Raw genomic sequence first — 111,187 nt, 5'->3', positions numbered from 1 at the left:
GAATTCACAATTGTCCAGAAAACAGGGTAACCGAAGAGCAATCCGATAATGGTTTCCTCGCTGGGTATATAAGTGCAAGATCACAAGGCCCTGTCACTTTATCACTCTAAAAATCAACACTCTACAGACTGAAGTATCAAAGTAAGTTTACTCAGTACGATAAACAGTTCAAACTATTGAACCACTTCTCGACCACTCCTGCTTGTTGCAATGTCTGGTTTACTTTTGGAGTTCAACAACACTCGGATACATCCAACAAATCAACTTCTGCTTGTTCATCACTCCAATGTCGCTAATCCTCAACCATCTCCGTGTCCTCCAAGGGCACCTGGCCTGGTACGCACTTATTACAACATATACTGGTACCTCCTGATTTGGTTGTGCTAAAACCGTGAAAAGACACTACCGCTTATCGGCAATCTGATGCCTTCGAATGCAGTGACTATCACCAACACTCTATCTCCTAGAGTAAGATTGGCTCCCCGCACTTTCCTGTCATAATAAGTTTTCAAGGATGTTTTGGCAGAATCTGAGCTGAATGGTAGACGAATATCGGTATCTGAGAGGCGTTGTCGGAGTGACTTCTGTCCGAGTCATTTTAGGCTTATTCTTTGGTACTATAAATCTACAGGAAATCTTGCATTTCTTCCAAATATCAGGAAATATTATGTTTGTCCTGCTAATGATGCCTAGTGCAGTTATAGGCATGCACTAATGCTGCTTTAGGGTATAACCAGCTCTGTTTACGACTCACAACATACTTATAAGCTCTCGGAGACCGTCTCCTGTTGGGTGATACGGTGTGGTATTAGACTTCTGAATACCCGTTATGTTGCACAATTCCTTCATTGCAACCATTATTGTTACATCGCGTCAAGCTCTGCTGATGATAGCATACATAATATGATTGTTATCTCTTAGGACAGTGTCACGTTACCGACCGGGATTACTTGATTACTGATTCCCATACAAGAGCCAACACAATAAGTACAATATATACAGTTTATTTACATCATATTATACACCATATAATGCACAACCATCCTCACACAAGGGGTTCTCTTTCAGTCCCACTCACACAAAACGATGAATGATATCTACAAATGAATTTCCTATTTATAATATATAATAGCCCTATCAAAGTCAGTAGCTTTCCTCCCGAGTTGTGGCTAGTCACACAGGCCATCCAACAACAAGTCACACCAGCTACGGTCACATAATTTTGCCTCCTGTAGGCGGTATCTGGGTACAAAGTCCAGCACAATGTAAGTAGGACGATATGTATCCACACAAGTATTCCAGTAGATCGATATGACGTCACCAAGGTGTGCAGATAATTAGCTGTAAGGCTGACGTCATCAGAATACGCAGACAAGCCATACAGGAATGTCTATCATTCTAAGATCGCACAGGCCTTAATCAAGTAGGACTGACGTCATCTGGTCACACAGACCAACCACGTAAGAAAGCATGACGTCATATGACGTTACGTCATCAGGGCATCTAGTCCAGATGCTATAATAGACGAACAGTCACACAGACTGCAATATATGACGCTATCCGGTCACACAGTCCACATATCAGTCACACAGACTGACGTCACATGGTATACTCAGGTTGACGTAGTATCACCATACAGGCATCCTAGAGTCGACGCTCATGGTTGGGAAAAGCTACAATATACGTATTACCACATTACTTCGTTTATCAATGTCAATTGTATGTTTTACATCAGTATTCACTACATGTGCATTTGCCAAATAACACTATAATAACCATACAATAACCGTGCAGAGAACTGGTTCTATTATCAGAGTAATTACTATAATTCCGGCCTAAAACATGTATACACTGTCATATCACTAAGCTAACAATACTTCTGTTTACATTTAACACATCGTACCTAGCCGAATACTCACGCATGTATGCACAGCCCGTGCACACACAGACTCGAATGCACGTACCTGTAGCCAGGTATAATACACCTCTTATAATACAAAACATACATACACGAGAAGGTACACTCAAAACAATCCCTATTATGGAAGTAATATAAGTTTAAACTTACCGCAAGCTGATATTCCCGCTTTCACGGCACACAATTACAATGCGGTTTACACCCGTCAATGTCTACTCCCAACTGACAATCTTACCTGGTGCGCATGCGTTACTCACCTTTAGTTCCCGCCAAATAGCAAGAGCACGCAATATACAAAATACTTACAATGGCATGTGACAGACAGTGATGTGCCTCCTCACAGAGAAAGCGCTGAACTTTACGTTACCGCCAATTTTTTTCGCCAACGATTACAATCGATTGGCCGAATACCTGGTTTCGGGTTTGAACAAGGCTCTGCAGGCATAGGCAATGGCACGTTTCATGCCATCTTGCTCCTGGTAGAGTACTGCACCTAATCGCAGTGATTTCAAAAGCTTGCTTTCTGAACTAAAATGTGGGTAACCCATCACAAGTGGTCCATATCAAGAAGATTTTAAAGTAGAGATTTACGTCCATCTGTCCATCTTCATCCCTATATAGGATGCGTCATTCTGTCCATCTTCATCCCTATATAGGATGCACTGATTTTGCTTTACACAGGGGGTAGTATAAAATATGTAAAGGGTATAGTTATTCTGCTGACATCCTGGATAACCCACGTATAATATCCAATAATGCTCAGTTATTGTCAGTGTTTGTCGGTCGTGGCCAATTCATAACGTTGGCATGCTTGTCAGGGTCCAATTATATTCCAACATTGGAAACAAAATGCCCCCACAAACTTTGCTGTTGTTTTGAAAAGAGAACACTTCCCATCTAAAGTTTCTATTCAGCTTCTGCTATACAATGGAAAACTTGCTTCAAATTAGAAAGATGGTCCTCATATGACATCATCTATATAAACATATAGTGGTATAAAGCATTAAGTAAGTCGATGGTGAGTTGGTTTTGTATCCGGAAATGAGCAACATGATGCTAGTATAGAGGGACATTGTGTGTACACGACGCCGTCCTGTTACCTAATTATTGACTTCGACCTTTGCTAAACACTTATAGATTGAAAATACACGTTTACAGTCTTAATTTGCTTAATTGGATTGTTGAGAGTGAGGCATCCGCATAGAATAGTATAATCATTACTTTCTATTATAAACTGTCTAACATGAAAATGATAGTAATATATCTCGCAATGACTTCAGTATATTATTGATATAATGCTGCTATGGTATTGCTCTTTTGATATCGTTAATTTGGTTAGGAACTCTCCGCAAAAAGAAAAAAACACGTATTAACATCTAGGTCGCTAGATATTTAACTGGACCGCGTAAGGAAACGCCATATAAAAATATCAGAAGTTGTGGGTGAAAAGACCTGAATTAGGAGGAAAAAAATCTTCTGATGTAAAAAAGAACAGTTATCTTTCCTATAGATCTTTCATATCTTTACAAATTATGGTTGTACATTCGAAATCCAAACGAATAAATAAATTCTGTCAACTGTCAATAAAACTTCATGATTCTGAGGATTAATCAAAACGCATATGAAAATATACTTTGATGCTAACTGATGGCAACTCAATTGGAGTGAGTCAGTTCAACTACAAAATGATCGTTTGAAAAAAAAAGGTTTTCAAAGTTTTGCCTTAATTAAAATTTGATGTTGAAATTACAAATGTAATGACCTTCAAAATTATTAACAAATGATAGTTTCTATAAAATATTGCATTCAGAGCTTCTCTTACTTATATTCACAATAGACACCATTTAATAAGTTACATACAAATTTATGGTATTGCATATCACATTCACATATCTGATTAAAACCAAACAGTTATCTACAATAATACAGGTACACAATGTAATCATGATAACAGTAAATGTTTTCAATGCAACTACTCTTAGCTATATTGTAGGACTGGCGCTGGCTTTACTCCAACAACACCATAGGCCCCTAGTATACTCCACATCCCTATACATTATGTTTCGTGTAACACCACCCTAATATTTGGAGTTCAACAGGGAAATATTAGCTACTAATTCATAGACTCTGTTATGTCTCAATAAGTTTGAAAACAAAAAAGGTCTTCCTAACAACAGACAACGAATTTTAAAGGCCAAACGTGAAGCAATGTATTAAAGACAGGACAATGCAGAGTTAGAGACAATCAAAGTATATAGATTAGGTCATTATTTATCGAAGATTGGTGCATTCTATTTTCCTCATATTAGTCCCAAACCTACCCAAAAATATCTCCTCGTTTACATTGACCTATTGTGAAGGTCATAGAGTGAAATAGATCGAAAATTGATCAAGTTCTTTCCTTCTCAAGGAACAGATTTTCGGCCAGTAGGCACCAGGTTTCGGTTAGTAGAATCTGTCTTCCAGATGTATTATCTGGAGTGAACATGGACACAAAAGCACAATAATTATCTTTGATACATATATATATGACAGATGAAGAACAAATAGACACGTTTACATTTGTACGGAATAGATTTTAAATAATATACAATGAATCATTGTTTAAGTTACATGCTTATGTCTTCTTTATCACGATAGTTTCCAATGCTCTTCTTCTCTGTTCTATACTTAAAGGTATGCACAGGGTTTTTTTTAGCGAGAGACTTCCAACATTTGATTAAAAATACTGTGAGAAAGTACTATGATCAAATTTCAAGGTAACAGTTCAAATTTGTTTATCATTGTATGTTTTATAATCCTAATTCAAGGTGCCAGTTTACATTACAACTTATGTATGGTGTCGTTGCGTGACCATATAATATCTTTCTTGGTTCTATGTTTTGTCAAGTCATCTATATATGTATCTATTGATATATATTTTAATTGCAATTTCTACCCATGCTATTGACGAAAGAACAACAACGGAGATACCTTAAGTCCAAACTAAGATGTTGATACAGTCGGTAGAGCCATTTATTTAGGCTCGTGTATTTACACTGTGCACAAGGTATATCCCTTATACCTGCGCCAGTCCTAAAAAACATATGCGGAACTCGTGGGCTTCAATAAGGTGAATTACCATTCCCATCCCATTCAAAATCACATATCATACTAAAATAATGAATGATGATAAACTATTTTTGCTTCTAAATAGATAAAATTTAAAACGATATTTAAAAAAAATCTAAATAATTGAATTTCTTTACATATCTTAAATATTAATACATGTACTATTTAACTTTAATGCTTAAACCGTATTTTTTAAGATAGTAACAGATTGGACCATAGGTATTTGAAGAAAATTGATTAGTGGTGGCATAAAAACAAGAAAGAAGTTTCTAAATGAAATGGTGAAAGTCAGGATATTAAAACACAAATTTTGGTGGCAATTTCATGATAGATTCACTACATTTAGCACTAATCTAAGTTCGAGACATAACATTACATAACATAATCGAGTTTATTACTGACATATAGCCTGACCGTGTCATAGGTTTAATGACAGCTGTCTTTTCGCTATTCATTGCAGTTGTACATTGTGCAAGTGCATTACCCCTCCTGCGTCCACTGGTGTTAACTCATACATGTAAATATTTTTCAGGTAACTTAGGTAACTTTTACTAAATTTAATGTTACATTCTTGTAAGAAATAATGGGTAAAAATTAACAGATATGTTAAGTCTTTTAAAAGCTGTAAAGTTATACATATAACGCACCGATATATCGGATATGTAATTAATTTCAAGGTTGATTTGGCAATGTTTAAACTACATTGCCATGATACTTGCCCATACGTTTACGCACATGAGATTTATTAGGTCAAATTGCCTGAGGGAAACATGGGTCTATTGTATTAGAAAGTTTAAATGACTCTCTTTGATTCAACCACTGGGTCTTAAATAAGAATATTGGCTTTAAACTTGATAAAGGTAACGACAAAAATGACATTGATCCATATTGTTGAGATAGGCAGAAAATGTCTTCGAATATTTTAAATGATCTGAAATCACGATATTTGTGCTGAACAGATCTTTTGATAAAATCTGATGCAGTTTGCAAAAAGACATGATATAGTCCCGTATACAAATTCATCAATTTTCAAAATTATTTGAAATGATTCCTTACGATTTACTAAACATAATAAAATCATCATACAAATCTAACTTGGAAGCATTTAGCCCTGGAATTTATCTATGTTTCCTTAAATAGCAAGCTTCAAGTTTACAAACCCGCAATTTGTTGAGGGTTTTTGACACACCTGCTACAGCTGTGTGTTTCGTTACAGGGCCACAATATCGGGAAATGATCTAAGATATATATTATGATTTGGCAAAGCAGCACTTTAACAACTTATCAATGAAAATCATTCTATACAACTGATAAACAGAAAAAAGGCCAAGGTCGTAAGTGAATCATTTCACAAGTAGATGAAGCTAAATTGACTGACTTCACATCGCGAAGTTATCAGTTTGGCTTACTAAGTCTGAGTCATATATGATCTCTAACAAAATCTCTGATCTCTTCACTTGCCTTTAAGTTACAACATCAATACGACAGATATGGAACTTTCTGGGAGAGAACTCGATATAATATTAGGAACGGAATAACTTAGACAATACATCTTCCTTACCATGATTCCTTCTAAGTCAAGTAGTTTAACATAATTATCCTTACTAGTACTTGTATTTTTTTTTCAATTTCTGCTCATGGAAAATGCGCTGTATTAAATTTTTATAGATTATCAAAATAACGTCGGGCATTCAGTACACGAAGACACCGAGAAAGTGTTTTGACCAATCTTCAAGGGGTATTTTATTATTATTAAATCTGTATGATATCTTTACACTAATCATATAACACGTATTGTTTAAAACCAATTAATAAAATCTCCCTTGTAGCTTAGAGTAAGATATCTTCATAACTTCGAAAGGCTCATCAATTATTTAGAGACTGTAAAATGTAAATGAATGACACCTAGCCTTAAGCCTGACCATAGTTGTTGAAGTTGCTAGTGAATGGGTGACAAACTCTTTTTTAAAAAAATTCTAAAATTCCATAGGGTCTTCTTATCAGAAAAAAAAGAAACACAGATAGTAATTTGTTGAACAGTCTACATGCCTCACATACAATACAAATTCCATTACACTTCCAACCTGACTGAAGCAGATTGGATAATATGGCTAATAGTCGAAAGGTTGGTAGAAATGTTTGAAGATGTCATTCTTCTGAAAAGGACCTAGAAATAGTTACGGTGATCTTGACTCTACAACTCAAATATTGCGTCAGATATCGTCATTCAGGTGTTGAAAGTATGATTGACATTTCGTAAGAAATAAAGTCACTATAGCACTGATAAGGGATGTGCCTAAGTACATTACAAATGAAAAGAATATCATGAATATTGGGACGTTTGTGCGTGAAACTCTGGTTTCATCAAAACGTATGTTCTGATCTTACCTCAGTGGAATTTCAGGCTCTCTATTTCATACATTCACTGTCTTTGAATGGGGATAAAGGTAGCTTCATAGCGTTTCATCACATGTACATACTGGTAATATATGAATTATATGGTTTTATGAAAATCAAAGTGGTTTAATATATATTAACTCTGTGGTTATGGAAATAGGTCAAAGTGAATCATACGAGGAAAAGCTGTAGTTGTTTAACGCACAAACGATCTTTTAGAGGTAAAGGATCATTGCATAACAGCGTAGGGTTTCGCCATGTAGCGTTAATTCATTTCACAGTAACATATTTTACTCGTTCGCATTTGTTTCAAACTTTCTAAAATTAGATGAAAAGAGACGGATGGCCATTATACAAAGCACACACACCAAATTCAAAGCCGTCCGAAATATAATGGTTCTTTATCGATGAATGAGATTTCATGAAAATCCTTCCAAGAATTAAGCTGCTAGAGCGCTGACATGTAGCAGGTTAACCTATGTACATATACATTTCTGTGTATCCACATTGATACATTAGTTCATTAAAGTTGTGGTTTTCTGCTGCCTAAATTTTATTATGGGGGTTGTAAGTTAGGGGAAGCAGGTTATATTGCTACCTGTCCCATTCCGAAACAATGCACTATTTTAACAGATCACCCTCACTTAACATTTCTTCTTAATCACTGAGTAGTTTACTCTCCTGTTGAAATTACACTCGATGATTCTGCTTAAACCTTTCCCTGTTCGCTGCTGCCTCAGATTTATCGTGTTATTGGCAGCGGTATAATTGTATATTAAATATTAAAGATCAAAAAATGTTTCCTTAAAATATAGTTAAAATTTCCGATTGTGATATATAAAACGACACTTTCCCGGTTGTTTTCATCGCCTTCAATAGTACAGATTTCATTTTTTTTTTCAAATGTAGTATGTTCATATATATATCAAATATACATTGCAAATAGCCAGTTAAGACGGTCACATTGCACCTTAGTGTACATATACAATTTTTTATTTCCTAAATAGTTAAAAAGTGAAAAAATGGAAAAGTATTACACGTGAATCATATCATTTGATTATGGATCTACAACCAATTACTATATATCATTTCTGTCCTGTCAAAGTGAGTTTTCCTTGAAAAGGTATCGTTCATTTGGATATTTGAAGTTAACAAATAATGACATTTTTGTTACTCATGAGAAAAACTGATAGAAATGATAATGTTAGGTTAATTGTAAACAGGGATAATGGGTTCGTTGACTGACACCTATTTATTTATATCAGATGCATCATTGGAAACTATCAAAACTTGAAGTCCTAAAGTTACGTTTTGCTATCTCTATATGATCAAATGTCCATTTCATCAGTTTACATTTAAATTGTTATAGTAATGTACCGCTCCAATAATGTTGCTATATAGTAATATACATTAAATGAAGCTACTTATTATACTACATTATGTTATGATAACTGCAAATCTAAATATTATATGTGCTTTCTTCACGTATTGACATATTTTACATTTTCCCATTTATTACATGCTGAAAAAATGATCAACAGATTTAAAATGATTACCAAAAAATATTGGCTACAGCAAGGAATTTTTATTCATACTTTTTTGCATATGTATTAAAGTCCACCCCGTGATTGACATTAATTTCATATCTTGGTATGCTTTGTAAAGACAAATAACGTCCTCTTTAACTTAACTAAAGTTCAAGGTAACAGGTCAACTTTTTAATCATTGTGTGTTTGAATGTACCTTACTGTATGAATAGCTTTACTCTTGACTAGCTTTGACCATTTATTTATTTGTTGATATTTAAATGATCATTTTTACAAAACTGGTCAAATCTATGAATATCTTGTTTGTTTTAGTGGTGTTCATACGCTGAGTTTCTTGTAAATGCTTGTTCATTCAAATCTCTTAATATTCTGTTAGTCAGGTACATATCATTCTTAAAAGAAATATATTGTTTTTTCTCTAGTATAAGAAGGATGTTCACGTAGTCAAACGTAATCTTTTTTATTACTATTATTATATTTTTGTGTATTGTAACATTTCTGTATTTGTTCGTTTAATATCTGTTAAGTATGCTCCCATTTTTGTTACAATCATTTATGAAAAACTGTATTCATTATATATATTTTGACAATTTTTTATAAGTTGTCTTTCAAATACATAATCATTACACTGGCAAATGAACGATTGAAAAGATTCAATTTTTTTCTTTGATCCATGTTTTCTTATTTGCATTTGTGAAAAGATATTAAAATGATGATTTTGATCAAAACCTTGGTTCAGTATATACATATGAAACTGGATTGTTAATGAGGCTCAAACAGACACTGAAATATCTTTGTTTATATCCTACTGTTTGAGTAGTACCATGAATTGATTTCACATAATGAAACGCACCTGGTTCAGTTCATGTACTTGATATATATATATTTTTTATAGTATGAAATCCATTGCTACTCTTCTGATGTTTGGACCTCATTAGCAAATAGAACTCGCTTTGTTCAGTTTTAGAAAGGATATAATAGTTTCAGCATATATCATTTGATACTTACATGAACATATCGGTTGAAAATATATTATATTTTCCAAAATAACATCATAAAACCAGGATAGCATTTCAGTTTATTTCATCAGAATCAATATGTCACATATCACACCTTTAAACTATATTTTAATCAATGTTTAACATATTTTGTAATCAGTATAAAGTCACCTTAATAATACTAATATATATGTGCTTAGATTATAGATGCAAGACTGTAATTTGTATTGCCATCTGATTGGATATCCAGTAAATAGGTTTTCCAATACACACTGTACGTTGCTGTGACCATAATAATGTAAGATTTTCATGATATGAATCTGTATTTGATATGATTGGATGCGTCTATATACTTATATAACAAATTATAAGTATGAAAGTGCATTTCATCTTTGAGTTAATTTAATGGTTTTGGAATTGTAAGAAATCTATCTTCAAATGGTTCATCAAAGCTTGACCGATTGAACAGGTAATGTGTTTAGGTGGTATCAAAACAGATTGATACGATCCAAACTATATTAGAATGCTCCATTTGGGTTATTGTTGTCCAATGGGGACTACTGAAATTATGGTTTCTGAGGGTATTTTTTATTAAGACAATAGCCACAGAAGATTTGATTCATCGGACAGGGACTTACATTGAGCGGGCCCTGGCCATTTATTTGTATGGAATCAAAGTTTATTTTTTGTCTGCCCTACACACATCTTTTGTAATGGGTATTAACGCGAAGTACTAATATATGAAATAAACAATTGTGTTGAAATGAGATATTGCAGTTGGTTCTATATTCTTATTTCAGTGTTGTGTTTGTTTCAACTGTGCTTATGTATAACAATCTTCAATTTGATGGAGAAATTTGTTTAGATATTTTGTCAGATGGTTTCATTTTTATTCTTATATAAACATATGTTTTTAAGGCAGTATGTCAAATTGAATTTGGTATATTCAGCATGCCATTTGTATTGATTCTTAAAAATCATTATTTCAGTCTGAATAATCAATAAGTAATCAAATAAGCATTATGAAAGATATCATCTTGGTATTTCTTGATAAAAATACCCTATACACCTGATATTGCAGGTATTATCATGCAAACAACTTATTATTTAATGAGTAGTAGAGGCCACGTTGACAACGTGGATATCAAGAATAGAGCTAATTATCAAATCAGTGACTTTCGTAACTATTTGTAAAGATACAAATAAAGTAACAATGTCTTTAATGTCTCAGATTTCTATTTAAAGTACGCAACCTTATATATAATTCAGAAATGTAAGAAAATAACAAGCATTTACAGACTGCACAAGTAAGGATACGCGATCAACTCGTTCAAAGCTTAGTAAGCCTGGCTCATTATCACTTTAAAAGGCATTTATATATGGTATCACCTTTTTCAAAATAGTAAAATTTCCATGAATGATTATTTTATCGTGGTTATTACAAGCACAGTATAATTGTAATTACTTAAATATTAAAGATCAAAGTATATTTCCTCCTAAAATATAGTTAAAATTTAGTTGAACCGATTGTGATATGCTAGAGAAATAAAACGACACTTTCCCGGTTGTTTTCTCCTATCGCCTTCATTTGCACCTTCTAGTATAAGCCGACCTTCGTTGAGATTTCATTTTTTTTTTTTTTTCAAATGTAGTATGTTCATATATATATCAAATATACATCGCACGATAGTCAGTTAAGATCTCCACTTCACTGACGAAAATATTAGTGTACATATACAAGTGTATTTTTTATTTCCTCCTTTTTAAATGAGGTGCGTTAAATGGTTTCATATAAGAAAAGTGGGTTCTGTGAGAAAAATATGGAAAAGTATTACAAATCAAATTTAAACAAATGACATCATATAATTTGATTATGGATCCAAAGAACTACACACCAATTACTATATATCATTTCTGTCCTGGTGTTAAAAGTGAGTTTTTGTTGAAAAGGTAAGTGGCATGAGACTTCTTTGATTTGGATCACATGGTGTATAAAGTAATTACATATATATGCACATAGAATAACAAATAATAAATGATTTTCGCGAAATGAAGCGTACTTCCTGAAGCATTACTCATGACATTTCCGTGATGACATGCTTACAGTTTTTGTTTCACCATGTCCAGATGAGGAAACTTTAAATGTCATCAACTCAAGAATATAGTTCTTTTTAACATGTTTTTCTTTAGTTTTATGCCCTTGGTACATGTTAGGTTATATGTAAACAGGGATAATGGGTTCGGTGACTGACGCCTTCATGGTGTCAGCGTGATAGTACAAACGTTTGTATCATAGAGCTAGCAGATGCATTTATTGGAAACTATGAAAAAAGCTGAAAATCGTGATATCAAAACCTGGCATACTGAAGTCCTAAAGAGCATGATACGTTTGTCTATCTCTGTATGATTAAATGTCCACCCAAGACGGAAATTTGCTACTATATGTTGACAGTTATCAGTTTACATATCGTCTCTGAAGATAAACTTGTTGATGATATGACATCAGCAACACAAATGTTCGATAGATTGTTATAGTAATGTACCCTCCAATAATGTTTTGCCATACATTATCTTTAATCCATTTTATTTGTGATTGGAATTCGCTTTACAGTAGGGGCATACTCTAAAAAGGGGAATCTGAAACATTAAATGGTGTCCATCAGCTACTTATTATGCTATCTATGAATATATTTATTTTCGCATTAACATTATGATAACTGCAAATCTTTTCAATACACTATTATATGTGCTTTCTTCACGTTCCATTGACATATTTTACTTCTTACAAAATACTATACACCAGCAGTGACATAGTGGACATGCTAGAATAAAGAAGAATCCTAGGTTGAATTAGAGTTATATATAATGTTAAATGTCCTATCAACAGATTTAAAATGATTACCAAAAAATATTAGCTACACTTATATGAAAAGCAGCAAGGAATTCCGTTTTCATTCAAAGCAAACGATTTATTCGTATTAATCATGTTTTTTGATGTATGAGTCTAGTCCACCCCGTGATTGACATTTCTATACACCAATTTGAAGGTGCAGTTAAGTTGATTGTTTGGCGAAAATTTGTCTTACTCTAAATTTTCTCAGCATTAAAAAGGTATTTACTGTATTCTATTGGATCAAAGTGATTCTTATCATGATTATTAGCTAGAAACTTCGGGCATCTAATACACAATGTCTTTAACTAAAGTTCAAGGTAACAGGTCAACTTTTTAATCATTGTGTGTTTGATAATTCTCATTTAAGATGCCAATGTACCTTATACATTATACATGGTGTCAGTCATCGTGACATAACTATCTCTCTTGGTACTATGCTTTGTCAAGCCATTTATTTATTTGTTTATCTTTAAATGATCATTTTTATCTTTTCAACTGGTCCAACATCTATGAATGTCTTGTTTGCTTTAGTTTTAGTCTACAGTTCATACGCATTAAGAGTTTCCGGACGTAGTGTAAATGCTTGTTCCTAGTTCAAATTAGGAATATAAATTTCCTCTTAATATTCTGTAAGTCAGGTACCATATCATTCTTAAAAAAATATATTGTTTTTTCTCTAGTATAACAAGGATGTTCACGTAGTCAAGCGTAACCTTTTTCATTACTATTATTATATTTTTTGTGTATTGTAACATTTCTGTATTTGTTCGTTTAATTTGTTGGGACATGGTAAAAGATATATCTGTTAAGTATGCTCATTTTTTGTTACAATCGGTTCAAATTCAATTCTCATTGAAAAGTTATCTTTTTTTATATATTTTGACAATTTTTATATCAGTTTCTGCTGCTGATAACCAATTAATTGATCAAATCAGATGAGATTGAAAAGATCACGCAAACATTTTTCTGAGATTTTATTAAAAATGTGTTTTCTTAAATTCAGTTCCCTCTGTGTATCCCTTATTCTTAACTTGAATACAGTAACAACCCTAATGTGTTATACATGTGTATGTGATGATGATATATTGACACGAATTGCCTATTTCATCTGAGGACCATGTGCCCCCTGTCTGTTCTCCAGCCTCTTGAAAACTTGAAATCAGAGTTATAAGTGTCGTTGGTTGTTCGGTAACAGTTTTTCCCGTTGCCCTATGTTTTAAAAAAATACATGATCTCATTCCCTATTCCCTAATCTTTTAGATAAGCAGTTTCTTCTTTAAAAGACACAGAGATATCTTAATATTGAGAGCGTGGGCAAGAGCGCTTCAAGTCCCTTCCCTCGGACTAATGTTAGTATGTTGTGGTTAGATAGGTGTTGTTGCAGTTATAATCAGCAAAACATTTCTGGTTGTTCCATCTTGAATCAGTTGTAGACATTTGACTGAATTATTTGACCATTTATATCAGGTGCCTTCTGGTAATTCATTCCACACCATTCATTCATATCTACACACTCTTCTGACTGTGTTAAATAATGATATATATGGATCTTCATGTTGTCCTAAGATAGAGTGTAGCAAAGAGAGAACAAAGCAGAATAGATTACACTCGCAGTAGTAATAGTATTTCAGTATATATCGAGGATCGAAAAACTGATTCAATCTCCTTCATTATCCAGGAATAGATATTTGGCCAGTAGGTACCTGGTGTCGGCTTTTAGAAGTTGTCTTTCAAATACATAATCCCGAATGTACATTGGCGAATTGAACAAAAATTTCAAAGCGCATTATTTTCTTTGATACTCTGTGAGCGATAACGATACGTTTGAGATATTTGCATTTGTGAAGAATAAACCATGAATAAGATATGATCAATCATTGTTTGCATTAAATGACAATAATAAAAAGATATCAAGCATTGCACACTCCAATTATATTGTTAATCAAAACCTAGTTATCAACCGCTGTTGTTCATAAAACATATAAAAAGTCGTGGTGGTTACATATCAGTGAAGATATCGAGAACTGAAACTTTTTAGATGACTGACTGTCGGGATACCTATGGAAATATCAATCAGGGGAATAAAACTCATAAAAGGTGGACACGTGTTTTTGTAGCGTATCTAAAGAGGTGTACGTAAGTGGACTAAGTATACCGCAATCTATGTAGTTATATCAGCTTCCGGAAATTTAACTATTTTGAAAAAGATGATACCATATATCAATGCCTGTTTAAAGTGATAATGAGCTATGCTGACTAAGCTTGTGCAGGAGTTAATCATCGTATCCTTACTTGTACAGCCTGTAAATACTTGATATTTTCTTTCATTTTTGAATTATATATAAGGTTGCGTATTGTACTCGGCAAGAGAAATCTGAGGTTTTCAGATTTCTAAAATAATGGTTTTTAAGAATCAATACAAATGGCACCCTGAATATACCTAAATGGAACCATCTGTACAAAATATAGCTATTTCATGTGTTTATAATGTTTTGATATACTCTCTTAAAAACGTATGTTTATATCAGAATAAAAAAAAAGAAATTATTTCTATTTATGAAGCCCCCTGACAAACTATCCAAACAAATGTTCCCATAAAATTGAAGATTGTTATGTATAAGCGCAGGAAACAAACACAACTTTAACTGAAATAAATTTATAGAACCATTACTGTCATATCTGATCCATGTCTCATTAAAAATAACCATTTATATCAGTTACCAGTACATATACATATCATGGTCAGGTCTCTTTGAACTATACTTTTGATCAATACTTTGTAATCGTTACAGTAAAAGTCCAGTTCATTGAAGAAACATCAAATTGATTCACCATCTGTTATATTGAAAAAGATTTCATATACACCATATGCACATGAAATAGGTATATTATATAAAGATGATTCAATTTGTAGTGATTCTCAAAAGCCATTATTTCAGAAATGTGATCAATCAATAAATAATCAATTAAGCATTATGAAAGATATCATCTTGGTATTTCTTGATAAAATACCCTATACACATCGCTATTGTAGGTATAATCGATGGAAAAAAAACTGTATTATACGAAATAATGAGTAGTAGGGGCCACGTTGACAACGTGGATATCAAGAATAGAGCTAATTATCAAATCAATGACTTTTGTAACTATTTGTAAAGATACAAATAAAGTAACAATGTATTTGGATGTCTTAGATTTCTCTCGCCGGTTAAAGTACGCAACTTAACATATACTTCAGACCTGTAAGCAATATCAAGCATTTACAGACTGTACACGTAAGGATACGACGATCAACTCGTGCAAAAGCTTAGTCACCATGGCTCATTATCAATTTAAACAGACATTGATATATGGTATTACTTTTTTTTTCAAAATAGATAAATTTCCATGAGCTGATATAACTACATAGCATGTGGTATACTTAGTCCACTTAAGTGCGCCTCTTTAGATACACCAAGAAAACACGCGTCCACCTTTTATTCCTCTGATTGATAATTGCTCAGTTGTGAAATAATGTATAACGAATTTTCTTTGATAATAATTATTATGTATTGGTACTCTGCTCAAAGTTACATTAGATGAATTTGAAATAGCACAAGGCTCATGCAAGAACATGGATTATTTTATTAGGGTCTCTTACAAGCACAGAACAACCCATCTTTCAACTTCTTTAAAAGAAAAGAAGTACAACTAGCTCTACTTTCAGGGGCATTGAACCGCGCACCTCATGTATTCCCCTGAGGTGAGGAAATAATTAATAATGACTTTTAACTTGCCTGATATGATATATTACAATATGAAATGTAAAATGCTATCGAAGTGTCTTTAGTTAGCTGGTAAAACGAAAAATAAATAAATAAATGAATAAATAAGATTAGCCAGCACGTGTATGCTAATATTGATCCCTACAAAAATAACTGCAAAGAATGCATGGAAATAACATCCTGCATTATGGACAAAAATACATTAATACATTCATGTTAATTGACGTTCACATCAATGTTAATTTTTCAAAAGTGCAAACTTGTAGCCTATACGAAAAAGGAAGCAACCGCGTCCACAGAATGAAACGAAAATCGCGCATCATCATGTGATTTAATCTCCTCTTTTAAAATCAAATTAAGGATGATACATAAAAAATAATGGAAAAGACAGTGATTTCATTGTGAAACATCATATTCTTTGTGAAGTAAGCAGCTTGATGTGTTTGATACTCGTTAGTTTGTCTGTTGGTTCTTTTGTCGTATACATTGTTCTCATTTGTGAACGTAACATTACTTTCTTGGATTGACCAAGGTTTACATGGCACCTGGTATTATTACTCTTGTAACTTTTGAGTTGTCTTCTTGTTTCTTTTGTCCATATTTGCCACTTTTATGGAATTTGAGTTTAGATTATGATTATGTTGGCATGTTGGTATATTCTTGATATTAAAAAAAGCCGCCCGCTTGTAATTGTGGATATGGGTTTGAAATTTATTTTGTGTATGTCACTTTTATAATGCTCATAAATATACTCACAATTGCTTCTATATTTTCAGCAATACTTTGACATTGATATAATTTTAGAGAATATTTTGCCTGGAAAAAGTAAGGTTATGAATTATGATACTATATTTTATACAACAGACCGCAATTGAAAACCCATATCATTTCCCGTCGAGGTAATCCGATGTCAAACGCACAAATCTAGCTTCGAAACTATGACAAGATTAAAAAAAAAATTGCATCGATTTACATTGTATTCAGTTCTCGATCATCATATCATCCAATTGTATAATTGCTGTCATATCACCATTTTTGTACAATTGGTTATTTATATGTTATAATCAATAATCATACTCAGATGTTTTCCAGGGCTGAATATATTCGGTGAAGGTGACTTCCTAATGAAATAGCACTTTCATGGGAAATATAGCGTATTATATAAATAGTTTGCTTGGATCCCACGTCAAAATAGTTAACGTTCATAGCTTTATGATATGTATTTTATATAAATTAATACATGCAAGTCAAACATTACGATTGTTGTTGAAATAAACGGTGACCGCATTAGAACTGTAAAAGCATATTATCTAGTTGGAGCAATTGTATTTTTCCTTAACTTACAGGGATATTTTGTTTCATAGGTTCCATTTTTGAAAAAAAAAAAAAAAAATAAATAAATACAACATCAATTGCAGATAACATTCCTCTATCATTTTTTTTTTTTTTTTTTCACTTTTCATGTTGAATATAACAGTTTTGTTTATGCTTATTTCTTTTATCGTTTTTTTTTTTTTTTTTTTAGTGGTTTGGTAGTCGATGCTTCGTCGACATTAATTTATTTATTTGCGCTAAGTACTTGAAATCATACTTAAAGTTTAGACTTAATTAAATTTTAATGTTAGAATTACAAATGCAATTACATTCAAAATTATTAACAAATGATACTTTCTGTAAGATATTGCATTCAGAGTTTATCTTTCTTATATTGTTTAAAATAGAAAACCATTTAATAAATTACATACAAATTTATGGTTTTGCATCATATCACATTCACATATCTGATTAAAAACCAAACTGGTAAGTTACAATAATACAGGTACACAATGTATTCTTTGTTCATATATAGTTGCTAATATACATGTATTATTCCATGTTGTATGGCATCAATAGCGTTTGTTTGATTAGTTTTTGATAACCTATTTCACTCATTTCGTAGCTATAAACACATATTGCGACAATGGGAAATGAGAACGAATCTTCCGTTCGTTTTCTTATTCCTTCCCTCTACAGCTATGTTCCATTGGGGTATATAGTATCTGGCGATATAAGCATAATACAAAATATCAACCAACGACGAAAATGATTATTAACATTACTAACAATACTTTATATATATCTAGTTTATAGGAATAAAAATATCAACAGTGACATTCTTAATGATGACGGAACATTGCTTGATTGATAGTGAATATGTACACACAACTAACTTTCATGCAACAAATTAACATCAACCTTTACTACAGAGTAATTGTTCATAACACGCAGCACAATTCAGTACCAAAGATGTCGTTAGACTTCTACGGGACGGAGGGGCTGGCCTGCATTCCTGTTATACTTATGTTTGTCTTACATCTGTTTCTCTATATATCTGTAATTATCACAAAGAATGATATTTTTTATCATCTTATTGTTAATCATACATCACCTACAAGCTCTGTTGTCATACCCATGTATAAGTTCATGGTCAATAGATAAGTAATTCGAATTAGTGTGAATGTGATTCCATTGTTGCTAACAATGTTCGTACTTAAGAACTTAACGTTGCCTGCGTGGTTTGATCACAGTATAGATAGATGGTATTGTTAATAAAACAGCTTTAATAAAAAAAAAAAAAAAAAAAAAAACATCGTCATATAATGCTGGTATTGTTCGGGAGTCTAAACGAAGTATTGCTCTTTTTATCATATTTTTTTAGCAAATATCAATTAATTTTGAACTTGAAGTAAATCACATGTAGCATAATTAAACTCACGCGCGTGCTGAATCCAGTGGGGTTTTATTATAACATTTAAACGGTTCCACTATATTCGACCTCATTATCGACGCTTATACCAGAATGCCCAATGATTTATACATGCAATATCTTACCTTCATGACATCAACAACACAGAAATTTACATCATGATATACCTGTTTTATGTTATTTCTTTAACATCCTTAAACAACATTAAACTATCAAGAATAACTGAGAATGTTAGTTTTTGTTCTGTAATAGAACACCAAGCTGGTATTTATACAGTATCTGTTAATAATTTCATCATGTAATGCTGTTACAATACCACACTGATGGATGTTAAGCAAGGGTATCATAACCATTTATGTCATTTAATTTTGAGTTTGAATTTAGTAAATTACATGTAGCATGATTAAAATCACGCGCGTGCTGAATTTAGTGGGGTTTTATTATAAACATTTTAAACTGTTCCACTTTTATTCGACCTCAATATTGACTAAATTATGAAGCATCTAATCATGAATTGAAGAGCAAATCTGACACACAGTTGACATATGAAAAAATATATAAAATGATATATAATTAGACCAATCAACAAGGTTTATACACCACAGGGTAATGATTGTGGAAACAGGGTGATTATTGATGGGATCTAGTAAGCACACAAACTTATTGCCATTTATCTATCAATTAGTATTATTCACCCAGTATCTACGCAATGGTAGCAAAATCATTCACTTGATTTGCATTCCTCCGTACAGTTTGCTACATATGGTCAAGATTATCTCTCTTTCCTCAATCATTGGAGGTTGTGGTGATCACTGACAGTTTTTAGGCTCTAGCTTCTCAGTTATCTTTAGTAGATCATTGAGTTCAAGATCATGCTGGACCTGCGTATTCCTTCGTCTAGAGCTCCGACAAAAAGTTAATTTTCTACATATCCTTATAACTGGATATAAGTGGACGGTTGATTAGTTTGTAACATCTGACTTCTGAAATTCAAAATGGATTTGTGTAATTAGGCAGCTGAAGTTAGGACAATGACCTAAGACCCTACGTAGTGACTACTGTTAACGGCGTACTATATACTGTACATATACATACCCGGATTGCTATATCTGTGAAATATATGGATACTTGGTTCTGAGGAAATCATGGCCGCTTGAAAACAAAGTACGGGAGGCTCACCAATTAAGACTACGTGGTCTGACAAGAATATCTAGAACAGACTTGATGAAATCACTGCCATGCTATCTACCCTCATTACAAAGGGAGACTTTGATTCCAAGATAAAGAATCTCAATGAAAGTATCAGAGGAAAACATGGAATAAATGGATGAATTGAAAGGTTGAGTTTTTGAATTGGAAATGGAAAACGAAAATCTTCGTCAGACGTTGTAACTTGGAGACACAAGTCAGTAATTTATAGTGTGTAAAGGAGGGCATGGATGCCCGTTATAACGACTTGGAACAACACGGTCGAAAGAATTCAAGAACAATTCTTCATCGGACCGGTTGAGGAACGTGTGGACAAAATCATGAATTGTGTGTCTTCATAACTTGCTATGCTCGTATAGTAGCGTGGGCGGCAAGCTCTTTACATTCCGGAATGATGGAAGAAAAATACTTTTTCTGACACTAACGGACTTAAGGAAGATTCCTATTTCTTATGATTGTAGATATGCATTTCTCTTGGTTTATACCGATCTTATTATGTATGCATGTAGATATGCATGTTTCTTTGCTATGGATGGTTTGTGTTTTGTGTTATATGGGACCAAAATTCTGACGTTTGATAAGCCTACAATATATAAATCATTTTGTTACAGTAATTCGTGCTTTAGTGATCTGCGGGTATGGTCCTAGTGTAATCTACCTGATGTGATAAAGTATGTATGTTGCCAGTATTCATTATATGATGACAATGGTCACAGTATGTTTTCACTTTCTCTATCTGCTCTGTTTCTCTTTGTCTCCGGGATTGATCAACTAAACTTGTTCTTGAGGCATACGGCTGATTTTTTTTTTTTTTTTTTTTTTGTCGACAAATGGTTAAATTCTTGAGGATAAGAATAAACGCAAGGATGTTTTCTCTTATCTGAGATATACAAACAGTAGTATTTTTTAAAGATAATTTTGAATTTAAAGCGCATAAAGAGAAGAAATATAATACTGATTTTTTTAGCCTTAGCTATAGAATCTTTTAGAATCACCTTCAATGATTCATATGGCCGGAATAATGATGACACCGAGTTTTACGATATTCTAACTGAAACTGTTGAAGAATTTGCGAATAAATATATCATTATCTGTGTTGATTTTAACTTGGAATTGAACCCAAAATCTGAATATGATAACAATCATAAGAATCTCAATTATCCTAAAGCCAGATATAAGGTTGAAGAAATCATTGATAATTTTGGCTTGGTGGATATATTTAGAGAGCAGCATGAAGATATTAGGAGATACATATCGAGGAAAAATCAACCCACTTACGCGAGCTCGACTAGATTTCTTTCTTCTCTCGGAGAATCTTATATCCAGTACTAACAAATTAGATATAGAATCTGATCATTCTTTTTCAACAATATCCTTAAAACTCAATGAATTTATAGCTGGTAATGGGGTATTAAAGTTTAATAATCATCTACTACAAGATCTTGTATACGTAAATATGGTGAAAACCTGTATTATTCAGACAAGCCTAAACATTGTCTCCCAGTATATAATATTAATAATTCCAATAATATTTCAGATGCAGAAACTTCGTTTACAATATATGATCAAATATTTCTTGAAATATTATTGATGAATATTGGAGGTAAAACTATATCCTTCTCATCACACAGGGAAAAATAAACAAACTATCAAAAAGGACATCCTTCAGAAAGTTATTCAAGTTATGGAAGAGCAAGATGAAGCAATTGTAGTTGTAGTTGAGTTATTAGCTAAAAGAGAATTACAGTCAATCAGGGAAATGAAAACCAAAGGCAGCATAATTACATAAGGTATTTATTTTTAATCTTGAAAGCAGAGACTTCACTTAGGCCTAAATTACGACTAGAGGATGGAAAAATAAGAACAGATTAAGATAATGTTTTGGAAGAAGTTTATTATGCTATGATAATCTTTATGATTCGAATAATGTCTTAGATGATGTTAACCTGAATGATATTTTTGAACCATGCAATGTAAATACAATTAGTCCATGTGATTCTGAAAAGCTAGATGGTTCTATCACACTAGCAGAAGCCAGTGAAAGGTATGAAAAATAACAGAAGTCCAGGAATAGATGGCTTTAATGCTAAATTCTTCAAAACATATATTGAACTTTGTGGTCAGACCTATTAATTCAGGATATACAAAAATAGTTGTTTATCTATTTCTCAAAAGCATGGCATTATCTCCTGTATTCCAAGGGGAGATAAACCCAGACATTTTATGAAAAATTGGAGACCCATTACTTAATGTTGTTTATAAAACTGCATCTGGCACCATAGCACACAGAATTAAAACGTTTTTAATGAAATAATTGACAAGGATCAAACAAGGTTTTAGCAGGACGTTGAATAGGGGGAAATACAAGACTTGTTTATGATGTCATGCAGTATAGATAAGAAAATGATATCCCAGGAATGTTTTTAATGATTTATTTCCAAAAAAAAAAAAAAAAAAAAAAAGCTTTCGATTAAGCGTCCGGACGTTTACTTAAATGATTTTATTATTGTTATTTTTTTTTTTTTTTTGTGGTTTTGGGAATGATCTAATCTCTTGGGGTGAAAGCATTACATAAAAAAGCTAGTGCTACAACTAATTAGGGTGGTAAACTGCCTTCTTTTTTGGAAATAAGAAGGGGTTGTTGACAAGGGAACCCGATCGCCCCCTATATCTTTATTCTGTGTGCGCAATTTTGGCAATTAAATTAAGAAACAATGTCAGTATCGATGTCCATGGCTGTCCTATACTTCTGTCACAGTATGCAGATGTCACTTCACTGGCACTTGATGGGTCAGAAAGGTCACTGAAAGAATCAATTACAGAGCTTAACTTTTATGGAAGCATATCAGGATTAAAATTTCATGTTTCAAAAATGGTATCGATTGGTAGAAAAAAATCAGCATCGATCACTTCCCACAGCCTGGTATTGGATTTCATGTTAACTTATATCAGATACCAAAACTTAATTTTGACAAAAAAACTTATAAACTTAAATCACTTCTTAGCTCGATATCTAACCCCTAATGGTAAAATAAACATAATTAGATCACTTGCAGTTTCACAATTTATCCATCTCACTGCCAAACCCTAATGACAATATTTTTTTTTATCTGAATCAGACTCATTGTTATATGAATTTCTTTGGAACAGTAACACTTACAAAGTAAGAAGAGACATTGTTACCTAGTATTACACTGATGGTGGTTCAAATGGTTAATGTTAGAGCCTTTATATATTACCTTCAGCTGGAATGGATTAGAAGACTTTTCCAGTCTGCTTCAAAGTGGCAAGTAATTCTTTAAACATATGTTAACTTAGACCTGATGGCCAATTGAGGTACTGAATACATACAACGCTGTCAAAATAAATGTGAAAACAAGTCTCGGTCTGATGTTAAAAGTGAAGTATTCCTGAAAAGCCCTGTATTGTTCAACAATCAAATAACTATTGATATCAAGTTTTATTAAGGACTGGCTAGGAAAGGGTGTGATCGTTGTGAATGATTTGATAAAGGATATTAATTCTGGAACATTCTTTACTTTTCATGAATTTACTCAAACATACCATATACAGATTAATTTTCTCCAATATCACGGTGTTCTAAACGCCATAAAGCATTTAACCCTGATCCAGATAACCCTAAAATAAAATGAGGTTATCCTGTTATCCCCTTAAACTTTTAACCTTTCGTTAAACAGAGTAAAGATTCGAAATATGTTGATAGTATTTTGATAAAGAGCAAGGTTATTCCTTCAGGTCAGAAAAAATGAAATGAAGTCTTTGATTTTAGTGATTCTACATGGCACCAAATTGTTTAACTACCCTTTCTGATAACGACAAATACAAAGAATAAATCACCGCATTCTTACAACTTATTTTTTTTACTCGATTAGCTATATCCCCTTGTTTATACTATGCAACTCTGAAACTATAACTGACATTTCATGTGCATGCAAAGAGGTTCAAAATCATCTGAGTAACTTTGAAGTTCTAGATTCACTTATCATCCCTTTTAACTTTAATTAAGCATCCTACAAAAGTTACATAGTAAAATTGATAATAAAATACTAATTGCTTTATATATATATATATATCTTTTCAATTCTACTAAACTGCAACAAGATTTAGGACCATGCTATTTATATTAGATCCCAAAGAATACCTGCTCGTTCGTGGCAATACTGAATACTGATATGAATATAAATTGCCACGAAGGTGGGGTTCCAAACCGCCATAGTAAATCGAATTATCAAACTGGATATAATGCTATTGCATAAAACTAAGGCAGTGACTAGATTAGCATGTGAAGCTAAGCAATAATCAGAAATCTGTAGCTGAATATTATTCAGCAGTGTTCTTCGAAACCGCAAAGCCATTTATCTTCTCATTTGAAAAACAATATCCAGAAATATTAAACCAACATTGTCCATATGTACTTTATACAAGGTTCCTTCAGAATTTCAATCATTTAAAGTTTTGTTACACAAATTCAGTGCCAAATGTGAACATGTATAGACAACTTGAAATATATCGACCTGTTGCATGACATTAAGATAATATATAATAGTCTTGAGACCTATAATCCCTAAGACAAAAATCGTATCCAGTTAATAGGAGTCAATCACTAAAAACGAGTTCATTCACATATATATGTATATTTGGTAGTTATCATCATGAGACCTATAATCCCAATGATGATTACCAGGAGAAATAATTTCCTCAAAAACCAACCATCAAATGATGACCAAATTAAAGTTTTTAAAGTTATCAAAAATGTAAGTAAAACAATCATCCATGGAATGACTAGAACTAATTCCGATAAACGTTTAGGAGGCAGGTGGGGAGGTGGTGGAATTTAGTCGAGCTACCTTTACCTGGCATCCTCACTGGAACGGAAACTGGTTAATGCAGCAAGGGAAGATTCCTCTATGCAGTCAGGGGGCATTACTCTTATCACTAATACACTTGAGGTTGCATTCCACCATCTCACCATTCCCCATAACAAAACCACTTAATCATGGTTTTCCATAATTTTACACTAAATAAAATGTTACTTATGTTAAATCACAAAGAATACCTGCTCGCTCGTGGCAATACTGAATAAAGACAATAACCCCGAGTTGTGTGTAAATGTCGTTTATTAAATATAAACGACGTCAGGTAATACAACATTATGTAAACCCAGAGGCCAATAATCCCATAGGTCTATACAACATTAAATACATACATTAAGTAGACCCAGAGGCCAATAACCCCTATACAACATTGGACATATTAGGTCAGACGTAATGATATGAATATAAATTTCCACGAAGGTGGGGTTCCAAACCGCAGATGTACACCCCCCACCGAGGTATTTGGGACTTAACAAGTAGTACCGGTAAAAATAATCAGATGACAATATGCAAACAATGAACTCAGACCTGAAGTCCTGTCAAGGTGGGCAAACGAATATATCTCCGAAAAGCATTTGATTTCCACCTGCCCATCCGTTGTATTGTATCATCCGGAATACCTGACATGTGTGCAAATGATGCAGCACGATACGAAAACTATGACTCTTGTATTTTTGAGGGTGTAAGTTTGAAGCAACCAAAGTTCTGTTAAGTTGTGTTGAAAAATAAGGCCTTGAGATAGGTTGACCATTAGGAAATCAAAATAAGGCCCCATCTGCTGCGCCTGGGCAATGTTCTGGGCTAGAAGAATTAGCTTCCACTGTCAACCCCACAGATTGGGTGTACTTACCCTTATATTGTTGGATGTTAAAATAAAAATGACAGATCTTCCCCTTTATTTTCGTAAAACTGACTCCTGAGGCAGTTATGCATGGAGTATTGAGGTTTTTTTTTTTTTTTTGCTGAGTTATCTCCTCTACCCTCAAAAAACCATGAAAGGCAAGAAGAAACATGGCTTTAAATTTTTAGAGTTGGTCGTGTTTACTAATACTGAAGTGAGTTTCAACAGAATAGAATATGTGATGGGCAGGCGTGTGTCTGATCTGTAATTTTGTCGAGAGCAACCAAGTAACATCTTTTTGATGACATACCTGTCCCCTGGATCTGAGTGACCTGCCTGCTTATTGAAGTAACTTATAGCTGAAATATAAGTTAACATAGTGGAGGCTGCTAAACCGCGGGTGCTACAGAAAGCTATGAATAATGACAAACGGCTCACAGAATCTCAGATTCCAATTGAGGTAGGTTAGCAAAATGTTCAAGTTCTCCAAAAGCCTTACGATAAACCTGCCATGATCGTGGTGTCAGGGCCATGGTTAACTGTTTCACAGCCACAAAAGAGTCCAACCCTGTGTCACTGGAAGATCCGGCTCCCTCTTTGCTTGTGGATATTGGGCGAGAAACTTGTCCACCTGTAAACGGGATAGCATGTCCGCAGCAGGGAATTTGTTCAGCTTTAAAAACATTATTAAGTCTAAGGCATGCTAGAACATGCTGATCTTAGTTTTCAAAATCTCTAAATTGTTATTAGCCGATACTAAGTTATGAGATTCCCTAAATTCCCGTGGACCCGAGTAATGGAGAGAAAACCCAAAGCTAAATCCTGAAACCAAATTATCTTTCAGATGTGCCGGATATCCATCCAGCCAATGATTTAAAGCAGAAACTCTAACAGGTGTTACGATGCGTTTATGTTGGTAAAATTCCCTTTCAATATTGACTTTATTTAGTGTGACGGGAGTTACCATTCGAGTTAGTTTCTCTGACAGCAATGTCGCCTCGTTTTGGGCAACCCTTTCTAGTGTGTACAATTCAGTATTAAGAACTCTCCATGGGATGTCTTCCCTGGCCTTCAACTTACGAAAGTTTGTATCATAAAAATACTAGTCACCTTTCTGGGCTGCTAATTAATTAACAATATTGCAATACTTCATAAGGTGTGGTGTTTGATTTGGAAACTTCATGGAGTAGACAGCAACAAAGATGTGGAAAGCTTCATTCCATTTGTCCAATGAGTTTATCTTAAACGATTTATAACGAAGTACAATATCAATTCTACCCCCTGAGCTTTGTAAATCCAGAACCGTTGGTCTCTGCTCAAAAACCAGTGACCCCAAGTCGACAAACTGGTTAGCCCAGATTTGGGATTTCACCTTAGCATCTACATCGCTGTTTATTGGCCATGAAGTATTGACGCTACCTGATAAATCAATTCTCAGTTATGTCCTAATGGACGCACTAACTCTGCCATTGTAAGATCCACACTAGGAGGGTCATCATGGTGGTTTTCCACAGGGTCAGGGGCGGTAGATTCCATTGTATTACTGGCTGTCGCCTTTTCTGAATTATTGCTGGATTTCATATGCTCAAATAGCTTAACCGCTATGTCACTAGCTAGGGAGTCTCGTTTACTTGGCTGTGGTACCGCCTTCGGCTGGGTCCGTTTGTTTGGCAACCGGTTTGGTTCGGTCGACTTCCTTTTCCTTGGCATGTTATTTTGCTGAAATGTTCAAAGATAATAATCATGCCGACAACCTCTGTAGTCTATAGCAATATGACAACCACTGTTGTCAAATACATAATCATATATACAAACAACCACTATTGTCTGCAGCACTATGACAAACACTGTTGTCCAATATATAATCATATACAAACAACCACTGTTGTCTGCAGCACTATAACAACCACTGTTGTCAAAATACATAATCAGATGTACAGGCAGCCACTGTTGTCAATTATATTATCCGATATACAAACAGCCAGTCCTGTCTGTAACAATATGATAATCATTGTTTTTGTCACATATATATAAACTTTTGTTGCTGAATGCTTTGACAACTACTCTTGGCACCTGAACAGATTCAATGATAACAAAAAATGTGAACCAACATAGTACTTCTTTTAATTCATATATATATATATATATATATATTTTTTTTTTTTTAAATTAACCAAAATTAATTAATCATATCTATATTTTGTACTCTAGTCAATCAGCCGAGGAGTAATACTAATAATTGGAGATGACAGACTCACAGAACAGTGTGTGAACTGTATTAATTCCCGGAAATGTAATATTAAATTACCACAAAGAATCCGATCTCTGGCAAAGATGACGGCTCTTTTCAGGTTCCCTATATATCTGGGAACACCGGTGTGTTCGGATAAGTGCACTCCATCCGCTGAGAGCACATCTTTGTTGGCATTCTTCAGGCCTCTCAGCTTCCAATAGGTTATTTCAGGAGCTGACTTACAGTAATCCTTTAAGGATTTATTTGTAACAATTATTTTTTTCATTAAATTGAGCTACTGGGATATTTTTTGTGCGATATCTTTGCAGGGTCTGACATAAAATAACATGCTTTACCTCGAGGCCGTTTACCATGAATTCTGCGTAACAGAATATATGACATGCCAATTTATCAGGTAACATGTCCTTATCATCAAGGTCATTAGACCCAATTTGCCGTATGCAAGCGGAAAGTTTAATTCTGGTAACTTGTTGCGTGAAGGAATCTTTCATCCATTTCAGAATTCCTCCTGCCTTTCCAAAATGATTTACGATAACTGGATATATGATATGTGACATATTGTTGAAATATCAAATCAATTCTGCTTAAACAATAATATCATATTCGCGCATAAGTTCGCCCTTTAACGAAAGAAGGCAATGATTTGTTGACGTATAAAGTCATTTCGATTGAAAGAAACAATGGCTCGATTACAATGTTCAAAGGAATTTCACTGCTTGAACGGTATAAAATCAAAATATATGTTTGTAACTTGATAAAGTCCGTAAATAAAGGTATTCATATTGCTCATAGCAATCGACATTCTATTCTGATTTTTGAAAAGGTCTAAAGTTATGATATAAAGTTATGATATCTGTGTATCAAAATACTCCGACAAAACCTTGCAAATTTCAAGAAGACATGACCTATCCCATATGAAAAACCACACGAATCCAATTGGTTAAGATTTTGAAATGATTCTTTATAATTAATCTAAAGGCATTGAGTCAATATTCTTTTCACAGGAATTAAATTTATTATGTCATTAAAGTTGAAGAAATATCTATAGCATATTCCTGTTAATGGATATAGTGAATAAACAACAAATAATCTGAATACATTATGACTAAATGTGATGATCATTCTACACGGATATATTGTATCAATTAACTTACCGAAATCCAAATCTCTGTCGTCTCTGAGCTGAGGGCTTATGAACCGCCGAGCAGACAGGCGCTTAATGCTCGATGCTAATCAAGAGAACAATGACTGATCTCGAATTACGGCAAGGATTAGAAGCTCAGTCAGGACATTTTACATTTTTTACTTATTTTTCTTTCATTAATTATTTCTTAAGTATAACAATTTTGGTATTTTAATGGTTGGTAAATACTAAATAACTTACCGAAGGCGTTTTCACGCACGCATGATATCTTTAGATTAAGTTTGAAAAGTATGCTGAAAATCTTACTTTTTTTTTTATAATTTTTTATTTTTCAAGATTTTACACGTTGAACAGGACAAATACATTCACACCCTCTCACACATCCAACCACAGGTGCACATATAGTCATTGCGTGTCAAACAAGTACACTCCATTCAAAAGAATCATCAACATCATCATCAACATTCAAAAATGCATGTGACCATTACTACTATTATTATTATTATTATTATTATCACCATACATGATAATCCTCATATATCACAATCAATATTATTATGTTACACACTAAATAATGCATCATCACCATCATCATCATCATCATCATCCTCCTCAAAAACATTCTTTGCCCCATTGTAGGTTAAGTTCAGGTAAAAATTTATCCTCATTATATTTTTTACTTCCAATCCATATTACCTGAGTTTTATCAATATTCATTTTTAATCCAGAAATATTTGCAAATTCATTAAGCTCTCTGATGGATTCTTTTAGTGATTTTTCAGACCCATCGAGGATAAGCAAAGTATCATCAGCATACTGAGATAGTAATATAGGACAGTTTTCAACTTCAACAGCAATGATATTTCTATTGTTTCTTAACTTTATTGCCAAAACCTCAGCACAAAGAATAAACATATACGGCGCGACCGGGTCTCCCTGTCGGCAGCCCCTCTTAATATCAAAGAAAGAAGATAGGTCCCCCCCCCCCCCGATTTACAGCTGACTGTGCTTTATTATGTAATGTTTTAAACCAGTGAATTATGCTTTTACCAAAACCAAAAAGAAGTAGAACTTTTTCTATGAATAGCCAAGACACAGAATCAAATGCTTTCTGAAAAACAATCATTAATAACATTCCTGGTTTATCCTTTTCCTCGGTGTATTGCATAATGTCATAAATCAATCGTGTGTTAACCCCTATGTAACGCCCAGCTAAAAAAAAACCTGTTTGGTCATTGTTAATTAATTTGTCTAGGACAGTTTTTTATTTTCTGGCTATAGTACCTGATGCTATTTTATACACAGTGTTTAACAGAGAAATTGGCCTCCAGTTTTTTTTATGAAATGCATAGGTTTGTCTGGTTTTGGTATGCATGTAATTAAGCCCTGCCTCTGTGTTATGGATAGTTGCCCTGTATGATAACCGAAGTTAATAGACCTAACAATAAATTCCCCTATTTTCCCCCAGAAACATTTGAAAAATTCTGTTGTAAACCCATCCGACCCAGGACTCTTATTGTTTTTCATAAATTTTAAAGTATTTCCTGCTTCTGTATAGGTAATTTCTCCTTCTAGATTTCCAGACTCTTGTGCAGAAAGTTTAGGAACTTCATCACTGATATAATGATTAAGATCAATGTCTTGTATATTACTACTATCTGAGACATCATAGAGATTTTTGTAAAAAGAACAAACTTCTTCCAATATCCTTTCCTGTTTTGTTATTATGTTATTATTGTCGGTTTGTAATTTTGGTATTATTTTAGATATATAGTTTCTATTTTCTAAGTTAAAGAAGCAACTGGTTGGTTTTTCCCCCTCTTCCGCCCATTTGGTCCTTGATCTAATAATACTCCCTTTAATCTTATGTGTTCTTAGTTTTACTAAATCCTGCTTTTTCTCATTCAATTCATCTATATCAATGTTTTCCTGTGCTTCTAGCTCTTGTATTACTTTCATAAGATTACCTTCCCTTAAATGAGATTGTTTTTTCTTGTATGATGCATAAGCTATGGATTTCCCTCGAATTTCCATCAGTAAAGTTTCTAAAAATAATTGATCATTAATAGTGAATTGTATTAATGAATTAGGAATATTTTCAATATTATTAAGATCATAAACTGGTATACAATATTGTTTCTTTACTGTATTGATACAAGTATTTACAGTGTTTAAATATTCTAGATCATGAAGCAGTGAGTTATTAAGTTTCCATGTTCCTTTGCCTCTCTTAAACTCGTTAAAAGTCATTGATATATTAGGGAAGGAATGATCACTCCTATAACCAGGATCAACACCTGTATGGTTTACACTAGATAGCAAACTTTCAGATACAAGGAAAAAGTCAAGACGTGCCTGTTTCACTGGGTTCTTTCTTCTCCAAGTATATCTCCTAACATTTTCGTGATGCTCTCTAAAAATATCTGCAAGACTAAAATTTTCCATGGTATCTAATACCCTGTCTCTTGCTTTTGGATTGTTGATATTTTTATATGTATTGTCATAATCAAGAATAGGCTTTAAAACAAGGTTAAAATCACCACAAATAATAACGTGTGTATTTTCAAAGTCTTCTATGGTGTCTGAAATCTTTGTATAAAAATCTGGATTATCTTGGTTAGGACCGTATAAATTAACAAGTGTAATGTGTGAGTCATTTACTTCTATGTCTAGTGCTAAGAAATTTCCTGATGAATCCTTCTTTTCCTTGTGAATTTTGCACTCAAAATTACTACCTATAAGAATAGCTACCCCTCGAGAGTTTCCGCGGAAGGACGAGAAAAATGATTCATAACCCCATTCATTTCTTATCAACTGTTCATTATCATCAGTGAAGTGCGTATCCTGTAGACAGTATATATTTTTGTTAGTATGTCTTAAGTAAGAGAAAACATCCTTACGCTTTTCTTTGTTCGAAAGTCCTTGGACATTGGCCGAGATAATCTTTATACCCTCCCCCATTCAATCAACAGCAAAGTTTGATATGCCAACTCAAACCCAACAGAAAGAGAAAGAGAGATAAAGAATAAGAGAAAAACAAAATAGAAGAAATAAAATACATTAATACTTAGGAATGGCGTTTTGATTACTACCTGTCTGCATACTGTAAAATAATCAAATAGGTCTAGATGATCTCCAAAAGCCTGTCGACCTATGACCGGAAGTAGTATACTAAATATGGAGAGATTACCCCAACGAATTCCGGACACGGGCTGTGACTAATAAAAGAAGGGCGATCGGAATAGAATATCCGGATGAGTCAGGGGATCGACATTGAAGATTAGCAATAAACTACTTTTCAATTAGTAAAAAATCAGACGTTACTTACCGTTACTTAAAATCTTACTTTTGGCTATGCGGTAACATATCTTCAAAAATTCTTTGAAATAACAATACTAGAATAAGTACGTTGTATATGAATAATGCTGTGCCGAAAGATTGCATTTATTAGTAGTGTAAGTTGTTATTTGTGTAATTCAGATGAAAGATATGTAGGAACTTCTAACCAATTTTCAGTAAGTATTGCATAAAAAAAGAAATAATGAAGCAATTTCATCGATTATATGTCCTACTTCACATTTATAAATAAGCACGTGTCTGAACCTTACAAAAAGGACCATTAGCATTACTACAAATACTTTTAATTTACCTAGTTTATAGGAATAAAATACCAACAGAGACATTCTTTATTATGACGTTACATTCTTTAATTAATAGTGAATATGTATAAAGTATCAGCACCATATCAACATCAACCTTGATTACAATATAATTGTTTATACCAAGCAGCGCAATTCGGTCACAAAGATGTCGTTAGACTTCTACTGGACGGTGGAGCTGACCTACATTTCTGTTATACTTATCTTTGGCTAACATTTGCTTCTCTATATATCTAATTAACACAAAGAATGTTGTTTTTATTATCTCAATGTTAGATATTTATCACCTACCAGCTCTTGCGCTATATCTATCTATCAATCCATTGTACATAGCTAAGTAATTCGAATTCACGTAATTGTGATTCCATCATTGTTAACAAAGTTCTTACTTGAGAACGTGACGTTGTCGCTGTAGATGAATTACAGTTTAGATACATGGTATTGTTAATACAGCAGCCATAAAAAACCGCCAAATGATGCTGATATTGTTCAGGAGTCGACCTCAAAATCAACGCTAACACCAGAATGTTCGTTGTTTATACTTGCACTATTTTACCTTCATGAGATCAACAACCCAGAAACGTATCCTCAACTAAAGGCCTGACTTGAGACAATGTATTAACGAAATGGCTGAGGGCAACGAAGTTATTTAGAAGTGTTGTGAAAATCATATTACTATGTATATATTAAGTCATTAATATTTAGACTGATAGATGAACACCCAATTAACACTTCTAAATTGATAGCCATAGAAAACGGATTTGGAATCATGGGTAAGACAAAAGTCGCGAGAAGGCGCGATAGTCCTAACAAATGGTCTCCACTCTATGCAATAAGTACAGATTAGAACAGCACAAGACCCATAGTCATTCATTCTATAACAAAATCTGTCAATTTGCTAGGAAACAACTGGACATCCAACTACTTGTGAATATATAATCACGCATATATGCAAAATTATTATTCTTATGACATTCTTAACGGCCCCTCAAAATATAAAATGTCATTAGGACCATCAACCGGTAAAACATACAGCAATCAAACTAAAAGGTAAAAGACCAAAAAAAAAAAATAGTCTTTAATACAGATCAACATTTTTCACTAATAGTAACAGTTTCAATAAGGGTCTTTAGAATTTTAATGTTACGATAAATTCTGAAGTAGACAGAGGGTGATTGCAGTCCAATAAAAATGTATGCAAAATAGGAAATGTTAAAGCAATTTTGATCAAGGTGATGACAGTAAAATCTAGAACCCATCATGAATACGTTAACAGAAGAATCTTAGAACTAATATCAGAAACAAAAGAATAGACAAATCGAATATTTACCCATTGAAAATTAAAAAAAAAATGAAGATCTTTTTATCATACTTAATTAACAGATCAATTCAACATTGACACACCAAATTAAGCGACAATATCAGGATAATGTGAAAAAAAATATCAAGGAGAAATGATATCTTTTACACACACACACGCACACACACACACATACGTGTGAAGCATACCAAGTGAACACCTTGACTTTACACATGCTAAGTGAACACTACGGTTCTATCACCTATTTTCGGAAAACAAATTACATAGACACGTACTTTTGGGGGTGTATTGCACGTAGTTCACAGGGTATCGCTATAGAAAGCACTTCACTTCCTACAGTGCAAGCGGACACCTAACTGACATGCATGCACACACTGGTAAGTGAACACCTCCGACACACTGGTAAGTGAACACCTCCGACACACACTGGTAAGTGAACACTTCCGACACACACTGGCGAGTGAACACCTTCGACACACACTGGTAAGTGAACACCTCCGACACACACTGCTGAGTGAACACCTCCGACACACACTGCTGAGTGAACACCTCCGACACACACTGGTAAGTGAACACCTCCGACACACACTGCTGAGTGAACACCTCCGACACACTGGCGAGTGAACACCTCCGACACACACTGGTAAGTGAACACCTCCGACACACACTGCTGAGTGAACACCTCCGACACACACTGGTAACTAAACACCTCCACATATAAATTACATATATACCCATTAACAAGAGAGATACCAAAGAGAAAACTATAATTTCGAAAATATAGTAGAACACCAGACGTTTCAGAAGGGTAAGTATCTTCTGCTCCATCGATCACCCTTCCCCCGCGGTATATATTAAAGTCCCACTTGACCACAACTGAGCTGTAGGCAGTTAGCCGCCACCACAAGCAACATATTGGTATAGCTTATATAGCCAGCGAACCGATTGCCATATTTTTTTATTCGATATGGTATAGATACTGCAAGCTGACAGACCATCACCCAGCAAAGTCAATTGGCAGATATAGCTAGATCTGGCCAGCGTACGCACCATCAACCATCACGGGCGACTTGTAGATACTATATAGTTGGTAATAATGGCGGGTCATTTAATTGCTATATGTTCGGGGACATTTATGTGGGCGCGTATTAAAATACCCAGGGAACATTTCTGAGGCATGTAATATGCTTTCTTAATTGAGGTACACTGTAGACAAATGAATCCCCGTGAACAAACGCTTGACGGTGCTTTAGCGAAATATTAGCCCGCGAAATTAAGCAACTGTACCGTATAGTTCAGATATCCCATGCCACTTGCAGATACAGCACAAATGCAAAATGAGGCCAGAGTGCAGAACAATCCATCACACGGCACTTGCTTATGAAGACAAGATACGGTAAACCAGCTATTTATCTGAGAGAGACTACCCGTATCTAATAGTTTGAGCTTTAGAGAAAAAGTGCAAGATTTTTGGATGTACGCTGCTTTATTTTCCAACAGGTTTTCTTCCAACTCGAACGGGAGAACCGAAACCTTCGTCTCACCTTGCCAGCCATGCAGTCAGCTCATTATCCTGAAATCTCTGGTCCCAAAAGTAGTGTTTTTAATCTTTGTCAATAACTCCAAAATGATGTCTTTAAGACGAGATATTGTCAACATCAATGTTCAGCATTAAACCCTTCTTTTCCTAGCTAGAATGATGTTGTAGATGGCATATTTTATTTTCTTCCAGTCATATTTAGCCAAGCAATTCTCTTTCTTTGCTGCATTTACACAATCAAGCTTTCCTGGCACTTTCATTGTCCTTATATGAACTGCAAAAGCCCTCTCAAGTGTTGCTCTTTCTGTTGCTGACCATGTACGGCGACCTAAGAAATATTACAAAACACATTTTACGACAAGAATGATATAACTAAGAAATAACTGAAACATTAGCAATATTATACAGTTATTGACTGGTGTTGAGGGCAACAGATGACCTGTTAACCAAAATCCCAGTTGATAACTGTTTTGTTACACCCCTATTTACCTGACCTTTTTGATTGCAAGACAACTTTTTTATGTAGTATCCATTGAATTTCTTCCTCAAAAGTCAATGTGTAAAGCTAACTGCATCTGTTAAGTTGTGTTTACAAAACGATAGAGTGGATGTGACGTAACCAGTCCAACATCGTTTTTTTTTTTTTCTATTTACATGCATGAAATGTATAGGGACTATTTCATAAGGGGCATAACATAACAATATGTTCATCTTATATTCATCTTCAACCGAAGTAAATTGTGTCTTGATTAGTCTACCCTGGATGGACTTACCAAATTTTTGTGATGGGTTAGTTAACCAGAACTGTTTGAAACATATATCTTTATTAAGTTTTCCACATGTTACTGTGAAAATCTAAATGAAAAGTTTGTGGAACATAAACATTTTGTAGCATCCCCATTTCAATTCCAGCAAAAAGTAAGCAAAAGCTGGTCTAACTGAGATGGAGATTCATGCAATAAATCATCCAAGTGATTGAATACCAACTCCAATAAATATGTGCAAAAATCCAGAGAATGTGGCCAAAAAAACTTGCCTAAAAACCTTAGCTAGGGTATTTATACAGATCTAACCAAAAACGTTCATGTGCAAACACATGTCAACAACTCCAAGTAACTGCAAAGCAACCCTTAAAAAAAGAACTTGCACCAAAGACCTCACCAGGAAAATTTCCAGAAAATTTGGCAGAATCATATTTTAAAATATTTTGTAATTTTTCATTACAACATCTATGAATAAACCCATAAAGGATGTTTATACAAAATATCAACAATCGGTTTGAATGGCAACCCTTGAAAAATACTACCTCAAATAGCTCATTTATGAGCCTAGGGATTTTAACAAAAAAGATTTTCTAGATCTCCAGGGCAACTTACATATGAAAACATTAAACCTCTGGCACTTTAAGTTCTTAAAGATGGCTGTTATGGAAGATAATGTGCATATAATGTGAATAGACAATGGAATAAGTGTGACTGAAATAACTCACTACAATTTTTCTTCATCTTCTTTGAAGGTGGTGGTTCATCCTCACAAATATCATCATCTCCCACTATGTCTTCATCCTCCTCCTCATCATCATCATCATCATCATCCTCATCACCAGATATGTCTGCATTTTGATCATTTTCCTTTATTTGTTCTGTTTTAGATAAAAAAAAAAACCCAACTAACTAAAGCTTATTACAAGAATTACATGTAATTAAATGTGTTGCCTATGCCCACTTAGACAAATCCAGAAAACTGCAAAATGTGGCAATTTACATGTACAAAGGGCCAAAAAAAATGAAATCTGGGTCCGGGATTGGAACCCCCAGAATGAAGCCATATACCAAGTTATAAATAACTAGCTCAAACTATCCTCTAACACAACATATTCTTAACATACATGAACACTGTCTCACAAGCAACCATTTTAGCTCCCTCTGGCCCAGGAAATGTATGCAACTAGATGATTAGGATATGGAAATCATCTCTAAATAAGTTCCCCACTACTAAAGTTGATATGTAAAGAAATAGTTGGAGTATTAAAAATATAGTGCCTAATAAGAGCAAATTGTTATAAGGAATGGGGAACAATAATTCCATTTAATCTTTAGTTCTTTTCAGCAATTTTTAAAATATAAAGCGGTTATATTTCATAAACATGAGGCTCATGGACCTTATCGGTCACCTGAGATTCAATCGCACCTGGAAAATAGGTTTTTACGAGATGGTGGTCTGGCAGCCATCATGGATCTCAGACCAATCCAAAAAGTAACAACACAAGAAGTTTAAAATAGGTTTTTAAAGAAGGGCCTGGTATTAGACAAAAACTTCACTATAAGACAATAAGAATGAAATTGTCTTCAGTAGAATTCAAACCTGCAACACTGACCTTAATCACCAAGCAATCATAGTCTTAAGTCCAAATACATAAATTTCACTCAATATTTCTTGCAATAATAAGAATATTTGATTAAAATCTTAGAAATTATTTTATCAAGAATAGAAGCATCTAGAATAATAAGTATGCATGTACTACAACTATGTATAGGATGATGTACATACCTTCATTATCAAATTCTATCTGATCAAAATCTTGTCCTTTGTAGGCAGAAATGGACCCACTGTTTATCAGATGCAAAACCTTTGACACCTTTGCAACCTCCAACACATTCTCCGGCAGTCTATAGAATTCCCGATGTACTCGAATATCATGTCCCATAAACTTTGCCAACATGTCTTGGTGTTCCTCTCTCAAACCAAGGATTTGAGACATTGTTGCAAGATGTTTCCTGAGTCTTGTTGAAGTCAGATGCTGGGGATGCTGGGCCCCACATGCTCTGGCAAACTTTCGCAACACATCACATCCTCTGATGGGCTGTGTATTTTCAGTCTTCATAAACAGATATTTTGACTCTTTTGGTCTCTTGCTTAACATATGATCAATACTGTTTTTGACATCTTCTGTGATTAACACAGGAACTTTTCTGCCCCTCTTCCCTTTTATTTCGATGCGATAATGAACTGCACACAACTCCCTCTCAAATTTTGTCAAAGACATCTGGACTTCTTCATCTATAGCCACACCACTTTCTTTGATACCTTCCCTGTAGTCTTTGATTTCCATCCTTTGGGTTTCCCCACTTCTTTTTCTGTTGAAAAGGATTAATTGTGCTAGCACAACTTCTGCCAAGTCATCTAGGCCTTTGGAGTCACTACTCTCCTGTAAGTCGTCAGCTCTTTTCTTCAGATAGATTGTTAGCCTTTTCACATCTTCTGCCAGTGGGACATACTGGGGTTTGTTGAACTTAGAATTATGCAGTGTGGTTAAGGCATGTGATGAAATACTTTCTGCCCATTCCGATTCATACAGCTCAAGGAATCCTTCTGCAGTTTTCTTCAAGACCTCGTCGTCCTCTCTAACAGCCTGCATTTTCAAAATCTTGGCACACTTGCTAAAACTGTGTCCCAGTTTGAGTGGGAGAGAAGCAATATCATAAACATGAGTTCCTTCGTTATAACCTGCAACTTGCTTCAATCCCTTCAGAAGCTTATCCCAGTTGCAAGGCAGAAGGCAAGAAGAGAGCACAAATGATTCTGATGGAAACATCTCTCTCATCTGAATTAGGAATCGTCCAAGTTCCCTCAGGCGTTGTGAAATATATTGATGTTGATGGAAATTATGTCCGTTTTTGTTATATAGTCTCTCACCGAAAAGTAAAATCAGGTCATCATTCTCCACAGCCCTTGTGATGGCATCATTCTTCATTTTTGTAAGAATGTTTTCAAACAGCTGGTGACTTGACCCAACCACAGGCAATAACAGTTTTCCACTGTTCACCATTTCTCTGTACCCTGCTTTTGTTTTCTGGGGATCATCTCTACTTTTGCAGCTTCTAGCATGTTTCCAGAGATCGGTTGGAACAAACATGCCCAAACAGTACTTGCAGGGAACATATTTAGTCATGCAATCCTGGTTTGTCCTTGGCCGATATTTAGGTATTACCATTCCTTGTTGGTTTTTCATGACATCGATATTGTGATTGAAGTCACCTTTATTGACGATTTTAGCCCACAGGCTTTTCCTTGCTTTCGAATTTTTAGACAGAGCTAATACCTTGGCAACATCTGTCTCTTTTGAATGTACTTGAGTATAGTGTCGTGATATACGGGCATACATTCGGCAGCAATATAGACAGGAATGGAGTTTGTCACTTCTTCTGTTGTTTGTAAGGGTTGCTTGCTGGATGATAACTTTGTTGTTATTGCTTTTGGCAGCAACCAATGATATCTCACTTGATTTGGATTCCTGTAATAATCATAACAGATTCACTTTCGTCACAAAATTTACAGATTCCATAAGGGAAGAAAGTTGTCAATATAACATAGTACAGAACTCACTTGTAACATCATAGTTTCAACACACATATCTTGACATTAATAAGAAACAAGATAAACTTTTTTGAATAAATTTTCTATGCCAAAAAGACCAAGTTCTGGTGAGCTAGAAATCATGTTTAAGAAGTTTTGCTTTGACTAATATGCCTATATGCCTGACGTGTGTATTCTATTTAAGCTTGATTCCTAATATTTGATATTTTCTAAACATCTTTCTATTCAGCTACAGATTGTCAGATGCTGACAAATTATAAACAAGATTTTTTTGAGAAAACATGTTAGAACATGAGGATTACTCTACACTTGAGTCTGCTTATATGTTAGAACATGAGGATTACTCTACACTTGAGTCTAGTTAGATGTTAGAACATGAGGATTACTCTACACTCGAGTCTGGTTAGATGTTAGAACATGAGGATTACTCTGCACTGGAGTCTAGTTAGATGTTAGAACATGAGGATTACTCTGCACTTGAGTCTGGTTAGATGTTAGAACATGAGGATTACTCTGCACTTGAGTCTAGTTAGATGTTAGAACATGAGGATTACTCTGCACTGGAGTCTAGCTAAATGTTAGAACATGAGGATAACTCTACACTTGAGTCTAGTTAGATGTTAGAACATGAGGATTACTCTGCACTTGAGTCTGGTTAGATGTTAGAACATGAGGATTACTCTGCACTGGAGTCTAGCTAAATGTTAGAACATGAGGATAACTCTACACTTGAGTCTAGTTAGATGTTAGAACATGAGGATTACTCTGCACTCGAGTCTGGTTAGATGAAAAATAGTTCACTTACACTGGCTTTAAAGATGACTGTATCATCCTCTTCTGATACAGAAGGAGGAATCACTGACTCGAAATGTTCAGCTTCTCCTAAACTGTTATCCTAAAGTCATTTAAAAGATAATAATTAGAATGATGTTTTGGTAAGAGGACTGAAGCATTTTGAAAATGTGATTCAGTGGATAATTTTCAAGAATTTCTGTAATTTTCTTTTGGAAGCATGGATCCATCATATGAAAAAATCTTAATATACTTCCCTTTCTAATTTTTTTCCAGATCTAGTAATATTTGGCCAAAAAAAGAGCCCAAAATGTTTTGTCAATATTAAAATTTGCATTGTCTACAGCAGACTGACCAGAATTCATGATTAAATAGATCATGTTGAACAGTTTTGAAATTGGATCAAAGTCGGTAAAAAGATCATTGTATACTGGGCATCGCAAACCTCTGCTTTTTACCTCTGAATCTGATATCTCTTCTGATGAGACCTCACTTGCATCATATGGTGCTATCCAGTCAGCATAATCTGGTGTGTCATTCTAGACAGATAAGAAAAAAATTACATTATCATAATTCATAAATTAATGAGGCTAAGAATTTAAAAGAGACCCAATTCACCTGTCGTCGTCAAAGTGTCAAAGGAACCGATGGGTCTCAATAGTCACTTAAAGTACTTTGAAGATTTTATTTGCTAAAAGGCATATTATTGCTTCAAAGAGGGACTAAAGGCGTCCAATGGGTACAGTTGTTGGCCAAAAATAAGTTCGCAATGTCACTTTTCACTATATATTCAATGCATTTACACATTTTTTCAATTAATTTTCCTGGCTTTGTTTTCCAACCAATCTCGGTATAATTTCTTGTATATCAACACATTTACCTAGCAAAGTTTCGTGTAATACTTTTATAGCTATCCGTTTCCTATTTTATGAATGGTCGTTGATTATTTTCAAACGTGAACATAACTGTTGCCATTTTCTTCTTTATTCTTACCATATAACGCCACTGAGAGTTTTCTCCTGAGAGTTATCTTTAATATCTCGAAAAATTCGAGACAGAAACTAACGAAAAATCTGTCATCAGAAACGTTGGGAAATACTCTGTCTACATGTAAAAAATTGAATGAAATTGGCCAAAAATAAAAGTCAGGAAAATTAATTGAAAAAGTGTGACAATACATGAAACATATAGTGAAAAATGACGTTGCCAACTTACTTTTGGCCAACTACTGTACATATGTATAACGATGGCCTTATGTAAAGCACTTGCTCCTCCTTGGGATGATTATTGACGGATTTTGAGTCTGTACCAAGAGCTCTAAATACGAAATACTGAAGTAATTGGACAACCAGTTACTGAGAATTGTTGAAGTCAACTTAGTGCCCCTACTGGCCCTGCTTATTGACCAATTTCTATTTCCTTGCAACTTTTTAAGCTTAAAATAAGGGTATTATTTATCAACTATCAGAGAAATCCAACTGCTAGTTTGTTAAACAATATATTGAGGGTAAGACTAAAGACCAAAGAATTCAAAGTGTGCCCCCAGGTGGCCATGTTTATCAATATATTTTTCTCTTTTATTAACTTTGTAGAACACTAACCAAGGATGCTATAACCTTAATATTAAAGCAATCAAACTGTCCATTTACTAGAACATTTGTTCTATATGCACCCATTTTTGCCCCTGCCCCCCTCCTCAACTTTTAATCCATATGGGGCCCCCAAGAGGGGCCAGTAGCTTTCCTACAATGTTTGGTTGAAATTCACCTGGCGGCTCACAAGTAATACTTGTAAAGAAAGGTTTACAGACAATAGATGATCTGACAAACAGCACAGTATGCCAATAGCTTCTTTTTCTTCTCAATGACTGAGCTTAAAATCTTGGATTTTAAGATATATTAGCCCTCAGATTTCATGCTTTTTGGAAATCATATCCTCAAATAACAAGCTTCATAAGATAGCCTACATAAGGTGTTTTTCCAATATTTTTGATCACACAGCCTGTGGGTAATATGTAAGAAATGAATGGCATACATTTATAACATAGATAGGAGCAATGTCAGGTTTATACCTCTGCATCTGATGCTGATAACATTTCCTCATCTGAACTTTTCATGTCATCATCCTCAGCATCGGATGGATCCTTATCCTACAAACATTAGGAAAATGATCAAAAATTAAAACAACATTCATTACAGGATTAAAAGGGACATATAAACTATTAAATTTGCAAGTCAAATAGGTATAATATATATATGATTCTTTTAACAAGAAGCCCATAGACATGAATAGCCATCTGACTAAACTCACTAATTCTTAATATATAATTGTGTGTACTCATGATCATTTGGCTGTAAGTATAACATTTGTAATATTTAAGAAATAACTGTAAAGACAGTAAATGTAAGTAATAACTGTGTTTGTAATGGAGTATATGATGTGATAACTCCAGTTGAACCGGTGAAAATTTTTCATAAACCTGCGAAAAATTTCTGCTAGTTCAACTGAAGTCATCACCCCATAAACTCTGTTACAGTTATTACTTATATTTACAGTCTTTTACATTTTGGGTCCACTAAGAATTCCATTCTGTTTAAATAAAACTGGTAAAGTTCATTTTACCACCTTTTATTGTTTGGTTCTTTCAATTCTTGTTATAGCTAACAAGCTGACTAATTCTTGCCAAAATAAACAGCTGATCTTTGGCAAGAAACAACAAAAAGTAGTTCCCAAGCTCCAATATTTTATTTTGTTCATAACATGATTGTTTCATATTTATTTACCACTACATTTTCATTTTAAATTGTACTTTACGTGTCTTTATCTGAAGCACACTGTTTTTCATTGCTCAATTTCAACAAGATCGTAAAATGTATTTATGACGTCATGCTATGCAGGTTGCATGTTTCAACTCGGACCGAGTATATCAAGTGATAACCTCAGTTGCTCTTTGGCATGTTTACAATGGGAATGTCAGCGTAGACTGTAAATATTAAGTGTTCATTTCATGCAGGGTACTCATGATCTAATGATCATGTAAGTGTTTACTTGAATGTGTACCTGCACAATCATTTGGAGGTTTACATTGTTGGTGTTCATTTGGCTGTGATGGTGACATTTTTACACACATTAAGTGTCCACTTGGTATGTGCTCCTCGGAAATATTTTGGTGGTTTACATTGTTGGTGTTCATTTGGCTGTGCTGGTGACATTTTTACACACATTAAGTGTCCACCTGGTATGTGCTCCCCAGAAATATTTTGGTGGTTTACATTGTTAGTGTTCATTTGGCTGTGATGGTGACATTTTTACACACATTAAGTGTCCACTTGGTATGTGAGCAATTATTTGGACATATTTACTGTCAAGCTAGATATACATTTACTTTTGACAACAGGATTTAATTATAACTAAATGCTTAACTGGTACATTGTACACTGATTACCTATACTGGTGATCAATTAATGGCAATTAAAAGCTGAAGTATAGGCTCATGGGCCTTAACAGTCATATCAGCCATGCAAAAACAGTAACTATTGTTTTTGATGTGTCTTCATGCTAAAGGTAGGTTTTAAAACAGAATATATCACCTACATGTATCTTCAGTTTAAACTCTCTTCCACTGACAGAGAAAGTGCTGTTGTTCCCTATCTGTCTGCATCTCCCTCCCTTCTTCATGTCTTTCAAGTAGATCTGTGAAAAAAAAAGGTTTCTACTGTATGCACAGTGTTCACCTTCATGTGACATTCAAGTTACAATTACATGTAACTGAATATGAACTACTCAGGTATCAGAAAAGGATACTAACTTCCACATTGGTTATATGGTCTCTAATTAATTATGTATGCTGCATCAATATAAAATCATGGATGGCAATTGTAATTATATTTTAATAAGCCTGAAATAGATAATTGGACAACAAGGGATGCTCTGAAATCCTATCACCAAAAACTATTTCTTGCAAAATTTGGTTGAAATTAAAACAGTATGTTGAGTATAAGTTTACAATTACAAAAACTTACTGATGGCAAAGTGGCACGACAGATAGATGGATGGACAGATTAGTGCACCAAAGTTTACTTTACCCATCAGATCAGGTGAGCTCAAAATTCAATGGAGTGTTGCATTATATATATAAACTTTATTTATTTTACAACAATTGCGAAACAAATTATGTCAACTTATACTAATCACTCTTGTTGGCCCGGATGTAAGCGCGCGAGGGGTCTTTTTGTGGGAGGAAACCGGAGTACCCGGGGAAAACCCACATGGTCGGGCAGGTGACCCCTTACCTTTTCACGTCCGTTCCGGGAATCGAACCCCGGTCGGCTAGGTGTTGCATTACCATAACTAGAAATACAAATTACTGATCCATATTTACCTTCTTCCCGTCGATCAGTAGCTTATACTCTACATCATAATTGCTTGTATTAACAATTAAGTCACACTCTCTTGACCTGGAAAATAGGAAGAATTTGTGGTACAGAGCATAACAATATCATATTGGAAATACCGTATATCTATATATCTGCTTGTGATTTTTCCATACATATGGGCAATGCCAGGGGAACCCAGGAGAAAGAAAATCTAGACAACATTGGGAACAGGGTAGATGGTAATTTTAACGATAATGAACAATTGCAACTGGGATAACCTTTGGTGTCCATGCCTTTTGACCACATGACTTTGGCACTTGCATTATAATGAGATTGACAGTTTCTTGAAGAAATTTGAAGAGCTATGCAGTCTTGTAGGTCTTTGACCTTGACCTTTGGCCTTCTGATCATCTGGTGTTGAACCTGTAATGACACCTACATCAAAATACTTCTTCCACATAGTATTCCTCAAAAAAATACCAGTTCCAAACTCTTCGTGTAAGCTTATGTTGACACAAGTAATGAAATAATGCAATTTGCTAAATTAATGACTAGTAGATTTTAACATGGAAATATATTTAATCCAGTACCTTCCAATAAAACACAAGTGGCTTGCTAGTGAAAAAGCTGGTCCATCTGCACCCTCTTTAGTTTTCACAATCACTGCGGCCTTGCCAATAGGGTATGAAGGCATTATCTGCTGAGATGAGAACTCTTTGAATCTTGTATGCTGTAATTAAAATACATGCACACATCCCAAACAGAAATGCTGGAAAGTATTTCAATCTTTTTCAAAACTACGCATGTATAATTCGTAAGATATGCTTGAGAAACATTATGTCCCCAAGCAGAAGTCATTTATGAAGGCTAAGCAAGCCTTCATGTAGGGACATCAATGTTGAGGTATAACAATATGAAGTTAGAAATTCACCATTTTAAGGAATTTGAAGTTCCGTAACCCTGACAACTGTTGGCCATTTTAAACCAATATTGAATGCATCTTAGATCTCATTGATACAAACGGTCACATCATATTTGATGTAAATCCAATAAAAAGCTAGAAATATGTCAGGCTGACATGGTGCCCCCACGTTATTTTTGTCACTGGAGAAACATATTTCAGTAGGGTACATTACCTTTGACCTTGAGGTCACAAATCCAATGTTGGCATGCTACACGCAGCCCCATGCTGTTACACATCCATACCAAGTTTGGTCTCCATACATGCAACGGTTCAGGAAATATGGTCTGGACAAGCATTTTTCTGAAATTTGATCTAGATTTTGACCTTTGACCTTGAGGTCACAAATCAAATGTTGGCACGTGACACGACGCCCCATGCTGTTACCCATCCTTACCAAGTTTGGTCTCAATACATGCAACGGTTTAGGAAATATGGTCCAGACAAGGAAACTGTGACGTACAGACAGATGGACAGGACAGCTCGGCGGACGGACAGACAGGATGTATGGACAAGTGTAAATCTTAATGCCCTCCTCCACTTCGTGGCGGGGGCATAAAAATATCCAGTCATTCAAACGAAATGAAGAAATTCGACATTTTAAGGATTTTCAATGTTCCCATAACTGTGCCCTAGTGTGGACCTTGTAGTGGGCCAAGTATCATCTGGTAGTAGACCTAGTATCATCTAGAGTGGACCCTATAGTGGACCCAGTATCATCTGGTGTGGACCCGGTAGTGGACCCAGTATCATCTAGAGTGGACCCTGTAGTGGACCCAGTATCATCTGGTGTGGATCCTGTAGTGGACACAGCAGCATCTAGAGTGGACTGGACCCTGTAGTATCATCTAGTGTGGACCCTGTAGTGGACCCAGTATCATCTAGTGTGGATCTTGTAGTGGGCCAAGTATGATCTGGTTTGGACCCTGTAGTAGACCTAGTATCATCTTGAGTGTACCCTATAGTGGACCCAGTATCATCTGGTGTGGACCCTGTAATGGACCCAGTAGCATGTGGTGTGGACCCTATAGTGGACCCTGTAGTGGACCCATAATCATCTAGTGTGGACCTTGTAGTGGACAAAGTATCATCTGGTGTGGACCCTGTAATGGACCCAGTATCATCTAGTGTGGACCTTGTAGTGGGCCAAGTATCATCTGGTTTGGACCCTGTAGTAGACCTAGTATCATCTAGAGTGGACCCTATAGTGGACCCAGTATCATCTGGTGTGGACCCTGTAGTGGACCCAGTATCATCTGGTGTGGACCCTGTAGTGGACCCAGTATGATCTAGTGTGGACCTAGTAGTGGGCCAAGTATCATCTGGTGTGGACCCTGTAGTGGACCCTGTAGTGGACCTGGTGTGGACCCTGTAGTGGACCCTGGAGTGGACCCTGTAGTGGACCCAGTATCATCTAGTGTGGACCCTGTAGTGGACCCTGTAGTGGACCAGTATCATCTGGTGTGGACCCTGTAGTGGACCCAGTATCATCTAGTGTGGACCCTGTAGTGGACCCAGTATCATCTAGTGTGGACCCTGTCGTGGACCAAGTATCATCTTGAGTGGACCCTGTAGTGGACACAGTATCATCTGGCGTGGACCCTGTAGTGGACACGGTAGCATTTAGAGTGGACCCTGTAGTGGACCCAGTAGCATCTAGTGTGGACCCTGTAGTGGACCCAGTATCATCTAGAATGGACCCTGTAGTGGACCCAGTATCATCTAGTGTGGACATTGTAATGGACCCAGTATCATCTAGTGTGGACCCTGTAGTGGACCCAGTAGCATCTATTGTGGACTCTGTAGTGGACTCTGTAGTGGACCCTGTAGTGGACCCAGTATTATCTAGAATGGACCCTGTAGTGGACCCAGTAGCATCTAGTGTGGACCCTGTAGTGGACCCAGTATCATCTAGTGCGGACCCTGTAATGGACCCTTTCTCATACTGTGTGGTGACCCTGTAGTGGACCCAGTAGCATCTAGTGTGGACCCTGTAGTGGACCCAGTATCATCTCGTGTGGACCCTGTAGTGGACCCAGTATCATCTAGTGTGGACCCTGTAGTGGACCCAGTATCATCTAGTGTGGAACCTGTAATGGACCCATTATCATCTAGTGTGGACCCTGTAGTGGACCCGGTATCATCTAGAGTGGACCCTGTAGTGGACCCAGTATCATCTGGTGTGGACCCTGTAGTGGACCCTGTAGTGGACCCATAATCATCTAGTGTGGACCTTGTAGTGGACCAAGTATCATCTGGTGTGGAACCTGTAATGGACCCAGTATCATCTAGTGTGGACCCTGTAGTGGACCCAGTATCATCTGGTGTGGACCCGGTAGTGGACCCAGTATCATCTAGAGTGGACCCTGTAATGGACCCAGTATCATCTGGCGTGGATCCTGTAGTGGACACAGCATCATCTAGAATGGACCCTGTAGTGGACCTAGTAGCATCTAGTGTGGACCCTGTAATGGACACGGTAGCATCTAGTGTGGACCCTGGAATGGACCCAGTATCATCTAGTGTGGACCCTGTAGTGGACACAGTATCGTATAGAGTGGACCCTGTAGTGGACCCAGTATCATTTAGTGTGGACCTTGTAGTGGACCCAGTATCATCTGGTGTGGACCCTGTAGTGGACCCTGTAGTGGACCCAGTATCATCTAGTGTGGACCTTGTAGTGGACCCTGTAGTGGACCTATAATCATCTAGTGTGGACCCTGTAGTGGACCAAGTATCATCTAGAGTGGACCCTGTAGTGGACCCAGTATCATCTGGTGTGGATCCTGTAGTGGGCCAAGTATCATCTGGTGTGGACCCTGTAGTGGACCCTGTAGTGGACCCAGCATCATCTAGTGTGGACCTTGTAGTGGGACAAGTATCATCTGGTGTGGTCCCGGTAGTGGACCCAGTATCATCTGGTGTGGACCCTGTAGTGGACCCAGTATCATCTAGTGTGGACCCTGTAGTGGACCCAGTATCATCTGGTGTGGATCCTGTAGTGGCCCCAGTAGCATCTGGTGTGGACCCTGTAGTGAACCCAGTAGCATTTACAGTGGACCCTGTAGTGGACCCAGTATCATCTGGTGTGGATCCTGTAGTGGCCCCAATAGTATCTAGTGTGGACCCTGTAGTGGACCCAGTATCATCTTGTGTGGACCCTGTAGTGGAACTAGTAGCATTTACAGTGGACCCTGTAGAGGACCCTGTAGTGGACCCAGTATCATTTAGTGTGGACCTTGTAGTGGACCAAGTATCATCTGATGTGAACCCTGCAGTGGACCCTGTAGTGGACCCAGTAGTGGACCCAGTAGCATCTAGTGTGGACCCTGTAGTTGACCAAGTAGCATCTAGTGTGGACCCTATAATTGACCAAGTAGCATCTAGTGTGGACCCTGTAGTGGACAGAGTATCATCTAATGTGGACCCTATAGTGGACCCAGTATCATCTAGTGTGGACCCTGTAGTGGACCCAGTATCATATAGAGTGGACCCTGTAGTGGACCCAGTATCATCTAGTGTGGACCCTGTAGTGGACCCTGTAGTGGACCCAGTATCATCTGGTGTAGACCCTGTAGTGGACTCAGTATCATCTAGTGTGGACATGGTAGTGGACCCAATATCATCTGGTGTGGACCCAGTATCATCTAGTGTGGACCCTGTAGTGGACCCTGTAATGGACCCTGTAGTGGACCAAGTATCATCTAGAGTGGACCCTGTAGTGGACCCAGTATCATCTAGTGTGGACCTTGTAGTGGACCAAGTATCATCTGGTGTGGATCCTGTAGTGGACCCAGTATCATCTGGTGTGGATCCTGTAGTAGATCCAGTAGCATCTAGAGTGGACCCTGTAGTGGACCCAGTATCATCTAGTGTGGACCCTGTAGTGGACCCAGTATCATCTAGTGTGGACCTTGTAGTGGGCCAAGTATCATCTGGTGTGGACCCTGTAGTTGACCAAGTATCATCTAGAGTGGACCCTGTAGTGGATCCAGTATCATCTGGTGTGGATCTTGTAGTGGACACGGTAGCATATAGAGTGGACCCTGTAGTTGACCCAGTATCATCTAGTGTGGACCCTATAATTGACTCTGGTGTGGACCCTGTACCCTGTATTGGACCCAGTATCATCTAGTGTGGACCCTGTAGTGGACCCAGTATCATATAGAGTGGACCTTGTAGTAGACCAAGTATCATCTGGTGTGGACCCTGTAGTGGACCCTGTAGTGGACCCAGTATCATCTAGTGTGGACCCTGTAGTGGACCCAGTATCATCTGGTGTGGACCCTGTAGTGGCCCCAGTAGTATCTGGTGTGGACTCTGTAGTAAACCCAGTAGCGTTTACAGTGGACCCTGTAGTGGGCCCAGTATCATCTGGTGTGGACCCTGTAGTGGGACAAGTATCATCTGGTTTGGACCCTGTAGTGGACCCAGTATCATCTAGTGTGGACCCTGTAGTGGACCCAGTATCATATAGAGTGGACCCTGTAGTGGACCCAGTATCATCTAGTGTGGACCCTGTAGTGGACCCAGTATCATCTAGTGTGGACCCTGTAGTGGGCCCAGTATCATCTGGTGTGGACCCTGTAGTAGACCCAGTATCATCTTGTGTGGACCCTGTAGTGGACCCAGTATCATATAGAGTGGACCCTGTAGTGGACCCAGTATCATCTAGTGTGGACCCTGTAGTGGACCAAGTATCATCTAGTGTGGACCCTGTAGTGGACCCAGTATCATCTGGTGTGGATCCTGTAGTGGACCCAGTATCATCTGGTGTGGATCCTGTAGCGGACACGGCAGCATCTGATCTGGACCCTGTAATAGACACGGTAACATCTAGTGTGGACCCTGTAGTGGACCCAGTAGCATTTACAGTGGACCATGTAGTGCACCCAGTATCATCTAGTGTGGACCCTGTAGTGGACCCAGTATCATATAGAGTGGACCCTGCAGTGGACCCAGTATCATCTAGTGTGGACCTTGTACTGGACCCAGTAGCATCTGGTGTGGACCCTGTAGTGGACCCTGTAGTGGACCCTGTAGTGGACCCAGTATCATCTAGTGTGGACCCTGTAGTGGACCCAGTATCATCTAGTGTGGAACCTGTAGTGGACCCAGTATCATCTACTGAGGACCCTGTAATGGACCCAGTATCATCTAGTGTGGACCCTGAAGTGGACCCAGTATCATCTACTGTGGACCCTGTAGTGGACCCAGTATCATCTAGTGTGGACCTTGTAGTGGACCCAGTATCATCTGGTGTGGATCCTGTAGTGGACCCAGTAGCATCTAGTGTGGACCCTGTAGTGGACCCAGTAGCATTTACAGTGGACCCTGTAGTGGACCCAGTAGCATCTAGAGAGGACCCTGTAGTGGACCCAGTATCATCTAGTGTGGACCCTGTAGTGGACCCAGTATCATCTAGTGTGGACCCTGTAGTGGACCCAGTATCATCTGGTGTGGACCCTGTAGTGGACCCAGTATCATCCAGTGTGGACATTGTAATTGACCCAGTATCATCTGGTGTGGACCCTGTAATGGACCCAGTATCATCTAGTGTGGACCCTGTAGTGGACCCAGTATCATCTAGTGTGGACCCTGTAGTGGACCCAGTATCATCTAGTGTGGACCCTGTAGTGGACCCAGTAGCATCTGGTGTGGACCCTGTAGTGGACCTAGTATCATCTAGTGTGGACCCTGTAGTGGACCCAGTATCATCTAGTGTGGACCCTGTAGTGGACCCAGTATCATCTAGTGTGGACCCTGTAGTGGACCCTGTAGTGGACCCAGTATCATCTAGTGTGGACCTTGTAGTGGACCAAGTATCATCTGGTGTGGACCCTGTAGTGGACCCTGTAGTGGACCCAGTATCATCTAGTGTGGACCCTGTAGTGGACCCAGTAGCATCTGGTGTGGACCCTGTAGTGGACCCAGTATCATCTAGTGTGGACCCTGTAGTGGACCCAGTATCATCTGGTGTGGACCCTGTAGTGGAACTACCCTGTAGTGGAACTAGTAGCATTTACAGTGGACCCTGTAGTGGACCCAGTAGCATCTAGTGTGGACCCTGTAGTGGACCCAGTATCATCTAGTGTGGACCCTGTAGTGGACCCAGTATCATCTAGTGTGGACCCTGTAGTGGACCCAGTATCATCTAGTGTGGACCCTGTAGTGGACCCAGTATCATCTAGTGTGGACCTTGTAGTGGACCCAGTATCATCTGGTGTGGACCCTGTAGTGGACCCAGTATCATCTAGAGTGGACCCTGTAGTGGACCCAGTATCATCTGGTGTGGACCCTGTAGTGGACCCAGTATCATCTAGTGTGGACATGGTAGTGGACCCAATATCATCTGGTGTGGACCCTTTAATGGACCCAGTATCATCTAGTGTGGACCCTGTAGTGGACCCAGTAGCATCTGGTGTGGACCCAGTAGTGGACCCTGTAGTGGACCCTGTAGTGGACCCTGTAGTGGACCCTGTAGTGGACCCATAATCATCTAGTGTGGACCTGTAATGGACCCAGTAGCATCTGGTGTGGACCCTGTAGTGGACCCAGTATCATCTAGTGTGGACCTTGTAGTGGGACAAGTATCATCTGGTTTGGACCCTGTAGTGGACCCAGTATCATCTAGAGTGGACCCTGTAGTGGACCCAGTATCATCTAGTGTGGACCCTGTAGTGGACCCAGTAGCATCTAGTGTGGACCCTGTAGTGGACCATCATCTGGTGTGGATCCTGTAGTGGACACAGTAACATTTAGAGTGGACCCTGTAGTGGACCCAGTATCATCTAGTGTGGAACCTGTAATTGACCAAGTAGCATCTAGTGTGGACCCTGTAGTGGACATGGCAGCATCTGGTGTGCACCCTGTAGTGGACCCAGTATCATCTGGTGTGGATCCTGTATTGGACCCAGTATCATCTAGAGTGGACCCTGTAGTGGACCCAGTATCATCTGGTGTGGATCCTGTAGCGGACACGGTAGCATCTGGTGTGGACCTTGTAGTAGACCCAGTATCATCTGGTGTGGATCCTGTAGTGGCCCCAGTATCATCTAGAGTGGACCCTGTAGTGGACCCAGTATCATCTAGTGTGGACCCTGTAGTGGACCCAGTATCATCTGGTGTGGATCCTGTAGTGGACACGGTAGCATCTAGAGTGGACCCTGTAGTGGACCCAGTATCATCTAGTGTGGACCCTGTAATTAACCAAGTATCATCTAGTGTGGACCCTGTAGTGGACCAAGTATCATCTGGTGTGGACCCTGTAATGGACACGGTAGCATCTGCTGTGGACCCTGTAGTGGACATGGCAGCATCTGGTGTGGACCCTGTAGTGGACCCAGTATCATCTAATGCGGACTCTGTAATGGACCCAGTATCATCTAGTGTGGACCCTGTAGTGGCCCCAGTAGTATCTGCTGTGGACTCTGTAGTAAACCCAGTAGCATTTACAGTGGACCCTGTAGTGGACCCAGTATCATCTAGTGTGGACCCTGTAGTGGACCCAGTATCATCTAGTGTGGACCCTGTAGTGGACCCAGTATCATCTGGTGTGGATCCTGTAGTGGACCCTGTAGTGGACCCATAATCATCTAGTGTGGACCCTGTAATGGACCCAGTAGCATCTGGTGTGGACCCTGTAGTGGACCAAGTATCATCTAGAGTGGACCCTGTAGTGGACCCAGTATCATCTGGTGTGGACCCTGTAGTGGACCCAGTATCATCTAGTGTGGACCCTGTAGTGGACCAAGTATCATCTAGAGTGGACCCTGTAGTGGACCCAGTATCATCTGATGTGGACCCTGTAGTGGACCCAGTATCATCTAGTGTGGACCCTGTAGTGGACCCAGTAGCATTTACAGTGGACCCTGTAGTGGACCCAGTAGCATCTAGTGTGGACCCTGTAGTGGACCCAGTATCATCTGGTGTGGACCCTGTAGTGAACCCAGTAGCATTTACAGTGGACCCTGTAGTGGACCCAGTATCATCTGGTGTGGATCCTGTAGTGGATCCAGTAGGATCTAGAGTGGACCCTGTAGTGGAACTAGCGTGGACAGTGGACAGTAGCATCTGCTGTGGACCCTGTAGTGGACCCAGTAGCATCTAGTGTGGACCCTGTAGTGGACCCAGTATCATCTAATGCGGACTCTGTAATGGACCCAGTATCATCTAGTGTGGACCCTGTAGTGGACCCAGTATCATAGAGTGGACCCTGTAGTGGACCCAGTATCATTTAGTGTGGACCTTGAAGTGGACCAAGTATCATCTGGTGTGGACCCTGTAGTGGACCCTGTATCATCTAGTGTGGACTCTGTAGTTGACCCAGTATCATCTAGTGTGGACCCTATAATTGACCAAGTATCATCTAGTGTGGACCCTGTAGTGGACCCAGTATCATATAGAGTGGACCCTGTAGTGGACCCAGTATCATCTGGTGTGGACCCTGTAGTGGACCCAGTATCATCTAGTGTGGACCTTGTAGTGTGTAAAGTATCATCTGGTTTGGACCCTGTAGTGGACCTAGTAGCATCTGGTGTGGACCCTGTAGTGGGCATGGCAGCATCTGGTGTGGACCCTGTAGTGGACACAGTAGCATCTAGTGTGCAGCCTGTAGTGGACCCAGTATCATCTAGTGAGGACCCTGTAATGGACCCAGTATCATCTAGTGTGGACCCTGTAATGGACCCAGTATCATCTGGTGTGGACCCTGTAGTGGACCCAGTATCATCTAGAGTGGACCCTGTAGTGGACCCAGTATCATCTGGTGTGGATCCTGTAGTGGACACAGCAGCATCTAGAGTGGACCCTGCAGTGGAACTAGTAACATTTACAGTGGACCCTGTAGTGGACCCTGTAGTGGACCCTGTAGCATCTAGTGTGGACCCTGTAATGGACCCAGTAGCATCTGGTGTGGACCCTGTAGTGGACACTTTAGTAGACCCATAATCATCTGGTGTGGACCCAGTATCATCTAGTGTGGACCCTGTAGTGGACCCAGTATCATCTGGTGTGGACCCTGTAGTGGACCCAGTATCATATAGAGTGGACCCTGTAGTGGACCCAGTATCATCTAGTGTGGACCTTGTAGTGGACCCAGTATCATCTGGTGTGGACCCTGTAATGGACCCAGTATCATCTAGTGTGGACCCTGTAGTAGACCCAGTATCATCTGGTGTGGATCCTGTAGTGGACCCAGTATCATCTGGTGTGGATCCTGTAGCGGACACGGTAGCATCTAGTGTGGACCCTGTAGTGGACCCAGTAGCATTTACAGTGGACCCTGTAGTGGACCCAGTATCATCTAGTGTGGAACCTGTAATGGACCCATTATCATCTAGTGTGGACCCTGTAGTGGACCCGGTATCATCTAGAGTGGACCCTGTAGTGGACCCAGTATCATCTAGTGTGGACCCTGTAGTGGACCCAGTATCATCTAGTGTGGACCCTGTAGTGGACCCAGTATCATCTAGTGTGGACATTGTAGTGGACCCAGTATCATCTGGTGTGGACCCTGTAATGGACCCAGTAGCATCTGGTGTGGACCCTGTAGTGGACCCAGTATCATCTGACCCAGTATCATCTGTGTGGACCCTGTAGTGGACCCAGTATCATCTAGTGAGGACCCTGTAGTGGACCCAGTATCATCTAGTGTGGACCCTGTAGTGGACCCAGTATCATCTAGATTGGACCCTGTAGTGGACCCAGTATCATCTAGTGTGGACCCTGTAGTGGACCCAGTATCATCTAGTGTGGACCCTGTAGTGGACCCAGTATCATCTAGTGTGGACCCTGTAGTGGACCCAGTATCATTTAGTGTGGACCCTGTAGTGGACCCAGTATCATCTAGTGTGGACCCTGTAGTGGACCCAGTATGATCTAGTGTGGAACCTGTAGTGGACCCAGTATCATCTAATGCGGACCCTGTAGTGGACCCAGTATCATCTGGTGTGGACCCTTTAATGGACCCAATAGCATCTGGTGTGGACCTTGTAGTGGACCAAGTATCATCTGGTGTTGAACCTGTAATGGACCCAGTATCATCTAGTGTGGACCCTGCAGTGGACCCAGTATCATCTGGTGTGGATCCTGTAGCGGACACGGCAGCATCTGATCTGGACCCTGTAATAGACACGGTAGCATCTAGTGTGGACCCTGTAGTGGACCCAGTATCATCTAGTGTGGACCTTGTAGTGGACCCAGTATCATCTGGTGTGGACCCTGTAATGGACCCAGTAGCATCTGCTGTGGACCCTGTAGTGGGACATCTGGTGTGGACCCTGTAGTGGACCCATGTATCATCTAGTGTGGACCCTGTAGTGGACCCAGTATCATCTAGTGTGGACCCTGTAGTGGACCCAGTAGCATCTAGTGTGGACCCTGTAGTGGACCCAGTATCATCTGGTGTGGATCCTGTAGTGGACACGGTAGCATCTAGAGTGGACCCTGTAGTGGACCCAGTATCATCTAGTGTGGACCCTGTAGTGGACCCAGTATCATCTAGTGTGGACCCTGTAGTGGACCCAGTATCATCTGGACCCTGTACAGGACCCAGTATCATCTGGTGTGGACCCTGTAGTGGACCCAGTATCATCTATCTAGTGTGGACCCTGTAGTGGACCCAGTATCATCTAGTGTGGACCCTGTAATTGACCAAGTAGCATCTAGTGTGGACCCTGTAGTTGACATGGCAGCATCTGATGTGGACCCTGTAATGGACACGGTAGCATCTGCTGTGGACCCTGTAGTGGACCCAGTAGCATCTAGTGTGGACCCTGTAGTGGACCCAGTATCATCTGGTGTGGACCCTGTAATGGACCCAGTATCATCTAGTGTGGACCCTGTAGTGGACCCAGTATCATATAGAGTGGACCCTGTAGTGGACCCAGTATCATCTAGTGTGGACCCTGTAATTGACCAAGTAGCATCTAGTGTGGACCCTGTAGTTGACATGGCAGCATCTGATATGGACCCTATAATGGACACGGTAGCATCCAGTGTGGACCCTGGAATGGACCCAGTATCATCTAGTGTGGACCCTGTAGTGGACCCAGTATCATATAGAGTGGACCCTGTAATGGACCCAGTAGCATGTGGTGTGGACCCTGTAGTGTACTCTGTAGTGGACCCAGTATCATCTAGTGTGGACCCTGTAGTGGACCCAGTATCATCTAGTGTGGACCCTGTAATGGACCCAGTAGCATCTGGTGTGGACCCTGTAGTGGACCCTGTAGTGGACCCATAATCATCTAGTGTGGACCTGTAATGGACCCAGTAGCATCTGGTGTGGACCCTGTAGTGGACCCTGTAATGGACCCAGTATCATCTAGTGTGGACCCTGTAGTGGACCCAGTATCATATAGAGTGGACCCTGTAGTGGACCCAGTATCATCTAGTGTGGACCTTGTAGTGGACCAAGTATCATCTGGTGTGGACCCTGTAGTGGACCCAGTATCATCTAGTGTGGACCCTGTAGTGGACCCAGTATCATCTAGTGTGGACCCTGTAGTGGACCCAGTATCATCTAGTGTGGACCCTGTAATGGACCCAGTAGCATCTGGTGTGGACCCTGTAGTGGACCCTGTAGTGGACCCAGTATCATCTAGTGTGGACCTTGTAGTGGACCCAGTATCATCTGGTGTGGACCCTGTAGTGGACCAAGTATCATCTAGAGTGGACCCTGTAGTGGACCCAGTATCATCTAGTGTGGACCCTGTAGTGGACATGGCAGCATCTGATGTGGACCCTGTAGTGGACCCAGTAGCATCTAGTGTGGACCCTGTAGTGGACCCAGTATCATCTAGTGTGGACCCTGTAGTGGACCCAGTATCATCTAGTGTGGACCCTGTAGTTGACCAAGTATCATCTAGAGTGGACCCTGTAGTGGACCCAGTATCATCTGGTGTGGACCCTGTAGTGGACCCAGTATCATCTGGTGTGGACCCTGTAGTGGACCCAGTATCATCTAGAGTGGACCCTATAGTGGACCCAGTATCATCTAGTGTGGACCCTGTAGTGGCCCCAGTAGTATCTGGTGTGGACTCTGTAGTAAACCCAGTAGCATTTACAGTGGACCCTGTAGTGGACCCAGTATCATCTAGTGTGGAACCTGTAATGGACCCAGTATCATCTAGTGTGGACCCTGTAGTATCATCTAGTGTGGACCCTGTCGTGGACCAAGTATCATCTTGAGTGGACCCTGTAGTGGACCCAGTATCATCTGGTGTGGACCCTGTAGTGGACACGGTAGCATTTAGAGTGGACCCTGTAGTGGACCCAGTATCATCTGGTGTGGACCCTATCATCTGGTGTGGATATTGTAGTGGACCAAGTATCATCTAGAGTGGACCCTGTAGTGGATCCAGTATCATCTGGTGTGGACCCTGTAGTTGACCAAGTATCATCTAGAGTGGACCCTGTAGTGGATCCAGTATCATCTGGTGTGGACCCTGTAGTGGACCCAGTATCATCTAGTGTGGAACCTGTAATGGACCCAGTATCATCTAGTGTGGACCCTGTAGTGGACCCAGTATCATCTAGTGTGGACCCTGTAGTGGACCCAGTAGCATTTACAGTGGACCCTGTAGTGGACCCAGTATCATCTAGTGTGGACCCTGTAGTGGACCCAGTATCATCTAGTGTGGACCCTGTAGTGGACCCAGTATCATCTAATGCGGACTCTGTAATGGACCCAGTATCATCTGGTGTGGACCCTGTAGTGGACACGGTAGCATATAGAGTGGACCCTGTAGTGGACCCAGTATCATCTGGTGTGGACCCTGTAGTGGACCCAGTATCATCTAGTGTGGACCCTGTAGTGGACCCAGTATCATCTGGTGTGGACCCTGTAATGGACCCAGTAGCATCTGGTGTGGACCCTGTAGTGGACCCAGTATCATCTAGTGTGGACCCTGTAGTGGACCCAGTATCATCTAGTGTGGACCCTGTAGTGGACCCAGTATCATCCAGTGTGGACCCTGTAGTGGACCAAGTAGCATCTAGTGTGTACCCTGTAGTGGACCCAGTAGCATCTAGAGAGGACCCTGTAGTGGACCCAGTATCATCTTGTGTGGACCCTGTAGTGGACACCGCAGCATTTGATGTGGACCCTGTGATGGACACGTTAGCATCTAGTGTGGACCCTGGAATGAACCCAGTATCATCTAGTGTGGACCCTGTAGTGGATCCAGTATCATATAGAGTAGACCCTGTAGTGGACCCAGTATCATTTAGTGTGGACCCTGTAGTGGACCCTGTAGTGGACCCAGTATCATCTAGTGTGGACCTTGTAGTGGGCCAAGTATCATCTGGTTTGGACCCTGTAGTAGACCTAGTATCATCTAGTGTGGACCCTGGAATGAACCCAGTATCATCTAGTGTGGACCCTGTAGTGGACCCAGTATCATAGAGTGGACCCTGTAGTGGACCCAGTATCATCTAGTGTGGACCTTGTAGTGGGCCAAGTATCATCTGGTGTGGACCCTGTAGTGGACCCTGTAGTGGACCCAGTATCATCTAGTGTGGACCTTGTAGTGGGCCAAGTATCATCTGGTGTGGACCCTGTAGTGGACCTAGTATCATCTAGAGTGGACCCTATAGTGGACCCAGTATCATCTGGTGTGGACCCTGTAGTGGACACAGTATCATCTAGTGTGGACCCTGTAATTGACCAAGTAGCATCTAGTGTGGACCCTGTAGTGGACCCAGAAGCATCTGGTGTGGACCCTGTATTGTCCCAGTAGCATCTGATGTGGCCCTTTTGTGGACCCAGTATCATCTAGTGTGGACCCTGTAGTGGACCCAGTAGCATCTAGTGTAGACTTGGTAGTGGACTCTGTAGTGGACCCAGTATCATCTAGAATGGACCCTGTAGTGGACCCAGTAGCATCTAGTGTGGACCCTGTAGTGGACCCAGTATCATCTAGTGCGGACCCTGTAATGGACCCAGTATCATCTGGTGTGGACCCTGTAGTGGACCCAGTAGCATCTGGTGTGGACCCTGTATTGGCCCTGTAGTGGACCCATAATCATCTAGTGTGGACCTTGTAGTTGACCAAGTATCATCTGGTGTTGAACCTGTAATGGACCCAGTATCATCTAGTGTGGACCCTGTAGTGGACCCAGTATCATCTGGTGTGGACCCTGTAGTGGACCCAGTATCATCTACTGAGGACCCTGTAATGGACCCAGTATCATCTAGTGTGGACCCTGAAGTGGACCCTGTAGTGGACCCTGTAGTGGACCCTGTAGTGGCCCCAGTAGCATTTACAGTGGACCCAGTAGTCTAGACCCAGTATCATCTGTAGTGGACCCAGTATCATCTGTGGACCCTGTAGTGGACCCAGTATCATATTGAGTGGACCCTGTAGTGGACCCAGTATCATCTAGAGTGGACCCTGTAGTGGACCCAGTATCATCTGGTGTGGATCCTGTAGTGGACACAGTAGCATCTAGAGTGGACCCTGTAGTGGACCTAGTAGCATCTAGTGTGGACCCTGTAGTGGACCTAGTAGCATCTAGTGTGGACCCTGTAGTGGGCATGGCAGCATCTGGTGTGGACCCTGTAATGGACACGGTAGCATCTGCTGTGGACCCTGTAGTGGACCCAGTAGCATCTAGTGTGGACCCTGTAGTGGACCCAGTATCATCTAGTGTGGACCCTGTAGTGGACCCAGTATCATCTAGTGAGGACCCTGTAATGGACCCAGTATCATCTAGTGTGGACCCTGTAGTGGACCCTGTAGTGGACCCAGTATCATCTGGTGTGGACCCTGTAGTGGGACAAGTATCATCTGGTTTGGACCCTATAATTGACCAAGTAGCATCTAGTGTGGACCCTGTAGTGGACCCAGTATCATCTAGTGTGGACCCTGTAGTGGACCCAGTATCATCTAGTGTGGACCCTGTAGTGGACCCAGTATCATCTAGTGTGGACCCTGTAGTGGACCCAGTATCATCTAGTGTGGACATTGTAGTGGACCCAGTATCATCTGGTGTGGACCCTGTAGTGGACCCAGTAGCATCTAGTGTGGACCCTGTAGTGGACCCAGTATCATCTAGTGTGGACCCTGTAGTGGACCCAGTAGCATCTAGTGTGGACCCTGTAGTGGACCCTGCAGTGGACCCAGTATCATCTAGTGTGGACCCTGTAGTGGACCCAGTAGCATCTAGTGTGGACCCTGTAGTGGACCCAGTATCATCTAGTGCGGACCCTGTAATGGACCCAGTAGCATCTAGTGTGGACCCTGTAGTGGACCCAGTATCATCTAGAATGGACCCTGTAGTGGACCCAGTATCATCTGTAGTGGACCAAGCATCATCTAGAGTGGACCCTGTAATTGACCCAGTAGCATCTAGTGTGGACCCTGTAGTGGACCCAGTATCATCTAGTGTGGACCCTGTAGTGGACCCAGTATCATCTAGTGTGGACCCTGTAGTGGACCCTGTAGTGGACCCAGTATCATCTGGTGTGGACCCTGTAGTGGACCCAGTATCATCTAGAATGGACCCTGTAGTGGACCCAGTATCATCTAGTGTGGACCCTGTAGTGGACCCAGTATCATCTGGTGTGGATCCTGTAGCGGACACGGCAGCATCTGATCTGGACCCTGTAATGGACCCAGTATCATCTGGTGTGGACCCTGTAGTGGACCCAGCATCATCTAGTTCGGACCCTATAATTGACCAAGTAGCATCTAGTGTGGACCTTGTAGTGGACCCAGTATCATCTGGTGTGGACCCTGTAGTTGACCAAGTGATGGACACGTTAGCAAGTAGTGTGGACCCTGGAATGAACCCAGTATCATCTAGTGTGGACCCTGTAGTGGACCCAGTATCATCTAGTGTGGACCTTGTAGTGGACCCAGTATCATCTGGTGTGGACCCTGTAGTGGGACAAGTATCATCTGGTTTGGACCCTGTAGTGGACCCAGTAGCATCTAGTGTACCCTGTAGTGGACCCAGTATCATCTGATGTGGTGCCTGTAGTAGACCTAGTATCATCTAGAGTGGACCCTATAGTGGACCCAGTATCATCTGGTGTGGACCCTGTAGTGGACCCAGTATCATCTACAGTGGACCCTGTAGTGGACCCAGTATCATCTGGTGTGGATCCTGTAGTGGACACAGCAGCATCTAGAGTGGACCCTGCAGTGGACCTCGTAGCATCTAGTGTGGACCCTGTAGTGGACCCAGTAGCATCTAGTGTGGACCCTGTAGTGGACCCAGTATCATCTAGTGTGGACCTTGTAGTGGACAAAGTATCATCTGGTGTGGAACCTGTAATGGACCCAGTATCATCTAGTGTGGACCCTGTAGTTGACCAAGTATCATCTAGAGTGGACCCTGTAGTGGACCCAGTATCATCTGGTGTGGACCCTGTAGTGGACCCAGTATCATCTAGTGTGGACCCTGTAGTGGACCCAGTATCATCTGGTGTGGACCCTGTAGTGGACCCAGTATCATCTAGTGTGGACCTTGTAGTGGCCCCAGTAGCAACTGGTGTGGACCCTGTAGTGGACCAAGTATCATCTAGAGTGGACCCTGTAGTGGATACAGTATCATCTGGTGTGGATCCTGTAGTGGACACAGTAGCATTTAGAGTGGACCCTGTAGTGGACCCAGTATCATCTGGTGTGGATCCTGTAGTGGACCCAGTAGCATCTAGAGTGGACCCTGCAGTGGACCTCGTAGCATCTAGTGTGGACCCTGTAGTGGAACTAGTAACATTTACAGTGGACACTGTAGTGGACCCAGTAGCATCTAGTGTGGACCCTGTAGTGGACCCAGTATCATCTAATGCGGACCCTGTAGTGGCCCCAGTAGTATCTGGTGTGGACTCTGTAGTGGACCCAGCATCATCTGGTGTGGACCGTGTAATGGACCCAGTATCATCTAGTGTGGACCCTGTAGTGGACCCAGTAGCATCTAGTGTAGACTTGGTAGTGGACTCTGTAGTGGACCCAGTATCATCTGGTGTGGATCATGTAGCGGACACGGTAGCATCTAGAGTGGACCCTGTAGTGGACCCAGTATCATCTAGTGTGGACCCTGTAGTGGACCCAGTATCATCTAGTGTGGACCCTGTAGTGGACCCAGTATCATCTAGTGTGGACCCTGTAGTGGACCCAGTATCATCTAGTGTGGACCCTGTAGTGGACCCAGTATCATCTAGTGAGGACCCTGTAATGGACCCAGTATCATCTAGTGTGGACCCTGTAGTGGACCCTGTAGTGGACCCAGTATCATCTAGTGTGGACCTTGTAGTGGACCCAGTATCATCTGGTGTGGACCCTGTAATGGACCCAGTATCATCTAGTGTGGACCCTGTAGTGGACCCAGTAGCATCTAGTGTGGACCCTGTAGTGGACCCAGTATCATCTAGTGTGGAACCTGTAATGGACCCAGTATCATCTAGTGTGGACCCTGTAGTGGAACCAGTCTCATATAGAGTGGACCCTGTAATGGACCCAGTAGCATCTGGTGTGGACCCTGTAGTGGACCCTGTAGTGGACCCATAATCATCTAGTGTGGACCCTGTAGTGGACCCAGTATCATCTAGAGTGGACCCTGTAGTGGACCCAGTATCATCTAGTGTGGATCCTGTAGTGGACACAGTAGCATCTAGAGTGGACCCTGTAGTGGACCTAGTAGCATCTAGTGTGGACCCTGTAGTGGGCAGTAGCATTAGCCCCTGAAGAATAAAATACAGAAGTAAAATGCACCACAACAATGTGACAACATGTACTGATACTCCTGTAAATCTAGTGTGGACTGTCAAAGTGCTAGAGGGTTTTGAGACTAACAAGCATAATCAGGTCAAAAATGCTAAATACTCCTGAATTAATAACCTTCAAAATCATATTACCAAAGACCACATTTACAGTATGGATGAATGTTTTAGGGTTCCATGTCCAATTAACACATGAAGGTAATTTATAGACAGTCCCAGTTGGACGAAACTCTTGTACCTGGAGTAAATATCCAATCTGCAACAAGAAACTGACAATTTCCTTGTACTAGGGCAAAAAATCCACTGTACGACAATCATTACCAGGAATGTTTCTCTAGGTGGGTTCAAACTCTGAAGGTGAGTGGAAAGTGATTTCATCTCTATGACTAATAAAAATGTTTTTACCTGATTCACAAACATGTGCATACAGTTATATTAGAAAAACAGGCTTCATTATAACCTCAACTTTGAATATCAACAAACATCAAATATACCAGTACTAAAAGATTGATTTTTAGCTTCGCAATATTTCACTTTGTCTCAAATATGTAAACAAATATGGCAATATATGTATGCAAAGACTTGATTTGTTTCAGTCTTACTGAACTGTAATAAGGAAAAAATCAATGTAACAACAAAAGCAATTTTTTTTTCATATACTCAAGTTTTCTTAAAATCCAGTGAAAATCCAATATGATAAATTCAACTAGTATATAGACATAATATTTTTTTCATATCTGTTAAAATTAAAGTAGCATATCTTAATTTTGCTTTAACCACACAACTTTTCATTAAATAACACATTCTGAGAATGAAAAAATTCGAAGATATTAAATAGAAAGGAACTAAATTTGATTTTCTTTCTTGTGATAACTCGTCAGTCGATATATTCATGTAATGACCTCGTGAAGTGCTATACTTGTATATAATTTTAGTTGTGAACCTATCAATTAATGTTGTTACAAATTTAATGAACAAATTAAGTTACATGAAAAAAGTTCAGAGCAAATTTGAACAGAAAATGAAAAATTTGTTGGATCCACTCAAAAGTAACAAAACTTTACCAGCACTTACCACATGGGTGTTCCTGCATAAAGTCAAAATAATTCTTCTAAAGTAATAAAAAGTTTCCCCCTGAGAAATATTTATCCAAATAGCCTCACATTCCTGTTGATCATGGAAAGAGATAACTATGAAAATTGTTCATGCTGATCATGTATTTGAAACTTTGGGACAATCAGATTACAAATGAAGTCTGAATAGTTATGATGGAAAAATTCTATCTAAAGTAATTAGAGACAACCTTTTTTACCAAAATAGAAACTAGAACGTGACAATTAGGTAAGAAATGGTGTCTGTAAAGTGAAGATAACAAATTGTTACTACCATAATTCGTGTAAAACAATATTCCAATAGGGTGTGTAACTCTTGCTAGGGTTCACACTCACCAGGCCCGACTAATATTTAACTAGTTTAAAAGTTGTCTCAAAGCATCAGCATTTTCAGTATTACAGGCTCACCTACAATTTATAATTTCTGAAATTTAACTACATAGTTACACCTACCAATGATTAATTACCAAACAGTTTTAATTGTGCTTTTTTTTGGTTAATGTTGGGTAATGTACCCTGACATGATTTTTTCTCCAAAATACTGTGTCACATGACATGCATACCTTATACAGACAGAGTGCTGCATTGAGGTGCACTACATAATCATGATAAAAGATGTTGGTATGCCAATTTACCTTTTTCAATGGCAAGTCCTTCACCCCATAATTATATAAAAGTTCTTCCCCTTCTCTAATATCCCTGAAAAAATACAAGATGCTGTCATAGAGTTATATCAACATATATGTAACTTCCAAATATCACACAAATGAATGTTTACTGTAATACCTGGGTTATATATAATAGCTTCCAATTTTACTGAATTCAAAGACATGAAAATATATAAGCATCATTGGTGTTGTAAAGATGTCATTTATATTTGAAGTTTAATAAAAGAAGAACTTAAGGGAATTGAATTTCCTGTAAGTAAGGTGGTTGTCAAAAAGAATAAAAAACTCATATGCGTGTATGTAGCATAGGGATATTCCACCCGAGGATCATAAAATATGGTGAAGAGCCGAGGGTTTTACCATATTTTGTAACCCCCAGGGTGGAATATCCCTATCCTACATACACACATAATGAAAGAGTCTTTTTCTCTCATACCTTTACCAAAATTTTGGGAAAAGGACTGTCTGTCGGCCATTATCTTCATTTTTTCCATTTTCTTAATCCGAGGTTTTTATAAAAAACAAACTGGATATTCTTAATGATCACATAATATTTTGCAAACTTTCAGTTTGTTGTCAAATTTCAAACCATTTTTTGGTATATTGCAGGATGAATATATTATTCGCAGATGAAAAAAACCAAAAATGATCTCTGTGTGAACAAGGAACGGATTTTTATAATTCAACATATAGTTTTATCATCAAAATCACATATTTGATCATTTTAAGAAATATATCAATGCATCTTTTTACTGTTTTAACATTTTTTCAAAATACTGTGACGCTGACATAACATCACCATAGTTAAAGGAATTCCATTCATAAATTCAAGGCGTGACGTCACACGATCTCCTATTCCGAGTCGCTCTCGCTCTCGATCACCATGATTCGACGACGTTTGGGTGGTGGGACATTTGTGGTGATATTTACGGTGATTTGGCAATTTTCAATGTGAGAACCAGCAAACAAGGATTGTTTAAATAATATAAATGTCTGAACATCTAACTTTTTAAATCTCGATTGAATGTTGTTTGTTGACATGACGATGACAGATGACAGCTGACAGATCGATGTAAACAAGCAGAAGGCGCTGTAAGAGTTGTCTCCCCTGAACACAGATTACTCTGCACACATGTTTGCCCATGTAATATAGAATTTTCTTACATAGCTATCTTACATGGGCAAACTCTATCCAATATGGCGGGATATGAGAGAAAAAAAAATTTAAACATGGGGCCCAATTTCAGGCTAAAATACTTAACTGAATTAACTTAACTTGAATTGAACTGGAAAATGTTTGCAAAACATGCATATGCCCTCATGTCCAAAAAAAAAAGTTCAGATAGAGCCATATGCAAAGTTAAATCCAAGTCAGTGAAATAAAAAAATATAGCTAATAATCACTTATGATATATTTATCAGAAAATTGCAGCATTCTTCTTGATCAACAAATAAAGTTTGATGGCTGTGGGATTGAGTAACAGAGCTAAACATTCAGTCTTTAACCAAAGTGAGCAAAGAAGAAAACATAGGTAATAGTGAATTATATTAAATGCGATGTTTGCAGTATTCCCCTTATCTTCAACACAGGAAGTTAGATGACTGTGGGATTTCTAGTATCTATACATGTATGTATGTATATGTTCAAGGGTTATCAGGATCTATAGTTAGGAGCCGGGTGTTTTCCCTAGAAATTGCAACCAAACAAAAAGGACTTTTTCGTTACTTTTTTTTTTAGAGCACTCGATTGGTTTTGAGGGAAAACTAGTGCATAGATTCCTAGTCTAAGGACAGAAACAATGTTTATGACATGTAAACACCCCTTGATGTGATATCAATTTCATGAAAATATCTCTTCTGACATATTCCACATATACAGAATATCAATTTTCTGTTGAGTACCACAGCATTTATTGACCCGGAGACCTCCACCATCAGGAGGAAAGTTGTGTTTCCTTCACTCGTCCCTCAGCATACTGTCAAAATCAGCAGCAAACTTGTCCACCTATTTTATAAAAATAATCTTTTATATTTCAATGCACTAACCTTGTACAAAAGAGGCATAGCATTCTATTAACCTGTTTCATTGCACAATTGATTTCCATCCTCCTCCCATGATTAACCAATCTCCCTAGCTGCCCTGTCTCTTCAGCGGCATCCATGCTGGAAACACTCATTAGGACTTACTTATGGCTCTGTAAAAATATTCTTCACATTGCAATAAACACATATTAAGGACATGATCTAATAAGTATTTCACTATTACACATACATTTACAACCAAACATTCCGCAATTCCCAAAGGGCTGTGATGGCTCAGTGGTCAAGGTCATCGACCAGAAAACCCCTCTTGTTCATCTCCTCGGTCTGAATCCCTTTGTCTTATAAATTTTCAATTAATGTGTGGACACCTACCAGTTTCTTTCTGTAGGACAGTGGTTTATTTGGGAGCATGGCCCTTAGCCAAGTGGTTAAGCTATACAACCCAGTACTACCACTAGCTAGCCTTCAATCTCTGAGTCACAGGTTTGTGACCTACATGGGGCAGCTGCCAGGTACTGACCAACGGTCAGTGTTTTTTCTCCATGAGAACTTCAGATTTCCTCAATCAAAAACATATGGCACATCCTTAAATGACCTCCGCTATTATTATTCATAGGACATAAAACTCAAAACAAAATTGGTACACCTGGGATCCTACTACTCCAACAATATTAGAGGATTACACGGTGAGAAACTTCTGATGGGTGTCATGTAAACTCTAACAAGTAAAACACATATTTATATAGATTTGTCAACCTGATAAGGTGATACAGTAAAACACTGTTATAACCAATCTATGGGGACACTTTATTTTAGTTTGTTATAAGTATAATTTGTTCTACACTTTAGATTTTAATATAAAAGAAACCTGAGGGGACTTAAAAATCACTTTGTTATGTCCATGAATTTGTTGTAAGCGAGTTTGTTGTAAACATGCCTTACTGCATTTCCCAAGGCCACAGGCCACATGCAGGAAGTATTGTCCCTTGAAAGACCTTACCATAGTCATTTTCCTCCAGATTTATAGAAAAATCTGTACCCAGAAGAGATAAGGTCTTCCCTTCGGTCACCCTCCTCTCCAGACACTTGCTCTCTCGCATAATGTAGAAGGAAATCACCCTTTTTAAAGGGTTTACTGGTTTTAACACCACGGCCTTCGATGGAATTTTTCTAATTAATCGAAGAATAATAATATTGAAATGAATATATCTACATAATAATTTTTCGAAGGTATATTAGCAATATGGAAGGCTAGTCTTTTGTTCATTCTCCACGGAATCTTGAAATTATTTGTCCATGGATGATGTCGTATCATATTTTGATCCCCATCAGAAAAGGATCCAGATTACTTCTCTGGCCATCAGAAAATGATCCCCCCTATAGTATTTTGATCCCCCTTAAGAGAAGTTATATTTACAATGCATATATTTAAGGTGATAGTGAGAAAATTTGATGATAGGTGTTATGTTAGCTGTGAAGTTGTCAATTACACCTGGCCAACCAGTCAATTACACAAGAGGATTAAGGGTAGAGGGGTCAAACCTGAGTGAGCACCCATGTGCACATGTCAGGTATACTGAGTGATCAATTAAAGTTACCTGTGGATAAATTCCATTACAGATTGATTGAGGTCATCATTTTACATAAAAGCTGTGTTTAATATACATTTTCCACTTTAAAATATATTCATATTTGCATGAATATTAAAACTTGCAAATAAATTGCTTAACAGTTATCTAATTGAAAAAAAACAATGCATGCTATACATGTATGTGTGTTGGATCATTAGGGATTAAATTTTATTTTAATCCCCCGTTTATATCTCATCATACCCCCTAGATACTATTCTGATAGCTATCATATATTGATCCCCCTTTATATCTCATCATACCCCCTAGATACTATTCTGATAGCTATCATATATTGATCCCCCTTTATATCTTATCATACCCCACTAGATACTATTCTGATAGCTATCATATATTGATCCCCCTTTATATCTCATCATACTCCCCTATATCTCTCTGATTGTTATTATATCTGTAACAATGACCCTCCTCTCCCCCTACACCTCCCACCCCTCTATTGGTATCATTTTGTTTTATTCTATGCATGTATGTTGCACTTCTTTCCTGTAAGTGACTTAATTGATAAAAATGGGTCTTAGTGTACATTATTGGTAAATAATTATTTCCTTTTTACCTCAGAAGTTCTACAATGGTTTCTTATATTAAATATATATTTACCTCAAAGTTTTATAAATATGTTAGAATAAACTAATTATATATGCATCACTAAGTGTTAATTTCCCACTCTGCATATATGTTCAGAATTGTATATTGTTTGTAAACTTTGTATTTATAATTTCGACATTAATTGTAACTAATTTTCTTATTTTCAATTTAGAAATACTACCTTCTTATTGTACGTCTCTTTGTTTATAATGATTGACCCTAAAATCTCTCTTTCATCAAAATATATCCTTTTAGGTCAACTGTTAATTTTCCCTTTGCACATATATATGCAGAAGTCTACATGCATACATGTATATAAAAATTATCCATTGAATCCATAAACTTATTTTCCATGAAGTATATTTGGGACAGGTTATATATAGAGTAATTATGTATGCAGTCATCATTTAAGCCCCTGTCAATCACTACCTGTACAGGGTAATCTGGAGCTTGACCTCTTCAGCCTAGGCTCGACAGGTGTTATGTAATCAAACCTGTACAGGTAACACAGGTATCAGTGACCAAGTCCAAGACACAGTTACCTATCATATCTCATTTCATTTATTAAGCTATAAAGTTTAAAATAAAATTCACATGGGGGATCAAAATACTATAGGGGGATCCTTTTCTGATGTGGGGAAAAGTGATCCCCGGGTCCTTTTCTGATGTGGGAAAAGTGATCCGGGTCCTTTTCTGATGTGGGAAAAGTGATCCCAGTCCTTTACTGATGGAGGAAAAGTGATCCGGGTCCTTTTCTGATGTGGGAAAAGTGATCCCGGTCCTTTACTGATGGAGGAAAAGTGATCCGGGTCCTTTTCTGATGTGGGAAAAGTGATCCGGGTCCTTTTCTGATGTGGGAAAAGTGATCCCGGTCCTTTTCTGATGTGGGAAAAGTGATCCGGGTCCTTTTCTGATGGGGGATACAGATATGATATGACAACAGTAGTGATTTAAATATTTTATGAACTAATTTAGTCAGGTTATTGAATGATCACGTCAGGAATTTATATATTAAATAAAATACATTCATTGGTGACATATGCTGCTGTTTTGATGGTCAGTATTACACATGGAAGTATTTTTTGTATGAAAAGTTACAGCATAATTGGACTTTGCCAAACAGGGATGTCTTGGTCAATTTCAATTCGTCTGTCAAGAATGAATAAGCTCTGACAGAAAAATAAGTAAATATTTCCATTAAAATTAATAAAGTTGATGATGAAAGAAAACAGTTTCATCAATAGGAATTAACATAATTTCTTTTTTGTGTTTCCTGAATGAAAATGTTGATTCTGGATATCACTAGCCCTGGGCTAGTAAGCCTGTAATTTTCACTAGCCCAAGCCAAGAATTTGGTAACGCTGGGCATTTGGCTAGTGGATTTTTACATCCCTGTCATTTTAAAGATTTTTAGGTCCCATATATCTGTAGAATGTTGACCAATTTGGATGAGAGATGGCAGATGAAGCACCATTGTAATAAGCTTCTCTGCTGATTAAGATTAAGATTCATTAGGGCTAAGGTTCAGAAAACTGTCAGAATTCAGCAGCTATGTATAAGTACATACCTTTATGACGAACTGACACAATACAAAACCCTGGAGGGTCCTGATCTTTACATGTCCATTCTTTTGCCACATCCAATGGTGAACTGCACTTTTTTCTTGGTCTCATACTGCAAAACATGAAGGTACATGTATAGGTACTCTTAAATATGTCAAAAGGTCATTCCTTTATTTAACCATCAGAAAACAGCAGATTTAATTTTTAAAATGTTACCAGAAAGATGTGTATTTGTGCCCAACAGTAATAGAACTAATTAATACAAAACTATATAGTAATTAATGAAACCTGGTGCAGTAGTCAGTTTCCACCCCCCTCCCCACCATATGGGAGGTGGTGTGTGAAATCAGCTAGCTCATTCTTCCAATCCCCAATGTGACGCTACCCAAAATGGAACGGTATATATCCTAACTGGAACATTTTTACTTTTTTTGGTGCAGAATATTTATTTTGCAGTACAAGTGAATGAAAATAATTTTAAGTGAAAATTTGGGTCACACTGAATGAGTTAGCTAAGATGTAAAAGCCAAGCCTCTCGATGTGGCTTATAATCCCTGTTTGAAAATAGAAATAAAGAAAACAGAAAAAAAGTTCGGGAAATAGTACTGTGTGACAACCCAAAAAATTTATCATTTTTTAAAATCAACGAAAAGAAAAAATGAAATAATTTTTTGACAGAAGTAACCAAAATCACTTTGAAAAGCTCTTAACATTCATAAAATGAAGAATATTATCACAAGGTTTCTCCTATATTTTCATAAACTAAGGAAATGTGTGATGTGTCCCAACTTGGGTACTCATTTGTATTGAAATACATCACAGACCTGGCTTAATTCAAAGTGTTCTATTTATAGCCATTAAGGTTGGGTATTGCAAGAATTTTCATCTTGCAATTGTGAAATTATACAAAATTTGCTCAAATGGCAGCCATTTTTGACAACAGAAAAACCCATCTTCATTGACTGCCATTTCAGAGTATTATCTAATTGTTGAAGCTGGGTCTGGTCATTACAGTAACCGGCAATATTTCAAATAGACTTGTTTTAAACAATGGGGCTTTTTCTTTAGCTCCTACCTATTAAAGAAATTTTTTTTTCATAGAAAAAGCTTAGTAGCTCAAGAAATTATATGTGAAAGTGATTTTCGGGTACAATAGTTCAGATGTTTGTTGTTTTTGTGCAAGTGTCAAACATCCTGAAATACCGGTATTTTAAATTAATATCGCGATATTATATCACCAGTATACTTATTGGAATATATTGAAATACCGGTTGTATCCTGCACCCCTAATAAACATGTATACAGCAGATATTTAGAATGAAGGTTTCTATTTGTAAAATATTGTAAAAGTGTGGATTAAAAATGCTGACAGGTAGTGATGCACGCCTGATAACGGGCGGAGTGTGTACCTCAGTGTTGAAGCACTGTGGCAGAATATCGCCAGTATGATTGATCAGGACAGATAGATGCTTTCTTTTGTATGTCTCGCGCTGGCGAACGTATTTGTAAATAAACAAGATAAGAAACAATGTATAAGGTAGATCAAAGATGGGAAGTTGATAACGGGTACTCCTATTCGCACGTGCCTTCATAATTAGATGCTCCAGGGGCTGGGTTATTGGTGTCCAATAGGGACTAGGCTGAAATTAAGTATTTTGGGTATTATCCAGGGTTTTCCATAAGAGCCGGTCGCCGGCCAATTTGACCGGCTACTTTGATCATTTGGCCGCCGACACCAATCAAGTTCCGTAATAATGTTCCATACACGACTACACGTATATGGCAGGCCAGACTCCTACTTTCACTGCACAGCCTACTACTAACAAAATTATGGAAAACCCTGATTATCTATAATAAGACAATAGCCAGCAGAAGTCTAGTCGAATCTGGGATCGAGTAGCTAGAGAGCGTTGGGAGTGGAGATGTGGAGACGGGCAGAGTACCGTATAGGACCTGCTCCGCGATGGAGCGGGCCCTGGCCAAGTTGGCCCATGGACATTTGTATAAAACTCTTTGATATGGACGGGCAGGTGTTTAGTTTTTGTCTGCCTTACACAGGTGGTTATTTTTGGTGCCACGACATGCTGCTGTATGTCGATTAGGAACTATCTTTTGTAATGGATATCAATGCGAAGTACTAACTATGGAAAACCACTATACGATGAAATAAACATTTCGGTCAACCCAAGTAAACACTGTGTTTAGTCATTGTGTTACAAAGACTATAAAATGTTTTATCCTCTTTAATGAAGTCATTAATAGTATGAATCCCATTATTATACCAAACCCTATTGAAGACATGTTTTCATTCAACTTTTATTTCACTATTAAACCAAATTGGATCTTCTATAATATGTGTTTTATAAATTTTGCTCGCTAAAATAGTGCTATACCACACTTTATTTTGACAGCTCTTTCACCTTTTCTATTCTCATATTAGCTAATCTATGTCTATCAAAAAAAGATTCTATAAAAACTTCCCAATTTCCAGAATGGTTATATATCCTTCTGTTCCAGGTTACTTTTAAAGCAGTAATGTATGATTAAATATGTATCATTTTAAGCCCCCTTCCAAATATTTTTTAATTATTACATCTCTTTTGATTTTATCATGTTTACCATTCCATAGATACAATAAAGAATTAGTTTTTCTTTCTCTCTTAAAGTGATTCCTTTGATGTTAGAGTTATTTCTTAAAATTATTGATTAAATCTCTGCACACAAAATAAAAATATAAGATGAAACCGGATCCCCCTGACGACAACCGCGTTCAATGTTTGACAAATTCCCCCCTAAATTTATTGCTGATTTATTATTATTCTGAAAAAGTTTAATCCATTTAATCATGTAAGGGCCAAATTTTAAAAAATTCAAAGTCTTTGTACTAAAATTCCAGGATACAGTCAAATGCCTTTTCGAAATGAATTAAAAGTAAAAGGCCAGGAATATTGTTCTATGCATTTCATTACATCATAAATCAACCGTGTATTTTCACCGATATATCTGCCAGGAATAAAACCGGTTTGGTTATTACTTACTAGTTTACTTATAACAGTTTTGAATCTCTCAGCAATTGTACCAGAAGCAAGTTTGTAGATAGTGTTCAATAAAGTTATAGGTCGCCAGTTAGTTAATTTATTACGTGGTTTATTACCTTTAGGAATACAAGTTATTATACCTTGTTTCTGTGTTATTTAAAAGTTCTGAAATACTGAAGCTATAGTTAAGTGATCTTAAAATAAAGTGCCCTAAATTTTGCCAAAACATTTTTAAAAACTCAACAGTGAAACCATCAGAACCTGGGCGCTTATTATTTTTCATTTTCAAAAGAGTATTTGATAATTCAATAAGTGTAATTGGACGGTCGATATTCAAAGATTCCTGTAGAGACTGTTTGGTTATATTGTAGGATTCCAAAAGAAGCTCCGGGTTAACGTTTTGTAATGATCTATTTTCTTTATATAATGATTTATAATAATTTTCAGTTTCTTTAAGAATTTCAGTTGGACTAGAAATTACCTTTCCATCATCTTTGTCAATACTTGGAATAATTTTACAAGTATAATTTCTTGACTCTAGACCACAGAAATATCTAGCGGGTTTTTCTCCTTTACCAATCCGTTTTGCCCGTGAGCGTATCATATTGCCTGAAATTTTGTGTTTTCTTATTTATTCTGTCTTTTTTTGTCCCTAAGTTCAGTAAAAAAAAAATGGTATCCGGCCCTGTTTTCTCAAAGTTCCTAAATTCATTCATTGAAATTCTCTCTCTTTCATTAGACTTTCTTTTTTCATAAGTTGAAAAAGAAATAGTTTTACCCCTGAGTTCCATCATAAGTGTTTCTAAAAATAACTGGTCATTGATGCGAAAGGTAATTTCGTCAAGAGGAATATCATTTAAGTTATCCATATTGTAAACTGGGATAAAATATTGTCGCTTTATGTCATTTTTTGTTGATTTAATAACATCTAAATACTATGGGTCAAATAGAAGTGAATTATTAAAAAATAATTTATGGTTGCTGGTTCTACATGTAAAAAGCCTGCACTATAATGTGCCTTGACTGACTTCTTCACATTATTAAAGGAATTGAGTTGTATTGTGTAAAAGTACATCATAACGAGAAAAAACTTACTGTACACGTGGAGAGACATCATCAAGAAAACTAACACCTAAGCCGTCAGCTTCCTCTCCCATTGCCTTCTGTGCTTCAGCAAATTCTTCATTGCCTATGTCTCTGAAATATCTAAAAATAAATCATTAGTTATGACCAAATTACCTATGGTAGTAAATATGTGGAGGGTGAGGAGCTGAAAATGACGTGTTCATGTTAAAAAACCAAGCCGATGAACATCTGAGCTAAAATACTCCACTGACTGACTGTAGTGTACAATAGTTTCCAAGGACTTCAAGTCTTGAATATAAGTGTATATGTATGTCATTATTATCTCATGAAATATGATTATAATTCAAAACCTTTAGTTTCCAAATATGTAAGATCCCACATAAAAAAATGTAATTATAACAAAGCATTTAAGTCTTACTTCATTTCTTGTTGGAAAGAATCTTGAGCTGCTCTTTCTGCTAAAGATTTGGCGACAGACTCTACCAATTCTCCAGCCCTTCTCTCCATGATTTTCAAATTCTTCTGGCCGATAGTTTTATATTGTGGACAGAAAAAAAGTTGTTCACCCTGTCTGATCCACCAAGGTTATCAATCATTGCTGAATTAAAAAGGAGGAGATATATGTCAATGAGTGTATTATGAAATGTATCAGTGGGGAGGGTGAGGGTCGCTAACTATGACATTTAAACTGTATTACAAAAACAAGGAAAACACTGGCAAAACACATTTGTGCCTATATGTATTACATGCATACAGGGTGTTCTGATGATGCTTAGTTTGATAATGGTATTCCTTGTTTGTTTCAATGCAATTATAAATATCATTGATGTTATGGTTCTCATCACCTCCCCCTCTGGGGAAGTGTTTACACAAGTTCGAGACAAGGATGCTAATCATACAAATAATTAAAATAGATATCTTGATGTAATGTAGGCTATTCTGATATTAGCTGGGAATGCTTAATTACAGAATTTATAACTGCATTATGATAAACTCATAAACAAAAAAAGCGTCAACAAAACATCCACATGTAAAGTGCAGTAGAAATGTTTCAGCGTCAATGTGTATTAGCTGTAGCTACATAAATGCATTTTTTTTAGTTCTGTATTGACGCCTGCAAGGAAAATAAGTTAATGAGTCTACCTAAATATATATCAATATTCCATGGTAGATATTGTCGTGCACCTCTAATATAAGCAATTGACTATTAGTACTTACCATTTACAAGCTTCGTATTAGCCGTGAAACAAGGCATTTCTTTCCTGTTACCAACTCTGTGTATGCTCCCGAATGGGACTCTGTTGATGTGCGAACAATCCGGGATTTCACATCTGACGTAAAGGAAACCGCTCAATCATTTTTGTAATTCACTCACAACATTTTGTTAAGTCAAAGTTACAGGCCCGAGACGGAAAGCCTTACAGAACTTTAAATTGGAAAGTAAAACTCCTTATTCAATTATTCTGCGCCCCTCTTTCCAACTCTGATTATAGGATTCACGCGAGGCAACCTCTGGATCCAAAACAACTTCGTCTTTCACGCAGTAAGGATAATCGTTCTGTATGCTTTTTTAACCTTTTTTTTAAACTGTCCCCTCGCGTTCCGTTCCCGCTCTTGGCATTCTACCGCCACTTTTGTGTGGGCCGCCATGACATCTTCTCTACATGACAGAAGAGCTCCACACGAACGACAACTCTGATCACGAACGTCAACTCTGACTTCCGATAATTCACGATCTATAAAACATCCGCATTCGTCGGGATTATAGCCGGAAGTGGTCCATTAGGGTTGGAATACCTTAAAAGTTGTTTCATACATTTTATTCGATTTTTCAAATAATCATTTCCCGCCAACACCGGCACAGATGAATGCATTTTGTTTCTTATTATTACAATATGACAGAGGAAGTTGTCGTGCAATGACATCTTTTAATCAAAGTACTGAAAATACTGAGAGGCTAAACGTGTTGAAAAATGTTCATAAATAACCGCTAAGCTATATTACTTTCCACATACTCCTACACTTTGGAATGCAGAAATTACTAAAATAATTCTTTAATTCTTATTTCAAATTTGACGACAATAATGTGAATAAATCAAAATAGGTAAAAAAAATAATAACAAAATACACACAACCATATATTTGAAACGGGGATGGGATTTGGGGCAGAGGACGCTACGACACCAACTCAGCCAGGTTCAGTTCATACATATTTATTCAGAAATAGATGAAAACCTGAAACAATACAACACTATATTAGACGTATTACCATAGGACACAATTTCATCAATACTATAAGATAACAATACCATCACAGATTGGACTTTACATTACATTACAATGCATTACATTACATTATCTTAAAATACTTGAAACTTGAGATTACTGATGACTTTACAGACAATAGTTTAATTATAATATAATCTTTGTTATTGGTCATGATATTGTGAGCTAACTGGAGATTGAAAAGTTGCAATTACTATCCTATCAATATGAGGATTTAGACAAATCGAAAGGACTTTATACCTACTTCTTATTTTTGAATGTATTGCAAAGTAATAGTACTTACTTATTATAATTATATTTGTAGTTGAGGAAAGTAGATAAGGTATACACAGCATTTCAGATACATAAAAGTGTAAGTAATTACATTAAATGTATTTACATGCCTATCTTCCTTGAAGTATCATGGTTAGACTTTTCTTCCAGTGATTATGTCTATAAAGGCATAGTTCTATGAGATTAAACCAGACTTCCATATATATACAAAAATTACAATATTTTCACTATAGCTACTACTATTTCTGATCTCCAATGCATTAGATAATGTCACCATGACACGCTAAATGAATAAATATGTTATGGAAATATTTCGTTTTAGTTAATTGATAATTATAAACATGAATATTTTGGGGGTGTTTTTATACGCGGTTTGTTTGAAGGGATATTTTCATTTCAAGGAACTTTGATACACATTAACAAACCTTGAGAAATCAGCACAATCAACCTTCATCAAATAAACTAAAAGGCAAAAAATATAAGTTATAACAAAGTCAACATCATGATCAGTACAGTATTAAAATACATCATTTATAAACCATGAGCACCAAATGTACCTTGCCTACGAAGCGCAAACTTTTTATCTTCAAAAACTTGAAAAGTGTCATATCGGCGGGTGTGCGCAGTCCAATTTTGTGACGTCTAATGAGGTAAAGTGATGTTATATATTCAGACGATCTTGCCACAACGACAAGGATTAAAGCAAAATTGATGTTCTGTTTGTAAGTTTTGTTTGTTTATAAGTGCTGTTAGTTGATCATTCAAACCAAGCCTCCAGACTAGCTTCTTATCATGGCGCCAACTCGCACGTACAGTGTTCTGTACGATTACGTCATGTCGAGAATTCCGTAAAAAATATTGTTCAAAATTTATCAATAGTTCACTGTGCTTCTTGTTTGAAATATATAGTAATTGTATTGTTATAAAAAAATAAACTAATTTTGGATGCTTTTAAAATAGCGATTTGAAAAATCGCGGCAATATTTACACCGAAAATTGCCGCTAGAGGGCTCTAACTCTTTTCGATATTTCAGCCAATGAGAAGGCCAGGATCGGTAAATTTTGTCTGAAAGGCCGTCGCAATAGGCTATGCGTACTGAGTACGTTTAGCCTAAAAAATGGGAAAAAATACTCATCAATGTGAGGCTTGACTTTAATCAAGGATAAACGTGATTGATTAGGTAAATCCGTTTCCATCGCGTGTGATTGCTTGGAATTTCGTATTCGATGTCAAGAGATTTAATTTCTGAATTGCGTAATCGGTTATTATTTCCTTTGAAAATAATAAGCCGATACTTGTATTCAAGAAAAGGGTATACTTTTAAGATATTCTAATATCGGTGAAGGAATGAACACGGATGGGAAATGTCTGTCTGGGCTTTTCTCTGGGACTGTACGTGACTTAGTTCACTGATGTCATGTGTGTATATGTTTTCTGATTGGTTGTTGATGTGTGAAAGCAACCGCAAGGCCGGAATTCGAAGCCGGATCGATTTAAGGATTGATGTGCCTGTTTTGAACTTTTAAGGTGGATCGCTAAACAGTTTCGTTGATATGTACCTACTTTGAAGTTTGTGCATTTCCAAAATTCCTTTGCGACAAAAAACCATCAATAAAAACAAAAACACGAATACAGAAGTACTGATTTACCTGTGCATCAACAGAATTACATATATTTTACTTCAAGTAGTCCTTGACAAGATACATTACTAGTTAATCCTATTTGACAATTTTTATTTTACAGTACACAATTTATGAGCGCCGAGATGTTGCTATTGTTTTGTACACGCTTATTTTTATCACATTTCATTCTTTTGGCAATATACATTTTATGAATTATAGATTTCATAGTATGCCTGCGATACATAGGTAATACAACTTCATGGTTTTCACCAAACCCAAGTAAAACACCTTCCGGTTTTAAAACTGTCTGTATTTTTGCTGTCGAAAAAAATACAGGTGTAGTTGCCAAAGGGTATATATATCACGCCTTTTGTTCACGCCAAGCGTCAATGAATTATAATTATAACACCAAGGCCATATCTAAGTGCTTCGTTAATACATATGCCTATTTTATGCTATTGGCGGGTTGCATATCAAATCTAGGGATTTTAAAGTACAAGTACAGAAATCAGAGGATGTATAATGAGCCACTATGTTGCAATCTCATTCTGATAAGAAGAACAACATTCAACAGCAATTGATGTTTTCTAAGAGAAAATACCACCTTTGCAAGGGCGATGTTAGGTGGTAGACACTGCTGGTGAACCTTTAGTCCCCTAGGTTTACCGTAACCTGCATTCAACGTTTTAATTCAATCGAGTAGCGACATGGTTTGCAACATTCGAGTGACTATCAGAAAAAGGAAAATTACGAAAATCGTTTGATAATGGGGCTAATGCACCTCATCATCATTTTCTGGATCACTTTCGATTAATTTGGATTTTCCTCAGTTGCTTCCCAGTCTTTAAAGGTTGTACAAAAGACAAGTCTATAACACATCTTACTAAAATCTTAAGAGTTGGATACAGTAGTGCTAAATAACGAATTTCACTGCACCAAACAGCTGTTTCGTCCTTCTAGCTCTAGTGTATTCAACTTTAGATTTGTGTTAAAGGTGCTTTTAACTTACTATCTTCTGCGAACATAGCGAGATGCTTAGCAGGGATGTGTCTTACCGCCTGACGTGACCTCGCTGGTAACATAGAAGGTCAATAATCTAAGTAAGGAGATTTAATGATAAGTCGGAGGTTGGGGCACTCAAGGAACAAGCATTTGCACAAAGACATCTCAGTTTGTCGCCAGGATGAAAACAACAACACGATAACACCAACATTATGTCAGCATCATCATAATCTAGACTCAAATTCAATCAAACTAGTGAAATATATAAACACAAAATAAATTAACATGGAGAATCCTGAAACAGTACTAGGAGAATAAAACCAGTTGAAAATGAATGATAAGGAAACTGGTAGAAAGTGCTGTCATATGGCAGACATATTTTACTAGATTTGAAAACTACACCTGGCCCGAGGAGCACAAAGGTTGTGTTGCGGTTTATTAGTGAAGTGTTATTTCCCTTTACTTCCTACACCTAAGTGTGATGCGATGCGTTAGTCGTGTCTCTTGAAATCCAGAGAATCCAAGGTGTTCGTCAATGGCTCAGTCAATGCTCATCGTATCAGATTAAAATGTATAAATATATGATAATTCATACTGATTGCCAAGCTCAGTTAGTGATTACGGCTGATACGTCAGGATGTATATGCAAATAATAGTTACTACCGCATGACGGCTTGATCTGAGCGTAGGTTTGTTTCTTGCGAGACAATCAATTTCCCTGATACGTTTAGTGTCCATATGTGCTGATGGAAGAAAGTTTAGTGTTTTTACCGTATTTACTGTAGTAATAAAAAGAATACTGATAACCTTGTGCACGGAATTCTATACAAAATTGTCCACATACATAATGTACACTTCCAGTAGGCTCTTGATACCATATGTAATTGCACATTCACATACATACATATATATATATATAAATTGTTTAAAAGGTAGTTGTTGTCATGGAGATTAACAAACTTGGTAAATATGTAGGAATAGAATACTTCGGGTAATTTCCAGTTATTATCTACATCGTAACAAACAGCATATAAACTGAATTGTTGTATTGCAGGATTTTACCTTCCTTCTCCGGGGGTTTGTTTGGATAAAAGGCTTGATAACAGCACAGCTAGATAAAGGTAAACAGTGGCTAGTTAAAATTTGAAATTGTTGCCACGGACATATTAATTCAAAAGATTTCAACCTGACCTCCCATAACAATGCAGTTGTGAAGTATAAAGATTGTTCCCAACTTTGTTTCATTTAATGCTTTAAAGTTTTTAACAACAACTAGTTATCTCTAACCAGCCTTTGAACAACCGGGACTAGGTGTCAAGATGTTATTAAGGATGATGATAAAGGTTACTTCACTATACCTGGTAACGGCGGAAGACAGTGTTATGTGATATAAGTGGGTTGAAAAATCCGAAAAAGATATAATGTATCGCTGATGAACCAAATTTAAAGCAGAGAGAAATGAATTGAGCGGTTTCAGACTCAAAAACCGTTTTCTTTGTTATTGGTCATGATATTGTGAGCTAACTGGAGATCGAAAAGCGGAGTGCGTCACAGGCGTGAATGAACTCTTGTTAAAAAGATGTATAGCCTCCAGTGAGAATCGAACTCACGACCCCTGGTTTACAAGACCAGTGCTCTAACCACTGAGCTATGGAGGCGGTTGACACATCTGTAAAACAATGTTGATATAAATACATCAAAAAAGTAACAGCTGTGACCCTGGAGGCCTTTTCCTTTGAATAGAAATCAATAATTCATTGTTAAACCTTTGTTTTGTTAATTGTTATATATATACGTCTGTCATTAATATCCTGTCATTTTCACATTACGGCCGAATATTTTGTTATTTCAAAAATACTCAGATTCATTGTAAAATCGTAAAGATGATATCAACAAGCAGATTACCTTGTAGTATATATTCTAATGGAACTCATTACAATATTTCTAGCCTCCAGTATGGATCGAACTCATGATCCCTGGTTTACAAGACTAGTTCTCTTTTTTGCCTCTCTTGAAACTGAATTTTATTCCAAGCAAATAGGACTTCCGAAGTCGGGGCCCCAAAGGCTTCCCACAGTACATAAAACAAAACTTTAAAAAATATTACACCACTACCACGTAAGAAAACACAGACATTTAAAGTCAATCTTATAGTTGACGACTTTAAGAGTTAATGTACAGTCACTGTAATCATATTGATAGGGCATACTATTCTAAGACTTCTGAGCCATTTGAATAGTCAACTGACTTCGAAAGTTTGTTGCCAGTAACAAGATATTTCTTGAAAAGATCATATTTCTTCTTCATATAATAGAAGATTTTGTCATAAATCAATTTACTTACGAAATGTATAATTAGATAAAGTCTCAAGAATAATTTTGGACATTTGGTTTCCCACCAGATTACGCCTTTTGAGAATACAGAAACGTTCTACCGCTAAAAATAAGTTGATGAAAAATGAATTAGCATGTCTAACTATTATTATAAGTAAGGACTATTACATTGCAATACATTCAAAATAAAGAAGTAGGTATAAAGTCCTTTCGATTTGTCTAAATCCTCATATTGATAGGATAGTAATTGCAACATCTTGGGTATTTCAAAGGTTTTATTTAGTCAACTTCATCATAGAGCTATTTATCATTTGGCTTGTTGGCGATAAATATATGGTTGTGTGTATTTTGTTATTTTTTTTTTTTTTACCTATTTTGATTTGTTCACATTATTGTCGTCAAATTTGAAATAAGAATTAAAGATATAAAATCGCTTAAAATAAAAAAAAAATAGCCTCTGGTTCTCTTATTTTAGTAATTTTTGCATTCCAAAGTGTAGGAGTATGGGAAAAGTAATATAGCTTAGCGGTTATTTGTGAACATTTTTCAATATGTTTAGCCTTTCAGTACTTTCAGTACTTTGATTGTTATGAAGGTGCTTCTTTATGGATCAAATATCGTTTTGTTATTTTGATTCGACTCCATAAACATTTTAGTTTAGTATTAATATTCAATATTATATAAAGATAATTGACTAAAATAATGTATCCCTTAAAATGAGACTTTTTTTCTATCCCGGTTTAATTTATGAAAGCTGAAAACCAACTTCCTCATACCTAAAGCCTGGCGACTCCTGCGGCATAGTGTAATAGATGGACTGCACGTAACTTTACCAAAGATTGTATATCTCCCGTGATAGCTCAGTTGGTAGAGCGGAGGACTGTAGTGGTTAATTCAAAGCTATCCTTAGGTCGCTGGTTCGACTCCGGCTCGCGGGATTGTTACATTTTTAATATTACAAATCATCTTCGAACAATGAAAATAAAACTAACGTTCTCTTGACACGTACCTAAACTTTTTCAAAGAAAGACATGAATTCTCAATATAAGATACTACCTAATAAATGTTGACAATGACCTAATGATTAACACATGGAATCAAATAGATAACGGTTTTTCTTTGTGTACTAAAAGCCAATATTCGATTTGTATAATTAAGCCTTTCCTAGCATTATGTTAGCAGTTTATCAAGCATAAATGTTTAACGCCCAACGTGGGGCTCGAACCCCGAGATTAAGTGTCTCGTGCTCTACCGACTGAGCTAGCCGGGCTGTTACCATCTAAAACACGTGCTAATCGATTCTACATATCAGATTAATACATTATATGAAGCAAAATAATGCTACACTTTGAAAGATGTTTAATATCTCTTATTCGGTTTGTATTTCTCTGATAATTGATAGGTGTTAGGTATTATTATTAACACAGATGTCTGTTAAATGGTGTAAATAATTTCATATCAAAACACATTATCGTAAGAGTATGTACATATAATCTTGAAATTGTATTTACATATGAATACAACAAGGACAACATAACCGCGGGCACGTCCTATTGATAATTATCACCACATTTCTGTCCAGTCATGTTAACCACAAAGTACAGATATTTATTTTACCATGAAGGTGAGTAAAGCTTATACGTCATTTTGATTGAAGATAAGCTTATCTTCCAACACGCGTGAGTATACATTTATTGTTTATCAGATATGAGTTAATCACATCCCTGACAATTCTGACAGAGAAATCAACGAAGAGAAGATAAAACCATATAATCAAGATTTCCTTTACCGATAAAGACTGTTAAAATTCATCAAGGAATAATTTAAATACACATTCTAGGTTTTTTTATAAACTTTAATAAAGCTCTCGTTTTTTCGTAAAAGAAGAAGGTCAAACTGTGTCTTTTGTTTTCAAAAAAGTGCTTACCACCTATTATCGCTAGCCAGCCTTTGGACAACTTGAGTCTGGTGTTGAATGCTCATCATCCTCGTTACTCTAGAGTTTACACTTATTATCACTCTCTGAACCCTTTGAACATGCTATGGCAAAATTGACGATTCCATGTGCGACCGCTTGTAGACAAAACTAGTTTGATGTACATCAAACGAATCCCGAGGACGCATAACGGTATGTTGTAATGGCTTTGAAATTGTGTGTTGCTCCTTAGGGATCTTAAAATGCAGCGTATCAGCTTGTGATCGGTTTTTATTTTTTTTTCCTGGAACATTACTTCGCATGTGCATCAATTTTGCCATTTCATATTCCAGGGATGTAGAAAGCGAAAATTGTCTCGTAACCCCTAGAGTATCGAGGATGGATGTTCATTTGTACGATGCAGTTAACGTGCATTGCTTAGCTCTACCTAACTTTAAAATTGTTATGTATATCTTTCGTACAAAACTCTATTCTTTGCACAATTGCTCACTGATGACTTTTTGCACGTGACACTGGCAACAATGTAATTTGTACATGTTGAAGAATATTGATTCACTGGTCAGTTTCTGTTCATAAAAGATAACAAAGTCTCATATATCATCAGACAAATCCAGTTAGACAATCATATTCCAAAAGCTCAAATAAATGCATGTAAATTGTAAATCAAGACCAATAAAGGCAAACCTACACCGACATTGCGTGTGGGGGTCAATTTTGCTGACCGGCGCTCCCCGAAATGGCCAGCATGCATCTGATACTAATGACCTCTACGTCTGACATCTGTCCTCTTCCTATTCCCTATACCCCTAACCCTCTACCCCACTACCCCTAACCCATACCCTCTATCTTCTACCCTTTACTCCATACCCTCTACCCCCTACCCCCTACTCCCTACCACCTACCGAACATTTTTAACCATTTACATGACATGGCGACCTGTTGCGATCCATTTTTGTCCATTGTGCGTCTCTCTATACTTGTGTTTTTTTAACGATGAACAATTTGTTATTAACAGGGTTTGTTATATAACCTTTCTGGAGATGATGAATTTCAATTTGCAAAGTAAGGTTACTGCGACCTAATTTCTAAAAAGTTGTCACGGAACAATAAAATCTGATAAAAGTAGGTCAATGAAAATTGATGCCTTGGATTAACAGGTGCTGAACTTTGATTTCATATAATTAGACCACTGAGATTATTTTACTACAAATGTTATGTGGGCAATGAAAATGGACGTCATGGCGAACATGATAAATAAAGGCACTGTGACCTTCTCTTAAAAATTGAATTTGGCCATGAAACTGACATTCAAAATGAGAAAAAGATGTCAAAATTGATTGTTTTTTCTCAACATTAGGTCAATGTGACCTACTTTAGGAAGAATCATCACATTGAAAATTGATATTTTAGATGAAGAAGAGATCCTGAACTTGAAGTTTGCAAAATGAGGTCACGGTGACAAAAATCACAGAATAATGAAAATGAACATCCGGGGTGAACAATAGGATGGACAATAGTTCAAGTTCTTTATTACCTTGAGTCGTGTGACTCATTGGTTAAAGCAAACAACACATAGACGATTTACAAACATATAACAATATACAAAAAACACAGAAACAACACAAACCCGGAGAGAGTAAACTAGGCTATCAATTGCGGTTTTCTCTTAAAATGTAGGCTGCCTTAATATATTTAGACAAGTTTGTTATTTCTTTTGTATTGTTTGCATTTAAGAATTCTATCAATTTAAACATACTAGGTTTTTATAATAGTATCTTTTCAAAAATTTTCTTCTGAGGTTCGAATAACAGGGACATTTCAATATAAAATGGAATTCGTCTTCGATATCATTCAAATCACAATTAGAACATATTCTTAAATTTCTTGATATATTTTGATATCGGCCTTTTTCTACTTTTAGATTATGAGAAGATAGTCTTATTTTTGTAATTTCTCTCAACAATTCCCTAGGTATTGATTTTTTTAGATAGCTTTGTAAATCATTATCATGATAAAGATGAGTATAAATTTGTCCTTTCGAGGAAGTTCTGATTTTTTCTTTACAATCTTGTCTAAACATATCTAACATTCTTTCTCTGATTATATTATAATGAACATCCGTATTGTTTTCTGACTCCCAAATATAACCTAAACCTAGATGATACAGCTCATTTTTTATATTTAAAACCCATTTGTCTTTCTTCTCCAACATATCATCGTAGCATGATTTCAATATACAATTTTCGGTCTTTTCCAATTTCATCCAGTACTTAATTATACGCAATTTTCTAGATACCATCAGTGGGAACCTACCAAGTTCCAAATAAACCATATTATTACAAGTATTTTTCCGCACACCTAAAAGTCTTTTACAAAACATCATGTGAATTTTTTCAACATCAGGTGCCTTATGAAAACCCTTTATTTCTGACCCATAACTCAAAATACTATTAACGTATGTATCAAAGACGGACAATTGGGTTTCAATATTAAAATACTTCTGTAACTGCAAATAAAGCTTTGCGTCCTTGCTCTGCAATTTTTTGTTGTGTTTTTCTAAAAGTTCCATTGTAATTAATTAACAGACCCAAACAGGTAAATTCATTTACAATTTCTAATTGACAACCGTCATAGTTCCAAATCTCGTCATTTCTCAGAATGCCACCATTTCTAAAAACCATGATTTTTGTTTTACTTGAATTAACAGTTAAATCCCATTTTTTTGTATACGTATTTAAAGAATTAAGCATATCTTGTAACCCTTTCGGCGTCTCCGAAAATATCACCATGTCATCTGCATACATTAATAGAAATAAATTTAAGGTCTGTATTTCAATGGAAGGACAGTTGTCAGTTAAAAAATGCATTTCGCAATCATTTACATAAAGAGAAAACAATATAGGTGATAAGATTTCCCCTTGGAACAATCCGTTTTCACAATCAAAGTAATTAGATAATGAGCCATTATGCTTCACACAACATTTAACTCTACTATACAACGATCTTATTAACTTTAATAATTTTCCATCAATGCCTTCCTTTATTAATTTATACCAAAGATTCTGACGATTAACGAAATCAAACGCTTTAGTATAATCTACAAAGCAGCAGTACAATCTTTTCTTATTTCTCAAAGTACGATTAATTATTGATTGTAATGCAAAAATAGCATCAACAGTGGAGTGATTCTGCTTGAAGCCAAATTGAGCATCGGTAATTTTACTATATTTTAAGTCAAACGTACCAGTCTATTATTAATTATAGACGTAGATAGTTTCCCCAGACAACTGACAATAGTAATTCCCCTATAATTATTTACATCATTAGCATCCCCCTTTTTGAATACAGGAACAATATTACCTTTTGACCAACTTTCTGGAAAATGTCCATATTTAAGTATACTGTTGAATAAACTGATAAAGCAAGGCATTAGCACGGATTTACAATTGATTAAAAATTCATTCAAAATCCCATCTGGACCACATGCCTTATTCGTATTTAATTTTCTAATTGCACTTAATATTTCACACTCTGTTATATCTACATCCAACTCTTCAAATAATACACTAGGAACCATATCGTCATGATCTTGTATAAAGTCTATAACGTCCTCATTCATACTTGGTACAGTTGAGGCCAATGTCTGAAAATGAGTAAAAAAATCTAGTTCACTTAAATCACAGTTAGTAATTTTATTACGTTTTCTGAAATGTGTATAAAAACTCTTTGGATTATGCTTTCTCATATAATTCAACATGTTACCCTGGTGGCATTTGTATTCCTTTTTGAGTTTATACTCTTGCTTTTTATACCTCTTTTTCTTTATAATTAAACTTTGTCGATTCTCGTCGTTCTTATTATTATTAAAAACATGCAAAGCATTTTTATAATCTCTGTGCAATCTTTTACATGTATTATTAAACCATGGTTTGTCTTCTTTCAATAAAAAATTATTTACATCACTAGGATTTTTACTAACCGTACATGTACAAAAAGGTTTAATTAAACTATTTAACAAGTTTGAAAATTCATCAACGGAGCTATTTACACTTTCTCGACTGGGATCAACATTGACACAAATATTTAATAAGTCGTGAATACTGTTTTCTACTGTTTTTACAACTTCATCAACATTTTCCTCCTTCCACTTAATATTCTCAACTTTCACACCCAAATCCGATCTCCTATGACAATCGTCATTTTCCAACTTCCGTTTTCTTACTCTGATAGAGAAACTAACCGGACAGTGGTCAGAATACGTATTGAACACACCAGTTTGAAAGCTTTCAATATTCTCAATAGGTTAAAACATAGTCAATCAGACTCGAACCTCTCGCGCTATAAAACGTGATATTACCTGGAGGGTCATCTAAATGACGCCCATTTACTATACGTAAACCAGTGGTTTTGCATAAGGTAATTAAGTATCTACCAAATTGATTAACTGTAGGGTCCATACTGTTACGTTTACATAGTTCATTGTCAGACAGGTAAGTAATATTATTTGAGAGTAAATTGCTTGCAACATTACCAAGATGGTCAGCAGCAATAAAATCGTCTAATTCACCTGTACGGCCATTAAAATCACCAATGGCTAATATATGATTAGTATTATTATTTGAATATGACGATATACTGTCTTCTAACATACTAAAGAGATCTACTTCATGTGTATCATAGTAAGTGCTATTGATCGGTGGGAAATAATTTACAAAAATATACGTGTCTTTACCATCAAATGACAAACATTGCGATAATTTCATTATTACTATACTTTCGGTTACATTTTTGACAATAGTACAATGGGGTTTTAAATCATTCTTATAAAATATTACAATGCCCCCACCTTTACTTTCTATTCTAGGTACAACGTGTGTTGTATAATTAGGTAACTGTATGTCGTCATCTTCTTTTATCCAGCATTCATGAAGACAAATTATATCATGACTACAAATAATATCCAAAAAACTACTTTCAGTCAATTTTTCCTTGAGCGATCTACATACGTTCCACGATATAATTGTCACACTCTCCCCGATTTCCTATCTACCTCGTTGATTACGCGAGCCTCGCCCGGCCGAATCGCCGAGATAGTCCGTACCTCTTCCTCTTGATTGCGATGAGGGCCTCCAATTATTCCCACGCCATCTACTGGACGAAGGCATCACGAAATCGTTACGACCCCGCGATTCTTGATGCCGAGACGCAGCATGCTGATCAAGGGGCTGTGCCGGTCCATCTCGTGGTCAATAGATTAAAATACTTAAGTTTTAAAAACCAAGTCGAATGTGACTTATAGAAAAATAATTTTGGGAAGAACAGTAGATACTGACCATAAATGTTACAAATTTAGACCGTAGTAGCGAAATGAAATTCAATGCATGAAATTAGCACTATAATATATTATTTATAATTTCTTTTTATCAAGTTTTCGTTAGATTATTATTTGTTTAAGTTGGATATAAATGATAGATAGTATTATAGCGTAACACCAGAAGTCTTTCTGAATTATTTTGATAATTGTGTTTTACCCTCGTTACTGGATAAAAATCATTAACATGTCTCTCATGTTGTTGCTGTATGTAAGTTTGAATTACAATGGATTTTGCAGCAGCTATCTCTTTTTTCGTTACAAGAAAAGTCATCATTTTCCAGCCTTTTTTCTTCTATACTTTCATAAGCACAATCAGTGGTAACTACACGACAGCTACACGAAATGCTCTCACTGGCCGTGATTTCCAACGTGGTTCCATATCAATTTTACATCCACATTCTGTACGCAAACACTTTTTTTGTTTTAGCTTTATGACCATTAACATCAAATGATAAATCTTGGATAAACATCTCTAGGGAGTAATATTCAAATTGCTGGAGAAATAATCATTAGGAACTGCGGGTTATATGCTGTATGTGAATGATGTAATCAAGGCAAAAATCACTGGAATCAATCGACAACGTTTGATTCAAAATTATAATAAAAATCTGCATCACTGTTGACTGTGTATCCATGGAGCAATATTGAACGAATTGTTGATATATTTGGTCAACATATGTGTACTTTGTCTTATCTGGCGGAGTTATTTAAGGGACAGGATAACCTGCCCTGTACACAGAACACTTGGCGGTACTACCAGAGAAAATCATCCAATTCTACCACGGACACTATTCGACGGGGAAGATGGAAAACGTCCGTGGAAGTCTGCTGTTTATGATGATAACCCTGTTAAACAGCGCCTGTAGTAGAGTAAGTTACGGTAACTTTACCTACAAGACTGCACTTAACGTTGCACTTCTTAACGGATACAACCCCAGCGTTCACCCAGGGCAAAACTACGGTACACAAAAACTGAATGTGAATGTTGGCTTCGATTTATTTAAAATCCAAGAATTTGATGAGCTAGCAAGTGTATTTACCATTACTGGGGTTTTAACTGTAACCTGGTTTGATGAACGATTAAAATGGACTCCTAGAAACTACAGCAACTTGAATATCACTCATTTTAAACAGAAGGATATTTGGACACCACCATTTGTCCTCTCCAACAGTTACCACAACATCGATCTGATTGGTTACGGCGATATGACTCTCAAGCTGAAATATCATGGAGAAGTTAACTGGTTCCTGCCACTGAAACTGTCCTCTTCTTGTGACGCTGATGTGATGTATTACCCTAACGACGAACAATCCTGCAGTTTGGAATTACTGCCATGGGGATACACTGGGGATTACATGCAGCTTACGGTACCCAACCCTATATTAGAAACAAACACGTTTACAAAAAACCCTACTTGGGATCTTGTAAGTACGTTTCAGAAAGCCTTTTCATCTCCAAAGTTAGGTTATAAAATGGGGATCACTTTTAAACGGAAACCTCTGTTCTTCATGGTGAATTTTATTATGCCTACCATTTTCTTGAGTTTTATCAACATGATGGTGTTCCTCCTCCCCGCTGAGTCAGGAGAACGTGTCGGCTATTCTATTACCGTGTTACTAGCCATGGCCGTGTTTCTGTCCACAATCACCACCATTCTCCCCCAGACATCAACGCCTAATATGGCTCTTCTCTGTTATTTGTTCATAGCCCATATCGGGCAGAGTCTTCTGATAATGATATGTACTATATTCGGGCTCCGGTTCTACTTACGATTTCCTGAGGATCATGTACCAAGATGGATATCTGGACTGACACGATTTGCTTGCACTTGCGCAAAATCGGCTACATGCAATGTTCATCTTAGAACACCAAATGCTGTTTCTGAAATTAAAATTACAGATCATGATGGCGTTGAAATAGTTGAAGACACCGGTTCTTCCCTCTCTGTCGATGCGGTTACTTGGCAATGCGTCGGGAAAGCGTTCGACCGTGTCTGTTGTGTGTTCTTCCTGATGACTTCGATATCATATAACACTGGTTTTCTGGTAGTTATGTACTACTGAATTAATGACAGTTTCTTGGTAATGGTTTCATATCTTGTTCACTAACTTCGAACGAAAAGATGCCGCAATGAAACCATGAAACCCTATCTATCACATAGCGTACCTGAAATCCGGTGACTTTTTTGCATTTATCGTATAAACCCTTCAACAGTCAGAAATCAATAGAAATTCCATAATATTGACAATGACGTTACATAGTAGATTAGATATGGCTCGCAAAGTAGCTGTCATCGTTTGATTTTGGCATCTACATATTTGCTTTAAAACCGTCAAAATGTAAATATTATATGAAAGAAAATAATCTTCAATCTGTTTTCATTTCACAAATGATTTTATGAATCTTCTCTCGAAGGTTTTGATTGTTGTTCGCTAAAGCTAAAAAAATAAAAGCTTCTTACACCCGTTTCATACAATCTCATATGTGACTAACGGCACTATATTTAAAAATCCACCCTGAAATAACAATAATCCATGCTTTATTAATGCTTTCGTCCTACTGAAGCAGTGTTTTGGCAGTCACTACACATTGTGGATAATTATCCCTCATAACGGATATTATTTGCAAACAAATTGCTATTGTTGACGGGGTTACAATGCTATCGACAAATTTATTCTTCTTGGTATTGAATTTAGGCTTTAATTCTGATTGTGGCACTTCATATTTATAAAAGCAGGAGTTCCATAAAGTTTTGTCATTGTGCCGTTACTATTTGAGTCTATGTTTAGCTCTCGACTCCCGGCTGGCATTAGTACAGTAAATTTGCATACGATTTTCCCTACATGAATTAGGAACATTCCTGAATCTGAATCACGAGTTTATTTGCTTGTTTATTCCAATAAAACAATTTGCCGATATTTCGAATTATCATTCAATTGTGAAACAGGTAAACAGAGGAATCATATATACAATATATCTTTATTTTTTTCAAATTATTTGTGATTGTGGAATAACACAAAAAACGGGAACCATCGATTTTTTCACATTTTAAGTTCTGTTTTTCAGACGTCCTAATCGGAAATGCAAAAATGTTATACAGGTTGATACTTTTATATTTGTCTATCTACCTGATGTGGTACTGACCGGTTTGGAAAGGGCAGGTCCCGCTTTGTACCTTTACAATTTAGTACATTCTCACTGAACCAAAATAATAATATATGAAGTTTTATATACCGGGTTTATTATCCCGTCACCAGCCAGGACCATTTCCCTGGTACTGTTTGCTGAGTTATATCTTACCGTCAACAGGCAGAACCATTTCCCTGGTACTGTTTGCTGTGTTTATCGTCCAGTCAACAGTGTAGTGACCTATTCCTGTGGAAATGTACGCTTTGATAAGTAACTATCAATTTGTTTGGAATTACAACATATATGAGAATCACTAAAACATGAGGTCGTGAGGAACGCCACTCGGTGAAGACATTGTGCCATCTGTCGCGACCTCGGAAGTCTATAATCAGTATGTAGATGACCTGAGTAAGTCTATGTCACTCCTTATCAGAATGGACCCTCGTCTACTGTCTGTCGTGCTTATAGCTTACTCAGAAGGTAAGAATTTTCTTTTCTTAAAATCACTTAGCCTACTCCGTACAGGAATGCTCAGAATGACAGTGACTTGGTTGTATCGTTGTGTTTTACTGAAATAAACGTAATTTGTTTGATAATTTATTAGTGTATATCACACAGACGATTATTCACGATGAAGTATGGTGCGCTTTTAACTTCCTGCTGTTCAGAAGTAAACTTAATATGTATAATGATTGGTTAAAAATATCAAATAAAACTTCTGTGTTTCATTTCATTTCCTAAGTAGATCTCCGAATTCCAACACATTGTCAGAAGCCTGTGTTCTTCAGTCGTGGTAGTATACCACTACAGTTGTAAACTTACTATGAAATAAGTGTTATTTGTAGCGGCCTTTCGGGATGATTTTAACAGTTGGAATCCTAGTTCATATACCGTTGAAGTGTCTGCCTGGGGTGGAGGGGTAAGAACCTATACTTAAAAATACTACGTAGTTATGTACATAATTCAATAATCATTGTAATATTTAGCTACCTTGCGCTTTTATATTCCAAATATCTCAAAAGTCTGATCTTCATGAAATTCTTAACACAAAATATAAACTCAGCTGCTACCATTATTTATATCATTTGTTTATTTGTTATGTTTTTTTTGGGTTTTTTTTCCCTCTGGCTCTGTCTTCTCGTGTTCCAGTTCAAATGTAATCTTTGCCTAAGAAATTTATCTTGCATTGCGTGTTTTGTAGAATAATGAATTCCAGGCTTACACAAACGATCCAGGCAACATCTATGTCAAGGGAGGTAACCTCTACCTTCGTCCGGTAAGTACATGGCCTTAAACTGCAGCTAATGTCTCTATATGTTCTACATGTACCAAAGGATATATAAGATATTATAAAACTTTGCAAAGGATCTGGTTTTTTTCACCATGTTGTAGAACTTTTCAAGTCAGACCTACACCTAGCTGGAAAATATCTCATGACCTGCATTTAAGAAATGTATTTCATTCAAATATCAAAACCTCTCAAAAATAAAGGTGAGTACTCAGATTTGCAAAAATATCACTACTCGAGCCTTCTCACAAAATATCACTACTCGAGCCTCCTCAAAAAATGTGGCCTGCTACAGCGAAAGATATGAAAATGATTCCTCCACTTCAATAGATATTGCACACCAATCATTTAAAAATTGTACACATATGTTATAGTTAAGTTCAGAAAAGATTATGTACTGACTGACCTGAAATTTCATCTTTTATTCGTGTACAATGACCGGAAGTGTAACAGTAGTTTGAGGCCACATTGCCCCTTACTTTAGGTACTGATAACATCTTCGTCAAGGAGATAACCTCTATCTCCGTCCAGTAAGTAACTTGTCCTCCCTTTAGTTAAGGTATAGTCAACACGTTTATCAATGGAGGTAACCTTGATCTCCGTCCAGTAAGTAACTTGTCCTCCCTTTAGTTAAGGTATAGTCAACACGTTTATCAAGGGAGGTAACCTTGATCTCCGTCCAGTAAGTAACTTGTCCTCCCTTTAGTTAAGGTATAGTCAACACATTTATCAAGGGAGGTAACCTTGATCTCCGTCCAGTAAGTAACTTGTCCTCCCTTTAGTTAAGGTATAGTCAACACGTTTATTAAGGGAGGTAACCTTGATCTCTGTCCAGTAAGTAGCTTGTCCTCCCTTTAGTTAAGGTATAGTCAACACGTTTATCAAGGGAGGTAACCTTGATCTCCGTCCAGTAAGTAACTTGTCCTCCCTTTAGTTAAGGTATAGTCAACACGTTTATCAAGGGAGGTAACCTTGATCTCCGTCCAGTAAGTAACTTGTCCTCCCTTTAGTTAAGGTATAGTCAACACGTTTATCAAGGGAGGTAACCTTGATCTCCGTCCAGTAAGTAACTTGTCCTCCCTTTAGTTAAGGTATAGTCAACACGTTTATCAAGGGAGGTTCCTTGATCTCCGTCCAGTAAGTAGCTTGTCCTCCCTTTAGTTAAGGTATAGTCAACACGTTTATCAAGGGAGGTAACCTTGATCTCCGTCCAGTAAGTAACTTGTCCTCCCTTTAGTTAAGGTATAGTCAACACGTTTATCAAGGGAGGTAACCTTGATCTCCGTCCATTAAGTAACTTGTCCTCCCTTTAGTTAAGGTATAGTCAACACGTTTATCAAGGGAGGTAACCTTGATCTCCGTCCATTAAGTAACTTGTCCTCCCTTTAGTTAAGGTATAGTCAACACGTTTATCAAGGGAGGTAACCTTGATCTCCGTCCAGTAAGTAACTTGTCCTCCCTTTAGTTAAGGTATAGTCAACACGTTTATCAAGGGAGGTAACCTTGATCTCCGTCCAGTAAGTAACTTGTCCTCCCTTTAGTTAAGGTATAGTCAACACGTTTATCAAGGGAGGTAACCTTGATCTCCGTCCAGTAAGTAACTTGTCCTCCCTTTAGTTAAGGTATAGTCAACACGTTTATCAAGGGAGGTAACCTTGATCTCCGTCCAGTAAGTAACTTGTCCTCCCTTTAGTTAAGGTATAGTCAACACGTTTATCAAGGGAGGTAACCTTGATCTCCGTCCAGTAAGTAACTTGTCCTCCCTTTAGTTAAGGTATAGTCAACACGTTTATCAAGGGAGGTAACCTTGATCTCCGTCCAGTAAGTAACTTGTCCTCCCTTTAGTTAAGGTATAGTCAACACGTTTATCAAGGGAGGTAACCTTGATCTCCGTCCAGTAAGTAACTTGTCCTCCCTTTAGTTAAGGTATAGTCAACACGTTTATCAAGGGAGGTAACATTGATCTCCGTCCAGTAAGTAACCTTGCTTGTCCTCCCTTTAGTTAAGGTATAGTCAACACGTTTATCAAGGGAGGTAACCTTGATCTCCGTCCAGTAAGTAACTTGTCCTCCCTTTAGTTAAGGTATAGTCAACACGTTTATCAAGGGAGGTAACCTTGATCTCCGTCCAGTAAGTAACTTGTCCTCCCTTTAGTTAAGGTATAGTCAACACGTTTATCAAGGGAGGTAACCTTGATCTCCGTCCAGTAAGTAGCTTGTCCTCCCTTTAGTTAAGGTATAGTCAACACGTTTATCAAGGGAGGTAACCTTGATCTCCGTCCAGTAAGTAACTTGTCCTCCCTTTAGTTAAGGTATAGTCAACACGTTTATCAAGGGAGGTAACCTTGATCTCCGTCCATTAAGTAACTTGTCCTCCCTTTAGTTAAGGTATAGTCAACACGTTTATCAAGGGAGGTAACCTTGATCTCCGTCCATTAAGTAACTTGTCCTCCCTTTAGTTAAGGTATAGTCAACACGTTTATCAAGGGAGGTAACCTTGATCTCCGTCCATTAAGTAACTTGTCCTCCCTTTAGTTAAGGTATAGTCAACACGTTTATCAAGGGAGGTAACCTTGATCTCCGTCCAGTAAGTAAATTGTCCTTTAGTTAAGATATAGTCAACACGTTTATCAAGGGAGGTAACCTTGATCTCCGTCCAGTAAGTAAATTGTCCTTTAGTTAAGATATAGTCAACACATTTATCAAAGTAGGTATCCTTGATCGCGTCCAGTAAGTACTTTCTCACTAAGATAAGTTCATGCCAACATATACGTCAAGGGAGGTAACCGTCACTAAGTTAAGTTCATGCCAACATATACGTCAAGGGAGGTAACCGTCACTAAGTTAAGTTCATGCCAACATTTAATTCAAGGGAGGTAACCGTCACTGGGTTAAGTTAATGTAAATATCAACGTCAAGAAATTTGATCTCTGCCTTCGTACAGTACATGTAAACACGTTGTCACCACGTTGATGCCGTGTCAAAATCTACATCAAGGGAGAACCACCTCTATCTCCGGCCAATAATGCTTTTCATTAAAATAAGTTAATGATTCCGGGGTAGATAATCGAAGTTGGTGACACATGTGGAGGTATATGTCATGAAAATACCAAACATGATGGGTTTAAACTTTAACAATTTTCTTCTCAGATGTGGATCTTGTTCCGGTGAGATGGAGAGTTGCAGATGAAACTTTGAGAATTAGTTATGTGTTTTTTTTATCTGGCAATGACACATTAAGTAAAACTAATTGTTGTCTAGGTCCAGGTAGTACCTGTATTAAGGAAGGTAAAACCTGGAATGCATCAAGGTGTTGCAAGGAATGTAACCACATCTAGGTCAGATTCAAGTGATCCAAGGTCAAGTGGCCCCCGGTTAAGTTAAGATATTTATATCATGTGATAAAAGGCCCGGTGCTTCCCTAGATAAGATGAAGTATTCAACACAAGTTGGTCTTGGTCTGGTGGTTCCCAGGTTAGATGACGTATTCAATACAAGTTGGTCTTGGTCTGGTGTTTCCCAGGTTAGATGACGTATTCAGCACATGTCGGGCTGGATCTGGTGGTTCCCAGGTAAGATGACGTATTCAGCACATGTCGGGCTGGATCCGGTGGTTCCCAGGTAAGATGACGTATTCAGCACATGTCGGGCTGGATCTGGTGCTTCCCAGGTAAAATGACGTATTCAACACATTTTGGTCTCGGTCTGGTGGTTCCCAGGTAAGATGTTGTATTCAGCACATGTCGGGCTGGATCTGGTGGTTCCCAGGTAAGATGACGTTTTCAACACATTTTGGTCTTGGTCTGGTGGTTCCCAGGTAAGATGACGTTTTCAACAAATGTCGGACGGGATCCTATGGTTCCCAGGTAAGATGAAGTATTCAACACATGCTGGTCTTAGACTGGGGGTTCCCAGATAAGGTGATATGTTGACTTTATTGCAGGTAGTGCTGTGTTTAATGGTTTCCGTCTAAACAAGAAGTCGACAGTACAATGTGACATGTAACCGGAATTATTTAATGTTACCAGACTGTGCCTTTTCAGACGTTCACTGTAGACAATGGTCATTTTGATGAAGCCAAGCTTTACAAAGGTGTCATGGATTTAAAAAGTATGTCTAATTTTCTTATCTTTAAATATCGCCACATGGCATCAGAAATAAGGCATCATTTTACGAAATGATTACACCGAAAATAAAGTCTTGATAATTCGTTCTTTAAAGCCCCAATATACGTAAAAATCACTTTAAAAAAACAACCTTTATCTTATTTTCCCCGTAATATATGTAACAAAACAAATACTTTCCTTTAATTAAAGAAAATAAAACTGACTGTTTTCAATTTAAATAAAAATTGAAAAAATCGGAAAATACATAATGTGGGACCCACAATAATTCATACATTACCGCTCGTAGCGATGACATTGCGCATGCGCATGCGCATATTACGCGTGTGTAAACATGGCAGGCACAGTACAGACGTTTACCAGTCGCTTCCTTTTTTTCCAATCATACATCAGGCCAGTTCTGAATTCTTACGTTATAATTGTGCGTCGTATCGTTTCTAAACTAATTATTCCTTCTAATAATTTCCCAAAAACTGAATGTTTATCAAAGGAATACCTCAAGTCTACGACAAGATTTCGCAAACAATGTTTGTAAACAAAAGCTTACCGTAGACATATCTGCATGTGCTTCCTCTATAAGTAGAGACCTCAACTCTCGCGAGATCAGGTCATGAACTTTCCGACGTGGTTCGGCAACAATCGTAATTTCGATGGCGGCGTGTTTAAAATGGAGGTGTCTTTACAAATAGCGAGTTTCAACTGCTCATATATCAATTCTTTATGCACAAAGTCATGGTAACTATTGTTTGAATAACTTAATTTTAACTACATCTTAGAGAATATCTCAATAATTATGTGTGATTCTACACTGAATTTTTGGTGAATGTTACGTATATTGGGGCTTTAAGTAGTAGACATCGATGTGTTATATCATCTTCAGTCCGAATGCAAATTCGAGATATACACTACAAGGAGTATCGATATCTATCACACCATTTAAATAAATATTCATACGTTTTTCATGTTATTCAAACTTGTTCCGTGTTTAACCTGATTGGTTTATTCTCGTGATATAATCGGTTTCTACGTTATATTTACGTCATACATGTATGAATCTGTGACGTCATAATTATACAGGTCTCTGGCAAACCTGCACGTATTCGGGATATGATGGATGCCACAAGACGGCGAACGGCCACAGCGAAATTCTGCCACCTGTCTTATCTGGAAAGATCACAACCACCTTCGCCTTGACCTACGGGCGCGTGAATGTGCGCGCCAGAATTCCAAAAGGCGATTGGATATGGCCAGGTTGTATTTGTTAAAAAAAAAAATATATTGAAAATGTAGTATTGATCGATTTGCCATCATCAGTTTTACAAATAAATTTAGAAATGAGGAATTAATTCTCCACGCTAAACTTATTGATTGATTTCCTAAGAAAGACATTCAGCATAACCATGACAACAGCATTATTTGTGGGCATGGAAACGATGACTGTCCAATCAAAACTGCAGTTTCACTGCTACACGTATATTTTTGAACGTCGTTTATTTTATTAGTTTCAATTAAGATATCATAGACACAAGACATCAAAATAAATAAGAAATGAAAATATCAACATTGATTTAAGATACTTTTTTGTCGTTTATAATAGTTATAAATGCCATATGTCGATTGTTCAATCGAGTTTGATCGTTTTGATATATAGATGGATCCGGAGAGACAACATTTATCGATGAAAAAATGTTCTTTATTTTGACCTTTTTTCATATGATTTTGTAAAGTTTTAACTAGCCGACGACTGTCCATGAAACATCCTAATTTCTTAAATATTTAAGAATTCTTTCTTTGTACCAACCTTCAGCAATATGGTTGATGCCTCAAGATTCTCATTATGGTGGCTGGCCGAGATCAGGAGACATCGATATTATAGAATCCAGGGGTAGGTTATATCACACAGTGGTGTCGCACACTGTGCATATCAAATATAAGTATAATGTGATGCAATACGCAGAACAGGGGCATCATGTGATTCACACGGGCACAGCTATATAATTCACGTTCATGACGTCATACAGGACACTGTCGTTGTTCATTCCATATAGATGACGTCACACAGAACATGACCGTGATATAATTGAAAGATATGACGTCACACAGAACATTTGCATTATACAATACTGATACATATCTCACCGTAGCGAAATAATCAAAGGATATGGCTTTATACATAAAACCGAGGTTTTGTATGGTGACATGTAACTACCATCTACTTGTCGTGGTGCCATGGTAATTTACCGCGACAAATTGTCCTTTTAACGCGATCTGCCATGATAAGATCGTGTTCAGACATCTTATTGAGCAGACTAGTCGTGATGATTATCACGATAAATTGTACTTTCACTATGAGAACATTTAAATGAAATAAAATATAATGACGTTCTAATTATAGGTAACACTAAGTCCGTAATAAATGGCGTTAATCAAGGTATCAATCAGCTGGTGTCTAAACTAAACTGGGGTCCGGACTACCGACAAAATGCGGCCAACCTAACTACTGCTTATCAGTAGGTGAAATACTGAATACAAATTAAAATACAGATTCCAATTATGATAAATTATATATCTTACAAAACAGAGAAAATAAATCATATACCTTACAAAACACACAAAATATGTGTCATGCAAATAAATTATACACCATACCAAACAATAGATTTCACACAAAATACATAACCAGCTACAATATTGTATTTAAAGTTCATTTGCAGTTTTTTTTTTTTTTTTTTTTAGGAGGAAAGATGCCGGAGACTGGCATGGCTGGCATACATACTCAATGGACTGGACACCGGACCATATCATGTACGTACAGACGTCAGGACATTTAATAAAAGTTTAAAGCATCTGTATTATACTAAATGTCGAGTCATATAGAGTGCGTTTGTATGTACGGACGTCAAGACATTTAATAAAAGTTTAAAGCATCTGTATTATACTAAATGTCGAGTCATATAAAGTGCGTTTGTATGTACGGACGTCAAGACATTTAGTAAAAATTTAAAACATCTTAATTAGACTGAATGTCGGGTCATATAATGTCCGGACGGACGTCAAGACAGTAAACGAAAGTTTCATTTTCATCTGTATTAGAGTGAACATCGAACGATATTACGTACATAAGGACGTCAGGACATTATGTAAAAGTTTAAAGCATCTGAATTAGACTAAATGCTCGGCCATATGATGTCCGTACGGACGTCAAGACAGTAAACGAAAGTTTCATTTTCATCTGTATTAGACTGGACATCGAACAATATTATATACGTAAGGACGTCTTGACATTTAATTAACGTTTATTTTCAGATGCGTTAACTGAACACAGGACCATAGATTTACACATCTGTTTGTTGATTACACTGAACTCAGATGTTTGGTATCTAATGACTTTTCAAATTTGTCTCTAGATATACCTCGTACCTATAATTCGTATTTATATATTTGAAGTTGCTCTCACATTTCACTTTCAGCACGTACGTAGATGATACGGAGATTCTGCATGTTGATACGCCTCCGAATGGTTTCTGGGACTTGGGTAGTTTCCATGGCAACAACATCTGGACGGGCGGAAATAGGAATGCCCCCTTTGATCAGCCGGTAAAAACATAGTTGTTTAATTAAAAGATAAACTTTACTATGAAAACATTATTTACGATGAAAACAAGGTGCGTTACATGATCCTGTTATCAATATAATTCTGAGCTCTAATATTTGACAACATAACTTGAGAGACATCTAATTTTTTATATTTTCTTTTTGAAGTTGATATTTAATGTTTTGAAAATAAAAAGATAGAATAATCATAGATGATTTCATTTTAGTAGATTTCAACAATAGCCTTCACGAATTAACAAAGGAGTTCCGAAAGACGTCTAATTAACAGGAGAGTTCCGAAAGAATCTTATTTCAATTATTCACAAACAAAGATAGATTACGGTCGTTATAGTTACATACAGTTGATAAGATAAGTTGAGTTTAATGTTCGTCATCTACTTACAGTACAGACTAATCCTCAGTGTAGCAGTAGGCGGGGACTTTTCGTCGACGGTGATTACGACAGTCCGAGGCCGTGGGGCCACTCAAGTCATCCTATGAGGGACTTCTGGGAACACAGAGCGGATTGGGCTGCCACCTGGCGGGGAGAGGAAGCGGCTATGGTTGTCGACTACATAGAAATGATACCTCACCGTCAATAGTACATTACATTGTATCGATCTATAATTAAAACAGACACGAGCGTTTTCACATTTCTTTTCGTTTTTGCTTTCATTACATGTATTGCCATATTGAAAGCGTCCATTAATATAATGTTTTTTCCTATATATTAACGGTAAACAACAGAGTGCATTCCTGGGTTTTGGAAGAGAGGTAGAAATGGTGCACGAGGTGTTTTCGGCAATTGGTCAGGAGATGCGAAAAAAAATATTGGTACGAGGGACAGAGAAATTGAAGAGGAAATTTCTGTGGGCAATGACAAACAGAAGTGAGTGGAAATTGCTTTTCGAACAATTAATTCATATGTATGTCGCATGTCTGGAAAAAATCATGGGAATTATATGAGTACTAAGTTTAATAAAAAAAAAAATTAAAAATCCATCCCTTTCTGTTCCCCGGGGATGACATCACCATTACGATAATTCACTTGTAAAATCGGTCACAGAACAGATTTGATTTTTGATAAGTAGGAACCCTTGACTTACATACATCCTATATGTTGTCCATACCGGGGGATATTTTACCGTCAAGCCGCGGTCAGCGATATCTTACGTAAAAAAAACCAGGAAGTCCTGTCTGGAAACATAACACGGGACACCCTCGGGTTAACTCGTATATTGATAGAAAGTAAACATCTCTCTCAAGCTAAGACTATCTGAACCTTTATTATGCATGTGCATTCATTTTTACATGTGTGTATGTGTGAACATACGATCGACAATGACATAGAAATGTGGAACTTTATTATTCATGCCGTTGTCAAAGTGATAATGTGATGTTTTCAAAATAAAGGCGAGAGTGAGCTATATATTTCAGCCGCCATAGTTTCTTCCTAATAACACGGGAATTGTCAAGTCGTCGATAATGAAGAAGACGCTTAGTCTCCCCGAACACCCGGTCCTTTCCCCCCTCGTACGTTTTCAGGAGTCTCTGTGTATTTTTTTCTTGCCGATATTTGGCACTAGTTTTATTGAATTTGAGTTTAGGTTATGATTGTGTTAACATGTTGATATTTTCTTGTTTTTGTGAAGCATGGGAGGCAAAATAATCATAAATATTTCCTCTGTATGCGTAATAGAAAATGCTTTCATTGCCAACAGATGCAGGACTGCAGACAAGATAACAAAACCATAAGACTGTCTGCAAGGCCTTTCTGTCTTTTTCGACTTCTTCAGGGGAAATTTTTTAATAGACATGCTGAAAATAAGTAACATGTATTGTAAAATGATATGTATGTCAAATACAGCGAAATATTCACACGGCAGATACGCCGTACTGATGTGAATATGAAATCGTATGCGATATCATATGGCTTGGGAATCAAAAAAAGAATAATGAGCAGAATTTTCCTGGAATATTTTACATCAAAAATCAAATGTTTTTTAATCAGACAAGTTATAAATTTTTAATGACAAACTGAAAACAAAATATAACTTGTGATGAAATCATTATACAATTTTGATTCTATTAAACAAAAAAATATCAAGCGCAGATTTAGGCTACAGTATAATTGTATCTGGAAAAGTTAAGTGTGACCTGGTGTGATAAGACTTTACAGAAGACACTAGTAAGGAGCACATTCTAATGCAGTAAAAGTCTGATCATGAATAACTATATCATACAAGATATAAGGGATAAAACTTCCGAAACCTTTCAGGAGGCGACACAGGAAGATCAAATCGGTCGAAATAAAGCCAATAAAACCTGATAGGTGGAACACTATACAATTTTAAAACATTATCATTTTTAATAATGAATGGATTTCAACAGAACTATGTAATGTCTTAATAGTGTCACTATCTGAATGGATTTAAACGTGACATGCACGGAACGGTAAACCTCTGGGATTAAGGGTCCACCAGCTGTGTCTACCACCTGCAAATCTAAGAATAAGCCTAGTTATGATTTAAATATTGTCAGTCATGATAATATGTTGGAGTTACCTCTCTTTGAACCAGTATTGTAATCATTATATAGCTATGTATAGTGTATTACGGACATCCGTGATTCTTCTCTGTCTATACACTCGAAATATCAAACCCATTAAGTATAGCGTGCTTTAATGAAGATCCTGTTTATCCTATTTATAGTGGGTGTTTGTTTGAGATGGTACAAAACCACACAATGTGATAGCATCTTTTAATACAAAGTTAGAGTTAGAGACAGCAGAACTAAACAATGGATTAAACTACATCTTGACGTTCGTCAGTGAAGCTAAGGGCCTATTTTTTACGTATCTGGCGACAATTCATTAGATACTAGATAATGTTGTGACGGATGTCCTGCCTCAAGAACAGTACAAAGCAGTTCAGGAAAAGATTTTATGCTATGTGATGAAAATGAGACACTCCGGTGAGGAAGATGGTTTCCCTTTTTTTGCGGAAGATTGTGAGTGTGTGTGTGTACACCACTAAAAGAAAAAGCCTACAAATACATGTTACAGTCCTCTACTCACGGGTAGGACACTTATAGGATTTAACATGTATTTGTAGGGGGTGGGGGGCGGGGTGGGGGGAGGACTTTACCGGAGACATTCCTACAGAAACAATACCTTAAGATACAGATTTAGAATTATATATACTTTACAGTACATAATGAATTATTAATCAAACTACACCGTATAGCGGGTTCATTCTTCTAGAACCCATCAGTGACGTCACAGGCTGAAGTACTGAATCCTAATAGGTGACTGAGTAAAGTATTTAAAAAAACCACCTGATTGTGGGAAATATATATATACGGTATATCAGTAAGATATTTACAACATAAAGTCATCTATCTTATCATGTAAACGTTTAACATGTATATCAGTATTCCATTTTCGAAGTAGTCTTCAATACGCTCCCGTTCCCCCTGTATTCAATGACTCAATGAATAAGAATTCGTAAGGAACTTTGTCATAGATTGGTTTTCATTTAACGACATGAAGGTAAACCTTGAAAGGTTCAAACGTGTCTGTCTAAGTAAATTTATAGAAGATAGTATTCCAGATTTAGTTGTTTAAAGGAAGAAAATAAAAGTTATTCAGCGTATGATACTTGTGGTAGTAGAAGTGTCGATTTTATGTTTCACTATATTTCAATATTCTTCCAAACAAACTGAAATTTGAAATATCAGAAACTACCTCACCAAAAAACGACCGGGGAAGGGGATAACCATTTTTTTCAAGTTTAAATGTTGTTTGTATGTTTACAAAAATGAAAATACTGTCAACGTCACAAATGTTTTCTAGAGAATATGATAAAAAGTCCTTCGATTTTTACACGCCAGGATGTGGAATAGTCTCCAGAACCATATTTAAAAAAAGTTGAAATACCGGAATTTCTCCAGAATTTTCATTGATTCGTGGATTGTCAGTTCTGTATATAGGTCACATGTATTTATGTGTAAGTCACTTCAGTTATAGAGTTCTGCCGTCTTTGTTCAAATATTAGTGTAGAGTTTTTTTTTTATTTCATTTATCAAGGATTAATTCTGATAAGTATATTTATGTTATCAAAAGAAAATAACAATGTGTGATATAAATAAACAGCATATGCCAAGACTACACTATGGATCAACATCATGAAAAATAAAATCAGTCTTTATAATCCAATCTCAGATAACAATATTTTTCTCGTTTATAATGAACGCCTTTCATGATCATTTCTAAAACATCTCATTGACCAATAATGCACGAGGTTACAGATCACGTCACTTTTTTATCCTGTGGCGTAAATACTGTGGACACAAACGATAACATACAATAAAGTATTGTAAACACTGTAGACACAAACGATAACATACAATAAAGTATTGTAAACACTGTAGACACAAACGATAACATACAATAAAGTATTGTAAATACTGAGGACACAAACGATAGCATACAATAAAGTATTGTAAATACTGAGGAAACACACGATAACATACAATAAAGTATTGTAAATACTGTAGACACAAACGATAACATACAATAAAGTATTGTAAATACTGATAACATACAATAAAGTATTGTACTGTAATACATACAATAAAGTATTGTAAATACTGACACAAACGATAACATACAATAAAGTATTGTAAATACTAACATACAATAAAGTAGTATTGTAAACAAACGATAACATACAATAAAGTATTGAAAATACTGAGGACAAACGATAGCATACAATAAAGTATTGTAAATACTGAGGACACAAACGATAACATACAATAAAGTATTGTAAACACTGTAGACACAAACGATAACATATAATAAAGTATTGTAAATACTGTAGACACAAACGATAACATACAATAAAGTATTGTAAATACTGAGGACACAAACGATAGCATACAATAAAGTATTGTAAATACTGAGGACACAAACGATAACATACAATAAAGTATTGTAAATACTGTAGACACAAACGATAGCATACAATAAAGTATTGTAAATACTGTAGACACAAACGATAACATACAATAAAGTATTGTAAATACTGTAGACACAAACGATAGCATACAATAAAGTATTGTAAATACTGAGGACACAAACGATAACATACAATAAAGTATTGTAAATACTGAGGACACAAACGATAACATACAATAAAGTATTGTAAATACTGAGGACACAAACGATAACATACAATAAAGTATTGTAAATACTGTGGACACAAACGATAACATACAATAAAGTATTGTAAATACTGTAGACACAAACGATAACATACAATAAAGTATTGTAAATACTGAGGACACAAACGATAACATACAATAAAGTATTGTAAATACTGAGGACACAAACGATAAAATAAATCTTCATGAGCATCCACATAAAGTATCACAAACAGGTTAATGCATTTGACAGAGCTACATGTCTCACAATGTTTTATAGGTCTTCATCACGAGGTAGGATTTGCCAGCTTTCCATCTAATATTCCAACTCCGGGAACTTTTTACTCAAAATCTGTATATTCCTACTCGGATAAGTCTCCAAAATCCGCACCGGAGTTTTTGACGACAACTATACTGTGAGGAAAACGAAACGCAATTAGGAATTTCCAGGTCATCTACGGGAAATAGAAAAGAGTTTTTGAAAGTAATTATGGTGAAACTGGAAGATAGTTGACCACTCTGTCATCTACGAGAATTTCATTCGTAAAACTTTCAAATTTGACGTTGATTCAAGAGTACCCTACTCAAAATGAAGTGCGGCAGGGCGTTGTCCTGCTGAAACGTCAGTTGACGCTGCTGTACTAGAGGAACAACAAGCGGCGCGAGAACTTTATCTCTATAGAGAACGGCCGTGAGATTTCCCTGAATAACGACCAGAGGAGTCTTGATACCATGCGCAATCCCTCCCCATACCATGACCGATCCTCCTCCAAAGCGGTCATTCTCTATCACGCAAGCATCTGCATAGCGCTCGTGGGTACGTCTATAGACACGACGTCGGCCGTCTGACCGGTAAAGCGAAAACCTGGACTCATCTGAAAACAGGTTCCTTTGGCCAACACATAAATCGTTTGGTGGCGCCTGGCCTCCTAGGCCAGTATGGCGTAGTTTCGTTCACATTTGCTCCAAATATGTTATGATTTTTTTATATGTACATGTTAATTAAACTTGGTTAAAAATAAACGGATTCCGTATTCTAAAAAAGGGTATGCCAAGATTTTACAGCCAATTTGATTGTTTGGTATTCTTTTCTTGACATTTAGAGCAAACAGAATCATTTCTTTTATACTTCAGCAGGACATAAAACAAATGTCTATTTATAGACATATTTTTGTACAATAAAGGTTCACACATACTTAGGTTTTATGTACATGATGTTTCAGTTTATATGTAAATGTATGTATGGTAATTAAGTAAGGTGATCACTGATTGGTCAGTATAATTGGCCCCTGTGGGGCTTCAGTGATCCCCGTTTGTCCGACCTGGGGTCAGTTTGCCCCTGCGGGGCTATTGAAAACCCCATTTCAGCAGCATTTTTCAGACACTTTGACACCATATTGATTTTTTAATTTTCTCCAGAAGTTTTCTTATTTGCAACCTAACTTTATCATTCACCTGGATTTATTTTAAAACACGTTCCACCAACCACCCCATACTACCTCCATTTAATTGGTATGTGTGAGTTTTTATTTCTTGTCTTCTTAGTTTGATACCGCCTGTGTTTGTAAAGATAGTTCTTATCAAATTTTCTGTATATAACACACTTTGTTTGTAATGGAAGTTTTCATCAACATGTGTTTATGTGTATATAATTATGTTTGTGAAATAGTTATTCACAAGAGATATGTATGTATACTAGATAAGCAGAGTCCCCAAAACAATGTAACATTCGTCTGTTCCATTTTCACCAAATGTCCACATTTCTCTTTTGATTACTTAGCTTTGATGCTAGTGTATAGAATATTTCGCAAAACATCAAACGAAATTTCTGAAGTTCCTTTTCTACAGTATAAAATGTAGTAGAGAATTATTAAGTTTGCCACGCTAAATCTGCTATATCACCTTGTAAAACCCCATTCCATTTTCTTTGACATTTTTGTTTTGCTTTAATTATGAAGCAATTATTCATGCCATTAAGTTGTTGCAATTAAAACAAAATTGCGTAATTTTAGTCTGGACTTATCAGATTGCATTAAGAGTTTTCTTGACTGATGTTCTTTCGTTTCCAACATAATTCTATCGTAGAGATATAATTTATCTATACGCTATGCACTTGTTACCGAACTATATATATTAACACACACTTGAAATTTATTTGTATTGAATCAGTCTCAGTTTGTTGTACGATCTGTGGCTGATTAAGATTTTCCTCTATTAAATCAAATCACAGTGTAAACCATTTACCTCCATTTTCATTTCATGCTCAATCTCTATTACTGGAAAGGGATATTAACTTGTGTGTCTTTTGTTCAATTTTTATTATTAGAAAGTGTTATTCACTTGTGTGTCTTTTTTCAATCTTTATTATTGGAAGGCGCTATTCACTTGTGTGTCTTTTTTCAATCTTTATTATTGGAAGGCGCTATTCACTTGTGTGTCTTTTTTAATCTTTATTATTGGAAGGCGCTATTCACTTGTGTGTCTTTTTTCAATCTTTATTATTGGAAGGCGCTATTCACTTGTGTGTCTTTTTTCAATCTTTATTATTGGAAGGCGCTATTCACTTGTGTGTCTTTTTTCAATCTTTATTATTGGAAGGCGCTATTCACTTGTGTGTCTTTTTTCAATCTTTATTATTGGAAGGCGCTATTCACTTGTGTGTCTTTTTTCAATCTTTATTATTGGAAGGCGCTATTCACTTGTGTGTCTTTTTTCAATCTTTATTATTGGAAGGCGCTATTCACTTGTGTGTCTTTTTTCAATATTTATTATTGGAAGGCGCTATTCACTTGTGTGTCTTTTTTCA

The 111,187-nt window shown here is 37.2% G+C and overlaps 2 protein-coding genes, 2 non-coding genes and 2 pseudogenes across 4 annotated transcripts; 3 read left to right on the top strand and 3 right to left on the bottom strand.

Moving 5' to 3' along the window:
* Positions 1-36,368: 36,368 nt before the first annotated feature.
* On the bottom strand, positions 36,369-75,735 carry LOC132560096 (uncharacterized). The gene is made up of 12 exons (XM_060224748.1): positions 75,613-75,735; positions 72,150-72,205; positions 66,222-66,285; positions 46,373-46,512; positions 45,788-45,863; positions 45,001-45,099; positions 43,478-43,555; positions 41,865-41,945; positions 41,420-41,509; positions 38,788-40,531; positions 37,727-37,879; positions 36,369-36,565 (listed from the first exon to the last, which is right to left on the bottom strand). Exons 1-12 carry the CDS (start codon positions 75,733-75,735, stop codon positions 36,369-36,371), a joined length of 2,901 nt encoding a protein of 966 aa, XP_060080731.1.
* Positions 75,736-76,222: 487 nt separating this feature from the next.
* On the bottom strand, positions 76,223-86,630 carry LOC132560094 (uncharacterized; annotated as a pseudogene).
* Positions 82,987-83,059, bottom strand: Trnat-ugu (transfer RNA threonine (anticodon UGU)). Its single transcript has one exon. It is a non-coding gene; the product is annotated as a tRNA-Thr (tRNA).
* On the top strand, positions 84,584-84,672 carry Trnay-gua (transfer RNA tyrosine (anticodon GUA)). Its single transcript is given in 2 exon segments — positions 84,584-84,620; positions 84,637-84,672. It is a non-coding gene; the product is annotated as a tRNA-Tyr (tRNA).
* A 5,218-nt stretch (positions 86,631-91,848) lies between the features above and the next one.
* On the top strand, positions 91,849-93,108 carry LOC132560093 (acetylcholine receptor subunit beta-type lev-1-like). The gene has a single exon (XM_060224747.1). The coding sequence runs from the start codon at positions 91,849-91,851 to the stop codon at positions 93,106-93,108; it is 1,260 nt and encodes a 419-aa protein (XP_060080730.1).
* A 1,500-nt stretch (positions 93,109-94,608) lies between these two features.
* On the top strand, positions 94,609-103,781 carry LOC132560092 (beta-1,3-glucan-binding protein-like; annotated as a pseudogene).
* Positions 103,782-111,187: the final 7,406 nt, after the last annotated feature.

Source organism: Ylistrum balloti, unplaced genomic scaffold (genome assembly GCF_031769215.1).
Source record: "Ylistrum balloti isolate Yb309-2 unplaced genomic scaffold, AGI_CSIRO_Ybal_v1 Utg371012, whole genome shotgun sequence".
Classification (NCBI taxonomy): domain Eukaryota; kingdom Metazoa; phylum Mollusca; class Bivalvia; order Pectinida; family Pectinidae; genus Ylistrum; species Ylistrum balloti.
The sequence above is the reverse complement of the archived record's forward strand: the minus strand, read 5'-3'. Positions and strand labels throughout refer to the sequence as shown.

Excerpts from the sequence above, each read along its gene's own strand:
- LOC132560093 (XM_060224747.1), top strand. The coding sequence starts at position 91,849 with ATGGAAAACGTCCGTGGAAGTCTGCTGTTTATGATGATAACCCTGTTA.
- LOC132560096 (XM_060224748.1), bottom strand. The coding sequence starts at position 75,735 with ATGATACGCTCACGGGCAAAACGGATTGGTAAAGGAGAAAAACCCGCT. Across the intron at positions 40,532-41,419 it reads CAGTCATCTTTAAAGCCAGT|GAATCCAAATCAAGTGAGAT; the intron begins GTAAGTGAACTA and ends TGATTATTACAG. Across the intron at positions 36,566-37,726 it reads GAAGATGAAGAAAAATTGTA|GTCGCCGTACATGGTCAGCA; the intron begins GTGAGTTATTTC and ends AATATTTCTTAG.